Genomic DNA, 109,671 nt, shown 5'->3' on the forward strand with positions numbered 1-109,671 from the left:
TTTCCCTAGAAAGTTATGTGACTGGCAAACACCATAAAAAATGTTCACTCACAGTCATAAAAGGGGAATTTATTGTGTACTTCCTGTTTTAGCTAAGATCTTGCTATAGTTCCACAGGTAGACAAAACACAAGAGAATTATAATTCCTTTAGTAATTGCTCAAACTTGAATGCAGCTAATATAGTGGATAAAGGAACAGGTTGTAAAGTATATCTCACCCTCTGGCTGTTTGGGACTCTCTTGTTTGTATTTCTAAGGTGATATTTAATCGTTCTGTCTTTTTAAAAAAATATACTGTGAGGTTTCTTTTGTGAGAAAAAAATCAATTAGTTTGTTAACATTTACATAATATGTTGGACTACATCAGAAAGCTAGATTTCCTAAGCTACATTTTAAGTCCTTAGCATCATACACTTGCTTCTAAAAAAATAATAATAATAATCATTTCCCCAAGCACCTCAATCTAAAGTTACAGCTGTATTTGGTTACCCTTTGGATGGGAACTAGGCCGATTGCTTTTCTTCCTGGCTTCCAAGCCTTGCTCCTGAATCCTTTCCACACACACAACTCTTATTTCAAAGAGAAACCCCACTGGGAGGCTGGAAGACCTGACTGTGAGAGAAGGAAGTTATGCTAATTTCCCACTCCCAAAGGCACCAGATAGCAACGCAAATACTTGCAGCAGAGGTGGGGAAACTCTTCATACAAGTCGATTCAGCGTTTGGTTATCACACTTTTAAGTGTTCAGTTTCCATCATCTCATCCCTCCTTTCCTTCACCAGTGACTTGCTAAGCCAAAGAAATAGTGCTGGAGCTTGAGGAGCGAAGCCAGGCTGAAGTGACATGGTGGGTCTGTGTGCAGCTGGGTCCATGTAAGGATAGGCATGGAGTGTTTGTGTCTGGCCGCAGCAACCAGGACTTAATGTTTGGGGACACCAATGTTCCCCAAAGTGTTTGGGTCACAACTCACCTATGTAGCTTCTTCAGCTTTACCTCTCAAACTGAAGATTCCAGAAAAAGGGAAAGAAAACAATTTTTTAAATGTTTACACATTTGCTGATGGTAAAGATTCTTACCTTTGTTAATTGAATAGAGTTCCTAAAGGAGAAACTGTTCAAAAATGGTACGTTAAAGAAAATTTTCATGAAAGAAATACAGTCCAATACAAGCATGCAGGGTAATGCTTTTTAACCTTTTCCCCAACTTCTTTGAAAATCTAACAATATGGGCCTCCCCGGTGGCGCAGCAGTTGAGCGCTGGGTTCCGAAGCTGCCCGCAGCCTCTGCGGCGCTGGTTCGATCCCCGGCTGCTCCCCGGCCACTGGAGGAGGGCCCCACATGGCGCGCAGACCTCTCCTGCCGCCCGCTGCTCCCCTCAGCAGTGTACTTGGGTCCTTCTGCCTGCTCTGCTCCCCGCTCTGACTCTGGTGAATTCTCTCACCCTCCAGCGCTTCTGACTGTACCAAGTGCATGTATAAACAAAACAAACAAACAAACAAATAAATAAATAAAACATGCCTCTATAAAAATAATAATAATAATAATTTCATAAAAAAAGAGAAAATCTAACAATATGATATTTTCCCAGGAAAAAGGATACACATTCATAAGTACAGAGACTGTGTCACAAATCTCTTAGAATGGAACCCCTGTATCTCCCAGTCCCACCTGGGGACAAAGGCAATTTTTCCCCATCACAGAAATATAATTAACATCAGACAGATCAGTAGGAGAAAGAAACCGTGTGGATAGCAGTTCTAAATTAAATGGGAAGACCTGACAATGTATATCCTCATCTAAGGAGTGGGGTAACTACCTGGGGCTTCAAAAGAGAGAAAAGGGCCTCCTGAGAGGATGGGACTCAGATGGTGAAGAACAAATGCTCTGTAATTAGATAGTTGCCTGCCATATGAATAGGCTTCTCCCACAGAAAGGTTATTTCTGGTTAAAAAAAAAGTCCCAATTTTGGGTAATACTCCATATTTTGATTGTTCTAGGTAAAGGAAGTCTCTTCCTTAACTTGCAGGGCCTCAGTTGACCTTAACTTGAAATAATCCACATACTACCAAACTGACATGTTTTAGGAAGGCTGCTTTGGACACCTAGAGGAGGACAGTTCTTCAAGAGCTCTGGGTTCCATCCCATATTGAATACCTGGCTCTGTGCTCTGCACCACTGTGCCTACGTGTGGACTTTCCAGCATAAAAGGAGACCCAGTAAGGCTCGTGGTTCCTGTAGTGCAATTACCAAGCAGCATTATGGAGAGACGTCTTGCACATCCTTTTGGGCTGACCCAGGAAAATATGAGAATGAAGGGCTTTTTTTTTTCCAGAAGGAAAACCTTATACAGGACAGAGTCAGTTCTTGTATAAAATGAAGTAAGGGAGCCTCCCTGGTGGCACAAGGGGTTAAGACTCAGCATATGGAGCTATCCACAGTGACTGCAGCATGCGTTCAATCCCCAGCCAGGGAGCTACCCACATAGTGCAGCAGACCTCTCCTGTCTTGCCTGCTGCTCCCCTCAGCAGTGTATTTCAGTCAGTCTGCCTGTTCTGTTCCCCGCTCTGTCTCTGGTGAATCCTTTCATCCCTCACACCTCTGGCCTGTACCCCAGCTCTTGTATGCATAAATAAATAAATCTTTAAAAAAATGAAATTAAAAAAAGTAATATCCTTTTGTGATTGACCTTTTTCTTTTCTTTTTTTTATTTAAGATTTATTTTTATTTATTTATACAAGCACTGGGTACAGTCAGAAGCGCAGGAGGGTGAAAGAATTCACCAGAGCCAGAGCGGGGAGCAGAGCAGGCAGAAGGACCGAAGAGTACACTGCTGAGGGGAGCAGCGGGCGGCAGGAGAGGTCTGCGCACCATGTGGGACCCTCGCCCGGTGGCCGGGGATCGTACCAGCGCTGCAGAGGCTGCGGGCAGCCTCGCAGCCCAGAGCTCAACCGCTGCGCCACAGGGGAGGCCCTGTGATTGACCTTTTTCACTAGCACAATGTCTTCAAGATTCATGTTATATAGCTTCTGTCAATATTTTCTACCTTATTGAGATTGAATACTATTCCATTGTATATAATACCACATTTTGTTTATCCATTCATCTATTACTCACTTAGGTTTCTATCTTCTTGTCTGTTGCTATTTAAGTGAAAAATAACTTTTAAAGCCAAGTTCTTCCTGAGAACATATTTAGGGCACAGAGCATCAAAATACAAACAATTTGACTAGAAAGAGAAAACTTTCTATCCTCCATTTTGAGTTGATTGGTGGTTCTCAGAATGGAGTTAGGAGCCAATCCGAGGTTCAAAATCAGCTTCCTGGGTACTCCTAAGAAAAACATTTCCCTCGACGCCACTTCCAGCAACTAGTGATAAAATTAGATACTGAGACCTCAATTGATTTTCTCTGCTTTGAGAAAATTAATAGAGGGATATAGAGATAGGAAAAACTAAAAAATTTCAACACAGCTGCCATTATTGTATCAGAGAGAATTTCCTAAGACCAGCACAGAGACTAATTATGACAGAGTATTGATTAAGTTATAAACCTTACTCTTGCACTGTTCTTTCTTGAAAGTAATTTTAGGACCAGTGTGCAGCTGCTTGGGCAAGATACTCTATGCCATGGCAGACATAGGCCATTGTTTTTGTAACCTGCGATCTAAGTTTGTTTTTTCTTGCATCTCTTCTCTAACTTGATTGCAGTAACTTATAAGGAACCTCCGTAGCTGGCATTTGAGTGACTTCAACATACTTTACTTTCACTTTTTTATTTGACTCAAAGAAGCACTAACATATCTTGCCCGGGTATTTTAGAAGTCTGAAGTCAGTAAGATGAAACCCAATACGTGAATCATCAGCAATTATAACGTGCATGGATGAATACAAAAAAAAAAACAAAACAAAACAAAGGTGGTTTGGCTAGAGTTAATTAGGGCAAGGTGCTATAATTATGTTTTCAAAAATTTAAACTGCAGTAAAAATTTTGATGTGCCATTTTAATTTTCAGTAGCAAATGTGTGTATGAAGGACTTATTAAATTGAGATATATTTGAACACCTTTAAAAAAAAATGTTCAGGGCCACCATGGTGGCACAGGGGTTAAGCGCTAGCACTATGAAGCTATCAGTAACTACTGCAGCATGAGCACGAGTTCGATCCCTGGCCAAGGAGGTGACCCACATGGTGCAGCAGACCACTCCTGTCTTGCCCAATGCTCCCCTCAGCTGTGTATTTCAGTCAGTTGGCCTGTTCTGCTCCCCACTGTCTCTGGTGAATCCTCTCATTCTCTGCACCTCTGGCCTGAACCCCAGCTCTTGCATGCATAAATAAATCTTAAAAAACATGTTCAGGTGAATTTTGCCCTCATGTTTTCTTTTAGTTACTCAACAATTTTTTTTTTTAAGATTTATTTATTTATGCATCAAGAACTCGGGTACAGACCAGAGATGTGGGGGGTGAGAAGATTCACCAGAGACAGAGTGGGGAACAGAACACGCAGATTGACCGAAGTACACTGCTGAGGGGAGCAGTGGGTGAGTCAGGAGAGGTCTGCTATGCCATGTGGGTTGCTCCCTGGCTGGCCGGGGATTGAATTCTTTGCAGATTGCTTCATAGTGCGTGCTTAACCCCTTGCGCCAAGAAGGAGGCCCCAATTACTCAACAATTTTGAGATGGTTATACACTTTTTCAATTTATATTTTTTACGATTTTATTAGAAAGCAGTAACTGCACTGGTATCCTTTCTAATGCCCACGTGATGATCTTTGCATTATTCGTATATTTTCCACAATACTCTTCATGGCTTGTAATTCTTTTAGTTAGTATAGAAAATGCAAACAAATCAGTAAGTGGACTCAGCCCTTGAAAGATTGTATTCAGTTAGTTATCAATTATATTATGAAAAGTTACCTAAAAAACTACTAAAGCTCATGTTTGCAGTACTAAGTTGCCTAATGAACTGTTGAACTGTTTTCAACAAATCTTCCTTACCCGGTGTTAAAAATTTACCATCAGCAAAGATCTACCCCAGCTGATTTGCCAGTGCCAAAAAAAAAAAAATTTCTAAATCCTATCAGCGAAAAAAATCAGTAAAGATCAAAGAAGTTTCATTGGAACTATCTACATGCCAGTAAGACACAGTGCCATCTTTTCACACATTATAGTAATCATGTTGCACAGTACTCTTTTCCAGCGGCTTGCAGAAAATGTGAGAAAAGAATTTTTTTCCAACAAGTTTGAATTAAGAATCTTTAACAAGTTTAATGACTTATTGTGAAGTAATAGAACCTCCCCCCCCCTTTCTGTAGCATTCAAAATTGCAAATGTTTGGCAAATTAGTCATATTAGACACAAAACTTGAATGTTACAGTGCAACTTGACAAGATGATTTTTTACTCTTTAGTCACTGGAGTAAATAATATATATATGCTCTAACATGCATCGGTTTTCATTTACTTTTGTTATGCATGTCCTGCGCCAAATTAAAATATGGGCACTAGCGCATATTGTAGATTTCAAAAAAAGAGGGAGAAAGGAAGCCACGGTTTAAAGCCTATTATGAGTACCTTTAGGAAGGAAGGAAAGGAGGGAAGAAAGGGAAAAAAATCCAGTCAAAATTGAATTTCAATTAAGTGCAGTTTATTTGCTAATGATACCAATTTTCTAATGCATTCACATATCCATTGGCCATGATCAATAATATTGAAGCTTTCACTTAAGCCCTGTTCAGCTCTTAAAACTACCATGTTGAATATTCTGTTTTACCACTTGCCTCCTGCATCACATGAGCATCATGACCAAATATGTAATCTTTCTCCTTCATCATAACTGTGAACTCTGTGATAGGTGGCAGTGACCTCACCTACTTTGTACACACACCAAACATTTAGGGCACAGTACCTGTACATTTGTTTATTCAGTATTTATTGAAGGTCGTCTTTGTACAGGATCCTTTCGGTTGCAAAAAAATATTAATCTTGCCAAATTCAAGTAAAAAAAATGTCAGAATGTTTACTCATTCTTATCCTCATGCTTCTTTGCTTTGTCCTGTACATTCAACTCATTCTTCACCTGATCAGTTTTCTCTCTTACTCTCCTTCCTCATATTCTGAGAATACAGGAAACTATTAAATGGCTGCCCCAAGGCCAACTGCATGAGATTTCCAGTTTTAGTAGCCATGATAACTTGAGCCTTGGTTCTAAATTACCTGAGAAAATTTGATAAAGACAGCCCATCACTTCCAAGTCACCAGACTCACTACCCTGAAATTAAGTTCCTCTGTCACTTAATCAGCTATAGCTAAGGAACAGTTATATATTAGGACTAGAGTATCCAACTGTAAAAGGAGCCCATTAGGAATTTTTCCAGCTGAAGCTATCCGTAGAGCAGGTAACAAGAGACGTCTAGTTAAAATGTTTTAAGATTTGTTTGTTATCATTCTGCACCAGTATTTGATACACATAGGTATTAAAAAAATTTTTTGACCAAATCCTAGAATGTGACATATTATTTAAGCTTTAGAATTAATGTGCGATGTGCAAAGAAAATGGAGGGAGATGAAGTAATAGTTGTTGGAGGTTTTAGACTCTGGAGAGATGGTTAAAACTTCCAGGATAAAAATAAAATAAAGCTTCCAGTATAAGTAGAATTAAAGCTGGACATTTATATTTAACTTCCCTATTCAAGCATTGTCTTTATACTGAAAATTCATATTAATTAAAATTCATATTAATTAAAATCAATTAAAACAGAAAACAGAGACTCTAGTCTGATTTTTCAGAAACCCATTGCTCACTATAAATGTCCTAGATACGTCATGTTTTAAAAGTGCCACAACACCTTATTCTTTATCTTGAGTATTGAGTATTTTTTATAATACCATGAAGGCTTTCATTATTAATTTAAGATTAAAAATACACTCCCCTGTAATAAATAGCCTCCTCAGAAAATAAGCTGTGAGGTGGAAAAGGCTGATGGCGAGACTGATGTCACAGAGTTCACTGGTAGATGTGCCCTTTGTTTCATGTTGGGAGTTACTATTTTTCTCTTTGTTCGTGTGGAGGGATCTATCTGGTGCTCAGAGGAGTATTAGCCTTTTCCCTCCCTTCCCTTTCAATAATTCACATCTGATAATGAGCATTAACACCAAGACCAAATGTGTTAAGTCAGAGCATGTTATCTCTCTCCCTGGGTGTTACTTCCAGGAATACAGGAACTCTCAAGATCTCCCTCCCTGCCACACAAAGCAATCACCTATCTGTACACTTTTAGGAAAAGATACAATGATGTTAATATACAAGGTCAAGAAGAATTCCTCCAACAGATTTTTACATAGGGTAGCTTGGGGGATTCAAAAATTGTTCTCTAAACATCACATCTATCTTCCAATTGTAACATTTTGTATAGAATGCAAATGTTCAGACTGATTTTCTAGAAATATGGCTTATGGCTGAAGTGAGCGTAATAGACTTGACTGATTTATCCTTCAGGCTGGAGTCACAGTATTAATTCACTTGCCAGCAATCCATGGACTTGGGCTTGGTTGTGACAGGAATAGCAGAACTTACTACATAGGTCATCAGTTGCTTCCTCTAATCACTTTCTGGATGCTATGACCTCCAGCAGAGGAGGCATTTATTCTCCAAGGATGTTCTGATATCTCGAAAGCCTAGTCGGTCCTTACTGTGTGATCAGCTGCCAAAGGAACTGCCAGTGTAATACTGAGAATAGATGAGAAGTTATAGTGATAGGATAACATTTCAAGGTCTACTAATCCTTGTGGCTGGTGACACAAGAAGATCATCAGACCAGTTTGAATATGGGAGGTATTTCTGCAAAAGGGTTATTAAGATTAAGGTTACATGTCCCAAAGCTCCTGTCTTTTTAATGAAGTACTGACTCTAGAGATGAGTCACCAAATTGAAAAGATCATCTATTTCAGGATGACCTGTACTGTAACTTTGTAATTTCTCTGTTGCCTTTCTCCACCCCCAGCATCCCCCCGCCCCGCCCCACTTCCTGGCTTAAGAAAAAAATCATTTTCCTGTAATATGGAACCCTTTTGATTTCTCACCAATGGTCCCAACACTAAGCCTATTAATCTAAGAAGCTCGGCTTCCACATTTTCTCCCCCAAATACTCTAGATACGTGAATCATCTCATTGGGAAAAATCACAGAAATTTCTTTGTGTTAGCACTGAGCTCCCTCCATTCCAGGTACTAGAAAGCCCCACCTTTCTATTCCTCATAATATGTTGCCGCTACACAGAACAAAGAGAAAAGTAACTATCTGCTCCCAACATAAAACATTGGTAAAGGGCATCTTTACCAATGAGCTCTGTGGCAGCTTTCTAGTCATCTCACCTTTTCCACTTCACAGGATATTTAGGTGTATGTGTGTGTGGGGGGGTTAATGAAATAAAGCTGGACCTCAAAGCAGTCCCATAATCAAAGGTGATACTAAAAAAAAGGTATTCCACCTTAATAATAAGTAAAGATATGCAATTTTATATATGTCACATCATTTGAATAGGCAAAGATACCTTAGCAATAGTGGAGGAAACCATGCTCACACAATAGCAGGAGTAAAACTGATATAATCTTACTGGAGGGAAATCTAAGAATATGCAACAAAGTTTAAAATGTGTACAACCTTCCATTAAGCAATCTTGTAAGAAATTACCCTAAGGAGATAATAAGACAAGTTCACCAAGATATAGATATATTTATAATAATGAAATTGCCTAAAAGTTCATCTAAATGAAATTGTTAGTTTTGGTATATACGAAGGCATTTAAGAGTATCAAATACCTTTTTCTACTATTGAGTAAAATTAGCACATTACAGACAAGCATATATAGTAGGGTCACAATTAGTGAAAACAGGACACTGTAGTATAAGGTTAGAAGAAAGTAAGAAATGTTAAAACAAATGTTAAGAATAGTAGTTGTAAATTTACTGTTAACTTTAATGCTTTCCTCCTAGTAACCTACACCTCTTTTTTTTCTCTTTGTAGAAAAATGTTTTGTAAAGAATAATCAAATAGTATACCAGTCAGTCGGTCTGTTCGTGACAAAGCAAACTTCACATAACTTTGAAAGAGGGATCTTCTCTTGGCCTGAATAGGAGCACTGAATGGCTTGTGTACATCCTTAAGTTCTTCTACATATTACAGTAAAGTGCACATACTCAAATACCTACTTTACCTCGCAAGGTTATCATTACTAACAAATTGTTAACACTCTAGAATTCAAGTAATTTTAAACAAACAGCATTTTATCTTAGTTTCAACTGTTCACTGTGTGGTTAGGCTATTTCAAATTTGAAATTATTTCATTTAAAAATTTCTTCCCTTTTAAAAAATCCTCATGGAAACACTGAAATTTTTCAACAGATAGTGACAACTATTTCCTCCTTTAAAAGCAGGCTGGGGAAAACATACACAAAATAGTAGTATGCTATATGATAATCTTGTGGTACCTCATTTTCATTCCACTCTCTGTATTTGAACAAAGAAAAACATTATAATTGAGTTTTTTACAGCAGCTTTCTTTTATCCTAACACAAATTACCAACTCATACGTAAGAAGCCCATGACTGGAATACAGACACTTCATATAATATCCAGATACAAAGTTGTTGAGAAACAGTCTTTAAATGCCAAAGAGCAAAACATCTGGTTAGTTTTCAAACTAAATGAGCTGCTCTCCCCTCCATGCCAATCACTAAGCAATAGGCCCTTTGTGACTTCCCCATTCATTATTGATAGAAGTAGTAATTCTCAACAACTTTTTTACTAGTTCCAAGATCATTCTGTCTACTTGGCCAAAGATACAATTAACAAACCAATAGCACACGTTTCCTTTTAGTTTTAATTTTTAAAAAATATCATGTAATTTTATTTTCTAATTTTAATATTTTTTTCAGTGGAATGTTTTTCCAAACATTTAAACAAATCTTGTAATAGCTGCCCTGGTATCAAATGCTACACTTACTTACACACTCCTAAAGTTTATTTTAAACTAAAACTTTCCTTATTATTGACTAAATCTCTGAGGATCCCAAATTAAAGAAATCATTCAAAATGTGATACAGTCTAGTGTTTATTTTATGTTATGGCAGGTACACTTGAATTTCAAAAATTTAAAACATATAAAAAGTGGTTAGGGACTAACATTTGTATCAACAGTTGATAAATGTCTAGATTGTTTATTATACAGCAGGATACAATGGTAGTGCTAATGCCAACAGGGCATCATGGAAGTTATTTCTAAAAATTATCACTAGGCTTTATACAAGCAACAACATATGCTGCTGTTTTAGAATTTCGGGACATAGCCTGCTTCTAATGCTGAGCAGTTCTTTAACATTTTTAATGTTATACAGTGTTACAGTATTTAGTTTGGCAAATGTTTCAAAATAAGTAGAAATGTATTCATAACAGCACAGAAATGCACATCCAATTTTGTTTTCATTAAGAACCATAGGTACAGATCAGAACTCTTCCCTATATGAAATAATTTACACACAGATGAATACTATAATATCACTATCTAAAATAATCACTACATACAATTATTTTTCAGAAATAAACAAGCAAAGGTTTTTTTCATTATCAAATATCAAAAACATAGAGATAATCTATGTTTCCCAAACAAATGATACTCTAAAATTATAGGAATAATTTCTGTGAATTCAGTGAATGTGCAACCTAATTCAACCAAGTATACTGTAGTACAATCATATTAAGAAACCAATAATCAGAAAATACAACTGTATGAAAAGAAATTTATAATCCACAAAACTTTTTTTCAGGCCATAGGTAAAATAGTTCCACAGTTTACAGGTAAAACTGAGGCAACAATAATGCGTGCTTGTCTTCAGTAAGTAAGTAATTTTATGCAGAAGATGTAACACTTTGCTTGTAGACAGCATGGTATGCATTTCTCAGCAAGACATAAGGAAAACAAGATTCCAAAAGATCCATTGTCAGGAATGGGGATTCCTGAACAATCTGAAAAATTCCAAAAATGCATCAGAATTCAAGTTATTTATAATGGGAACAATTACTGACAACCAGCAAACCATAATTTCTAAACTGTTCTGATTAGAAACAGATACAAATTATTTGCTCTTTACTTTAAAATCTGCAATATAACTGTGCCAAAGTACATGCCATCAAAAAGTTTAAAATTTGTTACTTTTTAATTAAATCAATCAACAGGAGCATAATGAGTGCTTTTACCATCCTAAATAATTTAGGAAACATAAAAGAGAATATAAGCATTTTTAAAATGTGGTCCATAACCATCAAGTCTAACTGGAGACCCAAGAGTAAGCTAGATAATAAAAGCAAACAAAAGGGCCCAGTGAGTGCAAAGCTTAAGTTCTGAAGTTCAAAAGGGAAGAAAGATGAACGTGACCACAGTAATCAGGAAAGCATATCTGAAAAAAGATACGCTTTTGGGGTGTGCAGTGTCATTAAGATAGACACAGATCTCTCAGGTAAAGGAAATTAAGTGAGGGAAGAACTACAAGGTAGAAACCAGCATAGCTGTAATGAGAAGGAATTGATTATCAGACACACACAATTTAGGAAGTTATATTAGATAATGGGATGGAGTTAGAATACAGAAAACTCACAAAACTGGATGAGCTGAAACAGATACACTAGGAAAATAAAAGGTTCAAATGTTTCCCAATGGATTGAAAACCAGTTATAAAAGAATACCCACCAGGAAATGCTAATCTTTTATTTTGATGTTTCTGATATCATTAGCATAATGGTAAAATAAAAGTGATGTCAGTCTTTACAGAAATTTCTAGAAAATATGTGATATGGGTAGAGTGAACCAAAAAATACTTGACAGCTCTTACTGTTATTTGATTGGTAAAATGGTAAGAAAAAACTTAGGAATGACAAACACTTCTTTGTTATTAGTCAAAATTAAAATGAGACTTACCATATCTAGCAATAAATAAACAGATTCTCTATTTCTTGTTGTTGTTTTATCTGTTTCCTGGCCAATTTTCAGTAGACTGGAGGATGCAAGCTTAAAAGAATACATAAATTTTAAATGAGTTTTTTTAAACAAAATGTTCAATAGCTACCTACTTTCAATATGCTTTAACCTCACATTTCAATCATTCAGCAGTTTTATATAAATAACAAACATGATGAGCGTAGATTCTTTACATTCAAGCAACAATTTGGAAATTATTAATGTACCAGACAAGAAGTTAATAAATAATCAAATATTAGCCGTTAAGACTGACTTTTTTTTTTTATATATTTTTTTGCATCATTTTTCATTTTTGCACAATGTATGCATTTTCATCTTGGTTATAAAGACTGACATTTTGCATAATTCTTTTGTTTCAATGATTTAAACTATTCTTCCTCTTTCCAATATATGTATTAATTACATCTTAATTCTCAAGAAGAAAACTTCACAATGAGTTTGAATTAACGGGTACAATGTAAGATTGGGATGTTAAGCCTTGAATTAAGGAAATGAAAGAAATGAAAATAAAGTTTTTAATCTTAATGTTGTTTTGCCTGAAATAGAAGTCATTTTCCCCATTATTATATTTTCTTCAAAAATTAAAAAAATAAAAACTTATAAGGCTAACAGGATTTATAACTTAAAAAAGAAGCAAATATTCTACTGTTTATTGTCCCATGGAATAATTATTTCCTTTATATAAAATAAGGAAAAGGTACATTCATAAAGGAAAAAAGAGCTATACTTACATAGAAACTAAGAGCCACACTTCATGAGGCTAGAGTTAGCACTACTACCCTCTTTTGGTATAAGTAGTATTCTTACTTTTGAGTTTTTTCACAACTAATAGTCCTCCAAATAAATATAAATAAAATTTATCCTTTTCAAGAGAACATTCTCTTCTAATTTTCCTTCACTTTGCTTTTACCTCTAGTAAACCTTAGGCAAAATTCTAGGACAGTCTTGACATCATCTACTTAGAAAAAAGAAGTCCTGTTGCAGAGCCTCTAGAAATGAGAGATTTCTAAGTTAAAGGAAGAAAATTCTAAACTAATATCCTTGGTTTTAACGTCCTGCCTTGACCTGTTTCTAAAAAAGAAAAGGAGGGAGGTATTATTCTGCCATATCCCACAGTTTTAATTTTAATTTTCTTTATAAAAAGTCACAAGTTTTGCTATTTGATTATACGTACGGCCAGAAATTCTTTAAGGCGGTCTTCAATGCTTCCTTTGTGAATTGTGAACAAAGCTGCAGCTATCTGGTTAATGGCTTTGGCCAAGCAATGTATGTTGTTGCAGTGCCCTGAGAAAGTACAAATAAGGTTTGTGGTTTCTGTGTGACCCCAAAATATCAAATAATACTGAAGGCAAATCTTTAATGTCTGTACAATCTACATAAATAGTAGCATGATTAAAAGCAGAGTTGGGGCATAAGCTGTCTTACTCTCCTTTTATTTTCATGAGGACGGGTGCTTTGAAAAACAGTGCAGCAAGAGAGCAACAAAGGATTATGTTTGTATTAAACAGGTACACTTTCAAAAACTCCTAAAAGAGATCATATATTCTTATATCATTATAGAAATTTAAAGAAGTGCTTAGCTGCTTTACATTTTCTCATTCAATCCTTAAAATAATCCTAAGAGGTAGATATTCTCTTACCATCCCCTGCCAAACACACATTCAGACAAAGCACAGGCTCACATATATAATAATACATTTCGTGTATCAGGAAATTGGGACTTAGACTAATCAAAGTTACAGAGCTATTTAAGTGACAGAACGTAAATCATATTTTATTATAAATGAACAAGAGCAAATGAAAATATCAGCAGTATCAAAACTTCATGACTTTCGCCCAAATAATTTTAAACTACTATTACCTTCTATAGCAGGGCTATATTGAGACATCACATTACTGGCGAGTGTTGGCAAAGAAACTGCCACAAAGACCATGAGGAGGCAGGCAATTTTATATTCTTCTTCTGGACTTATGTTTTCTAGGCAGAAAATTTTAAAATAAAACCAAGATTTTCTTCAAGATTCATTAGGAGTTAATTTAAGTCATACAAAGCAAATTTTTGTATGAAGTCTTTTAATGTATCTATATAAAACTGATTATAATTTTGGCATAGGAAATATAAAATAAGCAAATAATACACATTATAAATGACTACTCTCAACTACTCAGGCATATTTAAAGGACCTCTGAAAAAACAATAATGCACTCTTTTTTATTCAGAAGACCACAGGCAAATAAATATTAGTAGATTAACTAGAATCTTAAAATTTCCTAATTGAGAAGTGATGATAAATTAATATCTTACAAGAAAATTCAATTAGAGTTTACAAAATTTTTTTTTTAATTTTTTTTTTTTATAGAGGCATGTTTTATTTATTTATTTATTTGTTTGTTTGTTTGTTTTGTTTATACAAGCACTGGGTACAGTCAGAAGCGCGGGAGGGTGAGAGAATTCACCAGAGCCAGAGCGGGGAGCAGAGCAGGCAGAAGGACCGAAGTACACTGCTGAGGGGAGCAGCGGGCGGCAGGAGAGGTCTGCGCACCATGTGGGACCCTCCTCTGGTGGCCGGGGAGCAGCCGGGGATCGAACTGGCGCCGCAGAGGCTGCGGGCAGCTTCGCAACCCAGCACTCAACCGCTGCGCCACTGGGGAGGCCCCTAGAGTTTACAAAATTTATTACCTCATAAATTACTCTGTAAAATCATCCAAAAAATCCTTATTTTTTTTCTAAAATAATATGAATGTGAATGACATTTACTATTGAAAAGATACAAATGTGGTAAGTGAACTGAATTTACAACCTCTCCATTTTAGAAGACAGAAGGAACCAGTCATATATAAAAATAATATCACTCTAAAGTTTTTAGGACATGATCCTTTCTGAAATATTTAATTATAATGTATAATCAAATTGTGGGTTATCTTTGCAATTACCTGGTATCAGGGTACTTCTAGTTATCCTATTTGTCACCACATATAACTAAGAATTGAACATAAAAAAAGCCAGAAGATGTTTAAAATTTTGGTTGATTATAAAAAATATAGCTATAGCATGGGACTATAATTAATACACCATATGAGGAAACAAAACGCAGTAAGTAAAAAAACTGATAAACTCAAACATGATAGTACATGCACGATGGCAAGGGAGGGCATATTAATGCCAGAAATAGATGAAATATTTACTTTGCAGACAAACCTGTAACTATTCAGAGCATTTTGGGTACTATATTTCAAAGAGTTGACAAAAAGTTTTCAACTGTTTAATATTATATAGTAATGCACAGATTCTTTGTGGTAAGTAGCTCTAGTCCAATTAAAACAGGACATCCTCTTTCAGATATTAACTTTGCTATCTACTGGATCATCTCCCTAAGCATTCAAATGCAGTTCTCTTGATTTTACTGTTGCTTCCAGCTACTATCATTTTATTTTTTGATCCCCTTTATAGTAAAACTCTTTGAGTTGTTTTATACTTATCTCCAATTCCTTATAGGATACTCTCTTAAGCCCTTTCAAATTAACCTTTTGCCCCTAAAAATCCACTGACACTGTTCTTGCCAGCATCAACCATTTATTCCACATAATTGATCATTCCCTTTCCATTTCCCTGTAACCTATTCCTCCTTGGTTTTTCTTTTCAGTTTAATTTTTTGGTACTATCTCATCTTCTCCTTGAGTTCCTAAAATTAGGAATATCCCAGAGCTCAGACTCTGATCCCCTTCAATTCTGTATCACATTTGATGTCTTAGGATTCTCATCTAGTCTTATGGCTAAATATCATCTCTCTAATGTCTCTGTCTAATGGGACAGAGATCTGTGTCTCTTCTGCACTGATAATATAAACTATCAGGGGAAAAAAGATTGACCTAAAGCAGGCATTTGAATAAGTAGATAACATCACACCTAGTATATGTGTTGCCCTGGGAATTTTCACTAAGTTTACCACATATTTATGAATGCATTTTACCTGATTTTTGTGAGGACAGAGCTACCACCAAGGCAGGATCAATCTCACAGGGTAATCCAGCAGCTGATGATAACTCATACACATTCATTGCAACCTAATTAAAAAAAAAAAAAAAGTTAAAGATTAGAAATACTCTAAAAAATATATGAAAAATCTCATTTTAGTAAGAAAAGAGATACTGCTTGAATTAGTGTTTGTCAGGCCTCCCTGGTGGTGCAGAGGTTAAAGACAGCGCTATTAAGCTATCACCAGCCACTATAGCATGAATTCAATCTGTGGCTGGCCAGGGAGCAATCCACATGGTGCGCAGACTTCTCCTGTCTTGCCCACTGCTTCCCTCAGCAGTGTATTTCAGTCAATCTGCCTCTTCTGCTCACCACTCTCTCTGGTGAACACTCTCACCTCCCACACCTCTGGCTTACACCCCAGTTCTTGTATGCTTAAATAAATAAATCTTTAAATTAGCATTTGTCTATAAGCACACTAGAGAATTTCAGAAACAGCTGAAGCAGGAACTACACAGCACAATTAACCTACATTGAAAAGTAATGATCACTCTGTGATGTGCTGCTAGCTATAATTTCCAACTGTTAGGCCAAACAAAACCTGTATGCTTTCTCTGGCAAATTCCAACAGAATCATTCAAAAGTTATTATATTTCTCTTAGAGGCATGATTTAAAATGTCATGTGAAAACAGATGAACAAAAATAAATCAGAATTAATGTTTCCATCCATAATTTTTAAATGAAAATTTATAGTGGTTCAATGTCTAATCATATCCATAAATATGGCAAATTACTAATTACAATAAGATTTTTAAGGAGTACTAATAAAAGAATTTCTAATAATTAATTTCTTGTTATAAGATGGATCTACATATTTAAGATATTCTGACTACTCAATAATTCAGTTCAAAACCATCTATATAACTGTTTACCTTCGATAATACAAAAAAACTCAGTGTAAAATATGAAGTCCAGGTGTATACCTTAAAACAAATGAAAACTGACATGGCTTAGGTTCTAGATAAACATTTGTGATCCACTACTTATTCTACATACAAAAATTAACTCAAAAATGGATCACAGGCTTAACTGTAAAAGTGAAAACTATAAAGTACTATAAAAAATACAAAATAAAGCTTCCATACGACTCAGCAATTCCACTCCTGAATATATAACCAAGGAAATGAAAGGAAATGTCCACACAGAAATTTTACATGGGTATTCACGGTAGTATTATTTATAATAGCTAAAACTGAAGGAAAAACAGTTCAAATATCTATGAACTTATTAGTGGATAAATGTGGTACAAGCATACAATGCAATATTATTTGGCAATAAAAAAAGTGAAGTTCTGATATAGTCATGTGCCACTTAATGATAGGACTACATTCTGAAAAATGCATCGTTAAACAACTTCTTCCTTGTGCAAATATTAAAGAGGTAATTACTCAAACCTGGATAGTATAGCTACTACATACTTCCACTACATGATATAACCTATGAGACTGACTTTGTTGTATGTAGTCAACTGTTAACAGAAAAACCATTAAGCAACATATGACTGTACATGCAGCAACATAATTAAATATTGAAAGCATGTTAAAGTGAAAGAAACTAGTGAGAAAGATTACATATCGTATGATTTATATGAAGTGTCATGAATAGGCAAGCCTACAGAGCCAGAAAGTATATTAGTGGCTGCCTAAGGCTGGGAACTGGGAAACATAGGGAGTGACTATTAGGGGGTGTAGGGTTCTTTTGGGGTGATAAAAATGTTGTAAAATTGACTGTGGTGATGGTTGCACAACTCTGTGACAATATTAAAATCGATGCAATTGATACTGTGAATGAGTAAATTTAATGATAGGTGAAGTATAGTTTAATATAGTTATTAAGAACATATGCTTGTTTTTAAAAGATAGATTAAGTTCTGTTGAAAGTTAGCTGACCACTCAATGTAACTATATTAGATGATAAGAAAACTGGATGGTTGCTCTGATAATAATAATGTGCATATCAGTGTCTTCTCAAGGATTGATGTGTTTTTAATGTTTTCTTAACTTTTTTCTAGTGTTCTCATTTAATAAATAATTTTGAGCTATTCATACATAGTTTTCAATCATGAAATTATGGGATAACCTTTGATCTTAAATGTTTATTCTAGGCGAAGCATTGTGGGAAAAACAAAAATAAAGAAAACAAAGACCTTGGTCTTCAACATGTTTATAATATAGTATCAATTTAACTGGAAAACACAACTATAATACAAAATAGAATATGTTTAGCAATGAATTTTTAAAAAGTTCTTTGGTAACACTAAGAAAATAGAAATTCTTTATCACTTGGAGACGAGGGGATGTTTCTCAGTAGATGGCAATTGAGTCAAGCCTGAAAAGATAAGCAGGATTTCAAAAGGCACAAATAGAAAAGGGGAGGACTTTTGGGTAGAATAAATTTGAGGATAGGTATGAGAATGCAGAGAAAGATCTGGTTACCTAATAGGATACATATGAAGAGAGGGGAAGAAAGTAGGAGAAATACAACAAACAATAGAAGATAAGTCTCAGAAAGTTTGAGGGCATCAATTTGAGATGTCAGAATGTCATAACGAGTTTATATATCACTGTTTTTAGTCAATGCTTTTCAAAATATAAGAAATAGGATATAATCTAAGATAGAAAGCAGAGATAAGCCCTAATATGTGACTTATTAGATGTGTAACCACTGGCAAAGCATTATTGTGACTAAATCATAGCTCTATTGTCAAAACAAAAATTATGGACTCACATAAGGCTACCAACCTACTTTATATTACTTGAGAAACAGTATAGTTAAAAAATATAGCCTACAAGTAACATTATTTTGTAAGGTGTTTTATCATCAATTTTTTTTAAAACCTATTAAATTTAGTTTTTAAAACTTAGATTTGAAGCAAAATTATGCTCATTTCAGTGGCTTCTCTTTTTTTCTGACCACACACAAACCATTTATTGGTTTAAGGGAAAAAAATCAATTTTAAACCCATTTATCATTGCTATGGGTGATCAAAACACTGTCATAACACTGACTTTCAAAACACTGACATAACATATTGATGGTGAGCTGTCAAAGATGCATTTTCAAAGGCAAACCTGCTAACTGAGCATAGAAAATAGAAACATAACAGCAGTTAAGGATTTATTAAATTTTACTTCTTATTTAATTTTTTAAGTTCATTTTTTATTTTATTTATTTTTGTGTAGAAGAACTGGGGTGTAGGCCGGAGGTGCTGGGGTTGAGGATTCACCACCAGAGACAGAGTAGGGTGCAGAATAGGCAGAGTTACTGAAATACACTGGTAAGAGGAGCAGTGGATGAAACAAGAGAGGTCTGTTGCACCATATGTGGGTTAGCACCATATGTGGCCAGGGATGCAACTCAGGCTGTAGAAGTGACAGCGCTGAGACTTAACCCCTAGACCACCAAGGAGGCCCCATTCCTTATGTAATTTAAGATTTCATTTTGGGGAGGGCCTCCCTGGTGGCACAAAGGTTACGATGCAACCTATGAAGCTAATCCACAGCCACTGTAGCACGAGTTCGATCCCCAGCTGGCCAGGGAGCTACCCACATGGCGCAGCAGACCTCTCCTGACTCACCCACTGCTCCCCACAGCAGTGCACTTTGGTCAATCTGCTCTACTCTGTCTCTGGGTGAATCCTCTCACCCCCTCCACATCTCTGGATTGTACTATAGTTCTTGCATGCATAAATAAATAAATCTTAAAAAAAAAAAAAAGATTTCATTTTGGAAACTGTAAAATTCAAATACAAGTTAAATTACCTTCATATCAGTTTCTCTCGGAATGTGATCCTTGAAATCTTCAATTGAACTCACGAGAAAAGGAATGTGGTAGGACAACACCTAGACAGGACAACAAATAAGAAATATAGCATTATTTTAAATGATGAGCTCAAATATAGGAAATATTACCATTCAATTGCTACTAGTCTTCATAAGTTATTTTACTTTATCTACTTTCATGTGATTCTCTAAGGTACTAAGATACATAAAAATGAAGTCTCTTCAATGCCAAATGAGTATAGTCAAAAGGGAAAATTCTGTAATGAAAAGTAACATTAAAAGAATAGCACAATTTCCAAGCAAATACCAAACAAAAATGAGTTTAAATAAGTTTGTTTTCTACATATATAGTTTATTTCATATAGCTATGAAAACTGGAAATTTAATTTTATCAATGACAACTATAAATTTAAAGAATAACTTTTAAATTCTGGTAAATTGAAAGGCATTGTATAGATACAGGATATGTACTTATAATGATGCCTTACATCTCTAAGTGCTTCTTGTGCCAATGAACGGAAGGATAAAATTACACCAATTATGGTCATCCTCTTCAAGACACTGTCAACAGCTAAATTTGAAAGAAGAGAAGAAAAAAGTATGAACTGGATTCTTTCTCAATCTTAAAGAAAACTCTTAGTTATAAAATTCCCATGATGAAAAACATAATCAATGGCAATATGACAATAACAAATAATTAAGGAAAAGATATTGGTAGCTGATATTAAATTTAAGTAAGTTATAGTGTACTTCAAATGGAATAAACTCTTTTTGAAATGGTTTGCATGGTCCACCAGAATCCTGTAACAGTCGTAGTCACCTGTATAATCCTCTCTAAGGGAGAAAGAGGAAACCAATCAACGTGGGTATGAGTTAATTCTCAGATGGCCCTAGAACTTGAAGATACTAAATTCTTAAGCTGTTAGATAGTCAAGAAATTAAAAATGACTATTAGGATGACAAGCAGCTTTGTCAAGACCAAGTTATTAAAAACTATTAATAGATTTAATTATTTACGTATGGGTAGAGAACACTACACTGAACATTATTGTTATTATATTCAATATTACAAATAGGTAACAAATTCAAGGAAGATTAGAAGTGGAGGGTTAATACCTTCGTATTTTATAAAGTCAATAAACACGTACTGAATTACTCCCCATATATAAGGCATTCCACTATGTAACAAAAATCCAAAATCTTAAGTAGCAGTCTAAATGGGCTATTTACTAAGAAAATGATCCCATTTATGTGTGAGAAAAATATGTATTTATATGTAAACATGTATGTGCATACAAATTTCTAGAGAGATATACAGAAACTGAGCAGTAGGACTGTAAAGATTCTGTTGACCTTTTTCCTTCTGTGACGCTTATTTAAACCTTTACCATGTTGTCTTTTGTTACATATACAAACAGGCACTATATAAGCCAATGTTATGAGACTTAAGATAGCAGTATTAACAAAATTATGTGCAGCACTAATATGTTATAAAATTCTACATGAGGACGAACCAGTCATATTACCTTTTTTATCTATCTCTAACACTCAGGAAACTGCCTGAGACCCCGAATCACCACTATTATGCATAAAATTCATGTAAACAGAACCTATAAAAAGGATTACAGATTTTATTCTACAAACCTGTAAATTCTATTTGAAATTTTAACAAATTCTGTCTTGTTACAATTGCATGAAGAGGAGAGTTAAAGCAATAGTAAATCGGCACTGAACACTGCAGTGGAGTAACTGCTTCTAACAGATGATATAATCAAAAGGTTAATTAGTAGGAAGGTAAGTCGAGTTAAGACTAATTGGGTGGTCAAATGAATATTAAAAATAGTAAGATCATAAAAGAAAAATTATAAAAAGAGAAAAGACTGGAAGGGGTAAGTATATAATAAAACAATGAACAAGTGATCAGGTAGAAATCTAAAAAATAATTTCCTACTATTTATTTACACTCCCCCCTTATAGTGCCATGAAGTCAATCTTTTTTCCATCATTTTTTAAATTTTATCTTTTTATAAACCAAACAGTAAACTTTAGCACCCCGCCCTTCCTGATGTATAACTCTACAAAAAAATCTTTGACAATTATACCACCATCATCATATAGTCAGCACCCCCGAAAACTTGCTTGTTGCTCTCTCTTTATAGTTCTGGCAACCACTAATCTGTTCCACATGACAATCTTTACTGTTATTTTACACTAATGTTCATTAAATAAGTTTGTATTTTTTTCAGTTGCATGAAAGTGAATAAGTCATTTTATTATTACAGAATTTGATATAGCTACAAGATACTTTAAAGAAATATATCAAAGGGAAAGTGACTTTAATTTTCTTCAGAATTTCCTCTGGCTAAGAATACTTTAATAAATATTTAAGAGCTACTGGTATTTCACTATTTACCTCTCACAAAAAAATCAATGTCAAGAACACATGAAAAAAATTTAAGTTGCAAGCTTAGATTTTCATGTATGATATGTTAGCAATAAAAAGAACAACTTACTAATTCACTTAACACAGATGAATCTCAAAAACATACTCATAAAATGAGACACCAAAGAATATATAATGTGTGATTACATGAAGCTACAGAACAGACAAGTTTAATCTATAGTAACAGAAACCAGATCAGGGGTGGTCTGGGTGATAGAAATCAGATCATGGGGGCTGTGAGGAGGAAAATTACTACATAGGGGGAACTTTCTGGGGGTGCTGAAACTGTGTATCTTGATTGTAGTAATGGTTACATTAATATATAAGTTGCCAAATCCATCACACTTTATACCTAAATATGTACATTTTACTGTATGCAAATTATAGCTCAATAAAGTTGATTTTTATAAAGAATACAGGTTCAAAAGTTAATTCTTCAGTCTAAGTTAATTAAGATTTAGAGGTTTCATGAAATAACTGGTAATATTCATTAAGTATTTGACGCCTGGTACTAAGAATGTGGTTAAAAAAAAAAAAAGATTGTGGAAAAAGAAGATAAGCCATATACCTGAAAGATCATTGCAAAAATTTTCTAGTTCTCTTTATAATCGAAAGAGTACTTTTAATAATTTACTTATATTTGTGCCTACAAATTTTGAGTAAAAGCTAAATACTGAGTGTTAAGGTCTTCTTAGTGTTTATAAAAAGTATTATAAGTTACCCACATGATAATCTTTTAAAGAGCGCAGCCATCTGGTCTGGTTTGTCAAAGCTGGTCCTCATTTGTGTGAGCACATCAACATTCTCCACCACAAGTTTCTAAAAAATAAATAAATAAATAAAATAAAGAACAAGCCTAGGGCCTCCCCGGTGGCGCAGCGGTTGAGCGCTGGGTTGCGAAGCTGCCCGCGGCCTCTGCAGCGCTGGTTCGATCCCCGGCTGCTCCCCGGCCACCGGAGGAGGATCCCACATGGTGCGCAGACCTCTCCTGCCACCCGCTGCTCCCCTCAGCAGTGTACTTCAGCCCCTCTGCCTGCTCTGCTCCCCGCTCTGGCTCTGGTGAATTCTCTCACCCTCCCGCACTTCTGACTGTACCCAGTGCATGTATAAACAAAACAAACAAATATAATAAATAAATAAATAAATAAACATGCCTCTATAAAAAAAAAAAAAAAAAAAAAAGAACAAGCCTAGGTCAGGCATAGACCTCCTTGTGTTAATGAGATAAGCGCATAATTGGAAGGTACACTCTGGCAAGTAGGAAACACCATTCATGAAATCCAGATGCTCCATGGCAGTTTTGTTGTTGATTTGATAAAAGCATCTTAAAATCATTTATACAGGATTAGTCATTTTCTTCAGTTGCAAATTCAAGAAGGGAGGAACTCAGAAAAATGCGATAAAGATTAGTAGAATAAAGGATCATCTATTGCTCACAGACCAACATTAATAAAAGTAGACACTAAAGTGAACAGAGAAGTAACAATTTCCAACCAAAACAAAACGGACTTGTTAAAATTAAGTTTGCCAAAGGCAATCAAGGCCTTATCACTGGATGTATGCAATTAGGAGAATAACGTTGGGATATGGTGCCACTTCACGAGAATACTAAAGCAATATTTCCCAGCACAAATTATAAAATGGAAGTGTTAATTATCTAACTTCTATTTCAGGTATCATTGAGAAAAGAAAAGGGAGATATACATATAAGGAAAAGGAGGGAGGGACAGTTATTCAAGAAAAGTGCAAGTTATTAAATAATGCTTTCCTTAGAAAAGCAACATTTAAAAACATTTTAGAAAGTATTAAAATTTTAACAAAACTGAATACAATTAATTTGATTCTGGCAAAGATAAGCCTGGACAGCAATAAAATGGAATTCTCAGCTAAAATAAGAGGAAGAAAAGTGAGACATTCTACTTTTTGTTGTATTATTATTGAATACTTATGCCATCTCCCTTTCCCATTAAGCTCTGCTTCTACCTTCCATAATTCAACTTTATAATTTATTTTCTTATCTCTTTATCTTTACAAAATTCTTTCAAATCAGCATTTCTATTTTTTGCTCTCTGTGGTGGTTATCAGCCTTTACTACACAATCATAATCACTTATAGAGCTCTTTCCAAATAGATATAATGAGGTTTTCTTCTGGTAATATCAACCCTAGGTCTGAATGGAAAGATGCAGCAAACATATTGTTAAAGTATCATAGTATTTTTTTTTCTTAAACAATCCAACGCCTGATGACAAGTGCTTTAAGGAGAGAATGAAAATCTATACATAGCCTATAAAAATCATTTTTCCTGTATCACTGTAAATTATTTAGTTTACATGGTATTACTTCAGATAATTTCTTTACACTCCCCAATCAGATGTTCAGTTCCGACCACATTAGCCAAATTAAAGTTCTAAAGTTACTTATTAGAATGTCTAAGGTCAATTCAACACCTGCTCTATCCTAAAACTTGATTCAGTCAACACAAATTCAAACTACAGTGCTATACCCCTTAAACATAACATCACATACACCACTAAAGTTTAAACACATCATGACTTTACCAATCATAAAAAAAACCTACCAATTAAACTAACAGTATTTTCTAATCATCTGACTGTAAGTCACATGAAATTCTCAGAACTACTAATATAGGATAATTGTGTCTTCAAATCAATAAATTATAGTACATATTTAACGGTAAGGTATCTAATCATTTTTAAGTTTCTGTACTGGTAATTTATAAATAACTGCATTTACTCTGGTCGAAATGAGGGAGGTGATATTTTAATATTACAACTGAGGAAAACAATGTTCAAAGAAGTTAGAAAACTTGTCCAAGTTTCAAAGGTATTAAATGGCAGAATTTGGAATTTGAATTCAGGTTATGTCTGATTTTAAAATCCATGCTCTTAATCCCTACAAAAATGGTTTCCAAGGGCCTCTCTGGTGGTACAAGGGGTTAAGTTTCTGCACTATGAAGGTATCCAGCTACTGCAGCATGAGATTGATCCCGGGACAGGGAGCTAACCCACATGGCTCAGCAGACCTCTCCTGACTTGCCCGCTGCTCCCTTCAGCAGTGTATTTCAGTCAATCTGCCTGTTTCTGCTCCCCACTCTCTCTGGGGAATCTTCTCACCCTTCTCCCACCCGGCATCCCTGGCCTGCACACCAGCTCTTCTATGAATAAAATAAATCTTAAAAAAAAAAAAAAAGAAATGGTTTCCAATCTTTAGAGTACATCAGAATGACCTAAAAAAGCTAGTAAAATACACATTGCTAGACCAGGCACAAAGGCTCTGATTTATTTACAAGGTCTGAGGTAGACCAAAAAGTGTACATTTTAAACAAGTTCCAAAGCAAAGTTGATCTGAGAACCATTATTTTAAAAATTGTTATCCTAAATTATTTGTACATTACTTTTTAAAAAAAAAAGTTAATGATGTCTCCTCTTAGAAGCATAATTTTTTACATATATATATATATATATATTTTTCAATTGCAATCTGAAGCAGAGCTCTCTGATTATTTAAAGTCATTGGTTAATATTGGTAACAGGGCCACCCCGATGGCGCAGCAGTTGAGCGCTGGATTGTGAGGCTGCCAGCAGCCTCTGCAGCACCGGTTCAATCCCCAGCCACAGGGCGAGGGTCCCACATGGCACGCAGACCTCTTCTGCCACCCGCTGCTCCCCTCAGCAGTGTACTTCGTCAGTCTGCCTGCTCTGCTCGCCACTCTGACTCTGGTGAATTCTCTCGCCCACCCACACTTATGACTGTACCCAGTGCTGGTATAAATAGATAAATAAATCTTTAAAAAAAAAAAATTGGTAACAAATGAACTGAAGGCTAAAAGTATTAAAACAAATGGCTTAGAAGAAACTGAGACAAATGGAGAAACAATCGAGTACTAAAGAAAGTTGTTTTTTTTTTTTAAAATGTGAAACTCGACGCAATTCATAAATTTCCTATCGTATTTGAAAATATCTTCTAAGACTCTGAAAACCTAGAAGAATAGATTCTTAAAATAGGATACAATTCTTTTGCCAGAACTGGAAGTGGAACTGACTCAACTGGCACTACTCCAAATGAAATACCCAATGAATTTTAATAGGAAAGAATACTGGCTGCTTTTCCTCCAGAAAGAAAGAAAGAAGCTTTACCATGAGTTCACATGCATAGTACTGACTATGTCTGATACACAGTTTATTTACAACCATTTAATTGTATACGAATATACTCTTTGAACCAACAAGGTACTCAGATAAAAAAAAACTAAAAAATGAAGGTTATCTTTAAGATAAAAAAAAAGGTGCAGCCATATCATATTTACGTCAGTTTAAATATAAAAAATAAAGAGAAAAATAAGAGGTAACAGAATAATATTAAAAATAATCAAAACACTCTAATGCGCTAATTTCAAAAATATTAAAATGCTATTGGAAGCATCATCATATTCTAATGCAGACAGAGCTACAATTTCTTCACAGGGATAGTTGGCAATATTATTAAAAAAGTTAAATGTTCAAAGTTCTGGAGAAACATCCAAAAGTCTTACAGAAATGTACAAACACATATGTAAACCATGCAGAAATGCTGATAAAAGATAGAGAATACTATACACATGTGTGTCAAACTCAGAAAACCACTCAAGAAAGAAGTATTAAAAATAAGTCATAAACCTACAATAACAAAGGAAACAGCAGAAGAAACAAGACCAAATGAGAGCTGTCAATAAATATTCAGAGGACGGAAACTGGTGCAAAGAATAAGTACAAGTGAGAAATTTGATAGGCAAGGCACTGTAGGGGAAATGCAATGTAGAAGCCAAGCTTAAAGTATGCCTCAGGATCTAGGAAAGGCACAGAAATTATAGACAGTGTTAGAGAAAGGCTGGCTTCAGGTGAAAAAATAAGATTATTACATATCTGTTTGGGGATTTTATATACCTAGCTTCTCCTCACTTAAAAAGTTGGTGAGGGGCTGCTCCCCTCAGCAGTGTATTTCAGTCATTCTTCCTGTTCTGTTCTCCACTCTGTCTCTGGTGAATCCTCTCACCCCCCACATCTCTGGATTGTACTACAGTTCTTGCATGCATAAATAAAAAAATCTTAAAAAAAAAAAAGTCAGTGAGGACTCTAAATTCAGAACACCTAGAACAGAGGGTGGCAGGTGAGAGTGACTTAAGTATCAGTACAGCCTGCTACAAGTTTTAAACCTCCTACCTCACTTTTTACTGACAGCTAATGGCCTTCCACTGTCCAGCTAGATGCCAATATTTTTGAAAAATTATTTGTGGGAAACATTTGAAAGCTAGATGATGACACCTTTCTCAAGGAGTATTTTTGTCCATATTTGCCAAACACCTCCAGGCACTACTCATCTAGGACTGCCTTACTCCAAGCTCTAGACTTGAGGTTACTTAGAAAAACAGCAACACGGGCCTCCCCTGGTGGTGCAGGTGGTTCAGCGTCGTGCTGTGAAGCTGTCTGCAGCGCCAGTTCGATCCCGGCCGGCCAGCGAGGGTCCAACGTGGCACAGCAGACCTCTCCTGTCTCGCCCGCTGCTCCCCTCAGAAGTGCATTTCGTCATTCTGCCTGTTCTGTTCCCCACTCTGTCTCTGGTGAATCCTCTCACCCTCCCGCGCATCTGGCCTATACCCCTGTTCTTGTATAAAATAAATAAATAAATCTTAAAAAAAAAAAAAAGGAAAAACAGCAACACAATGAGGACTACTAATCCCAGGAGGGCAGGAGGGGTAAATCATGTCCAGTTCACTGTTACCCTTAAGGTATTACCTTTGATGTTCTATATAAAGAGAATGGAGAAGAAACTAAGCAGACATAGTACTCACACTCCCCACTTTGGACAAGCTTTGGGTTTTGATTACTGACTTCCTTGTCCCAGGTCAACAAAACTACAGCTTAATCTTACAAATGTTACTACTGGAAATGTCTTCAGGCCAAAAATCACTCCAGTGCTACACTGATATCTCCCCAAGTTCCCATGTTTTCCTTGACTTTAACCTAGAAATACCTATCTTTTTAGTTCTTCCTCAAAAAAAGATTCTTTTTCTTTCTCCATTTTTTCAAATTATCCTTAGGATTAAAGGTGATCTAAATAACCTAGCTTACCAATATCAGAAGCAAAAATCTATACGCTATTTGTTTTTGAAATTTCATAAATTAGGTTCTCTAGGGAAAGTAATTTTATAGGACAGGTTGTTTTCATAACTTTGGTATCATAATAGCGCTGCAATGAATTAAGTATTTTGGACATTCTTTTGGTAGCTATCTAGGAGTGAAGTTGCTGGTTTGGTATGTGTAAGTTTTTAATATTTTAAGAAACCTCCATACTGTTTTCCTTAAGGGCTACATTTCCAGTCTCACGTCAATAGTGTAAGAGGATTCCTTTTTCTTTATATCCTGCCCATTAGTAGTTATTTCTGGTGTTTTTTGATCTGGACTACTCTCACAGGTATGAGATCTACTGCTAAAATTTGTGCATTTAAAACCCACATTATGAAGTATCTAAAAATTAATTTTTATTAAGAAATGCAGATCATTTTTTCAAAAAGAACATTCATATTACTCTCTGCTTATTGTGTGTCAGGAACTATGCTGAGTTCCTAACTGTTTAACATGTATTATCTCATATAATTTTCTCAAAGTAAAAGCTGAGTTTAAATTTTGTCCAAAATCATAAATCATAAAATGATAAAACTTATATTTGATTTGAAAGCTTAAGTTCTTAACCACTGGATAATACTGTCTCTCCTTTACACTATTACTGTTTTATTCACTCAGCAACCTTATTGGAATTGACTTATCCTACATATCTGCTTAATTTTCAGCTAATCAGATGGCCACATTTAGCCCACTCAGTGCTACATTTGATATGCAAGCTACTTATCAGTGATATATAGACAGATAGATAGATAGATAGACAGATAGACAGACAGACAGATACTGATATCTGTATCTATATCTATATATCATATTATTATGGCACAGGGGTTAAAGATACATCTATCAAGCTATCACCAGCCACTGCAGCACAAATTTGATCCCCAGCAAGGGGGCTAACCCACATGGCACAGCAGTCCTCTCCTACCTCACCCGCTGCTCCCCTCAGCAGTGTATTTCAATAGATCTGTCTGTTCTGCTCCCTACTCCATCTCTGGTGAATTCTCTCACCCCCTGCACCTCTGGCCTGTACACCAGTTCTTATATGCATAAATAAATCAATCTTTAAAAAAATAATAAGAACAAGAAACCTAAAAATTTTTCTAATATAATCTGTGGGAATATATTCATGCTACAAATTTAAATAACCAACGTCAGTTAGAATTTTTAACATGCCCATTAAAGAAAAGCATCAACAGAGTCACCAAAAGTCAAGAAATCTGAGTTTCAATCCCTTTAAACAAGTCAATTCACCTCTCTAGGTTTATAGTTTTTTTGGTCTATAAAATAGAACTAAACAAAAATGCCATTTAAGTAACACGCTAGCTCTACAGTTTTCATTGACAGAATTTTCATGTAAGGTTAAAGTAAATGAACATTCCAGGCTTTCAGCTGTATACCTGAAACTATTATGTTTCAATCATACATCAATTAAATAAAAAAGCTAAAGTTGATAGGTCATATTACCTTAAGTTCAGCCACTTGTGATGAAATATGCCACATAAGACTTTCACTTAAGAACTTCATCCCATATGGGCCTAGCAGTTCTGATAATGATCTCATTTCTGGAAGGAAATTTAATTAACTTTATATTTTGATAGAGCAAATAAATCAAGGAAATGCATATCAAAATATAGGAACATTCAGGTCTAAAAGTAAATTATTAATGCAAAATCCTGAGAAGTAAAAAAAGTAACACAAATGCAACATCTAAGATACAATGTATGATTATGCATATAACTGAATGAAAACAGAATCAAAAGCCAAAAGCATCAAGGTTTCCTCATTCTCTAAAATATGTAACAGTATTATTCACCTGATATGTCAGAATATTCCTCTGCATTGAATGTTAATTCATTTTCTGTTGGTAAGTTAACAAATGCTTTCATTGCAGGGAAATAAGCTATATGGCCATTGCTGACTTGTCTTAACAAAGTTTCCAAATACCTAAAGAGAAAAGTAAATTTATAATTATGAGGAACTGTTTAATTCAAAATTTATTAATGATATGCATTCCTGAATAATTTTGAGTTTACTGATAAGAAGGAGGAGCACTTATCCACTAAAAAAATAGTAATTTCCTTAGGGAGTTCATACCAAGAAACTTTACATTATTCCAAATTTCTAAATGTGTTCCTTACCAATTTGTGTACAGACTTGTTATTGTTGGTTCTCCATGACTGTCCAAATGTTGTGTTTGTTGTAGAAGAACATTATTAAATACTCTGGTAATATCAATTTGCACATAGTTTTCTATTGACTGGAGTACAGTCATGTATGCTCTTACACTTGTTAGAAGCTCTGATGGTTTTGCAATTTCTTGTGTAGCTTGATTATACATAGTCATTCCAACAATTGACCTGGAGGAAAAAAGTAAGAAAAGAGCTCTGACTTTTTCATTTATGTAAACAAATCATTCAACTTACTGATCTCTAATATTAAATAAACAATAAAACTAATCAAAATATAACTTGTTACAAAATTATGAAACTATTATCTTCCAAAGAAACAATCTTTAAAAAAAAAAAGAATCCCTAAAAGTTACAATGACATAAAATGCAAGTGACTAAAAAAACTCTAAGGACATCAGTAATAAAAATAATTTAAGGATAAAGAGGATTTTTTTAAAAATCCTTAATATGACATTGTCTGTAGCAAGTAAAATGGGCTATTCAGACCATAGCTTGAATTCATTTAGCACTGTTACATCCAGTTGTTTTTTTAGCTTTATATAAATAACCTTTATTTCTCATATTGATTAGACCTACTATATAGTTATTATCACCACCATTTCACAGATTAAAAAACTAAGGCTCAGAACACAAACTGTCCAAGGTCAATTTGTTTGAAAGTGGTAGTCTAGGGACTGACCCCACATCTGCCCTACTTAGTGATGCCTCTCAACAAAACATGACAGTCAAAACAAGGCATTACACAAAAACTTCATTGTTCCTAATTACTTGTAGCACATAAAACATGGTTCTGTTTGGTTTATATCCCAAGAAAACAGTATACATCTAAAAGGAAACACAAATTTTAAAATTAATTTCCTAAATTATCTTCCTACAGTGGTCACCTCTATTTCAACTCTTAATAACTCAGAGAATTAGAGCTAAAAAGGTCTTAGGCTTGTATTTGTAAGGATGAATCCTTAAACACAACAAACTCCATCACTAGAAACAGTCAAGAGCAGCCAACTGAAGACAAAACTGCTCTCATATATACAATTCTTAAGTCTTTTTTTTTTTTTTTTTTTTTTGTGGGACCCTCGCCGGCGGCCAGGGAACGAACCGGTGCTGCAGAGGCTGTGGGCAGCCTCGCAGCCCAGCGCTCAACCGCTGTGCCACCAGGGGAGGCCGGTACAGTCCTTAAGTCTTAAGATTGTGCTCAAGTGATAAGCAAAAATTAACCAACTAATTTTTTTCCTACTTCTTCTTTCTTTTCTTTCCTTCCTCCTATCCCTCTTCTTTCTTTAAAGGTTGATTCTAACTTTCAAAACAGATTTTATGACCCTACAGGGTTGCCACCTGTTAGCTGAAATATACTGATTTTTTTCCATCTGTCCATTTGCTTATAAGAAGTTAACGCTAACAGAGATTAACTGATTTGTCCTGTGTCACACTAGTTGATAACAAGTATGGGACAAGGGGTAAAATAAACAAATCCTAGTTCATTATTCTTTATATACTTCCCAGTTCATTATTCTTGCATCCTTTGAATTCTTTTCCTTATAAAAAGACACTGTAAAGATACTAAGAATAAACACAACAAATTCACTAACTGAACCAACAAATAACGAATTTATATTCTTTCTTACTTAGTAAAGCGGATTTCCAGATGAGAAGTCAAATATTCTCGTGGGGTAAAGGTATGCTCCCAAACCACCATGTTTGGTACGTAATTTATAGAGAAACACAACTCAGAAAGTGCAGTGTGCAATTTATCAAGGCTGAAAAAATATAAATGAACAGTAAATAAAATGTTTATTTCACCATACCAATACAAAATTAACTTTATAGATATATGGACCTTATTTGGAGATAATAACTGCAGAATTCAACTTTTTTTCTCTCCAAAATGAAAAAGTTCAAATTATTTTAAGACTATAACTAATATGTGAGAGCTATTTTCTAAAGATAGCATCATTCATTTCTACATTAAGATACAAAGAGTATATAAGGGGCTCCCTGGTGGCACAGGGGTTAAAACTCAGCACTATCACCTCAACGGTCCTAGTTTGATCCCTAGTCAGGGAGCTAACCTACATGGCGGACCAGACTCTCCTGTCTCATCCACTGTTGCCATCAGCAGTGTATTTCAGTAGATCTGCCTGTTCTGCTCCCCACTCTCTCTGGTGAATTCTCTCACCGCCCCCCTCACCATACCTCTAGCCTCTACCCCAGTTCTTGTATGCATAAATTAAAAAAAAAAACTTATTAAAAAAAGACACAAAAGGTTTATTATTTTTTCAGATTTATTTATTTATACAAGAACTGGGGTAAAGGTCAGAGGTGCGGGAGGGTGAGAGGATTCACCAGAGGCAGAGCAGGGAGCAGAATAGGCAGATGGACTGAAAACACTGCTGAGGAGGTCTGCTGCGCCATGTGGGTATCTCCCTGGCTGGCAGGGAATTGAACCTGCGCTGCAGAGGCTGCGGCCAGCTTCTCAGCACTGCATTTAATCCACAGCGCCAGCAGGGAGGCCCAACAAAGGGTATATTGACTTATTAAGAAAGAGCTCATTCTATCCTCATAAAGACAACCATTTCAAACTCCTGGTGTACTTTCTATTATGTAGGAAAATAGCTAACTACAAAATTTATTCAATGTAGCAAGCAAAGTAGTAGGAAATTTACTTTAAACAAAGTAACATTCATCGATTGTTGCCCAAATATGCCTTCCCTCCAAACAAGCAAAGTGTGCTGAATGACACCAAATATAGTTCCAATGTGATAAGACAAAGTCTTAGATCAATCTTATTTTAAATAAACTGAAAATTAAAGATCTCTTACAGTATTTCAACCCCCGCCCCCACAAACTACCTGTAACAAAAAGATGTAATTGATGGCTTACTTGGTCACTACCAGTCTATTTTTCCTCATGCTTTCAACTCCTGGTTTTTCTCTTTCAGGTTCGCCTTTCTTACCAGTCTGTTTTTTTGACTTCTTATTCACTGCTTGACTGATGGTTTTGGCACAATGCTTAGGCAGCAACTAAAAGAAATTAAAGTTTATATTTACATCAGTTACTATGAAATCCATCTTATTATTCAAGCAAACCTTAGCTGAATTCACACTATGTGGCAAATATCATGCTAGCTTTAAGAACAGAGGTATATGTGAGATGTAGAGTTTACTGAGGGCTGGGAAACCCACATAGCTTGGTGGAAAACAGAAATAGGTGAGTCTTCTGTAAAAAACATTTCACAGAGGAAATTATATAAAGAATACAGCTTAAAGAACAGGCAAAAATATATCAGGCAAACAAGCAATTAGAAAGAACATTTTCTTGGAAAGAAAATGGCCAATGAAGATTAAAACTATGTGAGGTCAGGATATGTTCAAAGTCTAAAATAAGGATTAGGTAGAACATAAAGTCCAAGATAAGGAGAAAGGTTTGCACTATCAGAAAGGGACTTGAATGTCAAGCTAGAAACTAGATTTTTGGAATCAATCCTAAAGACAGTAGCAGTATGTTTAAAAACTAACAATGAAACCTGACAAAAAGAGGTAATGAAATTTACTTAAGAGTATGAAAATAAAAAGCTGGAAAATAAAATAACTAGCTAACAGCTAATTTCTTTGCCCTCATACACAGATTCCTTAACTGCAAGGAAATATTTAAATTATACCTGGTCACTAAGAGTACACTGTTCTGTGCAAATATCAGTGATGAGATTTCGAGCTTGTTTTGCCATTTCATCTAGGAACATATTACATAAGGAAAGACTGCGATCTCCAATATGATGCCGCTGTTAAAGCAGAAAAATAATAATTAAAAGGAAGTAGTCTAAATTAAAATACTATTTAAATAAACATGGTAAATTAGGTTAAAGATTTATTCTACAATGATGGGTGGGGGTGAGCTACATTATAAATTTCTTTTTATCTCTTGTAACCTATCAAACTTGGCAACTATACAAGTAAGATTGGAAGGAATATTATAATACCAGTATTTTTCTTAACATGAAAAACTATTAATTCCTAACTCCACAAGGTCCTAGGTTCAGTTCTTAAATACTAAAATAACAAATATCAAACAATACAACAGGAGAGAACAGACTGATTGAAAGCTTTGTAGTCTAACTTTATATAGATCTAGATACAACAAACAACTCTGTAGTGTATTAACAGAAAAGCCCAAATATTTAAATAAAATCATTAGAAATCAAGGCAGTAAAAACAAATTAATAAATTCACAAAGTATTTAACTCTTTCTAAAATCAAACACTCTATCTAGGAGGAGAGGAAAATAAAACTGACCATACATTACCTGAACACAATGGAGGAGAAAGACATTATATTTCAATTTTAGGAGATTACATTTGTATATGTAGACAAACATACCCTAACCCATCCCTCTATTATTTTTTTAAGATTTATTTATTTATTTATTCATACAAGAGCTGGGGTACAGGCCAGAGATGTTGGAGGTAAGAGAATTCACCAGAGACAAAGCAGGGAGCAGAACAGGCAGACTGAGTGAAATACACTGCTGAGGGGAGCAGCACAAGACAGGAGAGGTCTGCTGCACCATACGGGTTGCTCCTAGGTCAGAGGCCGGGTATCGAACTCGTGCTGCAGAGGCTGCGGATTGCAGCTCATAGTGCGATGCTTAACCCCTTGTGCCACCAGGGAGTCTCCCAACCCTCTATTTATAAGATTCTGTATCTTTTTAGTTTAGTGGGTGCTGCAACAGTTTAATAGGCTGTTTCCTTGTCAATAGTAACTACAATGTTGAATATATAATGCTGTAAAATTTTGTTCTATATGCTTGTAGCACATTACAAAGAGAAACTTTTAAGTTTTCTTTCCCAGATCTCCCACATTTACATAATAAACATAAATAGATATTGCATCATTATTTCTATGCTGAAATGAATGTAAAATAACATAAAAGAACACAAAAATATTTAAACATGGAAATTAACTTCCTAATTTATGGAGAGGTCTTATATTTTATTTAAAATACCTTTTAAAGCTTTATTAGGAAGCCAAACCAAAAGGGATTTATAAGTCAGATACAATTAAATACTGGCTCATTTTATTTGAGGAAAGATTTCAAACTAAACATTCTGGGGTTTGTTTAACCAAATTCTGACCTTTAAAGATAAAAACATGCCCCTTGCTACTACTTCCATCTGAAAAAAGACTGAACTAGCCTTGTTCCAAATCTACTGGACTAACTTATTTAAAATATAGATCTGATTTCATGACTACCACTGAAAGGCTCAGAAATGGTGACACTGGAGGAAAAAAAACACTAACTTTTCTTAACATTTTGTAAATCTCTCCATGATCTGCCTTCGTCCTCTGGCTGCAGAGTAAGACTTTGGCAAAATGCTTAATGGCAGAAGCAGAGACCACTTAGTAGACAACAGGATCAAGGCAAAAAATGATGTGGCTTGGATAAGCATGAGAAGACATATAAATATAGAGGGTTTGAATATTTATAAAAAGGTAGAGCTAAAGACAGATGAAAGTTTCAGAAATGGACAGTGTTGATGGTTATACAATTGTGAAAGTAATTAAATGCCACTGAACTATATATTGAAGAATATTCTATTTTTTATCACAATGTTCAATGGGCAAAAAAAAAAAAAAATGGGGATAGAGATCAAATTATTGAAATTTTTAAATACCAGGATGAAACATTTTTACTTTCTCCATATGCAGTGGAAAACCAGAGGTGGTTCGTTAAGAGCAAAGATGCACTCTGGTGATACTATATTAGATAAAGGCAGAAAAACTGGGAGGCAGGAAAACGTTTTAGCATACATATGAAGAATACTGAAAACCTAAAGATTAGTGAGAACAGTGGAAAGTTGAGGATGGATTCAGGAAATGACACCACACAAGGAAAATTTAGAGGACATAATGAGTAATTTTATGGGAAGAATGACTGCAAAGAAAAATTAATAATATATCTCAGGTGTTGAGCTTGGAGAAAAATATATTAACTCTAAAAAAAAATCTTTAAATCTTGGGGCTCTCTGGTGGCCCAAGGGGTTAAATCTCAGCACTATGAAGCTATCAGTAGCCACTGCAAAACGAGTTTGATCCCTAGTCAGGGAGCTAACTAACCCACATGGCATAGCAGACCTCTCCTGTCTTGCCCACTGCTCCCCTCAGCAGTGTATTTTAGTCAATCCTCCTGTTCTGCCCCCCACTCTGCCTCTGGTGAATCCTCCTCCCCGTAACACCTCTGGCCTACACCCAGCTCTTGTATGCATAATAAAATAAATCTTTAAAAAAATCTCTAAATCTATTAAAATTGGTAGTGATATCTTCACAGGTATTAATCATAAAAACACTCCCTAATAAACTTCCTGCAGGCTTATCTTGGTCTCAGAGACAGCTTCCAATGAAATACTGGAATACAACCTGCAATAAATATTACCAAATACTTTAATATATTAACAGTGCTACTGTTATCTATGTCTCTTTTCTACAAATTCTGTGGTTGTAATATCTATTGTAATAGATATTACCACACTTAGAGATATTTCTTACCAGAGTCATTTCTACTTTATAAAGAAGTTATTTCTACTTTCAAAAGAAACACAGTAGATAGATATTTTGATAGATACTTTGTCTCACTTGAACTACTGAGTAGTTCAATTAATTATTCAGCTACTGTCTATGCCCAGCTGCTTATATGTATGTCTTACAAATATCAGAAAACTATGATTTTGCTTAACTATATCTATTATATTAACAACTCAATTAAATTCTTCGATATATTTATACCTAGAGTAATCTGTTAATTCAATTTTCAACTCATTAATGATAAATTAAGAGGAAAGACAGCATACAATATTAATTACTGCATAAAACTTCACCAAAAATATTAATACCTGATCCCCCATTTATGTTAATAAGGGTAATTCCAAGTCAATTTTTTGTATGTTCTTATAAACATGTATACATATTTATCTATCCACATACCTATTATCCATGTCTCTATCTATCTATCTATCTATCTATCTATCTATCTATCTATCTATCTATCTATCTATCTATTACCCAGGCATTCTTCTGATTTTGCAAGTGAGGCAATACACTGGAAGCTAGATTAGGTAGTTATGACATTGTGAACATCTGGAAGGCAACATAGGGATCTAGTTTATTCCAGATACCATGCAAATCACAATACTACTATAAAATTACCTCTTCTGGACACAGTTCATGTGTGCAACTCATAAAATGAGTGCAAAGTAGTGGAAATGCAATTGAGTATCTTGACTGAGAGGGTAACTCTAAACACTGTTGGAACATCTTCTCAAAAGCACGACTATAAAAGCTACACAAGAAAATAAATTAAAAATTAGAATTATAATTTTCATAGTTAAAGTAAGTTTCATGATACAGTATCTCACAGTTAATTTACTTTGGTAAAAGTGATTTTATGTTACCAACTAGTAGCATTTATTCCCTGGAGAATAGTTGTTTTACAAAAAATATCTCTTACATACTAATAGATCATGCCAAAGTAATAAAAATATTATATTTGTATAATTAAACAAACTTAAAAAGAAAGAAACTTAGAAAATAAACCATACCAATAACATGAGTATGTAAGATTCAAATCTTACATGATCAAATTTCATCAAAGCTAAGTGCCTATCAAGTTTAAGAAACACCATTATTTTATTACCTCTAAAAAAGAAAAATATTGTCAAACAAGACACAGCATCAATTTTAAATTACTTCCAGATTTAAGAGATGTTAAGTATAAACGAATATGAGTCAATAAAATACAGTACAACTCAGAATAATGAGCCAAACAGAAGTAACAAACACATTTTTATTTTGGTTATGACAGACAAAATAAGAAAGTGATTATAAGAAAATATGGGTAAAATAATTAAATGACTACATTACAAATTTTAAACATTACTCAAAGTAATTTTATTTCCAAGAAAACAAAAAAAACTTCCTAACTACTGCATTCCTTCTTTTGAAATAAGAACCTATGGTTCAAAAATACCTAAATATAAAATTTCCACTTTACTTTCAACACAGTTTTTGGGTCAGATAATAATCTCTAAAATCCTTTAATAATCATAAAGTTCTTATGCATCTGACATGTGATATATTCAAAACCAAAAGCATCTTTATTCATTTACTAATTTATTGAAGTAATATTGGTTTACAACACTATATTATTTAAAGGTATAGAATGATAACCTTTCGGGTGTGTTATCATACCACCACTAAGTCTTTACTGATGTGTCTCAAGATTTCCTTTAAGTGATTCCTATGCCCAGCATGGGAAGGAAAAGGAGAAAGCACAATGGACTTTGGTGATGATGGGCAAGTTGTCTGCTACTCCTTTATTCTTGAGTTTATCATTGAACTGTCTTTAACAACTATACTTACACAAAAAGAATTAAGAAAAAAACCTTTGAATACTAAAAACTTTAAATTCTGATTTAGAGAAAATTGCTACATACCAAAATATGGAGAGATCTGATGTTTCTACCAACATTTCCACCAAAGAATCTACCATTTTTGTATGAAAAATGATTGTATTCATCATCTTTCCAAGTTCTCTGTGATCTGCAAGGCTAAGTGAAGCCTTAGAGACACTAGTATATGCCTGTATAAGTAGAGCAAAAAGCAAAAGTAGTTTAGATATAAACCAATGACTTTAGCCTTGTCATTCTGCCAGAAAATCTCATTATTAAAAATTAAATGTAAAGTTTTCTGTGACACTATAATAGTAAAATCACCTTTAAAAAATTATCTACAGTGACCCAAATTTGAAATTCTTATCAAGAATTTCTTTAGGGCCTCCCCAGTGGCGAAGCGGTTGAGCGCTGGGTTGCGAAGCTGTCCGCAGCCTCTGCAGCGCAGGTTCGATCCCCGGCTCCTCCCTAGCCACCGGAGGAGAGTCCCACATGGTGCGCAGACCTCTCCTGCCACCCGCTGCTCCCCTCAGCAGTGTACTTCGGTCCTTCTGCCTGCTCTGCTCCCCGCTCTGGCTCTGGTGAATTCTCTCACCCTCCCGCACTTCTGACTGTACCCAGTGCTTGTATAAATAAATAAATATTTAAAAAAAAAAAAAAAAGAATTTCTTTAAATAATACACCACTGGTATGAGAAACCATTGCCTGTAAAACAGTATCTAATATATAGGTCATTTATCTCAAGCCTTAAAGGAAATGATGGTACAATATCAAACTTATTAAATAAGTTTGTCCTGTTGTATCCTATTAATCCTAGTAAAACTTTTCAATCTAGTTTAAGAGAAAGCATGCATAGGAAACAATCAGATGACAGTATTACATATGTTGATTTAATATTGTTTTAGATTATATGAAATCATCAAAAACTGGATAATACACTGTACTAACGGATTCTAGAAAAGTACTAAAAATGCTACAAATTAGTGTGGGTTAGCCTTAAAGATGTTAGGATTTAATCAGAACCATCAGGATAGGGCATATGGAAAGAAATTCCACTATAAGATTATAAAATTACAGTGAACAGAATTCTATCCTTGTATAGTGAGCATTTTAGAAGGGCACAAAGAACAAGAATAAATTCTGGGAATGTAGTATATAGCATGCAGACTAGAATTACCAATATTGTATTATATATCTGAAAATTGTTGAGAGTAAATTAAAAAGTTCTCATCACAAAAAAAATGTGTACCTATGTATGGTGAAGGATGTTTATACTGCTGTGAACATTTGTAACATATACATACATTAACTAATTATGTTGTACACCTGAAACTAATGTCATAAATCAATTATATTTCAACTAAAAATGTTTCTTCTATGACATACAGAATATGGCTAGCTATACAACAGTCTTCAATAGGTATATAACAATGAATATTTTTTCATGTTAACTGAAGTTTCATGTTAACTAAGGAATTCAATAACAAAAAAGAATGACAAAGAAAATCAACAAGTTACTCTTACCTGTAATCTAAACCAATCTAATCTCATTCCTCTGAAATCAAAAACTTCCCCATCTTCAACTATAGTAACAGGGAAAATAAATCACAAGCAAATTAATCTTTTTACAAATCTTTAATCACATTTTAAAAAATTTAAGAAATAAAACAATTCCACTTCAGAGCATACATACAAATGAATTAAAAACAGGAAGTAGTAAAGACCTATGGGTGTATTTGTACACCCAGGTTCACAGTAAAATTATTCACAATAGCCAAACGGTGAAAGCAACCCCAATGTCCATCAATAGATGAATGGACAAACAAAATTTTACACACACACACACACAGTAGTAATAATGGTATTCAACCTTAAAAAAGAAAATTGTGAGTCATGCTACAACATGGCTGAACCCTGAGGAGATACAACCTAAGTGAAACAAGTCAGTGACAAAAAGACAATCACCTCTTGATTTCACTTATATAAGGTATCTGGAGTAATTGAACTTATAAAAAACAGTATGCTAGAGGAGGGAGGGCTGCTTTTTAATATACAATTTTAGTTTTGCAAGGTGAAAGATTTCTGGAAATTGGTTGTAAAATGATGTGAATATAATTAACACTACTGACCTTGTACACTTAAAATTATCAAGACAGTAAATTTTATATGTATTCTGCCACAATCAAAAAATAATAGCTAAGAGAGTGAAATAATCTCAAAAACTATAAAAATAATGATATAGAGGCAGTTAAGCTGAGAAGTGAAAAATAGACTTTTCCTAAACTCTGTGATTCTCAATGGGCTTATATATTAATTTGAAGAAGCTAAAATGGAGCTTGAGAAATCCTATGAACAGAAACATTGGAAAGCATGCTGAAGTTCAACAAAATAACTCTATATAAAGCAAATGTCACTGAGCAAGTTTGCAGTAGGTTCATTATTTAGGTGCGAGAACTATAAAGATTAGCATTTCTATATTACTAAAATTTTCAAGGTCTCTGACACCTTTTAATTAAAGATTACAAACTAGGGGGTGAAATAGGAAAGGGGGTGAACAGTATGGTGATGGTTAGGAATACAGTGTACCCGGAACTTACATAATGCTGGAAAAGAATGTCACCACAATAAAAATTTACTTTAAAAATTACAAAACTAAAACATCTAATTTACCTATTAGAATGGATCAAATAATGGAGAGGCAGTCTAGAGTATGACATTAATTTGGAGATTGACAGATGAACTCAAATTCCTATTCTAATTCTTAATACCTATTAGAGCTTAGGCAAATCATACTAAATAACTGAGAGATTAACTTTCAAATCCTAAGTTTCCAAATTTGCCAAATAAAAGTAATAACAGCTTTTCAAAACTGATGCTGATTAAACGGGATAATATATATATAAAGTGCCTGACACAGATTAAACATTTTATTAATCATTATCATAGGGAATGCTTGAAACAAATATCTTCGTTTTTGTTATGATACATTATTATTATTATTATTATTATTATTATTATTATTATTATTAAGGGCCTTCCACCCCATTGAAAAATAAGAAATTTAAGTTATGATTCTTACAATTTTTATAAACACAATCACACAACCACTTGGGGAACTATTACTTCAGAGTTAAAATAAAAGAGAACAGATTAGATATATTCAAAACTAAAGATTCTATAAAAGTTAACTGTTAAATCCTTTCCTTAATAATCAAATCTGAGACCTAGTTAGAAGAAAATGCTGTTACTTAAAAGACTTGTTACCTTGTTTTACACTTAAGGAAGTCATAGTATTAACAAAAGAGGACATGATGATTGATTCATCTTCAGGGCAAACAGAAAGATTCTGGAAAAAAAAAATAGAGGCAAAAAATAAAGTGATGTTAAACATCATGTGGGGAAAACAACTCAGAGGTCCAGCAGCCGCTTGATGGATAAACTAATATAATCATACACTAGAATATTTTTCAGCAACAAACATGCAATGTTGATATACTAAAGAATATGGATGAATCTCAAAAACATTATGCTAAGTGAAAGAAATAAAAATTGCATATGATTCCATTTATAGGATCCTTTTTTAAAAGGCAAGAAATGACAAAAAAACAGAAAAGTGATTGTCAGAGATCTGGAGAGGGAATCAAATACAAAGGTAGTTGATTTTTTAAGAATGTTGTAAATGTTTCATGTCTTGACCACGGTTGTAGTTACATGAATGCATAAAGTTGTCAAGATACAAACTGTACACTAAATATGATTTTTATTATATGTAAATTATAGCCCAATAAAATCAAGATCAGAAAAACCCCTCCAAACTTAAAAAAAGGCAAGTATTTGATATACATAATCTGAGATGAATGCTAAATAATAAATTATTTAAAAAGTGGATGCTTAGCTCACAAACAGCACAAGAAATTTTCAAATCATAACACCTATACAACAATGAGAATATATGTAATGTCACTATACCACACATTTACAATAATGCATGTACTGTACAATAAAAGAGGATAGTAAAAAGTTCAGACATTGCAGTTAAGATGAGTTCAAATACTGGCTCTTATTTTATGAACTCCTATTTCCTTTCAATATATAATTATACCTACCCTCACAGAATTGCTATATATATTAAATTTGTCAATTACTAATAAGTGTTATTGCTGTTCCTTCCATTATAATTATTATATACCTATGATCCCACAAAAAATTAAGAAATTAATTTTCCTCAGTATTGCTAAAATCTGTTTTATATAAAAGACACCAAGAGATATGGAATGACTTAAAATTTTTAACATGAAAACATGTATTTGTAAAGTAATTATATATACAACTAGACATAGCAAGTTTCAAAATGACATAAAATCAACATTCTGGGTTACTTTTTAGATTATGACAACACAACAGTCTCTTTCTTACTCAAATAACTATTCAAATAAAATTATAGCAAAGCACTAACACTTTAGGATAAAATCAAGTTTTCTATTCCCGTTTTAAATGGACATTCTGAAAGAAAGCATCTGAGCTCCATCTAGTGGAAATGGATAAGAGAAGAAACAAACTAGTTTAGGAGAACAACATAAAAGTTGACTATAATTCAAGGCAAACAATCACATGAACAATTTTCTTTTCTTATTTGCACTTGTAGGCAGGTATAAAAGAAATTAAGACTTCAAACTATAGTTATTTCTTTGAAAACCAGTAGTTATAAAATAAAGGGAACTATTGTGTTCTTTCCTTGTACTATATGTTAGCTTACAATAGCTTTTAAACATCTGTGATTTCATAACATCAGGCGAAATAAAGTACCATTTCCTTACAGTCTATTTGGAATAACAATAAAATAAATTTATATAGGATGAAACAGACTAAATAAATTATGGAAAGAAACTAAAAGCAAAGATTAAAAATAAAGAGATGAAAACCCCAACTGAATATAAAATTTAATCAAATTAGGACATCCAGATGCACTTTTATTTACTGGCCATTTTCTAACACATTATGATAAAGATTTACTTTTACTTTTCTTCTAATATTTAATTATCAATTACAATGTCTCCATCATCTCCTCTTTACCTCCATAGCTATTGTCCAACTTTAGGCTCTTTTCAGTTCTCTTCAATACATTACAGTAGTTTTTTTCTCTCTCTGCATCCTCATATAGTCCCTAGCAATCCATCATGAACACTGAGCCAAGGTAACCTTTCCAAAGAGTAAATCTGATTTACTAATATCTCTTTCACAAGCCCCTTTATGCACCCCTCTTTATTCTATTCCCTTTGAGATTTTTACACACTTAAGCACAATGCCCAGGGCCCTGGAGTACAACTAAAAGATTTCTCTTCTCTAGACAATGATCCCCTTGACAAGATATGACCAAGACTTACTTTCATTCATATCTTACTAACATTTATATAGTAGGCACAAGACTATATTTTACATAAGCTAGTTGAATAAACAAATCAGTTACTAAAAAGGAGGTAAGGAATAAATAAAAGGGAGAATAACATGAGGTAGATTTTACCTGCACCAGTTCATTGAGGACAACAGCATCAAAGCCAGAAAGGTACTGCACGTAATACCTCTGCATAACAGGTCCATATTTCCTTACATGTGCTCTAAGCTCTTCCATGTAAAATATTAATTCAGCAATGTGCCTTTTGTAAAAATTCAAAAAAAAATTTTAAACAATAAATTTTCAAACAATAATTAAACAAGAAATTAACAAATTATTGTTATCAAGGGAAATATTAATAAATGCCTCTGGTGTTAATATAAGAAGTTTTTTTCTTAGAAAGGGCATTGTTAAAACATTTAATGACAATTATTTTCTTTTTAAATTGAATGGAAAATTTAAAATAAAAGTAAAATTAGGAAATCTCATATATGTGAAAAAAATCACAAATGAAAGAGAATTCAAAGATTAAAAATATTTTTCTGTATGCTTTTAATTTTGTTTCATTTGTCTAATTCCCAACGGTAGTCAAAGAATTCTTTATTATGCTCAGTGAAATAATTCAAAAGGAAAAAGAAAAATATTGGATGGTTTCACTTACAGGAGGAATACAGGGGAACCATACAAGAATAACAACAAAAAATACAACACAACAAAACAAAAATAAACAGACAACTATAAATCAGAGACATTCTGCAGGGAAGGGGGAGGGAGAGGGATCAAAAAGAAGGTGGAAAGAGCACAAGGGATTATGGTGATGGTGCACAGGTGAACTGGTGGTGGGAATACTATGGGGACTACACCTGAGAAAAGAAAGCAAACATTTAAAAAAAAAGTGAACAAAGATGTAAAATATATAAAGGAAATTCTTCTTTAAATGTTTTATGTAGTAAATCATTTTGAAAAACAAATTCCATAGGAAGTATTACTGACATAACAAGAAAACAAACATAAGTTTTATTACCACCCAGGGTACCAGGGAGAAAACATTAAAAGCCCTAATTTTAAAGCTAAAGTTGATTGTGTATTCTCATTCCTATCATTTAATGATATAATACAAATATTCCTGTATTGCAATAAATCTGAAAAATCCTGAAAGTTTTTCATAATAATTTTACTTCAAAGAAAAAAAAATTACCTCAAAGTCCACAAATTCCACAACACATAAAGCAGAATATAAGATTTTTTTTTTTTTAATGTTGCTAACTTACTTATCTATAAAGTCATCTGCACTCTTCTTTGGCATGTTATCTGCATGACGAAGTAGCCAGATAATTTCATCGCGGGCAAAGGATAATGCCATAAAAACAAAAAGTGCCTGATTAAAAAAGAAAACACTGCTTACTCTCATGCAAAGATTAAAAACAAAACTTAATGATAATCTTTCTCTAAATGAAAAGTGACTAGCAAGAAAGGATATTATCAAGTTCAAAATAGAGGAAGACATGAGGATGGAAGAGAACTTGGAAGCATTCAACGAGGGAGAACATTCACATAAGCAAGAAGTGAGGAAAATGCAGGAAAGTGTGATGTACAAGTGTCAAGTCAGCATATTCATTCTCAACCAAACATAAAATCCTTTCATGTAATCCCTGACTCAAGTTTTAGCAAAATTGCACACGGAAAAAAATTTTAATTTTAAAGTGGCAACACTTACAAGCAAAATAGGAATTAAATTAATTACCTTGGGACCTAATAAGCCAGGTTGATCAGACAAAACAGTAGCCAATTCTTTCAGTGCTGACCTTAAAAACTTGCGTCTTTCTCTGTGCATTGAACCGCTATAGGAAAAGACATCATTATAAATTTACCTGATTGTACTAAAATTATTATTGGCAATTAAAGTAACTTAGCATTTCAAGGTCAAAACTGTTTCATAAAGCAGAAGCTCCTACAAAAAAAATCACCTTCTTAAATGATAATATTTACTATCCTAGCCTTTCTTGTGTTCTTTTAAACCATGTTTGTTATTCTCCACCTATCAAAGTCCTACCCAGTCTTCAAGAAACCCAACCTTTCAAGAAGCATTTCTCATTATTCAGACATCCATTTCTGAATAATTTCTGCAATTTTACTGTTACATACCTTAGTGCTTTTAAAATGGACTGAGACATCCCTAACAGTAGCACTGTCCTACTGTATGTTTTGCCACCTACCCACATAAAAAAATCAATAAATATAGCTTAGTAAATATCTAATTATTCATATTCTCATTTATTAAGACTATTTCTAATAAATATAGGAAACTGACAAAACAAGAGTTATATAAGGATATTGGAATGAGATTTATTTGATGCTCAAAAATAGAAAGATGAGTAAAGGAATGAATAATCATAAATATCAATATACTTGGTATTTTAAAATCAAAGTACATATTAGAAAGAATTTATTCTCACATATTAACATGGAATCACAGAATGTTCTAAGTATTCCAGCTCCTCATACTATGCAAAATATACACTGTTTCAAGAAAAGCTTTAAAACTTAGATAGGCACATAAAATTAATGGTTATATTGCAAAACCAAGTGTAAGGAACATACACGAGAAATTTAGCTGTGACATAGCAGATCAGTTTTAGAACACATAGATTAAAATCATACCTGTCTATGTGACCTTAGGTTCCACCTCTCTATGTTTTAGTCTTTTATTTATAAAACAGGGATCATGATACCTGCCTCAAAAGATACATATCTTTTGTAATGCCTGATATATCGTACTTCTATAATGACAAGCTCATTTTTATCTGACAATAAAGTCACCTGGTGTAATATCTAAGAAGAAAATAATCAAATATTATTTTGTCTATTTCACTGGCTTGCTACAGGGAGTGTGTGTTGTTAACATCAAGAGAAAATATCTGGGCCTCCCCTGGTGGCTCAGCAGTTGAGCGCTGGGCTGCGCCTGCAGCCTCTGCAACGCCAGTTCGATCCCTGGCTGCCGGCAAGGGTCCCACATGGCTTGTAGACCTCTCCTGCCGCCCGCTGCTCCCCTCAGCAGTGTATTTCGTCAAGTCTGCCTGTTCTGGTCCCCACTCTGGCTCTGGTGAATTCTCTCACCCTCCCGCACTTCTGACTGTACCCAGTGTTTGTATAAATAAATCTTTTAAAAAAATCATGTTAAAAAAAAAAAGAGACAATATCTATAAAGCAGGATACTTGGTACATGCTAAGGATAGAAATTATTACTATTTAGAATAAGTTTGTAAATAAAGGGAGTAAAATTATCTTACTTTCAAAAGATCTTTGTAAAAGGTAGCTAAAACATGTATATGTCTATAATCTGGTCTATCTTGTGAAGAAGTAATAATCACATGTATTTCCATAAGTCAGAAAAAGAATTCTAATAAACTCCAAAAATGTATGTTATTTGTGCTAGAGTACGATTTTTTTCAGTACTCTAAGCACTTCATTCAAGTGGAAAAATATGCATGAGGAAATGCTGCAGCACAGATAGCAATGAATAAAGACAGCTTAAATTCTGAATATTCACCCTGTAGCCTAGTTTTATATTTCCATCTATGGCAAAAGTGTGACTGTCTTCTCTTGGTCTTGCAGAAATACCTAAATATCAAATAATGTTATCTTTTTTTTTTTTTTTTTTATAGAGGCATGTTTTATTTATTTATTTATTTTATTTGTTTGTTTGTTTTGTTTATACATGCACTGGGTACAGTCAGAAGCGCAGGAGGGTGAGAGAATTCACCAGAGCCAGAGCGGGGAGCAGAGCAGGCAGAAGGACAGAAGTACACTGCTAAGGGGAGCAGCGGGCGGCAGGAGGGGTCTGCGCCCCATGTGGAATCCTCCTCTGGTGGCAGGGGAGCAGCCGGGGATCGAACCGGTGCCGCAGAGGCTGCAGGCAGCTTCACAACCCAGCGCTCAACCGCTGCGCCACCAGGGAGGCCCCTCAAATAATGTTATCTTCATGTAACCAAGGCTCACTGGAGAAAATATTCTACACAAGTATAACATATGCATAATAAATGAGTGACATATCAAATTACTTATAATTATTTCATAAAGAAAACTGAGAAGTGTTCAAAGATCTTAAATACCCTACTTATTCATTTAAGTTTCCCATGTTTACTAATATAAGATTGGAGATAACAATCTGAAAGGTAAATACTATTTGGGAAAGTGTAAACATATATGAATTTTCATGAAATAGTATAAAAATCATCACACTTTACACAAGGTATTGACACAGAATCATATTGGCACTAAGAGACATGAATGATGTCTAAAATGAAAGTCGTTTGTATGATACTTCTTTAGAGTATTTTTATCAATACTTCAAAAATATTTAAAATCTGTCAGCACTAATTCCAAGGTTATGAGACATTAAAGTTATATAGTTATTTCTCATTGATTAAAAGTCCCCACATCTACTACTGTATCTTGCACAATAGTAATTTGCACTCACTTCAATAAAATAATGCATTAAGAAATTCTTGATTAAGGTCCCACAAATAAAACTACTTACGCATGTGACACAGCTGCCTCCTTGCATTCTCTTATATCATTAATACGTTTATTATAGCTATGGAAAGGGAAAATAAAAAACCAAAACCATGTTAACTAAATTTGATTACTAACTTTCAAAACAAATTAGTAAAATATTAAAAGACAATTAAAAATAACTTATTATCAACAGGAAAATTGGCCCTGAAAGTGGAAATGCATGCAACAAGACTACCTATATTCTTTCCTAGCACTCTATGTACAAAGTCAACTTTTGTAGATTTTATCAGTAAATTATTGGGGGAGAAGATAAGATTTCTTTAATGTCTCCAAGACACAGATATAGAAAGTTAAGGATAATGCCTAGGAAGCTAGACTTTTAATTCACATCCCAGGGTAACTCTCATGAACACTAAAATTTGAGACATGTTGGCTTAAATGGTTAGTGCGAGGCATATCCTTACTTTTTAAGTAACTAATAGATGCTTTATTTTATCTCAGTTTCACTGGGGCATTACTAAGTTGGATGTGAAATAAATGCAGATAAATTTCATTTCTATCTGAAGCTAAGAAGTACAATATAAGGGCCTCCCTGGTGGTGCAAGGGTTTAAGACGCAGCACTATGAAGCTATCCACAGCCACTGCAGCATGAGTTCGATCCCCGGCAGGGAGCTGACCCACATGGCGCAGCAGACCTCTCCTGACTCATCTGCTGCTCCCCTCAGCAGTGTATTTCTGTCAATCTGCCTGTTCTGCTCCCCACTCTGTCTCTGGTGAATCCTCTCACCTCCCCCCCACATACACACTTCTGGCCTGTACCCCAGTTCTTGTACGGATAAATAAATAAATCTTTTAAAAAAAGGAAGCATATTAAAAAAAAAAAAAAAAGAAGTACAACATAATTATTCAACACTTTCAGTTACAGGGGATCCCAGAATATTTTAGAGGCTCCTAATTTCAAAAGATTTCATAATTGCTACTAAGTCTGAAATGAACTTAGCTCATATACTAGCACAGAACTCAAAGAGAAAGAAATGTAGACATTAAAATTTTCAAGGACACAAATTTCTGAGATTTGTTTTTGAGGGAATGAATTTATAAATGAGTAATTTGGAAAACCTTCTTACTATAAGAAAACATGATTTTCTATTGTAGTGGTCTGTCTTGTATAATTGGTTATTATTTACAGAAGAGAATACAGCTTTCCTCTAAAATACAAGTTTTTAAAGGCAGGAATATTAGATATTTTAAACTATTACATTACCTGTAAAAAAAATGTGATTACCACCATATTGGCATGATTGTTATAATAAACTTGATGAGACTGATAAGATAGAAGGGTGCATCTTTTGGCATGATATTACCTTTTCTATTCCTGAAACCTTAAGATAATCCACTCACTAATCTCCTAACCATAAGCCTTTTCCAAAAAAGACAACTGAAAATGCCATACCCTCTTATGTTTACAAATAAGTCTTCTGCAGCTTTGTGAATGTGAAAAACTTCATCCCGAAAGAGAGAGAGGCAAGAGCTACTTTGAAGAGCTAGCTTCCAAAGGTTTAGTGCCGTTGCATCAGTATTTAGGATCCCATGACACAAAATAAAGCCAACTTTAAATAAAAACAAAAACAAATACAGATATTAAAAGTATTGCAAAGTTCTTTCAGTTACAGGCTATTTAAAATACAAAAATGTAAACACAATCACTAAATTGAATCTCACAAGTGACACTATATACATACAAGATGGCAATATTTTTTAAAATAGTTTTCTGTATTTTTACAAAATCAGTTCTTTGAACCCACAGTGACAAGAAAGGAAAAATTAAAAAAACATTTCACTCCTGGGATCTGAAATAATTTTAATAAATGAGTAAAAGACATTTTTAGAAATATTTATAAAATATTTTAAGCCAGAGACCAGAAGTTACCATTACAGCACAATCTTTAGTAGATAAAAACTAAAAATACATCTAATCCACATTGCTAACTCACAATAAATGAAAGAGTAATGACAGCCTCTCACATTTTCACAGTAAGGTATTTTTATTAAACAAGTCTTTTCACATAAATCACCTCATGTGATTATCCTGTATAGTGGAGTGAAAAAGTGGTATCTTTCTTTTACAGTTAAATAAATGAAGGTTCAGTGACTTGCTAAAGATATATTAGAGTTAGATGTAGGCCCAAGTGTTTACCCTTTAAGTCTAATATTTTTTCAATACATAATGCTGCTGCTCTCTATTACATAAATTCAAATATCTCTTTTACCCTTTGTTAGCTAATTTGGAATGCCTAAAAAAAATGTGTATCATCTTATATGTTTGTTGATGTCCTCCATATAACCCTCTAAACTGGAATCTCACCTAAGAAAATTATTGAATTATATTTAAAAGCCTGAATCAGTAACATATAACATGTCATTTACCTTTTTATTCTTAGTTTAACCCTTCATCTAAAAGTGTCACTACCCAAGCATGTTAATTCTCTAAGTTGGCATATATTGTGGGAATTATATATACAGAAGTATATTTCACTTCCTTGAATTTCCTAAAATACGTTTCATACAAGAGAGACTCTAAGTGTAAGCTAATCATTTGATGTGGTGCACAACCAAAGAAATGGAATATATGCATAAAGATTGAAAGATTCTCAAGAGAAACTTTGTTTAAACATTTTGGTCTTATATATTAACTCTACTCTAACCCTCTAAGTAAAGTTATATTTCACTTACTGTATTACACCTTATAGTAAACTTAGATTCACAAAATTGCTGCTGACAATAAAAAACTTTCCTGGATGTATCAATGGTTATACCATGGGTTGTCAAATATTTTACTTTTTCAAGATATGGATTACATTATGAATCAAAGTATAGTCACATGTTTATGACAGGATCAAAAATGGTAAATAAATTTAAAGGACATTCCAAGATTAGGATGGTTTGTAAATGAAACTACACATTAACCCTCCCTTCTCTACAAAAGTTCCAATGAAGGGACAGGAAAAAAAATGTTTTCTTTTGTTTTTAAATTTTAAGCCATAAAAATGTTACAGAGCAACTGTAGGCCAATACTACACAAGAAAGTTGGGGAAAATCACTGAAGGTAGAAAGTACATAAAGCCCAATAATCAATGTAAAGAGAAATCAAGGAACTAGTAATCCAAAACACCCAAAAGAATTCTTTCCCAAGAACTAAAATACATTTCATACAAGAGAGACTCTAAGTGTAAGCTAATCATTTGATGTGGTGCGCAACCAAAGATATGGAATATATGCATAAAGAGTTCTTTCCCAAGAACTCTTTAGTTCAACCAAAAGAACAAGAATTGACCCTAAAAAGAACATCAAGATAAACTGTCCAATAAATGTATTCCAAATAGTAAAATCCCCAACATTCCAGACCCTCAAAATCTCTTGGCCCCAGGCATAATCAAGACTAGTAATTTTCAAACTTCAGCTTGATTCAGAATCACCATGAAAGCTTTTTAAATCATAGATTGCAGCTCTGATTCAGTAGATCTCGGGCAGAGATCTAGACTCTGCATATCTAAGATCCAAGATGATATTTCTGCCTTTCCTCGAATGAAAGAAGACAATCTTCTGTAGAAAAGTCTTAGTGTGGGTACTGGTGTTAAAAAGAGAAGCACAACCTTTGAGGTAACTATTAATCTCTATAGTAGTTCTACTTAAGGTTCAAATACATGAAAGCAGCAAAACATAGAGTAAAACCTTCCTTTGGCAACTGGGATCATCTCAAATTTGTCCATGCCCACCTAACTTCTACTAGGGTAGTCAGTTTCGGACTCATCTCACTGCTCAGCAACTAGCATTCTTATTTACGGAAAATACTGGAGAGAAATAGTCATATATAACTCAGAAGGTCACCAGGCCACCTAACTCTACTAATCACTTTCAGTCATACATACTTAAACATAAACCAACCAAGGATCACCAAACATTTAATTTAAGCAAAATGAATACCCTGAAAGCGATGGGTTTTCAACTAAAAAAAAAAATGAAAATCTTAATATAGAAGAAAATAAATACATCACAATTCTGATCAATATAAAAACTGTAATTAATAAAAATTGCTAAGGACAGATGTGCTAAATTTCTCCTCATTCATACCAATAACAATGCTAAAGGGCCAGAGCATAAATTAAGTAAAGAAATAGAGTTTTTAGAAACATTCATAAACATTTGATAATGATTTATGAGTAGAAATCTAATAATCTAATTGTTAGATAAAACTGAATATATTAATTAAAAATGTAGATTTTATTTTGTGTCTTTGCTTATTATTTTACTTCTGGTATTTTATAAAAGCATCAATACAAACAATATTGAAAAAAGAATACCCCAGTCCTTTATTCTCATTGATATATACTATAATTTGATGTCACCAAATAGTATCTAAAAGTTATTAAACCAAGAAATAAGAACTGTAAGAACTAAAAAACATAAAATGCTCAATATTATTCCCCTCACCCAGTAGACCTAGGGGTGGTAGAAGGAATATTAAAGAAATTCTCACCCTGTATTATAGCTATATGTCTGTATCTAGTTCCCCCATAGTTTGTGAACTTCTTAGGAACAAAACCAGTAATATTATCCCCAGTGGATTTGAAAAGCTACCAGCATACGCACTGAAGCAAATTAAAACCAAAACGTACCTTAAATAAATAAATCCAACACTTTAGAAAATCATTTAAAAAACCCTGAGTTTTGAAGTTTATGTTGAAATGCAATATAATACAGACCATCAGCCTTATAATTAATTAGCCTAGCTTTGTCACATATCAGCTGAGTGAACTAGGCATTAGAGTCCTCTTTTATATGACAGATCTAATGGTGTCAATGTGATGACTGAATGAGATTTACAATGCACACAGAAGGTTTAGAACAGTGCATAGCATAGAAGTGATTCATGTTACTTGTTTTATTTTTCTAAAATTAAAAACTTGACCAATTTTACTTACAGATAATCCATTTTTCCATTGCATCCAAAGAGAGATATTCACAAGGCATCTTAAAAACAGAAAATATAAATTTGTGGTTACAAGAAATCTTTTTTTAAAAAAAAATCTCATATTGAGTCACCCTCCTCCTCTTCCTCCTGAAAATCCCTACTACTCAAATGTCACCACAACAAATTGGAAAAGTCGGATAAAAATTTTATAACCTATATTTAAACTTGCAGTTCACAAAAGTTATTTGACAGTTGTGCCTTCTTCACATTTACATACCATGAAACCTCTTTTAAAAAGTATGTTGCTAAATTGTGTTCAATCAAGTAAAAGACAACTGCCCAACCTCCCAAGTCTATTTCAGTTTGCAGTATAAAGGATAAAGGATAAATTTATAGTCAAGTTAAAAAAGATTTACATACATAGATGCTCACTGTCTCACCTAAATAACTATACATGTATATTCTACATATCCTTAACAGCTATGTTCATATACATAAAAATCTATAAAGAAATAGAATATAAAAATAATTTTTGCTACAAAAGGATACCATATCCCTATGTTTATTGCAGCACTATTTACAATAGGAAAGATATGGAAACAACCCAAATACCCAAAAATATATATATACATTGTGTATATATACATTGTGTGTATATATACACAATGGAATATTACTCAGCAATCATAAAAGATAATTTCATGCCAGTTGCAGCAACATGGATGGAGCTTGATGGGATTACGACCAGTGGAAAAAAGCAAGAAAGAAAAAGTATCAGATGGTTTCACTTATAGGAGGAACGTAGGAGAACCAAATAAGGGATAAGTAAAAAAAAAAAATTATAATTAAAAAACAAAATTTACAGGCAACTACAAATGAGAGACATTCTGCAGGGGAGGGGGATCAAAACGGGAGGGAAGAACACGAGGGACTCTGGTGATAGTGCATGGGTGAATTGGTGCTCTTCCTTGTGCTCTTCCTTCCTATGTTTTTTTTTTCTTTAAGATTTATTTATTTAAGTATACAAGAACTAGGGTGTAAGCCAGAGGTGCTGGGGGGTGAGAGGATTCACCAGAGAGTGGGGAGAAGAACAGGCAGATCTACTGCAATATACTATTGAGGGGAGCAGAGGGCGAGGCAGGAGGTCTGCTGTGCCATGTGGGTAGCTCCCTGGCCCACAGGGGATTGAACTTGTGCTGCTGCAGTTACTGGTGATAGCTTGATAGCACTGTCTTTAACCCCTGTGCCACCAGAGAGGCCCTCTTCCCTCCTATGTTTTGACCCATCTCTCCTCCTCCCCTGCTATAAACCTCAGATCTATGTCAGCTTGCATGTTTTGTTTTTTTCTTGACCCTTTGTTCTATTTGCCTATATTCCACATACAAGTGAAACCATCCAATATTTATCTTTTTCCTTCTGACTTACTTTGCCTAGCATAATCCCTTCCAACTCCATCCATCAAAGCAAACTTTTAAAGACACATACTACTAACTGTATTAACTTGGCACCAGTATCTAGAAATAAAAAATACTGAAAAAAATGAATTAACTACACAGCATTTTACAATCAACTTCACTGATAGTCTAATACTAATTAAGAAGAAAAATAGCAACAGACTAGTTAACGATATTTTTCAAGATATCAATTTTATTTCCATTCAAAAAAGGAAAAATAAAATAAAGTCATACAGTATCAGACTGTGCAGGATTAAGCATTGTACTGGGTGCACTGATGAGACTCAATAGCTGGGCATTTCTCCACTGGTCAGCTGAAAGATTCCTTCGTGGATATACCATCTGAAGGGAAATTAGTGCATCTGAAAGAGACTAAATAAAGTAGGAAAAAAGAAAGCTGAAGAATAAATTTTTTTTCTTTCCTTCTTTTCCATTTAAATTCCAGCTACCACTGCTATATATTTCTAATTGTATCATCATAAAACAAGAGAGCCTAATTACGATTATGCTCCATATATCTAAAATGGATCCCTGCTTCCCTCCTCTGATTTAATTTTCTTTATTTCATGAAAGCACACAGATCCTGCATTCCTCAGCAATAGCATAGCTAAGGAAATCATGTTACTTTCTTAAGATTAAATTCTTGGAGTTAACATACGTCAAAAAAAAAAAAACCCCAAAATACATTTAAAAAAAAAGGCACAGATTCATACAAAACAGCACGTATTAACATGTAACTTTCATTATGCGAAGAGAACAATGGACCAAGACACTAATATCCTGGGCATTAGCTCTCATTTTCCACTATTACTGACAAGTGGTTTATATCTTGTCATGTGACTTCTCTAGCCTTCAACTCCTAATTTATAAATAGTGAGGATATATAAGATGCCTATAAATTTCCTTGATGTGTTTAGAAACTATCACTCTTTGAGTCAGTGCTACAGCAAAGAAGCCATAATGGCAAGACTCCTTGAAACTTAAATAATTTCATTAAGAACTATTTATTAATCTATCTTAAAAGAGAGACATTCCAATTATTTCCACAAAAGTTCTATAATTTTTTTTCTTCATAAAGAGGCTGTACTATGACAGCTAAATTATTAAGCACTACATCTAAAAACCCTTTATAAAATAACTCATTTAATTTCCACAACCATAAGAAATAGTACAATTATTAACCCATTTTACAAATAAGAAAACTGAGGTTTAATGAGGATGATTAAGTTAACTTGCTTAAGATTCAAATTTAGAAACTGGCAAAGTTGGGAGTACAACTTTGCATATGAGTAAAAGGTAGACATTCTTGAATACTACACTTCATTATCTCTACATGCTATACGTAATCAAACACCTATAATAAATCAATATATTCTGAGTTTCTATATACTATTTGCAATCTAATTCATTGACTCTCAGGTTCACCATCAGATGAAACTAAGTATACTTATTATTCATATGCCATTATTTTTCCTAAAATAAGTATATCAATAACTATCACTGCTAAGCGATCTCATATGCATATTAAAGAATACCTAAAAACAGCTCTCACCTTGCTATGGGGTACAAATTCTTCCATCATCTTCTTTAAAGGGTTTTCATAATCCACAATCATCTGACCAAGGCGTGGGTATTCTCGGTCACTTAAAATAGATATTAAACATCACTGAATTATAAGCCATCAAATGAGAATTTCACAAATTTATTTATTAAAGATCTATTTATTTATGCATACAAGAGCTGGGATGTAGGCCAGAGGTGCGACGGGAGGGGGAAGTATGGAGTGGGAGGATTCACCAGCGATAGAGTGGAGAGCAGAACAGGTAGACTGACTGAAATACACTGCTGAGGGGAGAAGTAGGAGAGACAGAAGAGCTCTGCTGCTGCGCCATGTAGGTTAGCACCCTGGCCGGGGGATCAAATTCGTGCTGCAGTGGCTACCGAAAGCTCCATAGTGCTGAGACTTAACCCCTTGCATCACCAGGGAGGCCCCCTTCACAAAGATTTTTATAATGCAGGTTTACCTTGCTCCATGGGTCATTTCATGAGCATAATTGTATAATCCAATGATTGCTTTCCTTTCTTCAATTCGAGATAGCAGTATCATTAGTGTTGTATATGTTATGATCAAATCTAAGTAGTTCTTTGTTAAATCAAAGTTTACAGTCTAGAAAAAAAAGTTTAAATCCTTTCTTATTTCACAACCTTTTGAACATACAAACATATACATGGAAGTTAATGAAAGCTAATAATTTTCTATTGATTTTATCCCTATGGCTAAAAATCTACCTAATACCTTTCATCAAAACATGTCTAAAATTTGGAAGTTACAGATAACTGTTTGTGACACAATTTGATGGATGAAAACATTTGTGATCACTCTATTCAAACTCACAAGTTTAAAAATGTGAACAAAACCAGAAAAATAAGAAACGCTGAAGTCAATCTCACTAAGTAAGAAAAAAAAGTATTAGATAAATTACAAAGTAAAAAGGTTTGCTATTAAATCAATGGAGACAATCTTCACTTTGATTTCCTATATCAATTATGATCTAAGAAAAATTCTATCAAGCATACCTTTTACACAGAAAAATAGTACCTCAATTTTAAAATACTAAAATCAACTACTTCACAATTTGTATAAAACTTATACTTACTTATAAAACTTATACTTACCTATAAAACTTATACTCAGCAACAATCAAATAAATGAGTAGAAACAGACAACACAATCTAACTCCTTACTTTTAAAAATAGCTACAAAAGAAGCTAAATGAACAATGCTAAATCATTAGATGCCAGTCATATAAACTTACTCTAAAGAAAAGTACTTGGTACCCTTAATTCTACTGGAATCAGACAGGAAATTTTTCTGAAAATGACACTTACAATATCAAAGAAGACTTGGCAAACATCAATAGTGTTCAGTAATTCACAAACATGGTCCTGAAAATAAAGGTTTAATTAGCTTAATATTTTATCTACATAAAATTAAATTCAGAAAACACAGAAACAAAATATATTGTAAATTTTAGCTCTGGAGTTATTTTTTGCAAATGATAAAGCAATTTATACTATTGACAAATATCCAAATCTACCTTGAAATGTTAAATTTTATAATTTAAGTACATACCTTAAATTCCATAACATCTACAAATGTGAAGTAATACAATGCAAGATTTTTCAGAATCTCTGATTTTTCTTTCTGTAATTGTGCTAGCTGTTGCTGTAAAAACAAAATTAGAATGTGTTGTTGACAGAAAACAGAAATATTTAATTTTACTACAAACTATCTTCTTTTATGATTGCTATATGGAAGCACTAGTTTTTAGAACAACACTTCTAAATGATTAAGGCGTTCTTAAAAAAACCAAATATTTGATACAGCAACTGCTACAGTGATCAGCAACTGATAGTGTGAGGCTATAAAATGAATCAAAGCAGATTAGTACCAAACTACACTACTATTAAGGAAAACTGGAAAATGTTAGGAAGAAATTATCAAATGAAATCTTTAAAAAAAATAAAACCAATTCATGGGCATGATCACATTACTAGAAGTGGGAGGGGGGGTAAAAAAGGAAAACATTATAACTTACACTACAAAAAACAATATTCTTTATAAATTTGAAACTTACCAAAAAGTACATCCAGGTAAAGCCACGTTAAGCATGCAAAATAAAATGTAGATACAAACATAAAATACAGTAACGGTTCCCTGACCAGATTCACAAACACAATAATACATTAAATGAAAGCAAAAATCACAACAACAAAAAAGAAATGAGAAATAAGCAAAACTAGAATTAAAACACTGGTAAACATATAAAAGAGGAAAATGTGAATACAAAAGACATTATTTCGATCAACTACATTATTAAATTTACAAGAGTTCCCTAAGTCTTCTTTTTAAAACAACTAATATAATTATTTAAAACATTCAGCCATATTTAATGCCCTAGATCATAAAACTGCCAGAATTCCAATAAATCACCTAGAACCTTGATGGTCTGAGCACAATCTACAGAATAGCAACTTCTACATCATTTAGGAGCTTATTAAAAAAGCAAATCTCAGGCTCACCCCAGACCCACAGAATCAAAATGTGCCCAGGTATTCTGAATGCAAATTAAATACCTGAGAAGTACTTTGTAGGCCAGAAAGACATTTAAATAAACAATTAAGTCTGGAAAACCAATGAAAACAGAGAGTCTCATTACTTCTCAATGCAGGCAAATTAAGACACTACTTATAATAATGTGTAACTGTTTTTGGCTTTATCCATGAAAGTAGTTTACTTTATTTTGAACAATATATTTATTTCAAAAACAATTCTGTGTTACAGAGAGCAGGATGGTGGTTTCCAGAGGGGAGATGAGAAGCAGGGTGGGCACAATGGGTGAACTGGATCAATAGGTACAAACTTCCAGTTATAAAATAAATAAATCATGGGGATGTAATTACAGCATAATGACTATAGTCAATATTGCATTACATAGTTGAAGTTGTTAAAAGAGTAGATCTTGAAGAAAGTTTCACAAGGAAAAAAAATGTGACTTTCTATGGTGACAGATGGTAACTTACAGTGTGATCATTTAGCAATGGATACAAATATTAAATCATTATTTTGTACACCAGAATGAATATAAATGTTATATATCAATTATACTTCAACAAAAAACTTCTATATTTATGACACACTTTTAATCATAACCATTCACAGCATCAAGCAGTTATTTAAAAAATCATTCTATTTCCTCAGATTATACTACCTTTATTAGAACCAACCTTTAACATTTTATGATTAAGTATCAGTCTTTTCTCATACTTTTGAGTACTTTAAATTCAAGTTTTGCAATACAAACAGGGAAAGTAGACTCATGACAATACGTTAAGAAGTGTAACTCAGAGAAAAACTGAAAATTTTCCTCTAAGGTCAAGTGCTAGACAGGATGTCCATTTTCACAACTCCTATTCAACACACTACTGGAAGTCCTAGCTAGAGAGAGCAATCAGGCAAGAGTTAAGACATAAAAGGAATTCAAACTGGGACAGAAGAAGTACCACTATTACTGTTTGCAGGATGTCATGGTAATATACAAAGAAAACTGTAAGGACTCCACTAAAAAACTATTAGCAACAATAAATCAATACAGTAAAGCTCAGGTTACAAAAGCAACATACAAAACTCAACTGTGTTCCTATATGTAAACAATGAACTAAAAGAAATCAAGAAAACAATCCCCTTTACTATCACATCAAAAAAGCATTAAATATTTAAGAGTAACTTTTTTTTAAGAGTAAGCGTCTTTCAATTTCAGTGTTCTATTTTGGGCAAAAAATGACCATGTAACCAGCTTATTATGGACCTTAATGATCTTTATACAAACCCTCATTTTAAACAGTAAGAACTCAGTGCCCACACAACTTAAAAAACCTTTCCAAAGTTGCATAATTACTTAATGACAGGCTCCTGAATGAAAAATCTCACCTCTTATTCCTAATAAAATACTGTTTCTTTTCTTTTTTTTTTTTCATGAAAGCAATCTAGCAATTTACTGGGAAAACTAAATGCACTTATTTGTTTTCTATGAACATGGAAATTTTTTGTTGCCTTTTATTGCCTATTCTTTCTACCATCTTACATATCCATCATCTCTCTTTTTATTAATAAATATGGTCTAATTTCTCATTAACTTTATATTTACCTCCTATGCACACACACACACACACACACACACACACACATATATAAAACTAGTGGCTACAAGTACTATAAAAACATCAAACAGCTAACGAATGTCTGAATTCAAAATAATAGTCAACTTTTCAAATCCCCATACAATCCAGCCCTAATTTACCTTTCTAGTCTGAATTCCCCCAGTACTATTCACACATTATACACAGTAGTCAAAACAAACAATTCACTATTTTCTACATACAGTTCATGTTTTCCTTACTATTTCCTCTACTGACGTGCCCAAATTCCATCACTTATACAGAACAATAATTTAATATTACAGAACAGAAAAATACTATTTATTTTAAAAGATTTATTTATTTGTGCATACAAGATCTGGGGTACAGGCCAGAGATACAGGGGGTGAGAGGATTCACCAGAGACAGAGTGGGGAACAGAACAGGCAGACTGACTGAAATAGATTGCTGAGGGGAGCAGTGGGCAAGTCAAGAGTTGTGGCTTCACCATGTGGGGTGCTCCCTGGCTGGCCAGGGTGCTGCAGAGGCCATAGATTGCTTCATAGTGAGTGCTTAACCCTTTGTGCCACCAGGGAGGCCCAGAAAAATATTATTTTAAGAATTGTTTCTCTGTTAACACTTTAAAGCATATCATGTAATTCAAAGATCAATTGCATTAGCAAAATACACAATATTTTTTGGTATTGAATAGTGTATAATGCTTTCATTATAATGTCTATCAATCATTATTCTTAATATTCAATTAAAACATGTATAAGCTTAATAATAAACAGGATAAACATTAGTCATACAGACTGCAAAATAAAAATCATATCTTTGCACTAGAAAATTTTGGTAATTATGGGCCTCCCTGCTGGCCTAGGGGTTAAGTCTCAGCACTATTACCTCTATAGCCTGAGTTCAATCCATGGCCCACGAGCTAACCCACATATAGCTCAGAAGACCTCACTTCCCTTGCCTCCCACTGCTCCCCTTAAGAGTGTATTTCAGTATATCCACCTGTTCTGCTTCCCACTCTGTATCTGGTGAATCCTCTCATCCCCCTGCACCTCTGGCTTACACCCCAGTTCTTCTATGCAAAAATAAATTGAAACATTTTTGGTAATTAATTTTTGTGTAATTAAGAAATATTTCCCACACAAAGCATCTAAAAAATTAATTGAATGTAGTATTTACTAATTATCTTTCCAAGAAAAAGGAATGGCAAATTGCAAGAGACCAAAACTTAAGACACAGATATTCAACCCAAAATAATTACATAGTTCTTTATATACCTATTTCAATCATTACCTTCTTTCATTACTGAAATATCAAAAAATTTCTCTTGAGCTAATTTATGCTAATCACATAGCTCACTTGCTCACTTCACTTCCCTTCAAAGGAGCCACTGTTGAACACTATGTAAAATGGCCTCATCCTGTGTACACTCTAACTCCTTGTTTTCTATTTCTTCCTACCTTATCTCCAAATAAGAGTACATATTTATTCACTTTAGTTTTCTAACATCTCAACTTAAATTTAAATCCCCTGAGGACAAGGAGGTTTATATCATTTTCTGATATATCTAAAGCATCTAGAACACTGACACATAGTATGTATACATTATATATAAATAAACGGTTCTCAAGTTTCTCAACATGAGAGTAATGAAAGGTGCCCTTAATTTTTAAATTGCACTGTTGATTAAAAATGAATGCAATAAAATTTGTGTCTGAAATGAGTTTATATACCCTATATTAAAGTGGCAATTTAATACCTTGAGCAAATCTGAAGTTGGGTAAATTATTTTATTACATCCTTCTAAGACAGGAACGTATAAAACAAAGAAATAAGAGATACCTAAGAGAATGACATATTCATATCACATATAAGCAAATTTACTAAAATAGTCTGAAATCTAAGTTAACACAAATATTAGTATTTTTATAAAAGGTCCAACTTTGTAGGACTTCCCTCTTACTGTATACAAAAATGATTCGAATGTCAGTCCAAATTTCAGAAATGTGTTTTTTCAAGTGTAACATAGTAAATCAATTTTAGGAAAAGTTATCTGAGCACTTGCATAGTAAATAAGCTGTACTGAACATTTAAGATTTGCTGCTAAATCTAATACTTTTCATTGCTATGGAAAAAGTAATTTTTATCATGGTAAATATGCATAACAAAAAAATTGGTAAAATTTTTAATCATTTTTAAATGTACAGGTTACAGCTCAATGGTACACTTAAAAATACAATTGTATTATTGTGGAACTATCATCCCCATCTATCTCCAAAATTTTTTCATCTTCCCATTCAAAGTATTTTTTTATATACATTTTACAGATAAAGAAACAAACTAGAAGAGGGCAAGATGCCAATCCAAATCTATTGATATCAGATTTCAAACTTCAAACTCTTAAAGATTCAACATTCAAGTTGCCATACGATATTAAAGTAGTGTAGTTACAAAACATGCTTAAAACTTTTCTTTTCAGAAAAATTATATTTACCTGTAGCTTCATCTATTTCATATACCAAAGCCTCTTAACTCCTCTAATTCATTTTATATATTAAAGTGATCTTTCTCAAGTTTACATTGATAATCATCTTTTAAAATTATTTCTGAAAAGTTAAGAAGTTTTATACTTTAATGAACATGAAAGACAAAACAATTAAAGGTTGTGTCCATGCTTCTTTGCAGTAGGTCTTTATTGTTCCTCTAATCAACAGTTATAATCTATTTTCCCATTTATAATCTTGGCTGGCTTTTATGACTCAGCTTTGACCAACAGAAAACGTAAGTGACACTACTGAATCCTCACAGTTTCAGATTTTGTTCTTTTTGAAACAATGCCCTAAGTGCCATGTATGAATAATTCTGAAATATCATATGATATTCAAGAAAGATTTAGCATCCTGCTATCATAGTTGGGCCTGCCCTCTAGATAACCCACCAACTGAATGTAACTATGACTGTAGGCTGGTGAGAACAGCAGAGAATTGCTTAGTCAACCCACAGCATGATAAGAAATACACAGTTGCTTTAAGCACAGTAAGTTTTGAGTTAATTGGCTATATAACACTAGGTAACTGAAACAAGGATTAATAATAAAGTTCAGCAAAACAAATTAAAATAATCTCTATTTCACCACCAAAGCACATTAACTTACATCGGGAAAAATCTTAAAAATTTAAAATTTCTGGTAAGCTGAATGAAACTAATTTTAGTACTAAAAAATCACTAATTACATATGACAGTATAGTGCAGATTATAGGGTGTTAACACCTTTACATAAAAGCACACAGCAAGTAGATGGAGGGTGAGCAAAATGGGTTAAGGATGTTAAAAAAAAGCTACCTCACTGTATTAACAATATTTAATGATTAACAATATAATGGTCCCATTTTCCATAATAAATGGAAATAAAATGAAGCATGTCCCTTTTATTCAATTTTAATAATTTTTAAAAACATTTCATTATCCTAAAATAGTCCCTTGTGCTTATTTACATTTAATACTGCTCTCATTCCCAGCCTCAAGCAACTACTGATCTTCGTTCTGTTTCAACAGATTCTTTTTCTAGATATTTCCTATAAAATGGATCATACAATATCTACCTTTCTGTATCTAGTTCTTTCACTTAGTCTAATGATTTTGGAATTTATCCATGCTGTTATGTGTATCAGTAGCTCATTCCTTTTAATTGCTGAATAGTATTCCAACAAACGAATATGCTCCATTTTGTTTCTTTATTCATTAGTTGATAAGCATGTGAATTGCTTCTGGTTTTAGGCTATTATGAATAATGAATGCTGGGCCTCCCCGGTGGCACAGCGGTTGAGCTCTGGGTTGTGAAACTGCCTGCAGCTTCTGCAGCGCGGGTTCGATCCCCGGCTGCTGGGCGAGGGTCCCACATGGCGCGCGGACCTCTCCTGCTGCTCACTGCTCCCCTCAGCAGTGTACTTCGTCCATCTGCCTTCCCATCTGCCTGTTCTGTTTCCCGCTCTGGCTCTGGTGATTTCTCTCACCCTCCCGCGCTTCTGACTGTACCCAGTGCTTGTATAAATAAAATAAATAAATCTTAAAAAAAAAAAAAATGAATGCTGCTATAAACATCTTTATGTGGCCATGTATTTTCTTTTTTTCTTGGAAAGGTTCCTAGAAGTAGATCTGCTTCCTTCTAAGTACTCAGATATGATTCAAAGAGGCAAATCATATGAAAAGTGTCCTCTAGAGAAATGAAGAGTTACTATAATAATATGTTATATATTAGTCAACATTTAGTCAACAAATATCCCAACCTATTATACTGTCAGGCATTGTGGAGGAATCTAAGTACAAAACTATAAATAAAATTGATGAGTCTACCCTTAAATAAGCATATAGTCTAACGAGGAATGTATATGAAAAATACACAGGAAACTAACTTTTGTATGAAAAAGACCACAAGAAGAAAAGTCAATGCTGGGCCTCTTTGGTGGCACAGGGGTTAAAGTCTCAGTTGTTATGAAGCTATCACCAGCCACTTTAGCATGAGTTAAATCCCCAGCCAGGGAGCTAACCCACATGGCGCAGCAGATCTCTCCTATCTCACCCACTGCTCCCCTCATTAGAGTATTTCAGTCAATCCACCTGTTCTGTTCACCACTTTGTCTCTGGTGAATCTTCTCAACCCCACCCCGCCCCATCTCTGGCCTAAACCCCAGTTCTTATATGCATAAACAAATCTTTAAAAATAAAAGAGTATTTTTTAAAAAAGGTTAGTGCTTCTAAGGGTGGTGAGCAAGATACAGGACATTAAAGAAGGACCTAGCACCCTCTCATGGAACCCAGGGATTATGTTATATATTGATATTTATTATTTTTGTTACTTATTATTATTACATACTGACAAACCGGTAGCTCATATTAAGGTTTCTCAATTGGGATGATTACAGACACAAATGAAGTTTATGCTCAAGCTGTTCTGGCTTCTTTCTGAAATTTTTGGACATCTGTTATTCTTGGGAAATTTAGAGACATGGTGTACTTGTATCAGTCAATGGGGGAATAATTCCCACTTAATCCTTCTAATACCCTCTAATACCCTATCCTGATCAATTCTTTGAACGCTTATCCATTCACTTTACCACCTTTTTATTGTCACTCACTCTTTCATGCGCTATTTTCTTTTTAATCCATCTTATGACACAATGGCCTATCATTGTATTATTCCCATGTCCCTCTCTCCTCTACCACAGCTGCCTGATAAAACTCACTAGTTGATCTCAACCTGAATTCATGACCATTAACCATAACTGTGTAGCAATATGACTCCATTTTCACTGTCAATTCACTCTCGCACTCTTTTCAATAATAAGTATACTCCTTCTCTCTCTTAAAACACTTAATTCCTTTGCAGTTTGATCCTCAGCTTAATGCTAGTTTGAGCTCTAGACTTATATAAAAAACTGGCTATTCAATATCTCCACTCAGTTTTCTAGGTCTCTCAAACTTAACACATCTAATACTGATGTTATATACTATTACCTTTGTACCTCCACCCCAGTAAATATTGATAAATGTTCAAGCCAAAAACCCTGGACTCCCCCATATCCAACGCATCAGCAAATACTGTACACTCCGTCTTCAAAATGTATTAAGAATCTGAACATTTCATGGCTCAGTTTTCAAAATAATTCAGAATCTGAGTATTTCTCACCTCTATCATCTAGTACTCTCACCTCAATGACTGCAAATTCCCAACTAGTTTCTTTGTATTCACCTTAGCTCCCCTATATATAGGGGAGCTATATCTCAACTGAGTACCCACAGTGATCATATCACTTCATTCTTCTGCTACTCTCACTCAGTGCATCCTAATTCACTAATTACTTTAGTCCTTACCAATGCTTAGAAAGATATATGTGTGTGCGTGTACATCAATCCCTTACAATCATCCAATCTCATCTTCTATCACTATTCTCCCCACCCTTCTTTCCCTCATATTATTCCAGTCCACTCATAATGGCCTACCTCCAATTCTCTGAACATGCCAGGTACACTTCCATCTGAGCCTTTACAGCTTCTGCTCTATTAGCCAGAATGTTCCTCCCCAGTTCACCTTACTTCCTCATATCTTCAAATCTCTTCCCTAAACCCTCCTGCTTAGTTTGCCCTTCCCTGGTCACCTTTATGGAAATTAGCATCTCCCCACTATTACTCTTATTCATTTACCCAGCTTTGTTCTTTTTAGAACTCATCTTTACCTGGTATTATGTTTCTATTCTTTTTTGTCATCTCTTTCCAGCAGACTGCAGGCTCTACAAGATTAGTGATGTCATCTTTTTATTCACTGCTAAATCTCCTCTGCTAGAAAGGACTTGGCTTTCAATAAATAAATGAGTAATCAGACGGTACTGAGGGAACACTCACAGAAAGCATTTAACCTATCTTGAATGGATTACAGAAAGTTTCTCTGAAATGTTGGCATCTAAGGACAGAACTGAAAGGGGAACTAGAATTACCCTAGTGAAAGAGTACAGGAAGGAAAAATTGTTCCAGATAGTAAAAACAGCATAAACAAAGGCCCAGGAGCAAAGAGAAAGGCTATTTGAGTGATGAAGGTGGACTTAAACTCTCCCAAAATAAAATATCCCTTTTTTTAAAAAGGCAATTAAATACATCTCCCCATGTTCTACATTCTATTCTACATTAAACAGTGAGGAATAACACAATATATTATCCTACCTATCCTTGGCCCAAAACCACTGTTTTTTTTTTGTTTTTTTGTGGGACCCTCGCCAGTGGCCGGGGATCGAACTGGCACTGCAGAAGCTGCGGGCAGCCTAGCAACCCAGCGGTCAACGACTGCGCCACCAGGGGAGGCCCACCACTGGGGTCTTTTATTTTGGATTTGGGTAAGTAATTTTTGTGTTGACAAAAAACAAGACTAAACCTGTGTGAAAAGGAATGTTCAGTCTGACTGAACTGATGCCACCTTCTGCCTGAGATACCATTATACTGAACTTTCATCTTGGAAACACACACACACACACACACACACACATATTAACCACCTGGCAAGAAATGATTTATAGCTACACACGACCGTCTCCAACAGATAACTTTTTATCTGTTGGATAACTCTAAGCAGATAACTTTTTTTTCTTTTTCTTCCCTCCATAGTAACCAAGGACAGTTTGACTAAATGTTAATAAACTCTAAGGAATGTCATCTATGTTCTATCCTAGTTCCTGGTAAACAGCTTTATACTTTAAAACCCCCTTAAATCTTTAAACAGACCCCAGTAGGACACAATGTAGACTAATAGCTGAGTTTGTACTCCCTAATTTGCAAATCTAAAATGCCCCCCCAATAAGTGCCTTTTTACTTTTTAGCCTCATAGATTTCCTTCTCAGTGAATACTTGCCATAAAAAAAAAAAAAAAAAACCAGTAAGATACCATGGCTAAATATAGTCAAAGGATGCCTAGTTAAAAGTGGCTAATGATCCTTTAGGGAAATAAGAAAACAAAAATTAAAGCTCACCAGGTGATTAGGTACTAGTAACATCCTTTGCTATTTTAATGGACATCATAATCACCATTAATCCAAAGGGACTGGCTAACAACTGTTCGAAAGATAGCTGAAAAACTATCACTAGAGGCAAGATGTAACTTCAGAAAACTTGAAAAAAAATGGAAAAAAGAATTCAGGTACTAGGATTGCATCTTCTTGAGCGTTACACCATGAAACCCCGGTAAAATGCTCATTTGTAGGAAAACAGAAAGCATCATTGAGATGAGATTATGACTATAGGTTAGTATGACTAGAATATAGTGAACAAGGTTCATAAATTTATGTGATTTTTAAAACGGATGTGTTCTGGGATCATAAGACCCACCCTTATGAAAATTTGACAAAAGTTGAAAAGTACATTCACACAAAAATCTGTACACAATTTCAGGGGATTCCCAAATTCCATGAAAATTCAGTGTAAAACTTCAGGTGAAAACCATTATATTGGAAATGATAAAGAGAAACATGTTCCAGAATGAAAACCATGCAGCAGGCTTTTGCAAAAAGTCCAGTGGAGGCTTAGAAGACAGAAGGGTTACGGGAGAGTGGGCTCCAGAAAAAAAGGCAATATGATTCTAGGTTGGATAAATTTAAGAATATTCTAAAGGGACATAGCTGTAATTCCATAGTTATGCTATACCTATAAAATAAATTTAACTGTAAAATAATTCTAGAAGAATCTATTTCACTTTGATGCTAAATCCACCATCCTTCTTATAAGTCCAAAGTGTGACAATGGAGAGAAGCAATGCAAATCAAATACTCAGGTCTTTACTAATAGTTTTTGAGTCAGTATATAACTCAATCTCAGAATATCATAATTACAAAACCAAAAGGAAGTAATAACTGACAACATGAAAGTATTAAGTGACCAAAGGTAAGGATATAAAAACAGAGAATTACACTATTTACAACTTAAAAAGGAAGTAACCAATGATCAGAAATATTAACAAAAAAGTATCAAACATCAGGAAGAGAGGGAAGGTAATTAAGGGGCAGGGAATTTAATGAACTCAACCCTTATCTTTGTAGCACAGAATTAAGACATTGTCTTAAGTTAGTAAATGAACAGTTTGAAAGAATAAGCTTATTCCTTATACTTCTGGTGGTAATCTCTAGAAGTATTAAAAACAGGTATTCTGGAACTTTGAGGAATAAAAAGAGGGTGGGAAAGAATGGAGCAGGAGATTCACTAGCATTTCTTCCTAAATTTTTCTGGATTCTGAAATTCATTGCCATTAATGCTATTTTGCTAAAAATTAAATTCAAATTTAAAAATTAAATTCAAAACAGTTTAGATAGGTCATTAGTGCTGATGTAATCCCCTGCTAGTGTCTGACCTATTTCAAATACTTTTCAAACATATAAAAAGCAAGGATTACTTGTATCCGCTAATGGAAGCTTTGAGGAAAGAGAAAGCAAAGGGGTGACAATAAGAGGAGAAACTAGGAAGTATGAAAATAAATGTTTGATTTATCATAGCATCTGCCCAAAGGCAACAAAGACCTGAAGGGGATAATCCAAAAGATAGAGTATGAAAACTGCAAGCCCTAAAATAACCAACTTGACATTATATATAAGTCAAAGGAAATTCCAATGGTTCTAGTATAGAAAACTAAGTGGATGATGATGACACAAGGCAGAGAATACAGAAGAAAAACAATGACCATAACCATTTGTATAACAATGGATACAAATTTGCTATATAGCTTGAGGAGTTACCCAAAAGGTGGCTGGAATTCAGAAAAGAACAGAGAAGACAGAAGATGGTATATTACTTAAAGTCAGGGAAGTAAACGTTTTTATATGTATATACCACATGGGGGCAGGAGACGGTAATTTAAAAATACCCACATTTAAAGGGTCTATCGATAGAAGAAAAGCCAGTGATGTACACCAAAAAGCAATACAGAGAGGTAGTACAAAAGAGTTTCCATTTTTTTCAAGAACTATTTGTCAGACTGGACCAAGTGCTACAGGAGATACATAAACTCCTTCCTGAGATTGGTATCATTAACATTTTAGACACATGAACAAAGATGTTAAATGATTTGCCCAAAATCATTAAGCTAAAAAGTACAAAAGCTTGAACTCAAATTCTGGTTTACTGACTCCAAAATCTATTCTCTCTACCAGTATACTACCATCATAACGGAACATGACGCTATAAGGAATGTTCTCTCTAAGAAGAGACTGACTAGAAATGAGGCAGTAAGTATCCTTACACTTTCTTCTAACTGCAACATAAACTATAGTGTAGGTGTCAAGGGCCTCCCTAAGTCTATACTCACTGATCTAATACCAAGCACATTTTATGTTTTTAAGAAACTAGGACTCTTAAAATTTTTTCAAGTTACTTTCCGTAATATTAATGAGATGTAGTTGTCTCTACTAAACAGCTATTTTTTAATCTAATAATAAAAATTTTTAAATGTTGATAAATTTGAGTCCTAACAAAAATCTAAGATAATATTTGAATGAAAGCTTACTAAGTTAGAGTATTATCAATTACATTTATTTATTCATCAACCATTTGTTTATTCTCTCTCCTGTCAGGCAGTAGGCAGGTAAATGTTCAAAATGCTAATGTCTACTGCCATGACAATTATGACACTTTCAGAGTTGCTTTATTTTATCTTTCCTTGAATGACCTTATAAGGTACTTGAATAAAAAATACAATTTATTACAAAGTATCTTGTGGAACTGTTTTAAAAGAAATACTAGTATCCATAATATAAAATACTCTTCTTAGTTTAAAAACTGAATTTTCAAATTATTTCAATAATGGCCACGTCTCAGTCCAGAATACCTTGTCACTCTGTGGCACTCTATCCACTAACAATGTCCTCATCCTTAAGCAGTTTAAGATCAAATTCAACATATTTGATAGTAACATATTTCCCAACTAATTTGGGACTCAAATGCAAATTTTATGCTAACGAACACAAAAATTAGACAAATTCCACAATGACATTTGTGCCAAACATATTTACTGTTTTTAAAATAACATAAAAGTAATTTTTAGATGTATATACAACATAGGAAAGTGGGAAATAATTAAGTTTATTATTAAATTGAAAATAAAATTTTTACCATGCACTTGAGCATTTGTTAAAATACCTTTTAGATTTTCTTGGACAAAACACTTTTTACCTACTACTAAAATAAGACTTTTCTACTCTTTTCTTCACCCAGGTAAATAACAGACTTTCCTCTACATTCTCATATGAAACCTATGGGGGAAAAGTCAATAAATTCACTTGACAGCTACATTTTCAAAATGATGAAAGATACCATGTTGTAGATAAGTTAGACAATCTCACAGCTCAGAAATGTTTTCCTTAATCTGAAATTAAATAATAAATCCATTAAATCTATTAAAATATACAGCCTGGTGCATATTAGGCACTAAATAAGTGGCTGCTATAATTTTAAAACTGGTATGGCTTTTATTTGAATTTTACTTCACGAGCCATCTTTGAAGCATATGGGACATTTAACTGAACATCATTACCCAGGGTGAAAAAATCCATTCCTTGGCCCAGACTTTCTGTAAATCCCAAATTGAAGGGTACACAAGTTCATAATTGGCTATAAAGAGGCCTGGGCAAGACAGTAGAAATGACTCAACAGAGTACAATACCATCACAGCTGAAGTCATGTTAGGCAACAATCCTGCTGCTAGCAGTTTCCGCCTTTGTTGTATATGTGCACACGGCTTCTAACAGTATTTTAAACTAAGGGAGTTGAAGCAGTTACTAAAGAAACAATCAAGAATCAACAAATTTTGGGTTACAAAATAAGACTAGTCTTTTAAAATAAGGATCTACTTTAGAAAGTTAAAAAAAAACTTTGCTGAATTTTTCACAGAAACTGTTTCTTTTTGTAACAGTCTTCTGAAATTGGGGACAAGAGGTACTTGCAAAACATGAATCAAAACAAAAAAATAGTGCTAAGCAGTAATTCTGGCTAGTACTAACCAGCAATTCTGTGTGATCCCTGAGATAAAGTAAGCATGTTATGGGGCACCAACTTATACAAGCACCCAAAGATCACGAATAACTGTAAAATAAAACATTATAACACCAATACTATTTCTACAGGATGATGCTAGTCAGAAATATGCAAACTCCTATCAATTCCAGATGCTGTTATCATTCCCAATCCTTAAATCTCCATTAATATTTCTATGGAATTTTTAAAAAATAATTAAACTGAACTCATCTCTTATTTAGCCTGTTACCACAGATGACTAGAAACTTCTCAAAGGATTTTAGCAGGACCAGATCAAAACTGTTATCACAAAACTTCAGAAACACTAAGAGTACTTCACAACAGGTAAAACGTAACAGAATAGCATTACACAGAATAGTTGTAAAGGCCATCAGACTTTGCAAACAAAATAATCTCAGTAAATTCTACAAGTAGGCACAATATCCATCAACATTGTTCAACTGATTTTAAAGATTAAACAGAGTTACCACATGATCCAGCAATTCCACTCTAGGTATATACATTCAAGGGAAATGAAAACATATGTTCACACAAAAACTTAACAAGCAAATTTTCAAAGCATTCTTTAAAATAGCCAAAAATGCTGAAATAACACAAACATTTATCAAGTGATGAATGGCTAAACATTACAGGGCATATCCATACAACAGAATATTATTTGGCAATGAAAAGAAATACTGATAAACTTGGATAAACCTTGAAAACATACATATATATGTGTATATAAGTATGTATTTTTTTATATTTAAAGAGCAGGTTTATTGGAGAAAGGGAAAGGGACAGATTTTGCTAAGAGAGGCCTGCATGGTTGCAGGCGGGTGTCCTTGATAGGTCACAGGCAGGCAGGAAGGCTGCTGCCCTGCAGAGGGATAGAGTTGGTGAAAAGAGGCACCTGCAGAGTCACAGGTGGGTAGTGGGAGTGCTGCCAAAAACTGATATTAAAAGAAAGAAGTCAATCACAAAAGACCACATTATATTAATTCAATTAATATGAAATTTCCAACACAGGCAAACAGACACAAAGTAGATTAGTGTTTGCCTAGGGCTAGCAGGTTGGCAGCAGTGACTAATTTTACTGTTATGAAAACAGTGACTATGTATTTAATTAGATCTTGCTATTTTCTAAAAAGACACCTCATATTCAAGAACTCTGCATAATCTCATAAGGAAATTTATACACAGACACATAAATTAAACTTAAAAGATCCTCTGAGAAGTTCACAACACAGATTTTATGAGCCCAGAGAAAGATATCTGTATATGAAATTAAATATGCAACAAATTTTCGTTATGAAGTCTCTCTCATTCAGAATGCATACATAATCTCTCTGATGAGTTAGCTAATCACTGAAAAATAAAAAAATAAAAAAACAAGAATTCTCCATACAAGTAGTGATATTCTTAAGAAGTGTGCTTTGAATCACCCATTTGTAAGCAGGTACTAATTGTGATATCTTAATATACCAATTATAAAACACATTCTTTGATGAAACAAAGAAAGTCTACTATTAACAACCTATATTCACAAAAATATATACAGTTTTTAAAAAAACACACTATCAGATATATATTTATTAATTCTGATTTGTATCTTCCTTTACATTAAAAGATTTCTAAGTAAAAGTAGTCTCAACGGGCTAAATACAAATCTTCAATGAACATACATGATTTAGAAACCAAAAGATGACAAAATATTCTTAAACAGATTCTTAAAGTAGGGTAATCACATCAAAGAGGAAATTTCTAGACTAAACTTATAAAGGAAAAAAAGACAGTAAGGATTATAGTATGAGACTTTCAAAGAAAAAAAGTAAAAATAAAAGGAGAAAACATGCAGAAAGATTCCAAAGTAACAAAAATGCATATGGTGAAAAATAACTAATTTTTAAAATTATTCATAGAAGCTATAAACAACTACCAAAAGATACATCAAAACATATCAAAATGATCCTGAATATGACTTATAGCTCAACATACTAAGAAAAACTATCCCATCTGAGAAAATGTGGAATAATAAAGATTCTCACACTACCAGTTATATTATTTAACTTTCAGACCAATTTTCTGAATTAGGAAAACCCTAGAAAAACGTATTTTAAAAGTAAACATATACAACTTCCCAGCTAGTCAAGCAATATTTGGCATATACACCTACCATATATACTATATATACAGTACAGCAGTACCTTACTCTCTGTTGTAACTTGAAAGGGAAAAAGTGCATTAAAATAAAGATCTTGTGTTTTCTATAATAAAACAGCAATATTGATAAGAGTCATTTTTTCCAGTTTTGGACATAAGAATATTATCTCTAAAAGCCCTTAATAATTATGTGTAAGTTGTATATCAAAATGTGAAGAATTAAATAAATAAAAGTTACTTTAATTTTTATACTAACCATTACTTTCCCTAAAATCAATGTAATGGCTAAAATCAAGTTAAAAAAATTAGATGACTTACATTGTTGTTGCGGGTTTCTACAGCAGGGAACTTTCTGACTATGAATTTTACAGCAGATTCCAGATTTTTGTCAATAAGGTAGGATGGTTTTGCCTTGGGATCGCCACATGCCTATAAAAACAACAGTAATAAAAAAAGTGAAATGCATCCTTCTTCTAAAACCAAAGAATAGTAGCAAATCTGCAATCAGAAATTAGAGAGATTTATTGGTTTTGGTGAGCAGGTGATAAAATGAATAGGCAAAGTGCAGGGATTGTCACAGCTGAAATATGCAATGGGAGACAGTACAGAGATGTTCTTCTACTGAAAAAAAAAATGCATGGAAAGTTTCAAAGCAGTTAGCGCAGAACAGCAGTGAAGGAAAAAGCTCAAACCTAAAAAAAAAAGAAAAAGAAAAAGAAAAAAAATTTTTGGTTTGAGGTAGGGCTGTATTCACCTGAAGCTAATAAAATATAACAAAATTAAATATCCAGTAGGGTCCTGGAAATGTTTTTTTCTAAGTGTTAAAAAATAAAAGCTTATGTTTATGTTTTTTCCAAAATGTCCTTTTACTTTAAACGTTTTAATACAAGAGCCCTAGTTCAAAAGAACTGGAAGCTGTTTTTAGGCTACTAGTGTGTTTGTTGCCTGTTCCTCTGAGCATCTGAGTTACAACAATGTTTTCCATCATACCAGCAGCACTTCAACAATGAATCTACATCTGTTCCATATCTCATAAGCACAGAACAAATGGAAGTGTTTACATTTTGACCACTTCAGCAGTACAGCATTCTCTGTAGTAAATTGTAAAGCATTATACAAATGTAAGAAATTATTAGAAAGAACTTTTATCTGAACTATTGGCAATACAGAATATAATCTTGAAAACTGTTTCATTAACAGATTGTTAAATGAGATGCTATTTCTTAGGAAATTACTAAAAAATCCAACACTCCTATTTAACTTAGTTTTATTAGATTTTTAAGAGGATGTGTTCTTTAAGGTTACCTCTACTATGTGTCAGGAAATACAGAACTGCATTTCAATGTTTTTTTTTTTCATTGTTTACTATGGCTATGTTGTGGATTGCAAAGAAAGAAGTTATGAAACATGAAACTGATCTGAAAGCGGGCAAGCGGGCAGAGGGAAGGTGAAAAGCTTTGCAAACCTTCCAAACTTGTCCTTGCTGGGGAAGCATTGTAATAAAAAGAGAGAAAATTACGTGTAAACAATGATTGTCAAACTATGACATACTTTTCAGTAGAGAACTTATGCACTGCAAACTATGAATAACAAAACAAGATTAGAACTATATGGTGCTACAATTTTAAAGGTATTCTAAGTAGTGACTTTTAGAATACAATAGGTTATATTATAGAGTTTATACTATTCATATATATTTAAATACTACTGTGTAAGTGGACAACCATGTCAGTTTCTTGGTGTTCTTTCTAAATCAACTTACAGTAATAGTAGAAGGAATAAAGACTACATGCAACTATAAAAACAGGAGCAAAACCATCAGTGAAATTTTACATACCTTAAAAAGAAACGGTAGCCAAGAATAAAAATAAGTAGTTATTGGATGACTTTCACACTTCAACTCAAATGGAAACTATTTTTTTAACTATCACCTAACTTCTTTCCAAGTCAAAGTACAAAAATCAAACATTCCTACAGTTTCCAAATGGAAATAGGAATGCAGTTAAGAAATTTTTTAATTCCCAAGCATAATTTTATAAAACCAAATTCGGTTTAAGAAATTTAGAACTGCATAATTTTTAACTAGATTGATACAGGCTACTATGCAAATTTCAACACTGAAATTAAAATTAGTTAAAATTAATATTAAAATACATCTTTTCCTCAAAGTAAACTATCATTTGTTTAGATTACCTCAAATTAATGTTCCAATTAATCTGCTTTACCAAAATGTTATAAAAATAGCTAAGATTCACAAAACCAAGAATTTGTCCAAATAGAAAGCTACAGATTAGCATTTCCTTGATATAATACAAATCAAGTTTCATAAATATACTCAAAGTAGTAGAGTCCTAAAGTGATCCCAAATTATGTTCCATTTTTAAGTACGCATTAGCTTTTAAATACTAATTATTTAAGTTAGTTATCCATTCTAACAATATTCATAACTAAAGATATCTCTATACATACACTTTTCCTTCCTACGTCTAAAACAAAAATTAAAAAAAAGGAATTTCATTTCAATAGAAAAATCAATGGTTGTAGAATCTCCTCTCCTTGGAACTGATTTACTTTTTCCCAGACTGCTCAGTGAACCACATCTAACATATCACATAGGGAAACAGCTTATCAAAAACGTTATGAACGTAGTAGACTCTCGGAGTAAGACTAACTAGGTCTCAGTCTTCACCACTTACTAGGCTCTTGAATATATTATGTAACATCTCTTAGTCTCAGCTTCTTCATATGTATGTGGGGAAAGTAGTACTTACCTCATAGGGTCATTATGAGGATTAAAAGAGAAATAAATAAACCATATACAATGTATTGCAAAAGGCAGGGAACATCAGTACTCTAAAAATGTTAGCTGTTGTTACTAATAGCTATAGTAATTATAATTACTCAAGTCAATGTCTCATTTCAATAGCAATCACAGAAGCAAGTCTTTACCATAGTAGATAGAACTAGCAATAACAAGTCTCACTCCAATCACACATTTTCTTCATTCACCCTGTCTAAATATACCAAATTGGTTGTACTAGTAGTTAAAACATGAGTTTTTAAAAAGGCTATACATGTTCAAATACCAATAGAGACACAACTTGAGTGAAACTACAACTGAGTGTAAACTACAACTTGAGTGAAAATCATATCTAGGTAAATACATCCTGGCAAAGAGCCATACTCAATAATTAAGAAGGATTTCCTACTAAAGAGGCATAGCAAAATTCTAATTAATCAGATGTCTCAGTTTAAACAAGATTAATTTTCTTTCCCATCATAACTCAAAGTATTTCATTTTGAGGACATCACAGAAAATGAAATCATAAGATATTTTAAGAACACAGCTGGTATACCTAAAACCCTAGCTTATCCCACTACAGTTTCAATATTACACAAATTAATCTTTCACTCAAAAAATACTCTTCTTTGAAGTACCACATTTAAGAAAATAATACATACTACTACACTTATCAATACATTTTAGACCAATACATTTCAGACACTTACCAAAAACTGATTTAAAAGTTCAACAAATTACCAATATCAATTAGAAAATACTTAAGTACTTCCATACTACCATCCCTCCTTTGACAAAATAAAAGATGAGTTAAGGAGAAAACTATAAAATCCCTGAATCTTATAAATCTACCAAAAATAATTTCTATCATATAATTGACCAAAAGCACTATTTTACCACACACAAAAAAAGCTGAAGTTGAATCACATTATTTTTTAAAAAGCAGTTACCCCAAAAGCCTTGTTTTATCTCGACTCAGCATGCTTTCATAATGCACAAAACACTGTAATTTTAAATACCAAAAGATCTTATATTTTCCATAAATTTCTAATCATCTTTAAATTCAACAAAGTTCAGACTATTTGATGTAGCAACTAAAGTTACAGTAGTGTTAAAATAATTAAATTTAACAATTCAGAATTCTGTCTTTGAGTCAAGATCACAGCCCATATGACTGTTTTGGGTAAGTTGCTTAACCTCTAGACCTCAATTCTCTACTAAGTAACTGAGAAAGCTACTATTACCACTCCCTAGGGTAGCTGTTCAATTTTATCAATTAATAGCTTATTCACAGAGCCTAGCCCAATGTATTTAATAAATAATTTCTGAATAATTAACTAATTTTTTAAAAAGATTTTTATTTATCTATTTATACAAGAACCAGGGTACAGGACAGATGCGCGGGAGGGTGAGAGGATTCACCAGAGACAGAGCCGGGAACAGAACAGGCAGACTGAGGAAATACACTGCTGAGGGGAGCAGCAGGCGAGACAGGAGAGTTCCACCACACCATGTGGGACCCTTGCTGGCCAGCTGGGATCCAACCAGCACTGCAGGGGCTGTGGACAGCCTTCACCTGCGCCACCAGGGGAGGCCCCAATTAGCTAATTTTTTTTAAAATAAAACTTTTCAAAACACATGGATATCTACTGAGTTTTCCCAATTATCAAAATAATATTTTCCATTTAACCAATTTGGGGCCAGTATTAACTGCCAATTCAGTATCTCTAACTTCATTTTTTCGCAAGATACAAATATAATTTTATGAAAAATGTTTTCAAAATTCACAGAATATTCGATTTAGGTCACAAAATAAAGGTTTCTGACTAGATACCTTAAAACAAGACTTTATGATTTTATTTTTTTTTAAGATTTTTTTTATTTATTTACACAAGCACTGGGTACAATCAGAAGCACGGGAGGGTGAGAGAATTCACCAGAGCCAGAGCGGGGAGCAGAGCAGGCAGAAGGACAGAAGTACACTGCTTAGGGGAGCAGCGGGCAGCAGGAGAGGTCTGCGTGCCATGTGGAACCCTCCTCCAGAGGCCGGGGAGCAGCCGGGGATTGAACCGGCGCTGCAGAGGCTGCGGGCAGCTTCGCAAGCCAGCGCTCAACCGCTGCGCCACCGGGGAGGCCCAACACTTTATGATTTTAAAGTATAACTTTAAAACAAATATTTCTGTCAAACTGCCACCAAGACCCTTTCACAAGTTCCTTCCTCAAACTATCACAACATAGATTACACAAAACAGCCTAAATTTACATGGTTAATGTTACAAATTTTTTCAAAAACTTACCAGGATAACAAAAATAAAATATATAGTCATCTATTCATAAAAGATTAAGCAACTATCAAGAAAAAAGAGACTAAGATACATGAGTGGGAAGCAAAAAGAACATTTACTGGACATTTACCTGTTGTGTGCACAATATCTGTGCTTTAGAAATAATCGAAACCATCACTCAACAGAAGAGAAATTAAATGTCTTGCTCAAGATTTTACAACTATTAACTGTAAGTAGTACCCAAAGATTCTGAAGCATTAAAAATGCTTATCAAAAAGAATATGCGCTGAAACAAAAATGTATAAAAACATGCTCCATTCTTTCAAAACCTCAGCTGCTTAAAACTGGGGTAATTAATATCAAGGGAAAATATGATTTGTTTGATAAGTTTTATTTCTTAAATCCTAATCTAACTCGGCAATAAAACACATTACTTCCTCAAAATACAATATAAGGAATTTTTTGTTATGTAATCAGCTGGAAAAAATGAACAAAATCCAGATATCAGAGCAAGACTGTGAATTGTGAGAGCACAAGAAAAAAACCAGTCCCATCTGAAACATGCCAGGGAAGAGAAAAATACAAAAAGTACAAAAATAATACAATATGAACGACCCATATTTTCTAGAAAGAGGAAATTAAGTTTTACTCAATAAACAAGAAGTACCACAGTTTATAAAGCAGATTTTGCAAAACTGAGGGAATAAAGGGGCCAACATCCTCCCTAAAGTCTTCAAAAACTGAAATTAATGCCTATAGGAAAAATGAACATCACCTAAGATCATGGACTATAAAAGTAACCTACCTAGCATTCTTATATTTTCTAACTTTTAAAATAATGAAAGCTTTTCATTATTTTCAGTAAAATAATAGTGCAAAAGTATTAATACTGAATAGTCTATTAAGAGCAAAAAAGTTTTAAAATTTAGTACTAGTGGTTAATTTTCCATTTTTTCCCTCATGTATATTACCTATATTTTGATAATCAACCTGCTTTGAAATAGCAGATTAAAGCACTCTTGCACTTGGGTGGGTGAAAATAAAAATGAAGGGACTTCCTGGTGGCCTGGGAGTTAAATCTCAGCACTATCATGCTATTGCCTAAGTTTGATTCACAGCCAGAGAGCTGACCCATATATGGTGCAGCAGACCTCTTCCTGGCTAGCCTGCTGTCCCCTTAGCAGTGTACTTCTGTAAATCTGCCTGTTCTACTCCCCACTTTGTCTCTGGTAAGTCTTCTCACCGTCTATACCCCAGCTCTTCTATGCAAAAAAAAAGAGAAAGAAAGAAATTAACCTACTGCTACACTTTGGATTAAGAGGTATGATAGGAAAATACATCCAAATTACTGAAGATGCTTTAAAATTAATGTAGTTTTATCGATAATTAGAACCAATAGCAGATTTAAAGATACATAAACTATGGATGCTGTTTTCCAAGCACAAGTTCTGGGAAAATCATGAACTCACTATCTATCAAAATTAACTATTAAAAAATTTAGCAATTCAAAATTTAGTGATGTGAGTTACTAATTATTATTTAATTCTCAAGAATCTGTCACTGTTGTCCTTAAACATTTTTCAGCTTCCAATATATAGACATCTCAGTTTATAAAAGTGGTGTTCTGTTAGTTTTTAAAAAGTGTTATAAATGATCACATTTTTACTGTTCTAAAGTTCTTTTCACTAAAGAACATACTTTGAAATACAAATAGCTATTTTGCACTAGCACTGAGTAGATATCAAACTATAACATCAGGTAGTAAAATAGTTAAAAGTTTTTTCAAGCTAGTCTTGAGCAGCATTTAATAGGAAAAAAAATGAACATTTTTTTATTGTGTTCAAGGTTTCAAAACCAGAAATAAAACTAATTAAGAGCTAACATTTATTCACTTCTTACTCTTGTACCAGGCATTGTAATAGCACTTTACATGATTTAACTCAGTTTATTCTCAACCTTGTAAGGTTAACTTAAGAGAATTCCACAAAGTGCAGGAGAATTAGTTTCTATTTAAGCTTGCAATTAGAATCAACATGGCTTAGGCAAAACCCCACCCCCACCCCCGCCAAAAAAAAAGGATAATTAGAGCACAACAGAGACTAACAACATTTAAATACTCCATCCATGGTTTTGATAGCAAAACTTGTGCACACAGAGCCTAGTATTCCAGAAACTCGGTTATACCCCGGAAAACAAAATTAAATCACTATAGTGAACAATTACCAGCGAAAGAAAATCACAGGTATTGAGAATTCATTTCAGTGGTTCTTAAAATCAGAAGTATTTGAAATCAGAAGCACTTTATTTAGTAGATTTAGATCAGGATTCAGCTTGTATTAAAAACCTTCTAAAACTCTTGCATTGTGTATCCCTGGGTAAGAACCTTAAGAATCACTGGATTTTCCAATTTATAAATAAACTACAATTCAGAAAGGTTAAATAACTGGCCTAAAGTGAAAAATAAGTTTCGTCAGAGCTTCATCTAAAATCTAGCTTTCTCATCCTGTACAACATTAAATACTGAAAACAGAAGCTTAGAGGCTATATGCCAGCAAATCATTGCTTCAACATTATTGGAGTATTTTACAACCTATGTATTTTGCATTTTTACATAGTCTACTGAACAAAAAAACTTTGGAATTTTGACAGACTACTCCTTGTCACTGCCTAGCCTAAACCTTCTATTCATACTTCAAAATCAAGAACAAATATCACTAGCCTGTTTTTCCCATCTCTCCCAGGCTGCATTTTTAACTCCTTTCTGTCTTCTGAAGACTCCCTCAACCACACTTAACACTACATTTCTTTTATATATCTACACATATATCTCACCCACTAAAACTGGAATTCTTTGGCACTGGGAAACTCCATCTTTATTCATCTGAATAAATGTAGAGTAAATGAATGAGCGAAAAGGAAACCCTCAATATTAGGGACTAACTGAAATAACAGCTCTTAGGATTTAAAAGATGCATTTTTACTACTGGCAGTATTTAAAACAGTCAAGTACCCAAGAAGAAATTATTTTTTTTTTTTTAGAGATTTATTTATTTGTTTATACAAGCACTGGGTACAGTCAGAAGCGTGGGAGGGTGAGAGAATTCACCAGAGCCAGAGCAGAAAGCAGAACAGGCAGAAGGACAGAAGTACACTGCTGAGAGGAGCAGCGGGCAGCAGGAAAGGTCTGCGCGCCGTGTGGGACCCTCGCCCGGTGGCGGGGGATCCAACCGGCCCTGCAGAGACTGTGGGCAGCTTCGCAGCCCAGCGCTCAACCGCTGTGCAACCAGGGAGGCCCCGCAATAAGAAATTATTGTTGTTATTTTACTTCACCTAACATTGCTAGCAAATTATCAAACAAGAATATGAACTGGATTTTCAAACAATCTAACTATTAAGGATAACTTTCAACACTGACACACACCAGCATTTTTAACATATTAGACATAGCTAGCTAAATATGTCCAATTCTTTAATGTTCTTAAACTGTCAGTATACAATCAATAGATTAAGGACTCTAATTTCATTTACATGTCAACTGCACCATGCTGTTTCTTCAGATTTTATTTTTGTAAAGGATCTAATTTAATCATAATATAATAAAATATGCATGCACATATGTTAGCATTTGTACAAAAAAGGGTGTAAGTAGAAATGGTTTATTTTTATAAGTGGGAAATGGGCGGGCAGGGGATTTTTGAAGTCACACTTTTCTATTATTTTTGACTTATTGACAATAAGCATATCTTTTTATAATCGTTAATATTTTTAGTATTTAAGTTATTTAACAATTCCATAATAGAAATAGACCATAATCTCACTGCCACTTAAAATAAAAATGATTTTTCCTAAGTATTTTTAGTGATGCTTATCCCCTTTGTCTACCATCCAGCACAACGACCATCAAATCTTCGTTTTTACAAGCAACTTCCTTGAAAAACAAAATTACAGATATACAGGATTTATATAAATAAACAATAGAAATATTACTTAAATTTGTATTTATCAAGAAATGACGTTTTCTTAACATATGTAAGGCTCTCTATGAGACCTCAGAGAGGAAAAAAACTTATACTACTGCCAATAATTTTTATAGAATGTGCCACAACTCAATTTTTGGAACATCTTTCTGCTTTTGGTTGACCAACATAGACACTAACACTTTAAATGGACAGAAACAGATCACTGAAAGGGAAAACTGAAAGTTGGTTTTCCTTACTTTATACCTTGCACTGCACACTTGCCACACATCTCTTTTTCCTCTCACTAGATATCAGATACCAGCTAAGGACTTTCAATGTTGTACTGCTATTCCTCTTACTCTTTTTTTCTCATGAAATAAATTAATCCAAAATACGGGAAAGAGATGGTAGGGGAAAAAAAACAGAGAGAGAATCCCCTAATAAAGCAAAGAATGAAAAGTGTGTTGAAATCTGCAAAAGTACTTCATTAAAAAAAGTTGGCACTAGTTGAGTGGGTCTTTTCTCAATTTCTGTCCTTTAAAATTGAGATAACAATTTAGAAGAAAAATGTTCAAGTATTAACTGAATCCTTTATGGTACAGTTATTAAGCTCGTGTTGGTAATGGTGTAGGATGGCGCAAGATGAAGGAGACCCCCCCCCAAAAAAAAAAATCACAGAGAAACAAAAAACTATTGTTAAACTCAGCAAAAAATATTTTTTTTTTTTTGGAATTTGGGGGTGTGTTTGCTAACAATTAAATTTCAGAAAAACAAATGTCAAAAAAATTACTGAAACTCCTAAACAATACTATCTTAACTTCACAGTTTTTAATTATTTTCTTTCATCTTCACAAACAACTGCGAAGTAGACAGGCATTACCATCCCTGCCTTAAGAAAAATAAACTGAGGGGCCTCCCTGGTGGCACAAGGGATTAAGACAAAGCATGAAGAAGCTAACTGCAGCCACTGCAGCATGAGTTCAATCCCAGGCCAGAGAGGTGACCCACATGGGCAACAGACCTTTCCAATCTCACCCTCTGTTCCCCTCAGCAGTGTACTTCAGTCAATCTGCCTGTTCTGCTCCCCACTGTCTCTGGTGAATCTTCTCACCCCCCCCCACATCTGGCCTGTACCCCAGTTCTTGTATGCATAAACAAATCTTTAAAAAAATTACTTAAAAAAAAGGTAAACTGAGCCCAGTTATTGTTTAAAATGGGCCACAATGTCTACCCTGTTACTTCACAATGAACTTATAAAGAGAACATAATCAGAGCTGGAATAGACTTCAGTACTACTTTTATAATTAACTTCCCATCATTTACAGAGGAAGAAAAACAAAGCTCAGTGAAGTCCAATGTTTCAGAACTCTCACCAACAGAAGCCTGGAATGCAGGTCCCCTAACTTCTGGCCCAATGATCTTTATTTCCACTAGCCTGCCCTACTGCAAGTAACAGATACAAAAGTATCCTGAAAAAATGTTAGAAAGCACTATTTAGATGAAAATCATCATTAGGTCCAGAAAAGGGAAGACATATTTTAATAAGAAAAAATACCTTAAAGGAATTAAGAAACAAATTTTATGTCTTTAACTTATTTGCTTTTAAATGTAAAAAACTACATACTACCTTCACAACTTTTCCCTAAAATACTACTTTGTGTTCTTACATCCCTGATTATAGACTCAAAATTCCTTAAAATTTTCATAACCTACTACACATCAAGATCTCAAAATTTTCTCAGCTGAAGAAATTTTCTTTAAAAAAGTAAAACATTTTTCAGTAACCATGTCCCATTCTCTTAATAAGTGTTTAAACATTATTCTTGATTATAGTAACTTAAAATGTTATTTCATATGGGTCACTGAATTTTTCACATGAGCACATGCTCTATAAAGTATTTCCATTACAGACTTCCAACTGAAATAGAGCAGAATAATCAAATCTGATAAATAAGCTAATGCTTTGGGCCTCCCTGGTGGAGCAAGTGGTTAAGACACAGCCTCAGCCAGGGAGAAACCCACACAGAGCAGCAGACCTCTGCTACTCGCCTGCTGCTCCCCTCAGCAGTGCACTTCTGTCCACACCTCTGGCCTACACCCCTGCTCTTGTATGCATAAATAAATCTTTAAAATAAAAAATAAAGCTAATGCACATATGCATGAATAAAAATGTGATAATTGGGCCTCCCCGGTGGCACAGTGGTTGAGCGCTGGGCTGCGAAGCTGCCCGTAGCCTCTGCAGCGCAGGTTCGATCCCCAACCACCGGGCGAGGGTCCCACATGGCAAGCAGACCTCTCCTGCTGCCCGCTGCTCCCCTCAGCAGTGTACTTCAGTCCTTCTGCCCGTTCTGTTCCCCGCTCCGGCTCTGGTGAATTCTGTCACCCTCGTGCACTTCTGGCTGTACCCAGTGCTTGTATTAATAAATAAATAAATGTTTTTAAAAATAAATAAATAAAAGCAAGCTACTAATATTTAAAATAAATAAATAAATAATGTGATAATTGATTGGCAGACATATATTATGAGGTAGGGGTTTTTTTGAAGATTATAAGAGATAGAGATTGAAATGATTATGTGATTTATACTGTCATAAAAATGCAGAGAGCATGAACTTTATAATAAACACATGGTGAGCAGATCTTACCCACTTTTTTGGCAAGATTTTTGAACAAATGTTTCAATCCTGAGCCAGGCAGGAAGTTATGCCAATCTTATAGGCAACTTCATATAAACTGAAAGACTGAAAATCTGATATATTTGTATGCAAAGGGACTCAAAGAGAGCAAAGCATAAGCTATTATTAAAACCAGAGCAAGATCTCTATCTCTTTCTCTCTCTCCCCATATGGATGTTTTCTAAAACACATTTATCAGTTCAACATGGCCTGAAGATCTCATGAACCAGGTAAGACCCAAAGTACCAGTAAGGTATCCCACAGTGAATACTGCCCATGTCCAGAGGGAACTCACAGTCAGACAAGGTTATGTTAACACATAACAAATAAATACATGTTAAGTGATGAAATGTAACACTTTAATAATTCAAAATCTATAACAATGGGTATAATGATCAGACATTAATTTTTACTTCAATGCAAAGCCTGAAGTTACTCAAAACAGGAAGTGAAAAAAACCACATTTTTTAGAAAATGTGCAGTTAACTGGAATTCTAAGAGTTCAAATGCTTCTAATTTAACTTAATACTGCTTATGAGGGATAAATATGTAAATTTTAAGTATATTTCTACCATAAAATGTATAACAAATGCTTAAAAAAAGGCATTTTGTTCAAATACCCAAATCACTTTTGATGTTACTCTCACTTCCTCTTCTGGAAACCCGCATAACCATTTCCTTTAACCACAATACCACAGGTTTAGTAACTTAGTATACTAAGTTTGACTTGCTAGTGTTTTGGGCAAAGTTCACATAGGAGTCAATATTAAAGTTTGTTAAAGAGCATAATCTCACAAAAATAGTTCAAGTCAATGCAACCTATAAGTAACGCTACCTAAAATTATTTCCAGCCTACATAACTTTATAAACAAGGCTCTTTGATAAATGCAGAGAGCTTCTCTGTAATGACACTGACCTGGGACACATAAAATGTAACAAATGAACAGGAAAGTTGAAGTTACTCTCCACATCATAATAGGCTTAGAATCAATGAAAACCGGCATCCCGGTGAGTAACCTGAATTTAGCTATACTTATGCAAAATTTATCACTGTGAAACCAGGACAGTCTCCCTTTAGTTAGTGTCTTCATCAAATTACAGAAATATGTCAGTTTTAAAGTTTAATCCAGTGATACGAATTTTTTTTTAATTAATCTTTCAGCTCCCTTTTTTGCAAGCATTATAATCTGGTTGCTATGATTAAACTGAAAGATTCATGATATATTAAAGACCCAATAAAAACATTATAAAGATATGACATCAAATACATACTGGAAACTTGATGATCTAGATGTACCAAAAAAATCTCTCTTTAATTTTCTATGTCAAATTTAAACTTGTCTTTAAAAGAAAAAAAAATCTGGTTGTTTTCTCCTGAGATAAATTAACATCTGCTCCATCTTTGCCTGTGTTTTTTTAACTCCAACTCTCAGTCTTTCGCTGCTTAATCTGCTGAAACCATGTAGACTTTCGATGAGCCTATTTGCCACAGCTACTCAAATCATCAGAATATGCGATACAAATCAGCAGTAATAGCAATGTACTTGCAATATTTTACTTTGTAGATACATCGAACTTTAAGAAAGGGTGGTTTGGTACTATCAGGCAGAGCTGGGAAAACTCAGATGAGGAGGAGTAAAGAGGGAAGGTTGTTATTCCTGTTCTAATGACTCATAGCCCAGAAGTGTTTAAGAAAACTGGTTCCACCCTCACTTCCCCCTCCCCTCCACCTTCAAAATGCAACATTCCAAATTGTCAATACACTCTCAAATGGCTTTTATTTCGCGACCTAAAATAAAGTGGCAAAGTGCAGGGGATGTGCGGTTCATCCCGATTAGCCATTCCCTTTCCACATTCCCACACTTACACGCTCAAAAAATGAGAGAAATTTGCTGCCATCGCCTCCGAATGCCTACTAGCCAACCTCAGTTCTGGAACATCCAAGTTTTGTCGCCCCCGTGCCCCCGCGAATGCCTCCCACCGCCACCCTCCCCTTCCAGGTGCTGCATTCTGGGGGGTCGGGGTGCAGAGGACAGGATGGCGTCCGCGGCGCCCCCTCATCCCTTGAGGGCCGGGCCCGATCCCGTCGCCGGGAGCCGGGAAATGGCTTCTCTGTGTCTCCGGCCGGCCCACGAGCCACCGGGGGAGGCGCCCGGGACTCCGCATTAGGCCGCGGCGCATCCCCGCGACCCGGCGCCGGGCCTGGAGCGGCGAGGCCGTGATTTCTGCCCCGGGCGCCGCCCGCCGCCCCAGCCCCGAGCCTCCCGGCCCCTCCACGCCACCTCCGCCCGCCGCGGCCTCGCCGGCCCGTGCGCACCTTCTTGATGTTGTAGAGCCGGGTGAGCATGCCGACGCCCCGGTCGTTGAGGATGGTGAGCTTCTCCGCCAGCTTCTGCTGACTGGGCTGCAGCACGGAGCGCGACATGGTGGTGGTGGTGGTGCCGCCGGCCGCCTCGCGCTCAGTCACCGGCCCGCGGCCTCCGCAGCAGGCTCGCTCGGGCCTCCTCCCCGCCCGCCCGCGACCTCCGCGTCAGGGGAGCGCGCCCATGGCCCTCGCGCCCCAACCCCGCGCCGGCGACAGAGCAAGCCGCGGCGGACCTCTCGGGGCCCCTTCCCCCGCAGCAGCAGCCCGCGCCTCGGCAGCCGCCTGCCTTCCGCCCGCCGCCCTTCCGTCCCCACCCCCGGCGCTCTCCGCCCCAGCCCCCACCGAGCCGCCTTCCCGGGCTCCTCCACTAGGTGTGGCGGCGGCGGCGTCTCTGGCGGCTGAGAACGAGGCCGCTTCCCGCAGCCCGGGACCAGCGCTCGGTCACCTGATCGGCCGCGCCGGCGCCCCCGCGAGGCCGGACGGGGAACTGCGCCTCGGGGCCCTCGCCCGCCGGGGCCGGCCCCAGCGCTGGCCCCAGGCCGGGCCCGCCCACTGCGCGGGATCGCGGCGAGGGCGGCCGAGGCGACTCCGAGTGGGGTCGCGTTTCCTGACGCGTCCCGCCTCGCCCCGCGCGCCTCTCGTTCAAGTTCCCAAAAGTTGCCTGTCAGCCCCACCTCCCTAAGGAAACCAACAGAAGCCCGGGGGGCGGGGAGAGGGTGGTTCGGGCGAGTTTCAAATAAGAGTGGGCTGGTGGCGCCGAGCGATTTTTCCTCCCACAGTTTGACAGACGCTCCCCACTGAACACAGCAGATGTTGTGCTCTGAGAGGCCGGCAGCGCCTCTCCCCGTCTCCCCACTCTCTGTCGACTCCCCCGCCTGAAGGCAGTTTGCGATAGAAGAGGTCGGAAGTGAGGGCAGCTCAAATTCCTGAGATAATCGGAATCTGGAATGTATCAAGAAGAAGCACCCTTCCGGAGAAGCCGCAGTACGGGAGCCCTGACAAGAGAGAGGCAAAAAATAAATGTGCAATGATGAAGGAACGTTCCCATTTTTTTCCTGATCTCCACTCTAAATCCCATGTCCTTTCTGGGAAACATTCTAGTTTTCCATCTCATTTTTTTCCTGATCAATTTCTTCTCACCCACACTCCAGGAGTTCTCCCTCTGGTCGAATATATTAAACCTGATTTCAAAAGCGAACAAAGCAAAGATTTCTGTAATTGACTGGGTTGAGGAAATCCAACCAAGAGGATTTAAGCCCCTTTGATATTTGGGCCTTCGTGCCCTTCGATGTGTTCATGCTTTACATTATATTCATTAATTTTAAGTGAAGACGAAATGTTCTGCCACTATCAATAAGACTTTCTAAGAGTAAATAAGTTATCGTGGATTGATCAAACACTTTATGATGAGGAAATTGTGACAAATACTTTCTAAACATTTTTTTAAATTGGTATATGTTCTTTTCCTATGGAAAACTTAATTTTAATATTCCAACAAGAGAAAAAAGAGTGGACTGCATGGATTTGACCTGAGCGACATTAAAGAGTCCTACAGAAAGTCAGTTGTACCTGACATTGTATTTGCAATTCTATATATAGAACTTCAGTATCTTGAGTGAAGTCTTTGTGCCTAAAAAGTCCTTTTTCTAAAAATACGGAACACCTCAATGATAGCACCCATTGAACTCTAATTAGTCATTAACACATTGGGGGATTTAATTTACTTGGTTAATTTTCAATCTGATAGTTAAAACTTTAATTTAGAGGAGGCAAACTCCTGAAGCATTAAATAGCCAGAGCAGTTCTAGAAAAAACAAGTCTGCAGGGAGAGCTTTGGGGGAAGCCAGATAAGAAAATGGAAGGTGTTGAATGTTGGGGGAAATATCTACTGTTAGGGGATTTACAGAGATTTAGAGTACCACCAATGAAAAACCATATCATTTTCTAGTTCTTCAAAAGTACTTTAGAAAAGAACTAGAAAATGGCACCATATTATAAATTGAACACAATTAATACTCAAGAAAAACCACTGTGGTGTTTCCATATGAACTTGAAATCTTGGAGATGCTTATAACTCAGAGAGTACCAAATAGAGGGAGAGTTCTGTAGATGCTAGTCTTACTATTGAAGTGCCATTTGAAACAGTTTTTAAACATACAGAGTGAATGGAATATGTTTATTTGAGTAAAAGAGATTAGATCTAGATGAAGCATTGACAAATTTTGCATGTCTACATTTTGCATCAAAAAAAAATTTTGTTACTAAAAAGTCAACCCTTTAAAGTTTGTCTATATGAATAGTATAGAGTGTCCTGTAAGGGCTAAAGGTAATAATCATGTATTTTGCCGTACACATGATTTTATGGCACTTATAATTAGCATATGTCATTTATATTTCATTTCAGTTTTTCATCTTTGAAAATATGTCCTCCCATGTGAGTTAGCATATAAAGTGATTATGGAAAATTGCTCCTATTGTGGATTTTTTTTCCTGGTACAGTTTTGTGAAAAAGCATAAAACTGTTTAAGTGCTGTTTATTCCCAGAACACATTCAGAGATCATTAAAATTATTGCAAACCTTAAGAGAGATGTAGAAAGTAGAACTAGAAACTTTGTATTTCTAAGATTTTTTAAAAATAACCAGTAAAATTAACTAACATAGACCACTAGACCTAAAATGGTTTGAATTTTCCTATATGTAAATGTAAATGACTTTTAAAAAGTTGTATATCAGTGTTTGAAAAATTATTTTTTATTGAGACAAATGCAGTTGTACATTCTAAGGAAAGTGAGAATTTTTAAAGATCCAAATTGGAAAATATTTAAATTGGAAGAGTGAAGTTCGCATTATAGTAGAATTTACAGTGAAATTAAATTTTGTAGCCCCTAAATATATTTGTAATGATTCAGTTATAAAATTCTTCTTGTAAAATCTCAGAAACAAATCTATGGCACATAAGTTTTCATGTATATTACATTCAATCATATATTGTTTGACTTTAATATACTTATATTAAAAATATTTTTCAATTCTAAATAATATATTAAACCATAAAATACTAAAATATCAAAGTATTTTTGTTCTTGAAAATTTGGAGATTTAAAGATAAAAAAGATAATTTGTCACAGTTGCTGGCTGTAAAAAGGATTATTGATTATTCTTCATTTTCTATTCTCTTTCCTTATTTGAAAGAAAATAAAGATTACATTTCCCAGAATCCTTTGCTGCCTAGACTGGCCATGTAACTAATGTTCCTAAATAATATTGGTTTTGGTGGCCAACATTGTGTGTCTCCACTAGGAATCAAATAAGGAATAATCATTACATTTAACATTCAGTGTGTGTTTTAACATTCTCTCTGTTTCAGGTGCTGCCATTTGATATTACCAACCTTCGTTTTACAGTTGAGGAAATTGAAATGCAGGTAGCTTTTGTAAAATCATAAAGCTGATATTGAATCCTTTATCAGTCTGACTCCAAATCGTGCATACTCTTAACCACTATGATATCAGTGAAGACCAGTTAGATAACATAAATTTGTATCACATCCAGTGAACATGATTCTGTAGTTTCTTTTAGAGTCCCTTAACTCTGCCCAAATCTTCGTAAATAGTCCCTTCATTAAACTTTCTCTAATTAACACACTGCCCTATATTCTCCTGACTGATATTGCAACTCTTTTAAGTGGCTTTCTTAGCTTTGCTTTCTTCAGAAACTGGAATGAAAACGATTTTGTAATGCTTTTTTGCCAATCATAGAGAATATTTCACTTATTTTAATCATTTAGCTAACACAACCTTCTGTTGCTTCCCTATTTAAGTCAAGAAGAGAAAAAATTGGTGAAGGGCACATTTCTGACGGTTCTCAGGATAAAGCCCTCTGATCAGGAAGTCTCCTTTCAAAGGTAATTCTCCATTTCTTATTTTATTTTTTTTAATTTTTGTAAAGATTTATTTACTTATACAAGTTACAGTCAGAAGCATGGGAGGATGAGAGAATTTACCAGAGCCAGAGCGGAGAGCAGAACAGGCAGACCGACGAAGTACACTGCTGAGGGGAGCAGCGGGCCGCAGGAAAGGTTGTGCGCCATGTGGGACCCTCACCCAGCAGCCAGGGATTGAACCGGCACTGCAGAGGCTGAGGGCAGCTTCGCAACCCAGCACTCAACCGCTGCAACACCGTGGAGGCCCAATTCTCCGTTTCTTATGACAAATGCAACATTTTCCTCTCATCAGACTTCAAACCAGGTACTATTAGGTATGTATGACCAAAGTTTTGAAAGAAATGTATTATCAAAGTTTTCTTAGAAATATCCTGGTAAGGGCCTCCCCTAGTGGCGCAGTGGTTGAGTGCTGGGCTGCATAGCTGCCCGCAGCCTCTGCAGTGCCTGTTCGATCCCCAGCCACCGGCGAGGGTCCCACATGGTGCACAGACCTCTCCTGCTGTGCCCGCTGCTCCCCTCAGCAGTGTATTTCTTCAGTCTGCCTGTTCTGCTCTCCGCTCTGTCTCTAGTGGATTCTCTCCCCCTCCCGCACTTCTGACTGTACCCAGTGCTTGTATGAATAAATAAATAAACCTTAAAAAAAAAAAAAGAAATATCCTGGGAATAGTGTAGTAGACATTATTTTTGTGTCAATCCATTCTTTTGAGAAAATGCTACATTCTGACAAAAATGCAGAAAGAGAAAAGTAGCTCAAACTGTGAAAAAGTATCAGGCATGTGTAAATAAATTAATGGCGCTTTGCAAGGAATTGTTTAAAAGACTGCATTATAGTAAGAACATAATATAAACAGAGCAACCACCTTTGGGTAAAGAACTGTGGAAAAGGAAAATAGAAGATTTCACTTTAGTTTAATATCAGTCATAGAAAGACAAGATGATGGTGCATTAAATCAATTGTTTTCCTACATGCAAAGATCACAAAGTATGAAAATTTACTCCATTAAGAAATTATATTTTTAAAGATTTATTTATTTATGCATACATGAACTAGGATACAGGCCAGAGGTGTGGGGGGTGAGAAGATTCACCAGAGACAGAGTGGGGACCAGAATAGGCAGACTGACTGAAATACACTGCTGAGGGGAGCAACAGGCAAGTCAGGAGAGATCTGCTGTGCCATGTTGGTTGGAGATTGAACTCCTGCTGCAGTGGCTGCAGATAGTGTCATAGGTTGGGTCTTAACCCCTTGAGCCACCAGGGAAGCCCTCCACTAAGAAATTATTAAGAAGGATAATACTAAAAAGATGGAACAGAGATTGCAACTTAGTATTGCAAAGGCTTAACCAATATAGGTCTAAAGGAAACAGAGGCTACCTCCAGTAGTCTCCAGAAGACTTGCCAGAAATAGAACTGATCTGAAAAGTTCAGAAAGAAAAAAATGAAAAATCAATTATAGACTGGAACTTGATCATTCACAACCAATTTGATTCATTGGCTTACCTACCAGATCTTTGATAATGCACTTCACACATACTTGTTTTGAGCTGTGCAAAGCTAAAGATAGATTTATTTTTCCTTTAAAGTCACTCAAAGGGCGCGCAGACCTCTCCTGCCGCCCGCTGCTCCCCTCAGCAGTGTACTTCGGTCCTTCTGCCTGCTCTGCTCCCCGCTCTGGCTCTGGTGAATTCTCCCACCCTCCCGTGCTTCTGACTGTACCCAGTGCATGTATAAACAAAACAAACAAACAAATAAATAAATAAAAGCCATGCCTCTATTAAAAAAAAAAAATAATAAAGTCACTCAAAGAACTTCAGTTTTCTCTATGGAAAAATTCTAATGTAATGAATAATTGCAGCAATGATTGGTTTTAATTCTTGATTCTTTTTATAGTACAAAGGACATGTCAGTTTTTGCTTTTATTGTAGAAATATATTCTGCTTAGACTTAAATAGTAGATGAGGAAGTAGTTATCAGTATATGCAAGTATTGTTTAATCTTTTGGTTTGATCTTAAGTCTTTTTTTTAATGTTAAAATGCTATATGAAAATTGGCAAAATCAAATGTAGAACAAGACTTCAGGGTATGGGGTAAGCCTATGGTGATACCCAACTTCTAGCTGAACACAGAAAATCCATTTACATATTTACACTTATTCTACCCCAAAGCTTAGCAATCTTTCCAAAGATGGGAAGGATATTGAGAGTACTTAACAACTGTCTCAAGGGTAGGCTTACATTCCCAAAACAAATTTGGACTCATCAGAATATGGCTGTTATTTGCAACCAGGGGAACAGATAAGATCATTTCTGGAGCGAGTATTTATGAAAGGAAAACCAGGGCCTCCTTGGTGGCACAAGGGGTTAAGATGCGACCTATGAAGCTATCCACAACCACTGCAGCATGAGTTTGATCCCCAGCCAGGGAGCTCCCCACATGGTGCAGCAGCCTTCTCCTGACTGGCCCGCTCTCCCCTCAGCAGTGTATTTCAGTCAGTTTGCCTGTTCTGTTCCCCACCATGTCTCTGGTAAACCCTCTCACCCACCACACCTCTGGCCTGAACCCCAGCTCTAGTATGCATAAATAAATAAATCTTTTTTAAAAAAAAAGAAAAAAGAAAGGAAAACTGGGCTTACTCCAAAATCCTGAGGAACTCCAACCTTTAGGAATCAAATAAAGAAATGGAAACAGGATTCCTATATTCTGAACTGCATTATGAAGGGGACCAAGAAATGGGGCAGTTGCTGGAGGAGTTAAGGGACAGTGTTCTTGGATTGATTAATTAATAAATTTTCTTATTTTTTTAATGGGAGTTGCCAGATTATTTTGTAGAGAGTGAAGATTTATAATTCTGTATGAAAAGGTGGGATAATCAAAAGAGCAACGTCCTTAACAGAGCAACAAGGAAAGAGACAGAGGGGAAGCAGACTATGTATTGATTTTTGTTTGTGGGTTGTGGAGACAGACAAGGTTATAATATCAGCTAACATTTTTTGAGTACTTTCAATGTGTCTTGTTCTGTTTCACATGCCTGATATGTATTAACATGTTTCATCTTCATGACAAGCTCTTGAGGTAGGTACACTTGACCATTCCTATTAAACAGATGAGGAAGTTGTGCCAAGGTCACAATCAGTAAGAGACTGAGCTCGCACTACTAACCTGTGATGTGTGTCAGTAGAATGGGGTTTGGAAAAGATGAAAAAAAATGTTTTCTTATCATCTGTTTTCTCATTGAAATAAAAATTGTTCATTAACCTAAAAAAGGAGGTCATATGTCAACAACTGTTAAATATTTACTTGTGTTTGGTGCCATGTATTTAAATGCTTAGCCAAAAAAAAAAAAAAAAAAAAAAGCCTAAGCAATGGGGTTAAACTGACAGAGTTAGAATCCTGGCTTTGCCACTTACAGCAGTGATCTTTGACATGTAACCAAAGCCTACCAAATCTTCCTTTTTCAACTTAAATGGGGATAGTTGTACCTACCTCACTAATTGTTGTGAGAAATGCATGAGGCCATTTTTTTGCACTTACAGTTTACAATTTATTGAGTATAAATATTACTTTTATGACTTCTATACCAGTGTTATGATTATTGTCCTGGTCTACCCAAGTTATGTGATTTTCTACATTGGTATGTGACACAAAAAAGATGGGGAGTTGTATATTTTGCTTTATTTTGGATGAGTGAAATAAGGGGCTTGACAAAGTTGTTGAAAGTACGGCTAGAGACTAAAATAGCTAACTGATGTTTTAGCATTCAGCCAAAAGAATTAAAAATCTATCTAATTGTATTGACACTGTTTTGCTTGACAAAGTCCTGTTTCAAAGTAATGATTTTCTGAAAATGAAATTTTACATATTTCATCTTAGACACACACCATAACATTAAATGTTGATTGTGTTCTAAGTGTTGATTAAGTACAAATGCTAAGGGCATTAAATTTTCTCTTATTATAAAGTATACATTATGCTAAAATATTACAAACTTATTATAAAGTGATTTTTCCCACATTAAAAAAAGATGAAGTCTAATTATTTACAATAAGTCAGTGTTCTCTGATCCTTAAATTTAGCTTTGTATTCCCACAAATTCAAATCCAGTGTTACTTAACCACTATACAAACCAAACCACTACAGCAAAATGCTGTTTTTCTGCTTTAATGGACACACATTACCCCCTAGATTGTTTGCATATCAAAGTTTTACCATTTATTTTATTATGTCTGATTACTTCAGCTGATTATTCTTTTCACAAAAAATGCTGTAGGGCCTCCCCTGGTGGCGCAGGCGGTTGAGTGCAGCGCTGTGAAGCTGTCCACAGCCTCTGCAGTGCCGGTTCCATCCTGGCCCGCTGGCGAGGGTCCCACATAGCGTGGCAGACGTCTCCTGTCTTGCCCGCTGCTCCCCTCAGCAGTGTATTTCGTCAGTCTGCCTGTTCTGCTCCCCACACTGTCTCTGGTGAATCCTCTCACCCTCCCACGCATCTACCCTGTACCCCGGTTCTTGTATAAATAAATAAATATTTTAAAAAAAAAGGCTGTAGAGTCAGAATTTATTCAAATTGTCCACGATTCGTTTGTATTTCTCACATATCAGATGGCCTTTATTTGTTCTGTATTTGAAACTATAGGATAAGCAATTAACTTTCAGTTTGTGAAGAGAGGAAAGTCACATTTTCTAACTAGTAACAAATTATTCATTTACTTCATAGAAAAGATTCTATACTTACAAAAGTAAGAAGATATTAAAGCAAAGTTTGGCCTACACATATGTGTGTATACTTTTTTCTTGTGTCATATTTTAATTATTGAATACTTTGAGTGAACAATAAACATTTAAAAGTCAATCTATATAGAAAATAATAATATTTAATATAGTAGATTAAAAATGCAAGCATAATGTTATCTAATACATTAGCTAAAGACATAACTGCTAGAATACAAACTATAGAATTTCTAAACATAAGAAGAGAACTTTAGCTGTGTAAATGTCCAGCTCATTCTCTTAAGAAAGGATGAGATAGACTTAAAGCTCATGAATTGAATCAGAAGAAAAGAATGAAGTAACAACTCATCATTATTCATTTCTCCCCAAGGAGTGAAAGCAGAAACAAAAAGTACACTGCAGTCATTTTTTTCTTTACATGTTGGTCTTCATAGGCCAAATTAAATCTTAGTTTTAACTAAGTTTCCAAATTAACTTTGGATCATGGACCATTATAAATTTTTTTTTTAAATATTTATTTATTTATTTATACAAGCACTGGGTACAGTCAGAAGTGCGGGAGGGTGAGAGAATTCACCAGAGCCAGAGCGGAAAGCAGAACAGGTAGACCGACGAGAGCAGCGGGCAGCAGGAAAGGTATGCGCGCCATGTGGGACCCTCGCCCAGTGGCGGGAGATTGAACTGGCGCTGCAGAGGCTGCGGGCAGCTTCGCAGCCCAGCACTCCACCACTGCGCCACCGGGGAGGCCCTGGAACATTATAAATTTAATGAAACTGAATAATCCCTGTCATGAAAACATACAAATTTTCACTATAAGGTCAGCGTTTGTTGTCTCACTATATATAGCCTAGAGAAAACTCCACAGACTCTAATTTTAGAACCATTCTCAATTGTATTTTGTCCACCAGAAAACACACAATAGGAGCAATTGTATCCCCAAATAATCATGTGCTAAGTGTTCAGGTTTAACTTGACAGAAATGTTTAATAACAAACTTTTTAGACTATCTATTCAGAGGTGTAAAAAGTGTTTCTTCACTGATCAGTTCAAAGCATCACAACCAACTCTATTCTATGGTAATATTTTCACAAAGTGATAGGGCAGACTTTGTAATCTACATTTTATTAGGACTAGATATCCCACTGGAAATTGATGACTCAAGTTTTCACTTTATCTGCCATCCTCTGGCTGCCAGACCTTTGGCACCTCCAACAGAAAGTGGGAAGGAGAACTGAAGCAGGAAACACAGCTATTTTATTTTACTTTCAATTGAATACCTTGACTGAACAGTTTAGTGCAAAGGAACAAAAGGAAACTGTTGTTTAGCACTGAGACTCTGAATTGTGTGCAACTTTTCATTTGCCTACATAACCCTTTCTCTTGTTGCTGTATCATACAGGTTTGGCTGCCTTCTTAATGAAATGTACAGAGCTTTAGAGAGATCCTGTGGTTTCTGCACATTACATAAGCCATAGAATGTCTCAGAATGATTGCAGAAAAATTGCAAATTTAGTTTCAGAAGCCTGCTGCTAATGCAGACTCAGCCAGCTTTTCAGCTTTCAAAGCTGCTCTGTAGAAAGCAGCACATTTGGAAATCTGTCGCTGGTACACCCTAGTCATACTCTATTCATAAGAAGTAAAACTTAACATAAGGAAGAAAGAAACATGGGATATATGAAAGAATCACAAAAGTAGTAGAAGCAATGAATTCTAAGAAAATCCAATATTGATTAGATTTTCAAACCTAGATGTTAATATGTTTTTAAATGTTGGCAATATATGCTTGTTAGTAAACTAACCCATCTCTTGACTTCTATGCCAGGTGCAAATTTCCACTATGCCAGCATAAAATTTTTCCTGTTTTACATTGCTATTTTTTTTTCAGGTAGAACAAAAGTAAATATAAATGCTACTACTGCTATCATCATTTAATATTAAGTAACAGTCTGACACAGAACAATGAACTTGATTATAATTGTTAGAGTTAGATAAGGTGACTCGAATTCTTTGTGGCATAAGGTTATATTAAATGATTGTATTTTAATATAATGAGGTTATGGTTAATGACCATATTTAATAAAGTCTAATACTAGCATTAAGGTTTATTTTTTCCCTGCTTTCCATAGGAGACATATTAGTTTAATTTATATGGAAAAATATCTCTTTTATTTCAAGAGGTATTCCTTTAGTGGGAAGATTTTTTTAATTAATTGTAGTTTTTATTACAAATTGTTTCTAATGTGAAAAAAAGAGTATAATAACCTCCCATCTATGTATTATACAGTGTTTTTAAAAATTACTGACTGTGGACACATTTTTCTGAACTTCAAAGTAAAGAATTTAAAGTTATCTATCATCTAAACTAGAATTCTTTTTTATGTTATAAATAATAATGAGACTGTAATAATATAAATAACAAATAATTAGAATCCTGAAGGAAATCACTCTGAATTATTAAGAAACAACTGTGGGGCCTCCCTGGTGGCACAGGGGTTAAGATGTAACCTATGAAGCTATCTGCAGCCTCTGCAGCCCAGATTTGATCCCCAGGCCAGCCAGGGAGCTACCCACATGGCACAACAGAACACTCCAGTCTTGCCCCCTGCTCCCTCAGCAGTGTATTTCAATCAATCTGCCTGTTCTGCTCCCTACTCTGTCTCTGGTGAATCCCCCGCACCTCTGGCCTGTACCCCAGTTCTTGTGTGCATAAATAAATAAATCTTTTTAAAAAAAAAGAAAAAGAAACAACTGTGTTTTTCTTCAGAAAGGAATTGAGGGAATGACGTAATAGTATAAATAGTATTCTTACAGGTCTAATTTTATTTTCACATTTATTAATGGTTTTTTCAGCAACATTTTAAAAAGAGGAGACTATACTAATAAGTATCAAAGCCAAACTTATTAAAATCAGTTAAATACATATCTTTCTATCAAACTGGAGCCAAGCTAGCAGCATGTGATATCACAGATGTCTGAGCAGCGCTTCCTAAATCTTGATTTCCTGAAGAAGCAACATAGATTGTACCCAGCACATTCACTGGGCTGAGTCACTGGGTTGAAAGAGAAAAAGATAAGCCACCCACTGAATAATCACATTTGTTTTCCTTCTAGCTGATTTACAATTCTTAGAGAAATGGCAGCCATAAAGCCACAAGGGCTTGAGCTATGGGTTCAGTCTGCAGTAATACTTATGCAGTGCTTTTTCCATAGATTTTGAGCTCAAATATCTTTGATTATGAGAATTTGATCATGTGAAAAACTCTCTGTCTTGTACATAGGTATTAGCAAAAGCAATGTGTAAAAATCTGATAATATTTGGAATTTTCAATTAAGCAAATACTTTAGAATGAAATATTTTATCAACTAAAATCTTGTTCAGATATATTAAATATCTGCTAGGTATTTATACTAAGTGACAGAAAATTTGCAAAGTCCTTCTCATTGCTTAGTCTAAAATAGTTTCTCCATTTTTTTGTTTGCCAAGAATTATACAAGAGCATTTTTGCTAGCAATATTAGCTATAGTTTTGGGAAATTTAAGGTTTTCTATTGACAAATTTGACTAATATATGCTTCATTTAATTTTTGTTTAGTAAACTTAAAGTAAAACCTAAGATTCATTGTTTAAAAAAAGAGAGCTGCAGTCAAATAAAGAAATATTAACCATTGTAAGCCTGTATTGCTCATGATATCAAATGCCTTTTTCTGTCCATAACACACAAAAATTCCAAACCATTTTCTACACTAATTTATAACAGGGGGAAAAAAGAGGTCTTCAAAATGTAAAGTGGCAAGAGTCTATACTTCAGAAAATAAGAAAATTTGTTTAAAAACAAACTTTTTTAATAATTTAAAAAAGAGGGTACATTCATACAGTGATGTAACCCTTGGCTGATTAACTTAGACATACATATCAAGAACATTCACAAAATCTATGCCTTTTAAATGTGAACACACACTCATATTTGAATATTCAACTCCAAGAAATTTTTCCTAAGAAAAAAATAAATTAAAAAAATGTACAAGGATACAATTCAAAACAGGTTGAGTAAAACCTAAATTCTCACAGTAAAGAACAGTTGCAGGAGTTACAGAACACCAAGAAGTTTCTAAGTCATTCCATGTCAATGAAAGAAACATGTATTTCCAAGTCTTACTAAACCCTGCTGTATATTTGCTGTTAGCTGGTTTATTTTGTTTATGGTTGAAGTTCTTGGTCCTCTATTAGCTTTTGAGACTAAAAGCTATGTCATTATTGGTAGAGTAGGCCCTATAATGAAACCAAGTAGATCACCAACTATGTGATATGATTAACACTATAAGCCCTGGATACAGCAAGTATTATATTATTACTTATCCTTGGTTTACGTTACAGGATCAAAGAAAGAGAGTGAAACATTAAAGTATCTCTTAGGTTCCTTTTAAGGTACTAAGGTCATAACCTAAGATTATGGGTCTTCAGAAAGAGGTACCTGTAAACTTGATGTGACAAAGGGTCATGACAAGGCAGATGCAACAGTTTCAAGATCCACTTGGTTGTGGACAATGATAGAACTGAACTTTTGGGAAACAAAATTTGCTAACTTAAAGGGACTAAGTTTGCACTTGGGGTTCTTGGTATCCTCTGTGACACTCACATAACTCAATGTTGAAACCACACCTTTCATGTATAGAAGAGACCATTGTCCAAGCCATTCCTGTCAGAGACATTCTATGCTGTTGTTCTACCCTTTTAAAGTCTTCAACATCAAAAAAAAAAAGTCTTCAACATCCTTTAATTTAACCAAAATATATGGTTGCAAAGGGCTGCTTTTAAAAAGTATATCCAGAAAGTAGATGTAAATTTTCAACTTGCTCCTTTTCCTTTTTTCAGCAAGAATTAGGTCAGTAGGAGAAGACATAAGAGGAACTAATTTATGTATTTGGAATTGGGCTAAGAACAGCAGTGATATTCCTTGTGGTCTGGCAGGGTGTCCTATAAGCAGTACTTACGCGCAGACAAGAGAAAAAGGAAGTCTCCCTTTTGTAAAGAAGGCAGAAAAGAAAGACTTATCTGCATGCAGTTGTGTTGTGAGAGAAGATGTGGCACTCCAACAGCAGGAATCAATTTTAAAGGAATTTAAGGGAAATACACGGTGTCATAATTCTGCCTAAGAATACTCTAAATCAAAGTCTAAGTCACCTGCTATCTCCATATCTTTATAAATCTTGGAGCACAGAGAATTTAATGGCCCTGGAGGTTGTTGTGGAAAGGGAAGTAGTAAAGATACTAAAACCCAAGGAAAGAGATTTCCATTCCCCAGGCACTGAAAAGGATTGGGTGGAATCAGCCCTGCTTTTTATCACTCTTTCCATAGACATATATCCTGGCCTGGCCTATCTGAGGATCACAAAGACTTTCCCAACCCCTTGGAGGACTCTGACATCATGGAACCCGCAGCAGAGATATGGAGAATTATGTGCAAAATGAGCATTCTTAAAACCACAGAAAGAATTTTCCTCCTTGTAGGAATTCCTTTTAGTTTGCCCTCTTTTTAGAAAAATTATTATTAAAGATTAAGAAAATATAAACAACTTTAATAGAAAAAAAGATTAAAATATATCAATTTGGAGGAATAACTATCGTGTAACTATGGTAGTTTTAAAATATTTATTTATTGTGTAGAAAACCTGGGGTATAGGTCAGAGATGCGGGGATGTGAGAGGATTCACCAGAAACAGAGTGGGGAACAGAACAGACAGATTTACTGAAATACACTGCTAAAGGGAGCAGTGAGCAAGACAAGAGAGGTCTGCTACACCATATGTGGGTTAGCTCCTGGGCCGGGGATCAAACTCAAGCCATGGTTGTGGTGATAACAGTGACAGTGCTGAGACTTAACCCCTAGGCCAGTACTGTAGTTTTTAAACTCACCTTTATCTAACCTTGTTAGATAAAAAGATTGCCTGACTTATGTTTCAATTGTTTTATTTCTTGAGCTCATAGTCTCATAATGACTCAAGGTGAACAGAGAGATCAAAATTTTAGAGCTGAAAGGAAACTGGGAGTTAATTTCTTCTTCTTAATTTTATAGTTGGAAATCGCAGAAAGAATGAATGGTCAGGGGCTTCCCTGGTGGTACAGACATTAAAGACAGTGCTATCTAGCTATGCCAGCCATTGCAGCTTGAGTTAAATACGCTGCCAGCCCGGGCAGCAGCAGACCTCTCCTGCATTGCCTGCTGCTTCCCTCAGCAGTGTATTTCAGTAGATATGCCTGTTCTGCTCCCCACTCTCTCTGGTGAATCCTCACACACCCACTGCCCCCCCCACCTCTGGCTTACACCCCGTTCTTGCATGCATAAATAAATAAATCTTTAAAAAAAAAAAAAGAATGAATTGTTAAAATGTAGCGAGGCAAAAAGTTGCAAAGTAGGGCCTCCCCGGTGGTGCAACGGTTGAGCGCTGGGTTGCGAAGCTGCCTGCAGTCTCTAAAGCGCCGGTTCGATACCTGTTTGCTCCCCGGCCACTGGAGGAGGGTCCCACATGGCGCGCAGACCTCTCCTGCCGCCCGCTGCTCCCCTTAGCAGTGTACTTCGGTCCTTCTGCCTGCTCTGATCCCCTCTCTGGCTCTGGTGAATTCTCTCACCCTCCCGCGCTTCTGACTGTACCCAGTGCTTGCATAAATAAATAAATAAATAAATAAATAAATAAATAAATAAATAAATAAATAAATAAAATGTTTAAAAAAAAAAAAGTTGCAGAAGTAGTAAGTATAGGTAATCCATAAAATGAAATTTAGACTGAATGAAATCTTGAGTTTATTACAGAAATTGTCATTGCACTTAATCACAGTTTCTCTGCAAGTCAGAATATATGTTTGTTTTCTCTATTTTTGTTGCTTAGGGAGTGAATCTGGGTTTTTAAAAATTATTTTTTGCTGTTACAATGGAAATCTACCAAAACTGGCTAATAGACTATTTTGGGACCATTGTTCAGAAGTACATTTATCTTAGAAATGGTTACCATGGAGATGAGTGCACCGGGTGTGACTACAGCTTGCAAGTTAGAGTCATCTATGCAACTGGGACAGAAATAGCCACAAATACAGAAAGATGTACCTGAGTCCATGTACACACACACTGAAGTTATAATGCTCCTGTCTTTTTGTGAAATAAGCATAATAAAATTTTATGCAGTGCTGATCTCTGATGGTGGAGGGACCCTCAACTGTAGACTTTTTAAAATATAATACTACACACATGTTATAAAAACCACTTTTTAAAAACACTGTAGTCTAAATCAAGCTTAAGTTAGTAACATACTTAATATGTAAAATATACCATGAGAATCTCCTTCTTAGATATCACTTTAAAGTAGAAATATAAAAATAAAAGAGTAAACAAACTAGAGTACATAACAATTACAAAGCAGTTGTTCTTGAATTATTGTTTTACAAAGTTCTCAATAATTTTGGCAATAGTCTTTATTTCTCTGCCTCTTTCTAGCTAGGTAATTAAGTAGCTTTTGTTTGTTTCCTTTGCCTTTTCTTTTCCTTCAATAAATAAAAATTTTATGATGCTTTAGTTCCAAAGAGACTGATCACTTTCTAGAACTCACAAAGGTATACATTCTGATAAAAGTTAAATTGCTTTGATTCATTTTACTTTTGTTTACTTTTCAATCGTAGACATCAAATTTTCAAATAAGAGAATAAAGAATAGGTAAATTAACCCTCCTCGTCCTCCTATATCTATCATCAAGTTGTAATACTTAACATATGTATAATTCTGTTTGATTTATAACCTTCCCTCCTCCATAATTTAAAGTCAAATCCAAAACACCATGATGAAGATTCTTTTGAATTATTACACTAGCCAATAAGAACATTTTCCCTCCATAATTTGATTTTTTTTCTACTTTTCTTGGAAATTTTAAGTTTCATTGTGATAGGACACAGTATGAGGCACTAAATTCAGTAGTATAAATGATAATGACTAGAACTAGAGTAATACTAGAACTAAATAACATGAATATGTCCTCAAACATTCAAGCAATTTAATACAATTATTTAACCACGATTAACTCTGAAGCTACACACCATCATATGTCTATTTCTTTCCTAAGCAAGAAGAATCTTTTTTGATGCATCTGAATTAAAAATTTGAAGATTATTTAGTGCATGTGTATTTAAAATATAATTGAAGGAAACATAAGAAATAAACAAAGCCAATGTTTCTATTTTTCCTCAACATGGTTATTTTAACATATTTGATTAGTAAACATATGTTCTATAACTGCTAAAAAGTACACCAAAAAACACAACTACAAAACAGCATATCATCTTTTGTAGTATTTTCATTAAAAAAATGTGAAATTTGGGCCTCCCTCGTGGCAAAATGGGTTAAGCACTGCACTATGAAGCAATCCGCAACCTCTGCAGCATGAGTTCGAACCCCAGCCAGGGAGCAACCCACATGGCGCAGCAGACCTCCCCTGACTAGACCGCAGCTCCCCTCAGCAATGCATTTCAGTCTGCCTGTTCTGTTCCCCACTCTGTCTCTGGTGAATCCTCTCACCCCTCCCATCTCTAGCCTGTACCCCAGCTCTTGTGTGCATAAATAAATAAATCTTTAAAAAAATGTGAAATATCTCAATATTTGCTACCATTTTCAAACTGAAGCACCATGAAATTTTAGAACTGGGATAAATTCTTCGGATGAAAACTAACAAAATTCTAAACCGAAGTCAACAAGAAAGCTAGTAAAAGAGGCTTTATTCTTGGACATTCACTTCAGTACTACTTTCTAAAATTTCAGCACTGAAAGATTCGTGAAAAATTTCCCCAAATTCATCAATCTAACATGTCTTTCTTTGTGTTAACTACTTATTTAAAATGAATTTAAATTAAATCCTTACAAATCTATAGTCTTTAAATTTCAGTCTTTATACCTAAGTATCAAGACTTAACTATGATAGAAAGGCTATTTGGAGATTAGGGGGGAAAAATCATTCATTCCAAAGTAATTAACATAGTTTTAAATAACCATTGTTTGAAAAGAATAAATGCTTTTTCTCTTATATATATAGCATTAGTTGATTCCAGTTTTTGCTATTTATTATTATTTTTTTACTATCATCACAGAATGTCAATCAGAATATCTCCAGCGATCCATATAGTTCCTTAGAAGTAGTTCCAGGGGAAAATGTTACCAGAAATTAATGACTAAGTTGAGAGAGGCCTGAAGATTAAAAACAGATAATTTTACATATTGCATTGGTTGTCAAGTAGAATGTTGACATCAAGATGTGTTTTGAGGGGAAGTGCTATGGCATTCTAATTCATCTATTTAAAATCTAGAAATGTGGATGGTTTCCTCAATAATACTGGATCAGTTAATGGAAGATCCAAATAATTTAAATTTCTTCATCATTATTCTATTGTATGCTTTTTCCAGTGCTTTAGACAAAACATTCAGATTACTATCAGCTATGTTCTTTTGATTGACATAAATTGCTTCTTTTAAATATCAGGATACACTTCCTACATTTTTATTATCCTAGAATTTTATTAACTTAGTTATAAACTTAGTTAACATTACCGATATCATTGCTGATTTCTCTGAATAATTTGGCCATAATTCTCAGTTTTTCATTATTGTAAATAAATAAATTTCATATATTATATATGTACATATATATTTATAATTAATGTAATTAAGGAACTTTAGAGGTTGATAAATTCCTGGCAGAATGTGGGGAGGTTAACATGCCTTGAGGATGACAGTATGAAAGGATATTTTCTGTCATTGACTACGCTTTCTGAACACAAACTATATCTGTCTCTACTTTTTTTTTGAAGATTTATTTATTTATGCATACAACAGGTGGGGTACAGGCCAGAGATGCGGGGGGGGGGGTGAGAGTATTCATCAGAGACAAGAGTGTGAAACAGAGCAGGCAAATTGACTGAAGTACACAGCTGAGGGGAGCAGCAGTCGAGTCAGGAGAGGTCTGCTGAGCCATGTGGGTTGCTCTCTGGCTGGCCAGGAATAGAACTCCTGCTGCAGTGGCTACAGATAGCTTCATATGTTGCATTTTAACCCTTGCACTGCCAGGGAGGTCCATCTGTCTCTACTTCTAACTTATCAGATCCCTTCAGCCTTCAAATTTGATGGCCATTGCTACCTCTCTATTGAAGCTGTTACAGCCATGTTCACCAGCTGATGTCATTTTATCATGTCAAATCATGTTTTCTTGGTTCTCTGTAGCCTGACCTTTCTATAACTTTTTATATTATTGAATGGGAAACTTTTTTTTTTTAAGCTCAGTTGAATCTTTGATTACATGGGCCCAGTTTTCAACTTCTTTTAGAACTTCTCATTATCTGATTTCTTTTCCTATTTAATATCCTCTTCAGGCCCCCTGACATTTATCCCTTAGGGCATAGTGCTTGACTGAGCTTTATTTAAATAGGCACCTTTGAGGAATTTAAGTTTTCTAATCATTTAACCATCACATCTTTGTGAACCACCTCAACTCAACTCAGATGTCCTGTCTTCCACTCATTTGTTTATTCATCCATGAGATTTGTACTGAATGCTTACGATGTGATAGGCACTAAATAAATAAATAAATTGGGTTCCTCAAGACTTCAGAAAAATAAAACTCATAACCCTCAAAAGTCTAGTGTCCAAGTTTCCTTAAGTAGAAAACATGATGTCATCTTTTGATGAGTCTCTTTCTTCAATCTCTACAGTCATTGTTTTGATAGCTGTCATTTATTTATTAAAAAGTGCATTTTGAGTCATTTGTTCTTAAGGGTATCAGCATAATCCAATTGTCTTATCTTTTACACAGGGATATAATTTCAGCTTCTTAAATGGTCCTCTGATTATTTTCTTTTTCTTTTCTTTTTTTTTTTTTTTTTTGTGGGACCCTCGCTGGTGGCCGGGGATAGAGCCGGTGCTGCAGGGGCTGCGGGCAGCCTCGCAACCCAGCGCTCAACCACTGCACCACCAGGGAAGGCCCCCTTTCATTATTTTCTTCAACCTATGTAGAAAAAACATTTTTAGCATGTCACTTCTACTGTTCATAAACACAAGCCCAAATATTTCCAGCTAGGTTTTGAAGCTTAGACATACCATAATCTAGACTTACCATATTCTCTAAACATGAGCACTTCCTTATAGTTAGAAAGATTCTTCCCCACAGACATGTATTATTTTTTACTTCTATGTTTTTGTTTTTGGTAATACTGCTTCCTTATTCTGTGCTTTAGTTTTTCTTGGTTTATATTCATCCTTCCAAAAGGAATTGTAAGCTCTCGAAACTAGTATCTATTTCTAGTTATTGTTGTTAAATGTTATCAGTTTCAAAATGTGCTTTTTGGGCCTCCCCTGGTGGCGCAGCGGTTGAGCGCTGGGCTGTGAAGCTGCCCGCAGCCTCTGGAGCGCCGGTTCGATCCCCGGCCACCGGCGAGGGTCCCACATGGCATGCAGACCTCTCCTGCCGCGCTCACTGCTCCCCTCAGCAGTGTATTTCGTCAGTCTGCCTGTTCTGTTCCCCACTCTGGCTCTGGTGAATTCTCTCACCCTTCCACGCTTCTGACTGTACCCAGTGCTTGTATGAATAAATAAATAAATCTTTAAAAAAAAAAAAAAAACAAAATGTGCTTTTTAAAATACTGTTTACTTCCTTGAAATCAAAATGCCTGATTTTATAATGCTTCATCTTGTAATCAATGATGTCTTAAACACTACAATGATTTAAATAGCAATATTTCTTCTCTCCTGAAAGTGCATAAAATGATGGTGTGTCTCATAATCAATGGTATTTTAAATTCAATAAAATACCACTTTGGGGGTAACTTCACAGCCCTTAATGGAATATTAAGCTCGTAGCAGATATTCCATGAGTGCTTATTGTTTGATTTATTTCCTGGTTATATAGTATCGAACCAGAGAAATGGCTGTAATAAAGATAACATGTTACTAATTGCAAATTTTTTTTAAAGATTTATTTATTTATTTATACAAACACTGGGTACAGTCAGAAACGCGGGAGGGTGAGAGAATTCACCAGAGCCAGA

At 34.7% G+C, this 109,671-nt stretch overlaps 1 protein-coding gene across 2 annotated transcripts; it reads right to left on the minus strand.

Moving 5' to 3' along the window:
- Positions 1-10,086: 10,086 nt before the first annotated feature.
- On the minus strand, positions 10,087-89,261 carry NCKAP1 (NCK associated protein 1). Of its 2 annotated transcripts, none has more exons than XM_037523669.1 (31): positions 88,886-89,261; positions 75,168-75,278; positions 58,567-58,659; positions 58,323-58,379; positions 57,458-57,600; positions 56,986-57,076; positions 55,668-55,805; positions 53,990-54,038; positions 50,461-50,617; positions 49,029-49,085; positions 46,233-46,329; positions 45,760-45,866; positions 44,618-44,750; positions 42,361-42,442; positions 40,621-40,679; positions 39,142-39,287; positions 37,856-37,988; positions 34,318-34,437; positions 33,540-33,679; positions 32,285-32,416; positions 30,609-30,827; positions 30,284-30,414; positions 29,935-30,032; positions 23,012-23,105; positions 20,332-20,414; positions 19,823-19,903; positions 15,996-16,089; positions 13,886-14,002; positions 13,199-13,308; positions 11,965-12,054; positions 10,087-11,015 (listed from the first exon to the last, which is right to left on the minus strand). In XM_037523669.1, exons 1-31 carry the CDS (start codon positions 88,991-88,993, stop codon positions 10,899-10,901), a joined length of 3,387 nt encoding a protein of 1,128 aa, XP_037379566.1. In that variant the 5' UTR covers positions 88,994-89,261; the 3' UTR covers positions 10,087-10,898. The 2 variants fall into 2 exon arrangements, with proteins under 2 accessions (XP_037379566.1, XP_037379568.1); XM_037523671.2 differs by having other exon boundaries at positions 58,567-58,653; positions 88,886-89,068.
- Between the last annotated feature and the right edge of the window lie 20,410 nt (positions 89,262-109,671).

Source organism: Talpa occidentalis, unplaced genomic scaffold (genome assembly GCF_014898055.3).
Source record: "Talpa occidentalis isolate TD23 unplaced genomic scaffold, MPIMG_talOcc4v2.1 talOcc4.3, whole genome shotgun sequence".
In the NCBI taxonomy this organism is placed as follows: domain Eukaryota; kingdom Metazoa; phylum Chordata; class Mammalia; order Eulipotyphla; family Talpidae; genus Talpa; species Talpa occidentalis.

Bases quoted from the DNA above. Each gene is read 5' to 3' on its own strand.
- NCKAP1 (XM_037523669.1), bottom strand. From the start codon at position 88,993: ATGTCGCGCTCCGTGCTGCAGCCCAGTCAGCAGAAGCTGGCGGAGAAG. The intron at 58,380-58,566 runs GTATGTACTTAA...CTTTATTTTCAG, and splicing joins TAGATGTTATGGAATTTAAG to GACCATGTTTGTGAATTACT. The intron at 30,033-30,283 runs GTGAATAATACT...ATTTCCTTCCAG, and splicing joins GGAATATTCTGACATATCAG to AAATGAGATCATTATCAGAA.